The 113,265-nt window shown below is 32.7% G+C and overlaps 7 protein-coding genes and 1 pseudogene across 9 annotated transcripts; 6 read left to right on the top strand and 2 right to left on the bottom strand.

Moving 5' to 3' along the window:
• Nucleotides 1–11,085: 11,085 nt before the first annotated feature.
• Nucleotides 11,086–15,559, bottom strand: LOC110734348 (biotin carboxyl carrier protein of acetyl-CoA carboxylase, chloroplastic-like). The gene is made up of 7 exons (XM_021914470.1): nucleotides 15,189–15,559; nucleotides 14,000–14,044; nucleotides 13,754–13,920; nucleotides 13,004–13,304; nucleotides 12,815–12,886; nucleotides 11,499–11,564; nucleotides 11,086–11,410 (listed from the first exon to the last, which is right to left on the bottom strand). Exons 1-7 carry the CDS (start codon nucleotides 15,333–15,335, stop codon nucleotides 11,387–11,389), a joined length of 822 nt encoding a protein of 273 aa, XP_021770162.1. The 5' UTR covers nucleotides 15,336–15,559; the 3' UTR covers nucleotides 11,086–11,386.
• Nucleotides 15,560–25,635: 10,076 nt separating this feature from the next.
• Nucleotides 25,636–29,879, top strand: LOC110734347 (uncharacterized protein At1g03900-like). Its single transcript, XM_021914468.1, has 3 exons — nucleotides 25,636–26,311; nucleotides 28,249–28,533; nucleotides 29,441–29,879. The coding sequence occupies exons 1-3, from the start codon at nucleotides 25,784–25,786 to the stop codon at nucleotides 29,507–29,509; spliced, it is 882 nt and encodes a 293-aa protein (XP_021770160.1). The 5' UTR covers nucleotides 25,636–25,783; the 3' UTR covers nucleotides 29,510–29,879.
• Nucleotides 29,880–30,174: 295 nt separating this feature from the next.
• LOC110734346 (programmed cell death protein 2-like) lies at nucleotides 30,175–36,630 on the bottom strand. Its single transcript, XM_021914467.1, has 11 exons — nucleotides 36,420–36,630; nucleotides 35,970–36,200; nucleotides 35,795–35,878; nucleotides 35,530–35,663; nucleotides 35,332–35,426; nucleotides 34,506–34,594; nucleotides 34,312–34,423; nucleotides 32,636–32,784; nucleotides 32,476–32,546; nucleotides 30,787–30,901; nucleotides 30,175–30,682 (listed from the first exon to the last, which is right to left on the bottom strand). The coding sequence occupies exons 2-11, from the start codon at nucleotides 36,192–36,194 to the stop codon at nucleotides 30,515–30,517; spliced, it is 1,242 nt and encodes a 413-aa protein (XP_021770159.1). The 5' UTR covers nucleotides 36,195–36,200; nucleotides 36,420–36,630; the 3' UTR covers nucleotides 30,175–30,514.
• Nucleotides 36,631–43,051: 6,421 nt separating this feature from the next.
• Nucleotides 43,052–49,818, top strand: LOC110734345 (protein CHROMATIN REMODELING 8-like). 2 transcript variants are annotated; one of them, XM_021914465.1, is made up of 7 exons: nucleotides 43,054–43,409; nucleotides 43,966–44,520; nucleotides 44,710–45,106; nucleotides 46,070–46,922; nucleotides 47,234–47,843; nucleotides 48,155–48,616; nucleotides 48,943–49,818. In XM_021914465.1, exons 1-7 carry the CDS (start codon nucleotides 43,320–43,322, stop codon nucleotides 49,624–49,626), a joined length of 3,651 nt encoding a protein of 1,216 aa, XP_021770157.1. In that variant the 5' UTR covers nucleotides 43,054–43,319; the 3' UTR covers nucleotides 49,627–49,818. The 2 variants fall into 2 exon arrangements, with proteins under 2 accessions (XP_021770158.1, XP_021770157.1); XM_021914466.1 differs by lacking the exon at nucleotides 48,155–48,616 and having other exon boundaries at nucleotides 43,052–43,409.
• Nucleotides 49,819–51,486: 1,668 nt separating this feature from the next.
• Nucleotides 51,487–53,094, top strand: LOC110734344 (H/ACA ribonucleoprotein complex subunit 3-like protein). The gene is made up of 4 exons (XM_021914464.1): nucleotides 51,487–51,628; nucleotides 51,740–51,812; nucleotides 52,133–52,175; nucleotides 52,761–53,094. The coding sequence occupies exons 2-4, from the start codon at nucleotides 51,759–51,761 to the stop codon at nucleotides 52,856–52,858; spliced, it is 195 nt and encodes a 64-aa protein (XP_021770156.1). The 5' UTR covers nucleotides 51,487–51,628; nucleotides 51,740–51,758; the 3' UTR covers nucleotides 52,859–53,094.
• Nucleotides 53,095–57,982: 4,888 nt separating this feature from the next.
• On the top strand, nucleotides 57,983–64,712 carry LOC110734343 (serine/threonine-protein kinase 19-like). Of its 2 annotated transcripts, XM_021914462.1 has the most exons (9): nucleotides 57,990–58,452; nucleotides 58,632–58,705; nucleotides 59,347–59,427; nucleotides 60,919–61,011; nucleotides 61,246–61,365; nucleotides 61,807–61,878; nucleotides 62,040–62,117; nucleotides 63,396–63,774; nucleotides 64,554–64,712. In XM_021914462.1, exons 1-8 carry the CDS (start codon nucleotides 58,332–58,334, stop codon nucleotides 63,585–63,587), a joined length of 831 nt encoding a protein of 276 aa, XP_021770154.1. In that variant the 5' UTR covers nucleotides 57,990–58,331; the 3' UTR covers nucleotides 63,588–63,774; nucleotides 64,554–64,712. The 2 variants fall into 2 exon arrangements, with proteins under 2 accessions (XP_021770155.1, XP_021770154.1); XM_021914463.1 differs by lacking the exon at nucleotides 61,246–61,365 and having other exon boundaries at nucleotides 57,983–58,452.
• A 23,659-nt stretch (nucleotides 64,713–88,371) lies between these two features.
• On the top strand, nucleotides 88,372–95,195 carry LOC110734342 (NAC domain-containing protein 92-like). Its single transcript, XM_021914460.1, has 3 exons — nucleotides 88,372–88,969; nucleotides 92,322–92,587; nucleotides 94,309–95,195. The coding sequence occupies exons 1-3, from the start codon at nucleotides 88,801–88,803 to the stop codon at nucleotides 94,801–94,803; spliced, it is 930 nt and encodes a 309-aa protein (XP_021770152.1). The 5' UTR covers nucleotides 88,372–88,800; the 3' UTR covers nucleotides 94,804–95,195.
• Nucleotides 95,196–97,692: 2,497 nt separating this feature from the next.
• Nucleotides 97,693–105,245, top strand: LOC110734341 (annotated as a pseudogene).
• The last annotated feature ends 8,020 nt before the right edge of the window (nucleotides 105,246–113,265 follow it).

Genomic DNA, 113,265 nt, shown 5'->3' with positions numbered 1-113,265 from the left:
ACTTAATCACATTCAAAACAAGAATGAGAGAAAGATTTGCGGTATACAATTTACTAAGGCTTTAGTGCTCAACAATACTCTAAAATAAAATAATGTATAGAAATGTCTGTCAATAAAACAAGAGTTAAATAGCATGTAAACTTTATGTATTATGTGAAGAATATTTTCATTCACTTTAACTCTTTTATTATTATTATTTTTTTTTTAACTTTTAAACAACATATTAAAAATTAGTCTACACATCTATTTGTCAAATAAGTGTCTTATCATATACTACATTTTCAAAAAGAGATGCATGCACTTCACTTTTAAAAATACATTGTTTTTAAAATTATTAGTACATAAAATAGTATGAATAATATTTAAATATAATAACACAATAAATGTCATTTCACTAACTGCGTCAAACAATAGGCTGCTATTATCGTTTATATACAATCCTGAACACTGTAAACATTTGAACATATCCAATTAACATAAACCCAATTTACATGCATTTTTGTAATCTTCGAGATAACGACACACCATTAACATTAACTAAATTACATAATCATAATTTAATGCACGATTGTGAGTAAATGAGATACTAAAAATAGTTGCTTCATGTTTATATGATTTATCGGATAATTAATTTGCATGTTTTAAAGAATCTATGGAACAAAAATTCTCCAAATCATTTTGGGACAAAGGCTTTTTTGTTGTAGAACAAAAACTGCACAATTTTTTTATGCTAAATCTGCATTTTGTTGTTAGTGTCAAAGCTAATCAAAGAGTTAAGTTCTCATTTGTGGACCTATAAGCTTCAAAACCATTCTAATAAAGATCTAGCAATATAGTAGATTCTAAATGAGGTGCTTGTGAATCCTCTTTTGCTACCATATTTGATCAGATGAAGGTGTGTGAATCAACTCTATGGTGGAAGGTGGACCATCGAACTTTCTATTACTTTTACAACGCAATAAGAATGTGGCATTTTGTTTTTTGTCCCATTTTCTATTGCCTACCAGAAAATTCATGTTCTAATTGGAAAATTTGTAAAATTCAAACCACAAATGACTAAGAATGTTATGTAGTGCAAAGTGAAGGCATGGAAGATTGAGGAGGCGAGAAAGTAGAAGTGAGGAGGGGATAGAATAAATGAGAAAAGGTTAGGATGAGAGTGAGGGGGGGTGCAGAATGCAGAAGGATGTAGGGCCAAGAGGAGATATGTAGACAGAAAAAATACTTTAAGAGTGTGGGGAATGTTGCATATGAATGTATATCAATAAAAAAAATTCTTAAGAAGGTCATAGGAAGGATAGATGAGATAAGGGAGTGGAAGAAAGGAAGGAAGAAGGAACAAGAAAGGGGGATAAAGAGAAGGGTAAGAAGGAGAAATGAGATAAGGAAAAGGAAGGAATATGAAAGAGAGGATACACGACAATTTTTAATCATTCTTCCTTTAACCATGTTTGTCCCCGAAGCCGAGCTACCTATATGGGTTATCTATTACAAACCTGTTTTCATGTCCTTACTTAACATACTTTTTGCACCGGACTATATTATGGTTGATCCATCTTTTGAAATAAATGTGTAGTGTATACGTAAATCTAATATTATATAAATAAAGTAGGCATTTTTGGAGAGCATTTGGAGCGCCACGTAAGAAATATACTTATTACGACCAATAAGAAGAAAGATTTGTAATTATTTTTTGAATTAAAAAATTATGTTGCACCAAGATAAAAGTAACGAATTAGATTTGATATATCTAAAATTTTAATGCCACGTAGATTATAATCCACGAATTAAATAATTTTAATGAAAAAAAATAAAGTAAAAATATAGGAAAAGATAAATTTATTAATTCAATACTACGAGTATAAGAAATCCAAATAAAATATACTAAACACAAATAAAATTTCGTATAATTTTTAATGTCATGTAGATTATAATCCTCAAATTAAATTATTTTAATGAAAAAAATAAAGTAAAAATATAGGAAAAGATAAATTTATTAATTTAATACTACGAGTATAAGAAATCCAAAAAAAATATACTAAACACAAATAAAATTTCGTATCAATACAAAACCCCATCTAGCGAATTTTGTGTTAGTAATTTTGTGTTAGTTTTAGGTCATTAATGTCCGGGTAACTTTTAAAATCTTATGTTTAAATTTATATTTGTAATTATTAGTTACATTATATTTATTTAGGATACTTAACGATTATTTGTTTATGTAATGGCATACAATTAGATGTTGTATACTTAATATATGGATGACTTTGGTTATTTTTGGAGATGATTGAAAAATTCCAATGCATAGATTTGATTTTATAATAACAATTTTTCATTTATTACTAAATATATTGATTTATTTTATATAAATGTAAATATTTACTTTATTTCAATTTGAGTTTGGCTAACATTTCACGGTTCAATTTATTCATTGATGTAGTAGGTTGGTTGTGGACGAGGTTGGTGATTCTATCGAAATAAAAGATATGGTAAAACAATGAATAATGATTTAGGATTTAAATTATTAAAAATTTATCATTTCACATTAAAGATTTTATATAACAGAAAAAATATCATATTTACAATTTATTTATATATAATAAATTAATTATAAATTATCGTAAAAAAAATATTAAACTTTTGTAATTTTGTCTGAATTTATTAAATACAATAAATCAAATAATTAAAAATCTAAGATGAAAAAACCGTGCATCGCACGGGCTTCCATCTAGTATTAACTATGCTAGAGAAAATTGTGCCATCGCCAAAGTTGCTTATCAGTATAAATGTCTTTTTATGTTTTTTCTCATAATTTCATCATTTAATCTATTTCATTTAGTGATTTAATTTGATTATACCGTCTATGATTTTTAAGCAATTTGTTATTGAAAGTGAACCTTTTAGTTATAAAATCAAAACCAATAATGAACAACCACCTAAGTAGCCTCTTGTTGTACCATTACCATCTTCTTTAATAATAGTCACATAAGGTAGAGGAAATTCATATAGATCCTCATGATGAAGATACGAGTTTGAATAAGAATATCAATATTTTGTCGGGAAAGGAGGAATGTAATCAACATAAAGCCCTCTGAGGTTGTATTATGTATATGTATGATATGCCTCTTGTATACGTATGAAAGTTCTGAATGAAATGAAATAATTTTTTATTTGAGGATGAATTAAGATTTCTGCTAAATAATTTTTGATTTTGAGGATGAATTAAGATTTTTGCTTGTTAAATATCTATTTTTTTTTTAAATCTAAGTACTAAAATAAGTGTATTTGATGATTCAAGACAAAATAAATAAATAAATAAATAAAAAACAACTTTAATAATGTGACATGTAATTCTTTCATTTACAGAGGCATGTCACACTATTAAAGTTTTTTTTTTCCTTTTGTTGGACCGAGAAATGAGATAGAAAGATGGAGAGTATATCATATCATTATATTGAGATAGATATGTTTTCTCATACGCATGAAACCATATGGAAGTAGAAATTTGCAAACCTGTAGAAGACGAGTGAGTATTCATTGAAAAAAGAAGCATTGTCTTGCATTACATGTACTCTTAGAATAACATATATTAGCTAACCAGCTAGGTTAGAATTCAACTTAGTCTACTGGTAAGGCCCTTAAAACTCTTTCGTAAAATAATCCAAGAACAACCTATTTATGATTTTATATCAGTTAAAATTTGATCTTGAAATAATAATATTTTACTAAATAAATTTTGCAAAATTGAGGGGTGTGCACGTTGCGTACACACACAACTAGTTTAAATAAAAATTATAAAAATATGATATTTAATTATATTATTTTTCCTAATGGATAAATCACAAAAGAAATTCAAAGGAAGTGTGTGAATAGTGAAAAAGTCCAAATAGTGCAATTAAAATAATAGATGAAGTCATGTAAAAAAAATTAAAAATGGATGTATTAATTAACAAATTATATAAAATTTATTTATGAATTAACAAATTACATAAATATTTATAATTATAAAAACAAATAATTTACTCAACAAAATATTATCTCGGGCCACCGAAATACCATGAGAGTTAGACAGAAATTTGATGGATACGCTGGGGTAAGATGTATTCCTTTATTAATAATCAATAAATTTATTGTTATATAATATATGTATTTAGTGGATGTCCATTACATCCTTATGATTATTCTAGGATATTCTAGGTTTACTAGGCTTATTATTCTACAAGAAAACCCTAATTGTATCACATGTATATATATATATATATATATATATATATATATATATATATATATATATATATATGTACTCCTACATCATTCAGTAATATGAATATCGATCTATTCTCTCCCCCACTTATCCTCTTTCTTTTTAATTTCATAACACGTTATCAGCACCAAAACTCTAAGCGATATCAAAGCTCTAAGCGATCGATTAAGATTAAAGTTTAATCATAATCGGAAACGGTTGCTATTGAGATCTTGGTATACTATTAATTAATAAGGACATCCTACAAATTGATAAATCACGAATCAACCTTGCGATTAAAGACTGAAATACAACGGAATATTACTAGCGGTGTTATTTGAAAATTGATAGGCAGTATCAAGAGCTCGTGCGATATTGATCCATTTAGCTATTGTGAGCCCGTTAGCAGGAAAGTTTCCTCACAATTTCATTTATTTTATTAAGCTTTAAGTTTACATAATATAATTATTTTATGCCCCATTTATATGTGTTACATTATTATGATGCATTGTTTTGTTAAGTAGGGTTGAATTATTGTTTAATTATAATTAAAAGTTAGCATAACTCACTGAAAGGGAATACTTCTGTGATAGTGTTTTTTTTTGTTTATGGCTAGTATGTAGTTGAATTGTTGATTTGTAGTTTCTTTGCTTTTTTTAATACTTGTTGTGTCCTTTGTTAAAATATATCATGATCATGAACTCTCTAATTTGTTCTAGTTGATTCAGATGCTATTTGCTTTATTTCGTAATAGTCTTTTTGTTAATCTTTACTATAATCTTGGGCAATATTATTGAGCATGGAGCGTAATTTGTGACTATTACTATTAGCTTGACTCTAAAAGGAAAGTTTAGAATTATTATTAGTATTAAACCTTGTGAATTTTATCTTGAATTTAAAAAGTGTAAACTGATGGAGTTGCATGTAGCATTAATTTGTTGTTGAAAGTCTAGATGAAATTTGTTACTTCTTCGTAAGCAAAGGGAAAAGGTAAGATAATGCATAGAATATTTTGTATGTAATCCAATATAGTTCGAATCTCTAATTCGAGAGTATTTAGAATGTTTTGTGCGTGAACATTTGTAATGTGGAGTAGCAAATCTATTTTGTTTATATATATATATGTATGTTATGTTATTCATCCAAGAAGTTAGTTGTCATACCTTATTATATATGAAAGAAGTTATGTTTATCCCTTTGTGATATACGTAACGTGATGTGGGGTTTTTCAAATAGAAATAATTAATTTATCTTAATTAGTGTTTCACATAAGACATAGGAGTTATGAAAATGTTGGTGATGCTAAATTATGTGCTACAAAATTTTTATGAATGACTTTTATATCTCAGGTATGGTTGGTTTTTCCGCTGACATATTACTCATCATCATGATAATTTATTATAAATATATTTATCTAAACTAGACCCTAAGTCTTTGTTTATAATATTTTTCTCATGGTATGTTTATATCTTATACTACGTATTGTAGATAACATGTGTTTTATATTGGTTTAATGCTAAGGAAAGTCAATTTAGTTTTGATTTATTATGGAGTATTGTTACGATATAATTTCCTAAATTATTTCCCAAAATTAGAAGATATACTTCACCATTTAGGAGATGTTGATAAAGTTTATTTACGCAATTCTAGGAGATAATCAGGTGGAATTTATGTATACTAGGAGTAGATTGATTATGCACACGTGATCCTTGGCTTGAATCAAGGACACGGTTACACTTTATTTTGTTATCACTTGATAATATATAGACAAAGAAGTGGAATAAAAAGGCAGAAAAAAAAATTGAGGAAAATTTCTTAACAAGTATACATATTTAATTATATGCCTAAGCTAACTGCTCAAGAAGTCTTATTTTGATCAAATTATGTGATTATGATGAGTATGGATTATACATCGTGGATTATTTTTATGGTAATGCGTTGAACTCTTTAACGATGATTGTAATATTATTTGTACTTTTATGAGTGATATTACTTACACTTGAATGACGCTATAATTTCATTGACCTCGTGAATAATAGGTTTAAAAAATATTTACATTATAATCAAGAACTAATATTTATGAGTATGATTTGGTTTTTTTTTTATGATATGTAGAGCATTATATTGTTTCTAATTACTCTTATAATTGAGATTGATAATATTTGCATGATGTTATAACTCTAAGTGAGTATTGAAGATACATAAATTATTAGATTTATTCACTCCATAAGTGAATGAGAGTTCATGTGATTGAAAGAAAGCATGTTTGCATGATGTTTTCGTGATTACAATTCATTGAAAAGCTCAATTAGAATTGCAAATATGATTACATATCAACTATTGGACCAAGAAATAATGTTTATGAGTTTATAAAATGCAGCATAACATTGAGAGAAACTTTACAACGTTTTATTATGCCCATAAATATAAGAGGTTTCGTTTTTTTTTTAAGATGAATGTAATTGGGCAAGAAGAACATGATTAAGTATTTTATAAATTTAAATTTATCTAAGCATGTTTTTGTTAAAAGTAACACGTTACTTGATACATGATATTGCCAATAGAATTTATGGCTTAAAAGGTGTAGGGATTTTAAAGATTGTTGGATTGATTCCATACCCCATATGCAAGGATTAGGGGGAGATTGTAAGTAATCCTTGCACATAAATAATAAAATATATTGATGGTCAGTTTGATACATACATTAACTCAAATATCAACGATTTATCTAATAGAAGTGGCCACATGTTAATTATTTATTTTGAAATGATATCATCCTGAAGATGGATATAAATAAATGTCATTGATTATATACTAGTTGTAAATGCTCCAATTAAAATTGATGTCCAGAAGGACAACATCAATTTCTGATGAACCTATAGCATGCCTAAAGCATGATAGATCAACATGTTCCAAAGATAATTAAGTATCTTCGAAAAGGAAAGGAGCCATTATTAACAATGACAACTTTAAGGAAGTGATAAATTCCATTACATTTCTTGAAGAAATCACTTTTAGTAAAATTTATATGTTCCATGATTATATAAAAGACTCCAGAAGAGTATGAAATGTCCAACAAGATTAACATGTATCAATATTATAGTCAAAACTCTAGCAGAGTATGAGTAATTATTGGTTAAAATATTAGTTGATTGTCTTGCCAATTGTATAAAGAAACACATGTTGATGTTCTAATATCACATCATACTCATGGTCATGCATAAAGTAAGTTTAATAAAGTCATCACTAATGTTGGAAAACTGACTAGAGTTCAATTTCAGAGATGTGATTGGATGTGATAATTAAATTAGGCCATCCGGTTTCAATAAAAACCCGTTATGGAAACCCGAAGTTTCATTTGAGAATGTGCTGACACTCTCTCAATGTTAGATATAAGAAATGAATTGAATAACAAGACATAACATTGAGATTGAGCTATCATAATTTGTGTTCATGAAAATTTCAAGAGTTAATAGGTTTTGATTTTCATATATACGAAAGAGCAATAGGTGACCAGAAGTTCACCAGTATAACTTATATATTATTGTCAAAGTATTAGGTGACCAGAAGCTCACCAAATACACTATTTAAGTCTTCAAAGATCTAGAAGATCACCACCTAGTAGAATTACAAGTAAGTGATTTACGTTTGTATACCAATTCTTTTGATTGGGGCTATAATATGTCAGCACGTAAGAAATAGGAGAAGAAAGAAAAACGTACAAATGTACAACACATGTCTCCCCATTGACATTGATCTTCAAAAGAGAAAATATTGTGGAAAATGTAATAATAAATACACATGATATGTAAAGTTAATAAATTAATGATTCTTCATTGAACAGATGAGATAAATCTTGTTTAATACAAAGATAAATTTTGATTGTGATCCTCCCAATAAAATGAATTTTAATGCAAATTTATGTACTAAGTTGGTATAGAATTAGACGCCTCTATAAAAGAGATATTTTACCAACTTAGGGGGAGATGAATTAACAAAAGTTGGAAAAATAAAGAATAAATAAATAAATAAATAAATTGATGATTCCTATAATGGTAGTTTGAAAAGTTACATGCCAACTTTTGTCTATTATCAAGATATGTTGTACATTTATGATATGATTTGTATTCAGTTATGACTCATGTTGCATGGCGTTGAAGATACATTTTGGTCATATTATGTGTATATATTGAGATAAAATCTTGTCAATTATACTTGAATCATTACACCTGAAGTGTGGGTTGTATGATCGGTTCCAAAATAAAGATATGATATGTGGCAAGATAGTGCAGTTAACACTTTTAATATTGTAATAGTATATAAATACCATAGTGTATGAAATACCCCAAAAGCGGTATAGATATCTGAATTATTACAATAAATGGCCTATGATAAGAAAAGTTATGATGGTACCAATGAAAAATGTATTCAGATATCATTGTCAAAATAGCATGCAAATTAAAATTGTACCTTGAGGAATTATATGATGATACTGGTATATGATGGAACCGATAAATAATGCATATGCATGATATAATGGACTAGTGAATAAGGGATTTGAAATTTATGTCCATTTTTTATGTCGACATGAAACTAAGATAATAAATCAAAAATTTATCATGAACTAGTAGTCCAATTAGAAAATGGATTTATGAAATCCACACTGTACAGTGTTCGCATTTTTTAGTCTTTTATTTATGTGAATGTTTGAGTTTTAAATTTATGAATTACTCATTGTATGTATAGGATGTAGTTTGATGCATTACTCATTACATATATATTTTGTTTAATGTTTTATCATGAATTCTACATCTCATATTGCATGCATTAGTTCTATACAACAATTGTGTTATATGTGAATGTTTATGGTATGACGAGTTTATAATTATGATGAAGGCTTATAAGAAGAAATTTATACTCCGATGGGCTTACAATTATGATGAAAGTTTATATGATGACGATCCAATATCATGTTATGAATCATGCATGAAAGTTCTCGCAGAACTTATATACAACGTATTCAAATATCTAGCCCTTCAAATTCTATATTCTGAAAAATGGTAATGTTGATATTGTTATCAAACTCATGGAGAGTATTGGTGACTAAGTTATTGAAATATCAACCTGAAGTTTAACCAAGTGAGAGTTAATCGATTTTATATTCATTGGAAAATTCCCGTGTGAAATGCAAAATGTCTAAAGAATAATAGAAATGAGCTATATTGCAGTAAAGATAATCTTCTTATGGTCCAGAAGAACCATGAGTAAAGTATATAATAATACCTATGTTATATTATTACTAATTCATATAAGCTTAGATAATGATATCAAGATATCACGTATTGCCATAAATTATTATGAATATTTGATTATCAATAGCTACTTTTACGACCTCTAGAAGTGGGCATGATTTTGATGGTAAGGCAACTTGAAACAAAAATGTCATATAAGATAGTGGTAAACCCAACATAAGTAGTGTTCTCACGAGTATGGATAAATGAAGATGCTTTACAGTGAATATTTAAGTTTGATCAGGTAGGATAAACTATTAAGGAATGTTATTCAGCTACAAGTATGAAGTTACTAAGACATTTGATTCATTACATTGGAAGATCTCAAGTTATGCATTTATCAGGGGGAGAAAATACGCGCTGCACTCTTTTTCCCTTAACCATGATTTTGTCCCACATTGGGTTTTCGTGGTAAGGTTTTTAACGAGGCAGCATGTCAAGGCATATTATGAAAGTGTTTTACTCTTTTTCCTTCACTAGGTTTTTATCCCATCGGATTTTTCCTAATAAGGTTTTAATGAGGCACACTATTCGATAATGGTCATCCAAGGGGGAGTGTTATATAATATATGTATTTAAGTTTTAGTATGTTTATTTAATTTTTTAATTTAATAAATTAATTATATAACACTACTGTTAATTTTTAATATTTGATTTTGCTGTTTTTTTAGACCAGAAACAATCTTGGATTTTCACACGAGGACCTCGGTTGCTTTTGTCCTCGCAATGGTGATAGTGTTATTAAGAACCATTACTACCCGGCAGAAAATTGGAAGATGTTCAACATCACAAAATGATCAAGGAGCTGAGCAAGAGAGACTTTAATGTTAGTGTAGGGATGAAGTTGTTTGTGTATTCTCATTAATGTTAGTGTAGGGATGAAGTTGTTCATTACTTGCCTTACAATATACTTGTGATTCGTGGTCTATTACACTTTGCTTTGTTTATTTATCTAGATCCTTTCGTTTGTAAACAACACTCATAACTCTATCGTAATTATTGATGGTTGTATGATCATTAATATTCTGCCTACTTCATTCACTTAATTGGTTCTTTGCCGTTGAAACTGCAAGTGACAAATATCTACCATTTTATTGGTAAGCTAATTTGAATTCCTGCCATAATAGAAGAGGTTCATATTGTCATGCTAGCCTTGCTTTGAAATTGTTCGCCTTTTTCTTGCTTACCTTGTAACCGTGTCATGTCGTTAGGGGTGTTTTCATCAGTAAAAAGTTGTTTTCTACAGTACTTGTAGAGATGTCAATCTGAAAAAATTATGTTCTTGTATTTAAATTCTCCTGATTATCCTTTTACAGCAGAGTTCTGCAGTCAGACTTTGTGTTAAGAGATTTTAGTTCAGTTTCTTGATGCTAATTTTGCAAATACGTGGGACAAGCCTTATCGTCACTCTCACTTTCAAGGAAAAGATTCAGGTTCGATTCTGATTTGTAGCAAAGGCAAGGCCACGAGGGAGAGGAGTCGAAGTACCCATGTCATTGTCACACTCCGTACGTGGGTATGGAGTTGTTGACGATACATTCCATACCTTGCTTACTTGCTAAAATAGAAATCAAAGTTTATTTCATAATGGATAACATCATTCACAATTTCACATATATAGAATTACAAGTCTTCCCAAATACCCCCACCCCCAATTTTCCAATCAAACGGAGAAAAAGAGAGACTAAATCTAAAAAAAATATTATTATCTTTCTATCCACCTATTAATCATTTAATTTGCAATAAACCAGCTGCAACACAAACTAATAATAATAGTACATATTAACGAGGTCGATATATGACAGAAAATCATTGTAATACAAACGATGGAGCTCAAGCAACCGGTGACTCTTTAAGGCTGAATTACATGTAGAGGCTGCAAAGCATGTACCAATGAGGTCAAAATAAGTTTAAGTGAACAACAAAAGACAGCAATCTACATAACTTGGTACTAGTGAGCTTACCGTATCAAGGCTGACGGGTTTACCATCTTCAGCAAGTATTTCAACCACAGTTCCAGATTGATCAGCCTGTACAGAACAGGCAGAAAGAAATGCAATAAATTACAGCTGAAATCTTTGAAGATTTTCAAGAATAACATTAGGCCACACAAAGCAAAAGATGAACTTTTCCACAAATTTAGGATCCTCACATACAACAATTTTCTTGATATCGCATGTGGCTGTTGATTGATGCTCAGTACTGAAAGGATTAAGGGCTCAAACTAATTGCAATCAACCCACAACAATGAAAAACAAACAAGCACAACAACTAAGAACAACCATGAAGAAATTAAAGCAGGTAAAAAAGGGAGACAATGTTACCGTGGGAAAACCCGAGAACCGGGAGAAAAAACCCACCCTTTGCACTATGGAGTAGTATTGATGATGAATGAAATCAAGATTACAAGCATGAATGGTATGACATTCAAATGCTCCTCACAAATCTCTCACAAACCCTTTCTATGTGTTTATGTTTTGTGAATACATATAAAAGAGGCTTAGTAAAAGTATATATAGTCTAGGTATTAAATGACAATCCAAGGGCTAGCAATTAATCAAGCACACGGGCTGAAAACGCACCGTAGAAACAGAGCAACAGGGGTTCGACCGAACCTACCCAGAGTTCGGTCGAACCTAGGGTGGTCTGATCGAACTCCCTTAAGGTTCGGTCGCACCTATGCTAGAAAATGGAAGTGCTATTGCTACTGCCTCAAAACATGGTTCGATCGGACCCATGCATGTTCGGCCGAACTTTTCACAAGTTTGGCCGAACTCCTTCTTGTTCGATCGAACTCACAACCAATAGCAGCTTCTAGCTTCTCACCTTATGCCTCCATGCATTGATTCATCTCCACACTAATCCTAACAAGTACCAATATTGATAAACTCAAATGAATGCTAGTAAATAAAAGGCATAGTGTATGTAGTCCATCACCCATGCATTATGTTTTCAGAGAGGAAAACAAGAACCAATTTTCTTTCCAATCTAAATACAATACATCATACATGATTTTTAAAAATTAATATTTTTAAAAGTAAAAATTATGGTACAACTCGTACTAGTATATCACTTTAGAGCTACAATTCCTAATTGGCGTTATTTGATTGAGTAATAAATATGTCAGATACCAAATCAAATACCAAATTGTTTTCAATATATCATGATCAATACATATGCCAAATACAAAAACCAGAGCCAATTCATCTCATTGCATTGCATCAATAACAGAACTATAATACCTTCACATAAACACAACTTGTACTGTTTCATGACATACCTCAATTTCATTCATCAACTTCATGGCCTCAATAATGCATATGATTTGTCCTTTCTGAACTTTATCTCCAACCTAAGGCAATATTAAAAAAATGTTCACCTTACTTGATAAAAGTATAAAAGGTATAGAAATCACAGGAATACGCTGCGTGTGCATGCACACACACACATAAAAAAGGTATACACCCACCTTCACAAATGGCGGCTCACCAGGAGCTGGACTACGATAGAATGTGCCTGACATAGGGCTCTTAAGAGGTGGAAGTGATGGCTTAGCTGACTTGGCAGCAGGAACCGGGGCTGGTAAAGCAGGGGTAGGTGTCGAGGAGACAGGAGCTGGGGAAGGTGCTACAGGAGGAGGCGGTTGCGCTGTAACCATATGTGTAGGGTTAGGACTTTGTGATTGTGGAATAGCCTCCTTTTTACGGATCAATATCTCACAGTCAAATTGTTTCAATTGCAACTCTGCGATGTCTCTAGAATCCACAAGCCTAGAGCACAAAATATAGAAGGTGAAATAAATTTCAGAAACCTAGTGGTTGAAAATGAAAATAAAATTATTCTCTGTAATCATTCTATGTTATTATTCTTCATCATCCTATCTAATTCCCTGCTTTCCTTTTCATGAATTTGACAATTATATTATAACAATAAAAAAGAGTATAGAAATATAGTACTTCGTATTAATTACAATTATTTTTGTATTTCAATTCAATTCTTTCCACATTGATATGGAATTTTTATAATGGTTATTCTTTGTGTAGTTCATTATCACTATGTTTCTCCTTCATGCCGATTTTTTCTTCTACCACATCCATATTTCGGATTATTTCCTGACTATTTCTTCATTTATCCCTGGTTTCCTTAACCTCTCTAAAGCCATCTCATATCCTCCATGACTGTATCAGTAGTGTCAGTGAGAAAGAAGAAAGTTATATACTTGACAAGACTGGCAACTTGGCTTAAAAAGTCAGAAACTGATTCTTCTGAAGCTGACACAGTAGGGGAAGTTTCCCTTGGCAGCTCATCATTCTTCGTTTCTTGAGCTGCTGGTCCAGATTTTGCTTGTGGTGTAGGTGGAGCATTGTTAGAACCACCCAAGGTAACCTTAAAAGACAAATTAGTCAAAAAATGATCTTCACACTTGCTTAAGATCATTAAATCAATATGACATAAGGAGACTCACCTCATTTAATTGGGCTTTAACGGCAACAATGCGGTTTGAAAGAGTCTACATGGTCACAACAAAAGTTTATTGCATAAGTCCCATATTAAAAATGATTTGGATCAGCCAAAACCAAGCAACAATAAAGTAGCAAAAACAATATACCAACAGTCCTTAACCAAATCTAATTGTTCAAATTGCTTCTCTTAGTAATTCACCTTCACCCTTTTCTACTATAATTTCCAGGCATGTATTTCACGACTATCAAGAACAAGACACCTTAGCATAGTTACATATTTTTAATGACATTAAAAGCTTTCCTATACTTTTGGAAAAATCATTTGATTTTACAATTATACAACTAAACATGTAAATATGCTTTGAACTTCACGTGCTAGAGCTCTTTCCATTCTAGATATAGTTGAGCTTACCTCGACAAAAGGTCATTTATATAATGTACAAGTACATGCATGCACTCTTTCATCTCCAATCCATAAGTTAGGATAAAGCAAATGATCCAAGTAAACATGACCAGGTAACAAAATTTTAAACCTTTATAAGGCCGCCCATTCGCTCAACGCGCAAATCACAATCAATTACTCTATAAATTTCTTAAAAGGTTGTCACATCACACTTCTTGAAACAAAATATACAGACCTCATTCTCAATGAATGACGAACACTAATTGGATGAGGATCAGCTAATATAATGTCACACTCTAATCAATATTATTTACTACAGTTCCATACTACTAACTCTTTATATATGAGTTATATATAGTATAGCCTAGAAAGGCATTGCAATATGCTGGCATTCCAAGTAAACGGGTCGTGTTGAGTTCGTGTTCGTGTTTGTACAAGTACAGAGTCTTATGTAAAGAAACCAAAATACAATAACAAAGTCAGTGTGACTACATACACAGCAAAATACAATAACATGGATTTTTCAATCAACCACAACATTCTATATTAATATTATTCTTATTTTTCAACAATTCATAAATTTCAGTAAATCAAAATCAAATTAAATCAGAAAACCCAAACAAAACCCACAAAACTTCAAGCACAAAAATCAACAACAATATTGCTACCCCAAATCAAGTTGAGCTTAATTAATTAACAAATACAATAATTTTTTCCAAAAAATGAATTGTTGTTAAGAAAAATTCATTGCATCAACCAATTAAAAGAAGAGAAGGAAAAGAATAAACCTTGGAAATGAGGCCAGGCTTGGGCTTGGGAGTGAAGGAGAAGGATACTTTGGAAGTAGAATGATGATAATTCTGAAAATTAGAGGTGGGTGTTTCAGAAATAGCTGAATTCAGAGAAGAAGAAGAAGCTGACATTGAGATCGCCATTTTGAAATTCTTCTGAAATTCTTGCAGAATTTAATGAATGAAGAAAAGGGTAGTGGTTGAATTTGATTTAAAGTTGGTGATGTAAATAAAATGGTTGAAATTTGTAGTAGTTTGTTTGTTTGGTGTGTTGTGAATCGATGATATCGAAGAAGAAGCAAGATGGGTGAGTGAGCCACTGAGCCCCTAATGAGGGAGCTCCGATAATACCGATGTTAAGTGTTTAAACTTTAATCATCCATTATGTGTCGCATTCTAGATTTCAAGTATTAACCCGAATGTTCACAAACTTGAATAGAGTCGGTTACGGGCCGGGTCAGTCAAGCCCAATGCCTTAAGAAAGGGCGGCCAAGAAGTAATGTTGTTGTTTGGGATCGTGTTGGTCTGTCTTAAGAAAAGGCCCATGCATGATCAGTTTGGAACATTTTTAATATAATAACAAACAAGTATTGAAAATTGAAACAAGTATTCTTTTAATATGAGAATGTACAAGTATAAAATTAAATGAATATGCTTAGATATAAAAATTAATATTGTATTAGATTGTAAATGAACATCTTTTTTGAGAACGAACATGTAATACATTGATGGTTCAATTTCATAAATCAAATTGATAATTTATCTTTAATTTTAGTTTTTATATATATATATATATATATATATATATATATATATATATATATATATATATATATATATTTGTTCTGTAATTTTATAAGCTAATAACACACAACATAAGTTAAATCAACTTAAAATAGAGTATATAGAACATCATTCTACTATAATCATAAGAAATCATTATAATGATAAAATTTATAAGAAACCATAAACTACATACTACTACTGAAATTTCATATCATTGAAGAATAAATAAAAATTAGGGTTTGAACATTTTTTCGAAAAATAAACATAATCATCAACTTACAATTTGATTGCTGGTCGTTCTTTTGTAGAAATTTTCTTCTTGATTTCCTCTTTTACAAGTGGAAATCTAAGAGCATTTTGATTTATTATTCAAGAAATATTTGGAAGATTTTGGTAATTTAGGAGAGAGAAAGTGATAAAATTATGAGGAGAGAGAAATTATTATTGTTGGTAAAATTATAAAAGAAACTAAATTATAAGATAGAGAAATGTGGGAAACTAATTCTTAATGTTCAAGTTGTATAGTACACGTAGGGGAGGGGGTGTATACTCATGATAAATTTAGTTTGTTTATCTAGGCCCTTATGTTCGTCATTCCCCATAAAAGAAGCGTGGGTATTTTAGTCATTCTATCCCACTTAGACAATCGATACTTCCTACATACAATTGACCATTGTTAACCAAGCTAACCAGACGTTATAACTGTTATGTCAAATCTAAGAGAGAATGAGAGGTAGGCGATGTAGAAATGCGTATTAATGATATTTATTTATTTTTACCTTTTTTAAAAAAAGGTAAGAAAAATTAAACATTAGGAAGCCCTCCTCACGAGGGGAATTCTTAATGCATTAAAAGAAAGAATAGAAAATAAACTAGAGTTATTACAATCATCAATATCCATAGTACTACATACTAATGACACTACTAGAAATAGGCCATTTTCCGACGGAATCGTTCCGACGAACTTAATTTCCGTCGGAAAATTTGAATTTTCCGACGGAATTTGGGTCTGTCAAAACAGTCCGTCGGAAAAGATAGGCTTGCGGCGGAAAATCCCTCGAAAATATTCCGACGGATTTTTTTCCCTTGAAATTTACTGCTTCCGACGGAATATTCCCTCGGAAAATTCCTTCCGACGGAAATTCCGAGGGAAATTAAATCCGTCGGAACATATTAATTTCCTACGGATTTTAAATCCGTCAGAAATTTCCGACGGAATTTAACCCTTTTCCGACGGAATTTTGTTGTTTTAAAAAAAAAAATAACAAAACCCTAAACTCCTAAATATACGGACCCCCTCCCCCATCCCTATTCATTTCTCTTTCCTCACCTCTTCTCTCTCCCCGCCTCTCTTCTTCTTCTTCTCTTTCTCTCTCCTCTCTTCTTCTCTTTCTCTCTCCTTTCTTTTGGTTCTCCTCTCATTCTCCTTCTTTATCTTTTCGATCTCCTCCTTCTTTCCTCTTCTTCATTACAATCCTAGATTCGCTTTCTTTCTCTTCTCAAACTGCTCATTCGGTCCTTCCCTTTCTCGGTTTCTCGTTCCTCCTTTTGATGCGGCGTTTCGCGGCTTCTCGCTGGTGGTGTGAGGTGTCCGCCTCTGTTGGTGGTGTGAGGCTTCGCGGCTTGACTCGGTTTCATCAACAACAACCTAAACATCAATTGTAGATCTTGTAATTTAGGTTTGTGTTTAGATCTAGTTTTTTTTTGAATAAATGTTTGGTCTAGTTAATTGTATATGTAATTGTAATGTTAATTTATAAAATTTATTAGACAATTATATATTTATACATTTCTATTAATTTTCCTTGTTTAATTTTGGTTTTTTGAATTTTTTTAGGGTTTTTTTTGGGGTTTTTTCCGGTTTTTTAGGGTTAATGGTGGTGGTGTGGTGGTGTCAGAGGTGGTGGGGTAGGCTGTTCTGATGGTGTCGGTGGTTATGGGGTGGGGTTGTGGTGGTGTGGGTGGCGTGGGGGAGGTTTGGTGGGTTATTTGGTGGTTTTGGGTTGGGTTTGGTGGGGTGGGGTGTCTGGGTCTGGGTGGGGTGGGTGTCTGGGTCTGGGTTGGGGACGTGGCGGGTGGTGTGGGCTGGTGGCGGGGGTGGATCTGGGTAGGGATTGTGGTGCCGTATTTTTTTTTTTTTATTTACTTTTTCGATGGAATTTTTCGTCGGAATATACCTTTTCCGACGGAAAATTCCGTCGGAACGTCTCACCCACCAACGGAAATTTCCGTCGGAACCTTGCGACGTATTTTCACTTAAAGTCAACAAAAGCGCCGACAGAACATAATACGTCGGAATAGACTTTTCCGACGGAATTTCCGAAGAAATATCGCGAAATTCCTACAAAGTGTATTCCGACGATGCGTTTTGACGGAATTTCAAGGTTTTCCGACGGATTTTTTTCGTCGTTGATTGACTGTTTTCTAGTAGTGTGACCTACATTTGCTATCCAGTCCGCTGCGCGATTTACCTCTCGGTAGACGTGTTGGATGCTCCAATTGCAAAACCAAGAAAGGAGAAAATGAGTGTCTTCAATAATATGTTTGATCTACCAAGGAACTACCCAAATGTCTTTTATTGAGTTGATGACTAATAGGTTATCACCTTCAATTTCAATGTTCTGAATGCCACATTGAAGAGCTAGTTAGACTCCTCTATGATGAGTCGCAGCTTCCACTATAAAAACTATGGCGTTGTCGAGGATGAATGTAAATGTATTGATGAGTGCTCAGATGCTATCTCTGATGATGATTCCTGTTGCTGCTGAGTTGTTACGAATCGAACTGTTGAAGTTGAGCTTGAAGAAGTTGTTGGGAGACGTTTTCCATGAGATAAGAATGGATGATGGGGATTGAGTATGAGAAGAATGATTATTAGATCTCATAATGGGAGATCCCATGGAGGAAAAGGTATCTATGAGATTCTTTGGTGCTACTCATTGAACACAAATTGTGATCGTCAAAGGTTTCATTACGGAAGATAATAGCATTCCACTCTTTCCAAATACTCCAAATGAGAAAAATAAATTTCCTTAAAGTATTTGGTGTTTTCTTAAGTACATTAAACTTTCTGTTAGTTTTAGAAACGAGGTTTGAGCAATCTAACCACTTTTTTGATAAGGGGAGATTCCAAACTTCACTGGTTCTAGTGCAGTTGAGAAAAAGATGATCAACTGTTTCATTTTGTTAATTGCATAGAGGGTGTATTAATGATATTGATTAAAAAAAGGAGAAATTCCCAACGGTAACCCCCAACTTTTTTAGTTTCTCAATGATGACTCCCATTTTTTCAAATTATCAAAAACAACCCCTAATTTCTAATCAATCATTAAACATGACATTACTAAGTAAAAAAAAGGTTTCTTTTTTTGACAGGAAGTAAAAAAGAGGTTAGATGCATGTCAAATGGGGATTTTCAGTTAAAAGCTCATAACCTAAATTAAAAGCAACTCCAATGGTTTTAGCTAGGGACTTGCTTACAATATTAAATAATCACTAGCCACTAGTTTAACCACTGGAGCTAGAAAATGCAATTAACTTGGCCAAACAAATTAGTTTTGTTGAGCTAATTTGCTTGGAAAAAAAACTTGCTAAAATAAAACAAATTAGAATAAATAAAATGAAATTTATCAACGTAAATTAAGAAGGTGTGGTTCATTTAAATAGTAATTTATTAGCTAGCCCTTGGAGCTAAAATGACAATTAGCTTAAAAGCTTATGTGGCATGGCAAACAATTAGCTTGCCATTTGAGTTGCTCTAACTAGCTGAGTCAATTAAGCTAATTCTCTGGAAATAAAAAAATAAAAAATAAAATTCTTCTATTTTAGAAAAAAAAAAAGGAATTTTACCTGCATAGTAAAATTTACAAGAGGATTATAAGTTATAAATGAAGCATATTGATATTAAAAGAATTGCTATCAAGATGAACGAGATGAAGAAAAGTACTATCATATTCATACCCAACATCCAACATCATCCAATTCCTAGAACTTTGGTTACAGAAGATCAAGAACTAAGGGTAAGTTTATCCCTAGTCTTGAGATGAGTCTTTAGACAAGTCTTGAGCAAGATTCTAGCAATAATCTCTACCAAGACTACATATAGTCTCGAGAAAACTCATCTCGAGACTATACAAAAGGACAAAATTAATTATGTTGTCCAATAGTGAGTTGCCAACTCACCATTTAAAAAATAATTTATAAATGAAATAGATATATAAATAAATTAAATTTATTAATATTAAGGATAAGTAAATCTAGATTGAGTCTTGAAATAATTTGTGAAACTGAAGAAAGTTTTGTATGAGTCAAATAATAAAAAAGTAATTAAAAGTTAGTGGAAATCTAATGTAACATAGTGTGGAATATAAGTCTCAATTTTGGGATAAACTTACCAAACTAAAAGTTTACAAATACATCATCATCCATAACATCATCATGAACACTAAAAGTTAAAGAAGATCAAAACTTTGTTATCATCTAACATCATCGCATTTAACTCCAATTAATCCAACCATATATGGTACATTTGATATCCTTCATTTTATTTTATTTGTTTATTTATTTTTTTTTTATTATTTTTTTTTGAATAATAATATCCTTCATTTCTCTGTAGTCTCTTTCTTGGGTACATCCAGGGCGGATCTAGGGGGGGGTTCAAGGGGGTTCATTGAACCCACAGATTTTTTGGAAAAAAATTATAAGTTTTAATTTTTTTTTTTTAAAAAAAAAGAAAAAGGGTTAATACAATTTCTGTGAGAATAATAATCACATGGGTAAGTTTGGTGCATTGGTAAGGCTTTGAATAATAGAGTGGCGTGCCCTTTTAATGTCTTAGGTTCGACTCCTATTGCCCTCTTTTTTTGTACTTTTTTTTTTTTTTTTGTTCTTTTACTCCTTACATTCAAATTTCAGATTTCAGAAATCAAACATCGACATTTCTTATTTTCTCCAAATTCCCAAACACCAAAACCCTAACCTTGACACCCTATGACCCTAGCCACTAGCCGCCGCGGCACCGCACACCGAGACACCAACCGGCGACCGGGAGCACTGACGACCTCACGGAGTGACGGAGACACGGACGAGGGACGACTGTTCTGAATTTAGACTTCAGAGTTCTTCTACAATTGTGAGTCCTCTTAATCTCTTATTCCTCTACTCCTATTAATTCTTAATCTTGGTTTGCTTGTTTTATTTTTTAAATTGGTTTATGGTTTTGATATATTGTTGAATTCTTGAATTGTTGAGAAATTGAATTGTAGAAACTTAGAAGTTAGAATTAAAAAAAATTTACTTGTTTTTTTTTTTTTTGAAATAAAATTTTTACTTGTTCTGTTAATTGAAATTTGATAATTAGAAGAAGTTTATATTGTCAAATTTGTGTTTATTGGGGACTTGTGATTTTAATTGATAATTAATAGTGTATTATGTAAAAAATAAGTTGCGGAATAGTACGGGTGATCAACTATTGAATGATAGTTTAGTTACTTATCTTGAGAGAGACTTATTTGCAAGAGTTAGTGATGATGATGTATTAGCACGCTTTCAAAGTAGGAAAACTCGAAGAATGCTTTTGTAGGTTTTTTTTTATTTTTTTTATTTTTTTTATTGTGTAATTCATCCGTGATAAAATTTGATTTATGTATTGAATTTTTAATCAAAATATGATCATATTTTTTTTTTTTTAAGATTTCGAACCCACAGTTCGGAATTCCTGGATACGCCACTGGGTACATCAAGATACTTAAAATGGAGAAATTGATTTTTTTGATGAAGAGAAAATCTCTATCGAGAAGTTGAGTTCGAGTCGTGACGCATAGTTCCAATTTCGTGACAGATGAAGGACAATATAAATGAAAGTTTCTACCTAATAATCTATTTTTAATCATAGTCAACAATTTAACCCCTAGTGGTATACTGGTATCCATCTTTTACTTAGTAATGTCATGAGTAATAACCGAGTAGAAATTAGAGATTATTTTTTATAATATGAAAAAATGGTAGTTACCATTGAGAAACTAAAATAATTGGGGGTTATCATTGGAAATTTTCCTAAGAAAATAATTAGAGATTTTTATACTTCCTATTTAATTTCACAAAATTAGTGGTGTCCATATTACCGGCGCTCCAACAAGTAGTAATAATAAGCATTAACATAAATAAACTATGGAGTACATACGGAGTGTAACGTAAATTATTAGGATAAAAGTTAGGAATTGGAAACCATGAATGAAATAAAAAGCAATCGGCTAATTTACATTCAGAAACAAAATAAGGCATCATCGTGAATTAATTTTCTTGTTCATCCTTTTTTCTCTCTCTATATTTTCGAAATCTCTCTTTAACTTCTCGAAAAGACTTCACATAATCTTCTGCCGGAATATAACAATCGTTGTAATGTGATTTGGGTGTGAAATCAGATGAAAAACTACTACTAATAATAATAATCCAATACTTACCCACCAAAAAGAATAGCCAACGCTATAGATTCAACTACTTTGCCAAAAGTAGTGGTAGATGCCAAAGGACTTCTACCCTTCATCTTCCTTGTTGCCTAGAAACTCAAAAGTAGGCTTTTTATTTCTTTTTTAGACAACAGATACTGCTGAGAAATAATATCATATGCTCGTCAAGAAAAAGAAAAAAAAACATATATTGTATGGGATTTCCAATATTTATAGAGCAATTCTTAGGGTTCCTTTTCAAAAAAAATAATTTAAAACAAAGGAAACGGGCCCTTTAAATGAAGCCCAAAAACAATAATAAACATGACACATTGTTATTAGTCCCTTCGTTTCGTATTAATCGTAATACTAGAGTATTCATAAAGTTTAAGAAAATTTATAGAGGGCCTCAAAAGAGAAATTTTTATAATATAAGTATTGTCGGTGGGAGAGGAAAATAATAAAAAAATAGTATAAGTGGGGTTGGTAGGAAAGATAAATAATAAAATATTGTAAAAGTGGGGTTAGTGGGAGAGAGAAATTATAAAATAATAGTAGGTCCTTTCTAAATATAGAAATGTTGCAATTAATATGAAATGGATATTAAAAAAAGTGTTGCGATTAATACGAAACAGAGGGAGTACAATTTTTACCTACACCCCTATGTAGGTAGCTATGCCTGCACCCCTTCCATCATAATAACGTCATCTTATAATTTTTCGTGTTTTGAATCACATATAAAATTTTCATTTATATATATATATATAATTGTTTAATTTTGTATCATTAAATGTTCAATTTTGTTAATACGACGTGTTAGACTATCTCTAATGGCGAGACTTAACTTGGAATATTAAAATACAAAATGAGTTATTTTTCACACCCAATGGTAATACCCAACCCACTTCTCAATTTAATAACTCTTATGTATACTAATGTCATTTCCAATATGGCCCACTACATCCAATAAAATAAACAATTTTAAGGTTTTACAAAAACATTATAAGTTAAATAATTAAATAAATCAATATAAAATTAATAAGGCCCCACTTTTTTTGTCAAATGTAGGGGTATTTGCGGTGCGGTTTGCATTTTCAACCGCATCGCAAAATGCGGTTTGGTGCTGTGCGGTTTGCGGTTTAGCCACGTTTTTTTAAATTATAAATATTTTTTTTAAAAAAGACTTTTTATTTTATTTTGTGATTATTATTTATAATTTAAATATTAAACTTTTTTTTTTTTAACTTTTAATCAGATAATAGTAAAAAATTACACCATATTTTTAAGCTATTCTATATATTTTTTTAATAAAAATAGTATAAAATTGGTATAACGGTTTGACGGTCTAAACCGCAAACCGCACTTTGATGCGGTTTGTGGTGAGGTCTGGTCTAAAATGTTTTGAAAACCGCACCAAACCGCAAATGTGTGGTTTGGTCATTTTTGAAAACCGCACCGCAATTTTCAAACTGCAAACCACACCAAACCGCGGTCTAGACTGCACTCAGAATAGCTCTAGTCAATTGAGACTCAAAGTTAAGTATCTAAACTTGGTAACTGTCTTTTGAAGTATCTAACTTTAGATACCAACTTATTGGTATCCTTTACAAAAAATACCCTCTCTCTCCTAAAAAAACTCTAATGAGTTTCACCATTGGAGATGATCTTATATTCAAATTAGTATATTTTTTCCATTTTTATTTCCCTACATTTTCAAAAGTACCACTCAACCCTTATGAATATTGTTGAGACTAATATATCCCTCAAAAAGTTTATTTACGTATTTATCCTTATATTTTTTTTTACTTTTTCATTTTTAATAAACATGATGTAATAGTTAAGGAAGGCCAAATGACTTGGTTTAATTGCTTGAAGCATTTAAGTTGCTTGTGTTAATAACTTAAATTGTTTGTTTTAAAAAAAAATTGCAATCGTAATGCTTGATTATGTAGGATAGGGTGACCAACCCTTTTATATACCAAGAGGTAATTTTTCAGATGTTTTTGTATATACTACATATGCACACATGTTTTTGCATAAAGTTTTTGTATATCCTTCCATTTGATTCACATGAATGTATTATATAGTTAATTATTTAACCATAACTATTTTTTGTTCTATACTAAGGCCAATTAATTTGTATAGTTAGATCTTTCAATCGACCTTGACCATATGATAAATTGAATTATATTAGTAAAAGTAATTACACAAATATTGGTCTTGTATTAGTAAAAGTAACAGAGAATGTTGTGGCAGAGAGAGAATGATGTCATAGCGAAGATTTTTTTTTTTAATCATTGGTGGGATAAAAATATGATCATCAAAATGCTAATGAGCAAGACTAGTGAGAAAGTGAGTAGAGAGAGAATAAGGAAGTGTTTGTTGGCAATGTTCTTTAGTATATGTTTAAAAGTCTACCTAACAAGCTTCAAGTACTAGGGCAAGCTTTTACAATTCGACCATAACAACTAAACATTTGCGCGTAACATGCGTGTAGGCCCCCCTAGTTTAGACAATTTTTCTTATTGATTTGTCTTATTATTTAGTTAAATTTATAGGATTTTTTTGAAAATATATTTTTCAATGTAAAATAAAATTAATTCAATTACAATTATAATATCATTTTAAATCAATACACACTCATTGTTTCTTAAGTATAATAGGAAACTCTTTTAACTTTTAAAATGTACACATGCTTAATTTTAAAAGCAATAAAAAAGCGCAATAAAAAAATACACATCATTTTTTTCAAAAATAAAATAAAATATACACATATATAGTATAATGTAATGTACTCCCTCCGTTCCTGAAAGTTCGACTCACTTTGCATTTGCGCGGTATTTCATGAACATCTTTGATTATGAATATTTTCGGCTATGTATAAGTGAAAAATATAAAAACATGATATTTGTAAAATTTATAATTAGGAGAATATAATAAGATCCCACATGCTAACTTATTTCCATTGTATTAATCGTAATTTGTAATAAAAATTATTTTATTTTGAGCATGTAAATAATAAGTGAGTCGAATTTTAAAAAATGGAGGTAGTTTATTTGATGCGTATTGCTAACCTAGTAAATAGTAATGTATATTTGACTCCACAATCACTCGTCCGTTACTAGTTACCAGTATTACTACCCATAGGCTAGATTGCTAAGCTAGTAATGTAATCTACCCTTCAAAACAAAAGAAATAAGAGTAAAAATTGAGGCATTTAGGTGCAAAATCCAATCAACCAACTTTCATTTTCATAACAACAACCTCCATTTTCTCTCTCCTCCAACTCCAGACCACTACTCCCCTTTCTCTCTCTCCACCATTTTTATTACCTTCACTAACCTCCATTTCTCTTCATCAATGGCGTCTTCTCCTTGCTCCTCCACTTCCTCTTCCTTCGACGAATTCGACGACGATTCCTTCGAACATACTCTCCTCGTTGTCCGCGAAGTCTCCGTCTTCAAGATCCCTCCTCGCTCCACCTCCGGCGGCTACAAGTGCGGCGAATGGCTCCAGTCCGATAAGATCTGGTCCGGTCGTCTTCGCGTCGTTTCCTGCAAATCTCGCGCCGAAATTCGACTCGAAGATCCGATTTCCGGCGATCTCTTTGCTGCTTGCTTCGTTTATCCTGGACTTCGCGATCAATCGGTTGAACCTGCGCTCGATTCTAGCCGATACTTTGTGCTTAAGATTGAGGATGGTACTGGTAAACATGCTTTCATAGGGTTAGGGTTTGCTGAGCGAAATGAAGCTTTTGATTTCAATGTTGCGTTGTCTGATCATGAGAAGCATGTTAAGAGAGAGAGTGAGAAAGAGGTTTCTGCTGCTACTGAAGGTGGTGATGAGAATTCTATTGATATTCATCCTGCTGTTAATCATAGATTAAAGGTATTTTTAGATGTTTCATCTTATAATTTGGCTGAATTTTGAGCTTATATTGTTTTAATTGTGATTGATTATTGAAATTGATTGGAAAATATGGTGTTAATTTGGTTGCATTGGTTTATTGTTGGCAGTTTGAGTAGGTTTTATAGATTTAAGGTGTTTGATCAACTGTGAATCTTTATGTGTGATCACATTTTCACATTTTTGAGTGCGATTGATAGAAATTTGGATTGTGAATGAGTAGGATCAAGCAAAGATTGGATTGTGACATTTGGTCAATTAGGTTTTTGATTGGTCAGCGATGGAAAATGTATGAAGTATTGACAGGCGCAGGGAAATTGGGAAAGTGCAGGGAAGGTAAGTTAATAAGTTATTGGGGATCTGTGAATGGAGATAAATCAAAGATGTTATGGTCTCTCGATCTCGATGCTTGAGGATGCTGATCATGGCTGATTTGAATGGGGAATAGAGGGGAGGTGGATTTAAAAGTTTGACATTCAGTTAGCAATAGCAGATTTGGAAGTATGAGGTGTATTGGTGCTCAGTTAGTAAATCCTATAGAAATGAAGAAATGCTGCTAGAGTGCTAGTTGTAGGATAACATAAAGTGCTAGTAATAAACTTAGCGATTGCATTTTTGAAAATCGATGGGAAGGGACATGGACATAAGAGGTAATACTGAAGCTTGTTGCTACTAACAGATGTGTAAACCTACAATTTTTTTTTATCTTTTATGATATGTGAAAGGAATAGGATGTTATTAGTGTAAAAAAGAGAGATGTAGTATTAAAGAAAGCTCAAGCAACGTTTTTTTGTTATTAGTTTGAATCTAAAGTATGCTTTAGTCATAGATATTATTATTATGCAAATTATAATTGGGAACTTTGAAATGAAAGTTCTTATTTTGAGGTTGTAGAGCAGTAGTTTAATGATAAATGTTAGGTGATAGTTTTTTATTCCCATTGCTAGTTAGGAGTTAGGTTTTACAGTTAACCTATTGTGTTGCCAGGCTAGAAATTTTTTGGTTTAAAATTTATAGTTTGAAAGTAGAGGAGGATTTTTGCTGAACATTAGATTTAGGCTGATTTGAATATCTCACTTACTTAATGACCTCATGTCGTGTTCCTTAGGTAGTTTATAATTTATATATTAGCTAGGAAGATATCAAGTCTAATTTATGTGTGAAGTGGATAGTCACTAATGGCAGTGAACTACTTCATATGAAGAGTGTTTATCTGGTGATTTTCCCTAGGACCAAGCGTGTGCTTTTTCAGAGGGATGAATTACTCACTACTTTCTTGTTGGTCATGCATGCACGTAAGCATTGTCGCCTTATTGATTGTGAATCCTTATGGTTGACTTTAAATGATCTTGGAAATGTGGAACCAGCAATATGGAGAACTTGATTACTCGTGTTGTACTGTATTATGTTGGATTCAAGTGTTAGCTTAAGAACTAAATCAATAATAAATAAAGTTGCATGACATAATGGTAAGTGGCATGTAGTGCTATAAGATTTTATGGAGACTAAAACTCTTTAGTTATTAAACTTCGAACCTCTCCCATACCCTCTTAAAATAAGTGTTAAAGGAATTTGTTCCTGTCTTTTGTGCCATTTATTAGAGTAAGCATATTAAGCTTTTAATCGTCAAAGGTTTTGTTAACTCCGCTAAGTTGCAATATATGGTGAAATTTTAAACACCTTTTCCCACAATTATGTTTTGGCAATGTCGTTTGGCAAGCTTACAATCTTTTCAAACCTATCTGTAAAATTTGGTCTGAATTAGAAACCTGATGCAATGCTTGACACTTAAGTTTGAAATTTGCAGTTCTTGATGTTGGTGGGGGACTGGGGCTTACAATATGTGTAACGGTGGCTTACAACAAATTTTGTTTTGCGACAATGCCCCATATCTTTCTTATTAGTGTACATGATTGCAGGAAGGTGAAACTATTCGGATAAATGTGAAGCACAAACTAGCGAGCGGATCAGGTATGCTTTCCTCTGGAAATAAGTCTGTGGGACTTGCTCCACCTCCAAATGGGTCTGGGAACCCAAAACCTCTGGGCCTTGCTCCACCTCCAAGTGGGTCTGGGAAGATTCGTTCGGTACTCCCACCACCACCCAATGACCCTGCTGTTACTAGGCTGACTTCTAATCCCAAAGGTTCAAAAGACAGTGCAAGAAATGCTGTGGATCCTTTGTCTGATTTTTCTCAACTTGAGGTAAGCCCCTCAAGCATAGATGTGCTTCAAATTACCATAAATGTCTTCGCAATTGACTTCATCGTTTAACTTATTCCACTTGCTTAAAAAAATTAAAAAAATATATAATTATTAAAAAAAAAGAAAAGAATTTAAAGTACATGTTGAAACAGTGTTTTACTCTTAATCTCTTATCCTAAAATCAGATAGTGTGTGTGGGGTGGTTGGCTTGTCTTTGGTGGGGGAAAAAAAACATGTGACACTATTGAAAGAAGGGGAATTTTTCATTCAGGTAGTGTGATTATTAATATAACTTGGTTCTTTCTTTGTATATTTTGTAATTCCTTGGAGAGTTAGAGCAACCATTAACCTTTATAATCAGTTTCACTGAGGTAATTTTAGGCTATTTTGTTGATAAATCTATAGTATATTGATGGTGTCTGAGTGAAGCTAAATTCCAAAATTCCTGGTACTTTTTGAGGTATTATTGATAGGACATGATACTTTCAAATTAATTGGTGTCATATGAAGTAGTACCAAGTGAAATTTTTTGTTGCTGCTGTAGATTTTAGTGTAAACCTTTTCTTTGGGATTTGGACACGAAATATATCCTTGATCCCGTAGCCATTTTAGAATATTATAGGTGTTAGCCATCTATTGACTCCATGGATGTGTAGATGTAAAGTGGCATCAAGAATTCTTGTTCAATTTCATGATTACACTTCCTTGTTACAACTTTCAAGTGAGAATTGATGGTGTAGCTGACCTTATCATTCTTTTATGATACACAAGTATGAAGTATGCTTTTATTTTTAATCTAAAATGGTTAAACATTCTTGTAGATCTCTGTTGCCATATTTGTTAGAGCATGCTGCTGGTTCATTGTGCTTATTCTGCATTGTATAATTGTACTTGATGCAATCTGCAGAGGAATCTTCCTTCTAAAGCTGGAACTGGGACAACAAATGGCAGTGCTGCTGGATGGGCTGCGTTTTAAATGTACTCCATTGGTTTCCCACATATGTACTATTAGATTGTTGTTTACAAAACGAGAGAACAGTGCGCCTAAGTGTGTGCGCGCGCGAGAGAGGGAGAGACTTGCAACCCGGAGGTTGTTTATTGAGTTATTGAATTTTTACCTGTTTCTTCAAAATAATACATCGAAATATATGTTTATAAACCTCAGTGAACCCTATTATATGGCTACTAATACTTGATTACTTGTGAATGTTGTGATGCACCTTTTTGATGAGTATATGTGCTAATGTGCTATGGCATAAGAGAAAATAGCTAGTTTGTAGGAATATTCGTTGTATTTTCAGAGTTGTATACTTGTATCATTGTATGTGTAATTTTAAGTTTTAACATATGGCATCAATTTGACTTTTGCACTTTTTTATATCTTATATTTTAACAAATGTTATACGTAGTAATTAAAAACGATTTTGATTAGGTCTTAAAGGATATAATACTGTATGATTTTTTTAAAATAAATAAATTAATGAATTAAATTTTTTAACAGTCAATGATGTGCAATACTCCATATGTGATGTCAAATTGTGGCAATTGTTTTAAAATGAAAGCATGTAGTGTATTATGCAGTATAAAATTTGAATCGTATTGGATTGTCAAGTTCTGAAAAAATCAATCCATACACAAATATAACAAATATAAAATTTCATACTCAATTTGTATCTACTCAAAATTTTGCACAAGCCCAAATCTTGATTACTAGTTCGGACAAGATTTAATAATACATCTTGTGGTTTTAGTCTAAATAATTCCTCTCTCTCATGTTTCGTCTATATAGCAACCAGCAACCTGAATATTTGCCTTGCAGCAAAAATATAAACCACTTGATTTTCAACTATAAAATCACTAAACAAGACAAGGATTTAGCAAAATTGTGGGACTTGCTTCGGCCACATAGGTTTCCTACATATAACACTACAAAAAGGGGGTGTGTGTGTTGGGGGTGGGGGGCTGCTTCTAATTGTGGTAATCAAGCATCAGTGGAAGATTGCGAGGTAAGTTGGACCCAAACAAACTCTTCTTTGTAAGATGGATTTCCTTCACAAGAGTCTGCACAGGTGTACACCACGGTTGTTGCCCAGTCCAGCGAGTTGGCATCATTGTTCACACCAAAGTAGTATAGCAATTGAGGCAAGATCTACAAACAAAGGATCCGAAATTCAATCAATTAAATATAGATGATTGGAAAATATTGCCTCAAGCATGAGAATCTATTGGCTAATTAAGTGAATGTAAACAAACCTGTAACTCAAATTTCATTGTGCCGCCACAGGAAGAGCACTTTGGTATATCAGCTTTAGATGGCCGGCCACTTGATGTAGGCCACAAAGGCGTCGCCCCTTCATCTCTAGAGTATCTGTTTTTGGGCAAACAGAAGAAAAAAAAGTTGTAACGTCAATCATTTGAATCATAAAATAGGCATGCAATGATGCAAACAATATTTCCATTAAATAATATGATTTCAAAAACCCCATGTCACAGCAATGATACAATGCAGCCCAGAATGTCAGGTCTTCATTACACTTTAGTCCATTAAGTATGCAATGAATCTCTCCATGATGTATAAACGAGTCTACAGTTTGATAAGCTACAGATATACTTGTGGTTGAAATGACAAAAACGGAGACCATAGTTTGTTTTGTGCCTTTTGGGATGTGTGTGTGGGAGAGGTTACATGACAGGAAGGCTTAGGCTTGTGATGGCTTGGTAATTTACAATATTACATATTACTCCAACAGGCAGGAGTTCATGCAAGAGGGGTGGGGAGGGAGGTTCGAGCTTACCCATTTTGTTTATTCATGAGCAACCAAACTATGCCAGAATAACAAAAATTAAAATCAACTGACTCAAATATAGATAGATTCCAAAATAAATGACGTAGCAGCTTCTATGAGTTATTAATATACACCTGCAACTACAACACAAGGTGAATTTGCTTCTGTGAGGAGATGAGAGACATACCACCCACGAGAGAGAACCCAAGAGCCAGGTAAAGCAGTAAAAGTGATGTCTTGTATCATTTTATGGAACATTGTAATTATGTACTTTGATCTTCCAGTAAAAGGAAATATATATATGAGACTTTTTTTTATTTTCACTATAGCCTTTAGCCCTTGACCCTTACCCTTGTATCATTTCTGTCAGGGCACATTTTTTAACTGTTAGAATATCATAGTGTAAAATGAAAGAGCTTAATCCTTCAAAAAAAATCCCTGGGTCAAGTATATGTTTGTTAGAAGCACAGATAAGAAAGGCTGACTCAAGTTATTAATATGCGAGAAAACATAACATTCTACTCCCTCTGTCCGAATTTCCTTGTCACATGGGCTCAACCTCTCATAATCAAGATGTAACATGATTTTACAAAAGACTCCACTGAATATATGATTTTACAAAAACTACTATGTAACGGAAAGTGACAATACTCCAGATGGTTGGAGTACATATTTACCCTCCTGAAAGTGCTCGTCACATTAACAGAACTCGTTCCTCTTAACAATCTGCCAGCTGATTATGGCTAAATGCATTTGTTATTGGACTGCAGTGCAAATCCTCTGTCCTCTATAACAGTCAAATCCTAGGAAACGAAAAATATTAAAGGAAACCTCATATATTGTGATGTTTTCCTATTATCACTTAAAGATCAACTCAAAGCCTAGGTGTCAGATAAGTTTCCGGTATGTCTATTGGTATGGCAAACAAAATCAGCGAATTAAAACAACAGAGGTCCAAAAATGGCATAAGCTCATCATGACCTAATCTGATTTCCCCCAACTCAAATCCTTTTATTAGACAAGATAACAATGTTTCCAGATAGAAATCTATCATTCAAAATCATATAATGCATAAACCATAAGAATATACAAATTGTAACACACTCAAAAGTGTACATAAGCAGTAACTACACTACACAACACAACTACAGATTACCTCAGTACTTGTTCAGGGGCATTAGCAAGATGCTGTTGAAATGTCGCCCAGCTCTGTCGATCATCATCACCCTGTTCAGAAACCAGCTATAATTTAAAACCACTCCAGGGAAACATTTACCACCTAAAAGTAGAAAATCGTAAACAGCTTAAGCTCACACCTCAAAACTGTCCATGAGTGAGTCAGCTGTTTCATCCATTTGTTGCCTTGAGACCAATGAATCAGAATTTTCATCAGTTTCAGAAAATGAAAAGTTATCTTCATGTTCATTTATGATCTCAAACTCAGGCCAAAGAGCTTTGCTTGCAGCTGTTCAAAATCAACAGGAAATTATCAATACAGCCTTGTCCAACAAATGCTATATCAACATACCAATAAAACTTACAAATAAAAATAGGTTAAGAATGTCTTCCAAAAACTACCTTGCTCGAGACCTCCCACCCCCCCCCCCCCCCTCTTTCTCCCTTCCTCATGGTCAGATGCATATAAATTGGTTGTATAAAAAAAATGTGCTGTCTTGTTCTCTCTAAGGCCCTTTCCCTCTATTCTCCTTGTTCTCCCTCCCCCCCGGGCCCTTCCTTTATAGAGTTTTCCATCACCATGGTGAACACAGAAGGGCATTAATAATGGAAAGGAGATAAGGTTCTCAAGTGAAGTTCCTGCCAATGCATGCATCTTCTGTTTGATTGTCTGGCAACCTCCCCATCCACTTCTACGATTATATAATTTTATCATTTGTATATCTTTACTGCCCTAATATTATATGATTTTCCTTTTGGTTTAGCAGTTTTTATCAGTTTTGATTTTCCCTGCTTATTCAACTACAAGTTTCACTATTATTTCTAAACTTCCCTTTCTACAAAAATAACTTCTCAAAGTCCATTAGGAAAATACAATGTGTACTAGTCAAAGACTTTCATTACAGTGAAAACACTGCATTCCAGAAGCAATATAATATATTTGTGAACACCTCTTAAGCATCTGTCCATCTGATGGTATAGCAAATCTCCCAAGGCCATATCAACTCAAGGTCACAATTAGCGCTAGTGGGCTCATAGATGAAGCATAGCAATAAATGGAAGAGAGAAAACATATACAAACAGTAATATAGTCAAAGAGAGATTAAGTAAAACAGCATTTACGCACTTCAGTTCAATGATTACTTCAAAGACTAAATTCATCTCCTCCCAGGTTCCCACCACTATTTCAATTTAAAGCACGAAATTGCATGATTAATACTAGAAGCAGTCGAACACTATCAAATATATATAACGAAGCCTACAAGGCTATAAAAATAATCCAATGGCATGGTAGCATGAATCCAGGAAGTGAACAGGTTTTCAAAGCCCAATAGAATCATATGTATGGAAAGACATAAGTTAATCCCCAGGCCAGAGATAAAATTCTCCCTTAACCTGTCTATCGAAAGAAACAGGGTCTAGAAAATCAAGAGCATGAATGGAAATTAGCTAGCTATTTAGAGCATAAACTGACTATTAGCATTTTAGACATTGAAATATGATCAGAGCTTGCAGTGCAGGCAAGCTGCAGTGTCAGACTACAAGACAGTCTTGTTCTAAAACATGCAAGTGACGCAGCAACGTAGTTGCATTTACAAGAAATTCACCAAACTCAAGAGAATTCCAAGGATCAACATTTTTCCCGCACTTTAATAGCACAAAATAATCTAGCAACCATATAGAATCCAAGAGATTATAGCCACATGCGGACACAGGTCAATCATTCAAATTAAGTTATGAGATTAAACAAAGCATTTTTTATATTTTTTTTGGAGATTGCATATTAAGAAGACTAGATATATGACCATTGACAAACCTGTGAGAATCTCATTTGACGAGGCATCATCAATACAGCCACCATCAGATGATTTGGAAGAAACACTTAGTTGTTGACACTTGACTTTATGATTTGCACGCCAGTGCAAAACCTACAAGCAGTGAGATTAAATAATTAGCAATGGTTAAGCTTAAAAATTCGCTCAAATGCAAAAGAGATTAGGTTGCAATTACCTGATGTTTCTCAGAGCAGTAACGAGCCGTTTTGCAGTTGCTACATAATTTATTTCCTTTCCATGTCCCACACCAAGCACAAAGGGGAGCTAAACAACATAAGTGACAATCAGAAAACATTCAATTATCTTGGGAGAGTTGGGACAGAGCAAATTGAAAGAGTGAATAAAATAGGACTTTTTATTTTGAGGATCTTTTTTTTTTTTTTTTTTTTGGGGGGGGGGGGGGGGGGGGGGAGGAACACTAAACAGGTGTCAGTTTACAATGTACAGGCATTATTATGACAAGCAGCAGAAATAAGCTAGTATACAGTTGGCTCATCATGACCAAAACTCTTTGAATTTATCCGTAAGGTAGTCTTCAAATAAGGATTACCAAGTTTGTTTACAGCTAAAATGAGAACAGATAAGTTCGAGTAATTTTAGATAAGGAATTTTCAGATTAAACATCTCTGTTTTGAATTGTTGTTTGAAGACTTTGGTTCAATCCATTAATTATTCAACCCAACTATGAAGTCTAATTTAACTTTATTTTGTTACCTTTCAAGAATTAAAATATAATTTTGTACTCCTATTTGTTAAAAATGAAATATCCTCCTAATATTATATTAATAAGGCATGGTTTTTTTGCCCCCTATATTTCCTACCACTACACATCTTACAGTTGATCAACGTGATGCAATAGTTCACAATCCACATGTTCCATTTGAATTGAAGATTAACATATTTCCAAATCAATGTATCAAATATTGGAGCATTGTAGGGGTGATAATCGAGAAAATTCATATGCAAGAGAATTTTCAAAATAAAAACATAATCCAAGATACCTCCTGATCCAAATGGTCTAGCACTCCCATCCTTCTGCGCCTTACTTGAGTAAAAGGCATTCGTAAGTGGGAGTTGGCAGCGGAAAACCTTCACACTAGAAATAAACATTGCAGTTGCCGAAACTTAAGTGAGGAAAAAAATGCTTAAAATACTTTAAAAAAGAAGCAGCTAATTATTTCCACATAAACAGAAGATACCTTCGAGATGGCACTTGTGGTCCGCGTTTCCATTGCTCGTGTTGATCTCTAAGAAGACACGTCATAGAAAGGCACATGAATACATATAAAGTTCGATGAAATGCTGATTCCTTTTCCGAGATAGGAGCATACACCTGTGGTCGCGCCAAAAGGAAACATATTTGAACAAAACATAATCAATGTTGTACAATGAAGCAAACCGAATCAATGTCCTGTCGAAAAGCAATGTGCATGCTAGAACATGAAACACAGACACAACACAAACCTGAAGTAAGAACTGCAAAGGCTCCCCGCACATATCACAAAGACAAGACTTTCCGGTCGGTAAATTCACAGGATCCAACCAAGCCTAACCAAGTAAGAATATAATCTTGCATCAGAAAACAGCACAACACACAATAAAAAGAGTATTAGAGTTCAAAAGAGCTAGCTAGACACACCGGAACACCTCCGGCTTTGCTCGGAAAGGCTTCACGGAGAAGCAACCGGCTATTCTTAGGCTTTTCAACAAAACCAAGCCATACAGGGACTTGTTCAGCATCATCACCCTCATCATAATCAATAACATCATCAAATACTCGGTCATCGGAAGCCGATATTTCATGGCTTTCCAACTCTGGCATTGATTCACCACCTGTATCAACTTCCAACTCCGCTAAACGCATTTTACCCTAAAAATTCAAAAAATCAAAACACAAAAATAAACAATTTTACTCAATAATCAAATTTTAATTCCTCTCGCTTAAGAATATGAATAGCAAAATTATGGATTATAACCAATAGTTCGATATTCAATCCACCTTAGAAGAACCCTAAATTGACAGTATTAACAATTAAATAAACGATTACACTGTAACACAGATATTCGTTGATGAAGAAAATCAATTTACCTCAGAAGCTGCTTCAATGGAGGAGAGAAAGCTCAGAAAGTCGCTTCAATGGAGAATTCAGAGTCCGCTTCAATAGAGGAGACAACGGGAGAGGGGTGAAGTACGAAAAACTCCAATTTTCTTCAGTTTCGCTTCTTCGCTTTGACTCTTTGAGCAAATGAGCAGCCTGTACTGGTGCCAGACTGCCAGTATTACGAAACATTAAAACTACGAAGTACATTTAATTGGCATAGTGCTACGGTCTTAGACTCTGGTCTATGCCCTATATGACTATATCGGCTATATGGGTTTGTAGGTGTGATTTAGGGTTTGTTCTGATTTAATGAAAATAAATAAATTAAACCGAACTAATTGGGGCTGAACTAAATTGAATAAAGCTGAAATGAATTGTTTATGAGAGAAGGAAATTAGGAAATGAACTGAAATGATTGAAACTGAACAGAACAGGCCCTTAATGAAAGGACTTGCGAGTTGCGACTAATGTTGTGTGGATGTAAGTGAGCTTGTGTGATTTCAATTTTATTTTAGGGAGTATCATATAAACATTTCTTAGGGTTATTTTTAGCTTCTGTGAGGTTTATTATGAATATGTAATTTGAATTTTCTCGAGAGCAATAAAACTTTCCTCTTGTTTGCTTGTGGACGTAGCCAATACATTGTTGGTAAATCACGTAAATCTCTGTGTGTGTTTTTGTTGATTTTGTTTATTTTTCTTGCATCCATTATAACATGTTTAAAGCCTTTTAAAGAGTAACACATGGCACATATTCTCAATTAAAAATTGTCTTTAGTAGATATTGATTAATGAAAGTAAATGTATGGATTATAATTTTAATTTCCATAATAATACCAATTACTATTTTTTTAATGTAATAATAGCTTAAGGCGCGATGATTGGAAACACCGTGGCTTGATGCTTGAAAAAAAGACTGCATTTTAGTAATTGTAATAACCGGCCTGTTTTCTTAGTTAATTGACAAAACATCTCACAAGTTTAACCTCATGGATATAAGATCACATTTTTTTACCATCTTAGTCGGTAGTAATTTATGTCCTCTATATACACCTATATAAATATATCTTTCATTAAGCAAAAACATAAATAAATTACAATTATGTAGTCTTAAAGAAAATGTATAAAGCGCAATAGGGTCAACAATTTCAAGACAATAGAGAATTAGTCTCTTTAAATCCTCCTTTTTTTTTAATTAATATTATGTTTCAAAGTAGCAATCGGTCAGAATTCTTTCAAAATTTATTTTTAAATCGGTGTATAATGAAAATTGTTGAACCTATTGCGCAATAGACAACCGTGGCCAAATCACACACCAGTTTGTTTTTAAATCGGTATATAATGAAGATCTAAACTCTTGGCCCTGCTTAGAGGTGGGCATGGTCGTGCTGGCTCGCGGGCGACACGAGCACGGCATGGTGATGGCACGGCACGGTGGCCCAGCAGTGGGCCGTGGGCCATGTCGTGAACAAAATTTTGATAAATCGGCACGAGCACGGCACAGGCATGGTGGGCGGCACGGTTGTTTGGTCCGCAAGCCGGACCGTGCATAACGGCTACTTTCCGCAACTTTCTACAGCCATAAACGGCTATATTGTAACAGCCATATTAACGGCTATATTCCAACAACCACTCTAACGGCTAATTCATCATTTTTCCTATAAATACTTCACTTTTTCCTCCATTTTTTTCCACAATTCATCAACTCATCTATTTTCAAATCTCTTATTCTCTTATTCTCTAGTTCCTACTCTATTATAATCTCTAATTCTCTAACTCCCTCAATTATAAAAATTAATAAAAAAAAAAAGTTATAAGTTCGGGAAATTAAATAGCGGAAAGCAATCGAAGCGTCGTTGTAAGATATAACTCAACGTTATTTTAACTTGTTATTATTATTATTATTATTATTATTGTTGTTGTTGTTGTTGTTGTTGTTGTTGTTGTTGTTGTTGTTGTTGTTATATATTATTTTATTATTACTGTTATAATCATTGTTCTTGTCACTATTATTATTATTATTATTATTATTATTATTATTATTATTATTGTTATTGTTATTGTTATTATTATTGTTGTTATTATTATTGTTATTGTTATTATTATTATTTATATTATTATTGTTGTTATTATTATTGTTATTATTATTAATCATGGCATCAAACCCGAACCCTTCCTCCTCCTCTAGGAAAGCCAAGTCAAAACGTACTAGTACTAGTAGGGAATTACCAAATTCAAACACTTCAATGCCCGCCCCTAACAAGCCCATTCCGAACACTTCCACCCCCTTCTTTCATCCTAAAACCATGGGAGGATTCGAACAATTTGACAATATGTCTCCTTGGACTATGTCTAGTTTAGGATTTCAACAAAACCAATTCTCACCTCATTTATACGGCTCACAACATGAATTTTTTTTCCTACTAGTCAAGGTAGCCAAACACATGCCGCCTGGTCGAGTGAACAATCCAATTCCAAACACATTAGAATGGTATACCGAAGAGGAACAAGCCGCTACCAACCGAAAGAGTTATGTTTAGGCACATTTTCAATTAAGTAGAGATGGAACCAAAGTCAAGTGTAAGACATGTAAGAAAATTTACTCGGACGAAACCAAGGGAGGGACGGGACACCTTACTAGACATGTAAAAAAATGTGGCGAACCATCTAGTGATCCAACCCAACCCAAAATTTCTCAATTCCATCCACATGGCTTCACTTACAATTATGATAGAGATAGGGATGAGCTTGGGAAAATGTTAGTACATGCCGAACAACCCTTTCTTTTTGCCGAAAATGATCCCTTTAACAATTACATTAACCGCGCACTACAACCCCAACACAAAAAAAATCTCTAGAAAAACTGTCCGTTATATGATGAATTGAGTAATCTTACTTGTAGAATTTCTTTGACCGCTGATGCATGGGATAGTGGTTACGAATATCACTATTTGTGGGTGACTTGTCATTGGTTGGATACTGATTGGTTATTACAAAAACGCATTATATATCCATTTTAAAATGCTTGAATACCTATACCCCCACATCGGTCTTAATATTTCTCATCATTTAATGCAAGCTATTGATGCATATAATCCTAGGTCCAAAATCGTGTCTATGACTTTTGATAATGCAACTTCTATGACATTTAGTGCAAATTTAGTTAAAGCACAATTGATCGATGTAATATTAGATGGAGATGCACTTCATATTAGATGCATTTGTCATATTCTAAACTTGTGTGTGAAGGATGGAACCCAAGCAATTGGTCCATTTTATCACAAAATTAGATATGCTATTATGTCTATTAACAGCTCTAACATGAGATTTCAGGAATGGAAAGCTTTTTGAAGGCAACAAAGGATAAAGGGTATTAAAATCAAAACGGATTGTGCAACTAGGTTGAACTCCACCTATGAAATGTTGAGTATGGCAATCGAGTACAACGGTCCATTAACAATTTTTTATAATAAAAATTTCCACAATTTGCTTTATTAGATGATGATTGGTCTAAATGTGAAAAATATATGCAGTTTTTACAATTATTATATAGTATGACACATTGTTTTTCTTCTGTTTATAATCCTTGTGCTAATTCTTTTCTTAGCAATTCATGTTTACTTGCACAACTTTTTGATGAACACCAATCACAACACGATTATGATGGATATTTTCCATCAATGGAGGAAAAATGGTGTAAATATTACACTACTCTTCCTATGATTTATATTTTTGCTTTTATATTAGATCCAAGGCAAAAGTATGATGACACATTTTTATTAATTGATATTTATTTTCAATGCATGAAATTTGAAGATGATGTTGAATCTTATAAAACTAATGTGACCAATCAATTTTTTGCCTTATATAGAGTTTATGAATCTAAATATGGAACCATGTCTCGATTTGCTCCTTCTCAATCATCCAAAAATGTAAGTAAAAGGGCCAAAGGTTTATTTGCACAAGCTGTAACATGATGTCTAAGTTTTCAGTTAGTGAATCATCATCTAGGAGAACACAAAACGATGTTTCGGAGTTGCAAATGTACTTAAGTTACGACTTCATGAAAGGCATGGACGACGAAGAGAAGTACGGCCTTGACATCCTTGATTGGTGGAAATCACAAAGCACGAAACATCCAATTTTGGCGGCAATGACTCGTGATATTTTTGCTATCCAAGTCTCCTCCGTTGCCTCCGAAAGAGCTTTTAGTGCATCAGGAAGGGTTTTAGACGATAGAAGAACAAGTCTAAAACCCGAAACACTTGAAATGTGTGTTTGTTTCAAGGATTGGTTGGATGCCGAAACTCGCTTCCAAGATCGTGCTTATGCACAAAACGACGATAATGAAGGAACGTTGGGTTCTACCAGTTCCCAATCAATTTAATTGGCCGATGAACTTGAACAAGAAGAAGAAGACGAAAACGAACAAGAAGAATAATTAGATTACATACTATTAATTATAGCTATTATTTGTATTATTAAACCCTGTATAATAAAATAAGCAATAAAGTTAAGTTATTCATCAATTATTGTACAATTTTTATCATTATCAATTATTTTATTATCGATTTATCATATCGGCGTATAATAAAATAAATTATTCATCAATTCTTATGTTATTGCACTAGTCAATTTTTTAAATTATATGCATTGTTGTTTTTTGCTAAATAATAATAAAGATGTATAATAGTAAAAAATAAAATTAATTATAATATATTAATAATAAAAATAACATAAATAATAATAAACAAGTAAAAGAACTAAAATTATAAAAATAACAAAAATATAAAGAACAATAATAATATAATAATAAAAAACATAAATTAATAAAATATTTAAATATATCGATTTAAAAAAAAAAGTAGGCGGCCCCCTGCCCGGCCCGGAACGCACCCCAGGCACGTGGGCTGTGCCGTGGGCTGGGGTGTGCCAAATGGTGGCCTGGCCCGGCTCGGCCCACCAAGAAGCAAGCACGACACGGCTCGACACGAGCCACCACCAGGCACGGCACGACCCATGCCCACCTCTAACCCTGGTTCTTCTAAACGGAGCGCAATCAGGGAGGGTGTAAACAACTAAACACTGCCTGGGAAAGAGGAATCTGTGCCATGAAGCTAAACAAATGCTCAAGCTCTCACATACATGTTGCGGAACCCCTCCTACCATATGGACCACCGTCTTTCTAACATTGTCAACGATGTTGCAAAGTTACTTCAAAGGGAATGGATCGTCACTATCCTTCATGTGAAAAGAAGTGCGTGCAAACAAGATCGCTCATGGTTTAGCTGAGATTGGAAGAAGGCAGAAGGATGATCTAGTGTTCCATTTTTGCTCTCCATCACCAACCTACACTAAGGAATTGGCAAACACCATTGCCATGAGCAATGAAAGCTGACCTGCGGACTCTTGCAGCTCTTGAGCTTCTAATCAGCTCCTCTACTAAACATTATCTATCTAGTTTTATCTTTGATTTTGTTTTTTTTTGTTCTTTGTTATTTGCTTTCTACGGATCAGGTTGACTTCATGGTTGCATTTTTCAACAAGTCCAACAACATAAGAGTCATCTTTTGGTTACAAACTTGGATTTTCCTAGATGTTTTAATCATCTAAATGTAATATAATGTTCCTTTCTTTGTTAAAAATAAAAGTATAATGAAAATTTATTTATTTTTAATTGCTGAAACAAAAATTAATAATCAATAACTTAATACTAAAACAAACACCGGAAGTGACACATGTCACTTTCTAGTGCCTCCAAAATCACTATTTTGATTTTTTTTTCTTTTTATTTTTCACTTTACATGACATTTACTATTTAAACATTGATTACACAAGATTCAAAATATATTTACCAAATCAAAATTGATTTTGGTAAATTTAAGTTAGTAAAAAATATAATGAACATTGTACAATTTTCAATATACATTAAGCCAACGCCTCTTGCATTTTTTAAAAATGGAAAGAATATAAAATTTTATATCATTTTAGCCATAATACACATATCTCCTATATAAGTTAAGATATTTTTAAGATAATAATAATAATAATAATAATAATAATAATAATAAAAAAAAAAAAAAAAGCTATACACTAAAACAAATATAGAAATGACGACATGTGATTTATAAAAAGTAAAAATTAAATTGTCAATCAAATAGTGCATAAATAACAACCGCTTTATGTTGAATAATGGAGACCTTGAATTAAATTAATTAATCTGCTTCCTCTGTACTTATATACCTATTACATGAAAACACAAACTATATACAACACATATTCTCCTCTCCTTTACCATTTGAATTTATTTTATTATAATTTTTTTCATGAGAGAACTTTTATAATTCCTTTTGTCTTAACACTCTTATCGTTCTCATTCATCTCTAACATTTAAATACCTTTAACATTGTTCATCAAATGTATTATTTATTTCTCTATTCAATTCACATACAAGTTCTTTTCTTCCCCTACTTCTTAACTTTCATTGAACTGATTGATATTTAATCAATCACTCATGCAAAAATTACAATATTATTTAAAAACATTCATTGTTTTCCAAGGGACAAAAATTGCTAACGATTTTTCTTTTATAATTTTCCTATGCATAACCCGTGCCAAAAGGCTAGTATTTAAAAAAATAGAAGGATATTCTTTTAAAAAAAAAATAAAAAAAAATAGAAGGATGGACATGGACCCATAGCTGCATCACCCTTTACTGTTCTTTGCTTCAATTTCTCAAACAAGTCGCTCAACAGAACAGAGCGAATTCGCGCGCACGGAGAGAGAATATAAATTAGGGTTTTTGCCGATTAAATTTGTCCTAATTGAAATTGATTTCAAAAATCGGTTGGCCCTAAATTGAAACTTAATCGATCAAATTCCATATAATGGAGGAAGAAGAAGACACGATTTTGCTCAATAGTTTAGGGGTTACCTCTGTCAATCCTGAGGACATTGAAAGAAATATCTTACACAAGGTAACAATTCTTCATTGAATTAATCGTTTTTTTTTTGTCAAATTTGATTTTAATTTGGTTTGATTATGCTATGTTTTGATGTCATACAATGTGGGGTTTTACTATTTTCTGAATGTTTAATTGAATTTATAAATTTAGCTATCAATTGCAGGTACAATTTATTGTTTTAGGCCAACATTACTGTGCTAAGTTTATCCTTAATTAAGGGAAAACTTTATTTGAGTTAAAAGTTACGTATAGTGATCCTCAATTGATGATCACACACTTTTAAATTGTTCATTGAGGTTAGAAATTTTCACAATGTCACCTTCGATTGATCGGATGATGATATATCGAAGGTTGAATATAGGGATGTGACGATGTGTTATCGTAGTTCTGCTGTGATTTAGTGATCAAAATTGTTTATGGGGCGGTGGTGGGGGGTGGACAATTGGGTACCTACAATTAGGGGTTTTTATTGAAGTAATGGATTGTTGGAAAGTGGGAGTGAAGAAGTGTGCTATATCTTAAAAAGCTGAATTTGGCGAAAATATTGATTTTGTGTGTTTGTGTGCAGGCTAGAACTAATGCTGAAAGCAGTTCTCATGGCGGGAAGGGTACTTCGGAAGTAGAAGAATTCACTGATTCCGTGGGAAACCAAGCTTCTTCTTCCAGCCAAGTGGAACTTTTGAAGAAATTAAGGGCCATAGAGGTTGAAATAGATGCTGTGGCTTCTTCTGTCGAGCACACGAAAAGTGGGGTAAAGAATGAAGAGATTGATTCTGAGAGTCATGGTGGAAACGAAGAGGATGATGAGGGATTTGATAAGGCCATGCCTAATAGTTCCACCCTTCAGCATGCTTTGGCTGCTGATCGATTGAAAAGCCTGAAAAAGACAAGGGCTGAACTTCGAAAAGAGTTATCAAATATATGTGAAGATGGCAAAGCTGTTGGGGTTGAGGAAAAGTTGTTGAAGTATTTGGTCAGGGAAGAGTCTAAGTCAAAGCGGAAGTTGAAAGAGGTACAGGGCCCTAACAAAGAGTCCAAAAAGAAGAAGAAGGTTGTCTCATACCAAGAGGATGATGAATTTGATGCTGTTCTAAATGCTGCATCTGGAGGATTTGTTGAAACGGTGAGCTGTTAAATATACATAAATGATTGTTCATTGTGCAGGGAGGGGGTGTGGTTATTGAAAATGTCATGATTGTCATCTTTTCATTCTATATAGTGGCGCATGTTAACCTTATTTTGTTCTCAGTGACTCGCCTCATAACCATTCAAAGCTATGCTTAACTGATTTCCAAATACTCTTATGACTTAGGAAAGGGATGAGCTTGTGCGAAAAGGACTTTTTACGCCTTTTCATAAACTTAAGGGCTTTGAACGCCGAATACAGCAACCAGGGACATCAAGCCTACAGGAGGACAGGAATGACACAGCTGACCATGCTTCTGAGAGTGTTGCCAGGGCAGTTCGGTCACTAACAGATGCTCGGCAAGCTCGTCCAACGTCTAAGCTGCTTGAGCCTAAAGATTTGCCAAGACTTGATACACCACCTCATGCTTTTAATAGACTAAATAAGTCTTTTAAAATTCCTAAAAGTTTAGACAGTGATGGGGAAAAGAGTAATGATTCAAAAAGGAAGAAGAGAAGGCCTTTGCCTGGTGAAAGATGGCGCAAACGCATTGCTAAGGAGGAGTTTGTGGAAGAAGAACCTGGTATGTAAGTGTAAGCTGTGTTGCCTTGCTTCCTGCTTTTATGTGGCATTAAATATATAAACAATCTGTATTTCTGAAAATTTCCATGTGTTTAGTGTTTTGTTCTCTTCTTTTTTATCCTGGATTTTGCTATACATAATGGCTTTTTTGCAGCCTAGAAATTCAACATTGATTTGAAGGAAATCTTACTGGATTATTTTTAATAGAGTATATGGAGGGCATAAGATTTGTGTTTTGACTTTTGAGGGTTTGTTCATAATATTTTTTATTTTTTTTTATTTTTTTTATTGTGTCTACACATTGTTGGAGTCTTGGCCACATGCATGATTTTGAATATAATCGACATCATGTGATGTTGTGGCTACTCTATATGTTTCTTTTTTGGCAACCAACAAAGAAGCCTTTGGCAGGGCAAGCAAAAGTTGATTAAATTACTTCTAATGCATACTATTGTGTGATTGGCTTGGGAGCTGAAACTCAACCATGTTGCTGTTTATGCTTAAAACTATTGACTATCAAACAATCAGACATCTTATCTGGAATCCCCCAGTTTAGCTACTCCACCTGTCCCCATAATAAACTTCACCCCTTGCTATTTTGGGATAAAAGAAAATTGACCTTTCGAAGTCATTATTATATATTTCTTTTCACTTGCCATTCCAACACTTTTTCTTCATACTCTATCTACTTTCAATGCTGTTATACTTCTTTCTCTCTCTATTTACTACTTATTTGTTTTTGTTTACATATAACATTTTTTTTTCTCATCTCTGTGCTTAATTGAAGTTAAACGTTTTTATGGGATGGAGGGAGTAGCTTTGAAATTGAGTTATGCTCAACATTGGATGTGTGATTTCCCTGGTCTGTTCGATTCTCATATTTAACCACATGGTACTAGGATATATTGAAGCATTTGAACTCTAAATTTTTTTTGCGCTGATATTTTCTTTCCTTGAAAAGCAGATGTACAGGATGACTTAATCACAGAAACCCAGGATGCTGAGAATGGAGATGGTGGCGAGACTCCATCTGTGACACTCGAAGGTGGATTAAAAATCCCTGAAACAATTTTTGACAACCTGTTTGATTATCAAAAAGTTGGGGTTCAATGGCTGTGGGAGCTGCATTGTCAAAGAGCTGGAGGGATTATTGGGGATGAGATGGGTCTTGGCAAGACCATTCAGGTGTTAGCATTTCTTGGGTCATTGCATTTTAGTAATATGTACAAACCAAGCATTATTGTCTGCCCTGTCACACTGTTAAGGCAATGGAAGAGAGAAGCCCGAAAATGGTACCGTAGCTTTCATGTTGAGATACTTCATGATTCTGCTGTTGATGTTGGTCGAAAACAAAAGCAATCTGAATCTGATGAGAGTGATTATGAAAGTGAAGGGTCATTTGAAAGTGATCAGGATAAAGTTCCCTCCTCAAGAAGTGCAAAGAAGTGGGATTCCTTGATTAATCGGGTTTTGAGATCAGAGTCTGGATTGCTTATTACAACATACGAACAACTTCGTATACTGGGGGAGAAACTACTGGACATTGAATGGGGTTATGCAGTACTTGATGAAGGTCACCGTATTAGGAATCCTAATGCAGAAGTTACTATTGTGTGCAAGCAGCTGCAGACAGTTCATCGTATCATAATGACTGGTGCACCAATTCAGAATAAACTGTCGGAATTGTGGTCTTTGTTTGATTTTGTCTTCCCTGGAAAATTAGGAGTCTTACCTGTTTTTGAGGCAGAGTTCGCTGTGCCCATAAAAGTCGGGGGTTATGCTAATGCATCTCCATTGCAAGTGTCCACAGCTTACAGGTTTGTTTTTCTCTGAAATTTTGAAGAATAATGACTTATCTGTCTCTTTTTTGACTTAATTTACATGGAGCACTTATTAACGTTTCACCTTTTATTTACTTATGCAATAATGCAGGGTGTAGATTTTGGTGTTGGCTGATGTATGAATTATCCTGAACTGTCGTATTATGTATTACAATGGATTGATGGAATTAAGATGTTAAAGAATTAGTTGTTTAGAGTTGTCATATTTACATGTCACCACATAGCAATGAAAAGTCTATCCTTGACTTAATGTAACTAATGTAAGTCCTTGATTTCTCATTGACCAGGTGTGCAGTTGTCTTGCGTGATCTAATCATGCCTTATCTCTTGCGTCGTATGAAGTCTGATGTGAATGCCCATCTTCCAAAGAAGACTGAACATGTCCTTTTCTGCAGTCTGACTCCTGAGCAGCGCTCTGTTTATAAAGCTTTCCTAGCCAGCTCTGAGGTGGAGCAAATATTTGATGGAAATAGAAATTCTCTCTATGGTATTGATGTGATGCGTAAGATATGTAACCATCCTGATCTCCTTGAAAGAGAGCATTCTTCACGTAATCCAGACTATGGGAATCCTGAACGCAGTGGGAAGATGAAGGTTGTTGCTCAAGTACTGAATATGTGGAAAGAACAGGGTCATCGTGTTCTTCTTTTCGCACAAACTCAGCAGATGCTTGATATCCTTGAAAATTTTCTGATTGCCAATGAGTATAGCTACAGGAGAATGGATGGTCTTACCGCAGTTAAACAGAGGATGGCATTAATTGATGAATTTAATAATTCAAATGATGTATTTATTTTCATACTCACAACCAAAGTTGGAGGTTTAGGGACAAATCTTACTGGGGCAAACAGGGTGATAATTTTTGATCCAGATTGGAATCCATCAACAGATATGCAGGTCAGTGTATATTATTTCATGTTATGTATACTTGCTCGTTTAAGGACTTTCCTGATATTTTTCATTCATACACTGAATTATTTGTTGCTCTTGCTATTGGGTTTTGTTCTAAATATGTTTTCTCAAGGAAGTTTTTGAAAACATTGTCCCCAATGCTATTTTTCTGATTGGTTGTGTTAGTAGTGTATGCCATGCTGTATGGCTTTACTATAATGAAATTTCCCTTTCATGTCAAAAGAGAAAAGTTTATGACTCTTTTTGTTCTCAATGCTGATAACCATGATGTCTGACTACATTATTACTCATAATAGGCCAGGGAGCGTGCTTGGCGTGTTGGTCAGACACGTGATGTAACCATTTTTAGGTTAATCACACGTGGTACTATAGAGGAGAAAGTGTATCATAGGCAGATATACAAACATTTTCTGACCAATAAGATCTTGAAAAACCCGCAGCAGCGAAGATTCTTTAAAGCAAGAGATTTGAAGGATCTTTTTGTTTTAACTGATGAAGAACATGCTGGCTCAACTGAGACTTCACATATTTTTGGTCAATTACCTGAGCAATTGAATGTTATTAGCATTGATAAAGAAGACCAGCAAAAAGATAATTGCTCTGGAGCAACAACTGCATGTGCAAATGACACAGACAGAGAAAATAGCCCGCAACAGGATTTATGTGGAAATAAAGAGAAAGAAGGTGCTGACAATGGTCGAAACACTGACGAAGAAACAAATTTCTTAAAGAATCTTTTTGACACACATGGGATACATGTAAGTTTTATAAACCTGTTAGGCTATTTCTGTATGTTTAATTGTTTACTGGATACTTTTGGTTTTGAATTGTGATGTTTTTGCCATTTACATCATTACATGTTTGAGTTTTAGGCTGTGAAATATATATGTCCAAAAAATTACATGTCTGATCTGATTCTTGCTGGTATTATGGTATATCATCTTTGATATACAGAGTATGCAATTTTTTGCATTTACACTTAAACAATTTGCATTTGGATCTGTGCGTTGCTGCATTGTGATGTATTACGGTATATCATCTTTGATATGTTTCGAGTAATTTCCATCCTATTTTTCTATTTCAGAGTGCTATAAATCATGATGCTATCATGGATGCCCATGATGAGGAAAAAATGAGGCTCGAGGAGCAGGCTTCCCAAGTTGCACAGAGAGCAGCAGAAGCACTTCGTCAGTCGCGAATGCTTAGAAGCAGAGAGAACATATCTGTTCCAACATGGACAGGAAAATCTGGGGCTGCCGGTGCACCTTCATCTGTTCGCCGGACATTTGGGTCAACAGTGAACTCTCAGTTGGTAAGAAACTCCAGATCAGAAGATGAGGCACCCAAAACTGGTACAAATGGATTTGTTGCAGGAGCTGCTTCTGGTAAAGCATTGTCTTCATCTGAGTTGCTCGCCAAAATTCGAGGGAACCAGGCTAGTGCAGTCGGTGATGGGCTTGAACATCAGTTTAGTTTGGCTTCCAGCTCTGCTAACAGGGCAGGTTCCAGTGTAACCAGGCCTTCTCGGGCATCTCAGAATCTCAGTGGGGTCCCACCAGAAGTTTTAATCCGAAATATCTGCACTTTCATCCAAAATAATGGTGGGAGCACCAGTTCTTCCACAATAGTGGAACATTTTAGAGATAGAATTCCTTCAAATGATTTACCCTTGTTCAAAAATCTTTTGAAAGAAATTGCTATACTAGAGAAAAATCGGAATGGTTCAGTCTGGGTTCTAAAGCCTGAATATCAGTTGTCACGTTCTTGAGCTGCATCCATGGATATCCTTTGGAATGGAGCAAGAAGATTGTGAAGTAGAGAGCTACCCCGTCGCATTTCACAATTTTGGCTATAGGTAGGAAATTTTTAGGTGAAGTGCATTCTTTTAGCAATAGAATTACAGAATTATTGGACGGATGTATCAATTGTAATTTGTAAATAAAAATTGTTTATAAGGTTAGTTCCTCACATATCTCAAAGAGAAGTGCAGTAATTTTTTTTCCTTTTACTTGTTTCAGTTTCAGGGTAATAAACTAATAACCGCTTGAGAAGGGGCACTATAAGCTCAATCTTGGAGCAGAAAAGCATGCACTTGCTTTAAAAATTGTCTTGAAGAGAAAGAGAACTCCATTAAGGTCAATAGGGCTTGAGTTATTGGGCTTATTGCTGAATTTTTTAGTTTTTACATTTTATTTTTTAAATTTTAAGTGACAGAGAGAGGTGGTAAAAAGACATAAATAAAAGTAAAACCAGTAAACAATGCCGTAGGTCTTAGCCATAAGCACCAGCTCCGATCCTGAAAATTTATGGGCCTTAGGCATAATATAAGAAAAGGGCCCCTTATAGAAACAATTTTTTTTTTATATACAATAGATTTAGATAAAAGACAATGAAAATAACTTATATTATTTAAATAGTAAGTCTCAGTACAATAATAACTTTGCATAATACGGAGTATTAAAAAACAGAGGAAGAATTGTGTAATTGTATTACCTTTGTCTAATCGGCAACTAAAGAAAAAGATCAAGTCGTCGACGCCGCCGTGAAATTCATCATAAACAATCAACAATAAGAATATGGGAGTTGAATATTTGGGAGAGATTGTTATATACACCCAGATGCATGGTACACCCATGAGCATTTTGTTCTCGTTTAATCATCAAATAAAGAGCAAAAACTAACTTTGGATTAGTTGGGTGCACGGTACACCCGGGTGTGTGAAATATTTCAAATATTTGGTGATAGATGAATTATTTTTGTTGCTATTTATTTTGTTTAGTATATTAACCCTTGCCATAATATTATTAGCTAAAATTAAAAGGCTTGAATTTCGATAATTGAATAAATATGAAACGGTGTAATTGAAAAAATTAATATTCTAGAGTAGATACTCATAGAAACGGAAGATTAGAAGAAGTGAAGAGGTTATATTGTATTGTAATCTCCACCTAATTAATAGCTAAGTAATTTAATGTGAATTGCATAATAAATGCAATAATGATTTTTTTAAAAAGGAGTAGTTTTTTTTTTTTTTTTTCTTAAACAAGTAAAAAGTACGAGGTAGCTTTCTACTAGTATGCAAATTGATTTTTTTTTTTAAAAAAACTTTGGGCCCCTTTCTGGCATGGACCCTAGGCGGTCGCACTCGAGGCCTACCCTCAGGGCCGGCCCTGATAAGCACTTAAGCAGCCACAACTGGTGCCTCGTAGTCCTACTCCTACATAGCTCGACCAAGCATAAGACCATCATTAGCCCAACATGGCAGAAGAGGCATGCCGGTGAGGCGTGAGTCCTGAATGGGCATCAATTTCAAAATTTAGCAAGAATTAGACATGAGCACGATGGGCTGTCTCAATGTCGGTTTGCTTATTTTAACCAAATTAACAAAAATGAAAACACGATTAGGGGAGTTGGTTGGGACGGCACGACATGTGAACGTAGCGTGCATGAGCTCTGATTTTGAAAGATCGATACGTGCCTAACCCATTATGACTATTTCTTAGCTGTCTAAGCACAAGATACTCTTGCATAACACGTGGACCTACACGGCACAATCTGTGCAACTGTGCCCACCCTTAAACTTTTCCAAACGGACCGAACAACGGCCATCGAATTATATTGACAGCCCAAGCATAGAGAAGGCCCATAATTGTCCCGCGAAGAGAAAAAATCCCGAAACTTCAAATCATATAAATATATCAGCCATTTTTAGGGCTTTTCTTTCTTGTTGCGTAGAATTGCAGAGGACAGTCGTCAAAACCACTTCGTCAGTGAGTTTTCTTCTCTTCTTCTTCTAAATCGCAGCTATTTCAGTTTTTTTAATTTATCTAATTCCTGATATTTTGTTTGTGTGGTTTGATTTTTTTTTTTTCATTGGGTAGGTTAAAGAAATTATCAAAAATGTATTTGCAATTCTACATCAACGATAATGGCGACAAAGTCTACACTACCAAGGTTCATTCTTTCTCTCTTTCTTTCCCTTTTTTTAGTTAGCTCAAATCGTTTTTAATTTGATTTTTTTTGTTTATTTTGCATATAATTTCATTGGGTGCCTTTTATTTTAATTAGAATGGGTAAAATAATATTGGTGCTTTGATGATATGTTGCTTGTTGTAGTGAAAGATTTGATGAAAAATGAAGCATGGATTGAATATAATATGATAATATCACATTATTATTGGAACACCCTTGTTGGGTGATTAATTAATTTTATGAAATTCTAATTTTAGGGTTCTTAATTCCAAGTATTGATTTGATTTCATGTGATATTGCAGAAGGAATCACCTGTTGGTAAAGCCACACAATCAGCTCACCCAGGTAAAATTGCAGCTACCACCTTAAACACATTGCATCTGTTTTAATTGAACAATTTATGTTGTTATTGTTGTTGTTGGTATGTGCTAGTAAACCCTAGAAGGCCTTTTTGAAGAACATGAAACGGATTTTGATTGAATTTTGTTGATGATTAAGTTTTTATCGTTGCATTTGTGTAGCCTGATGAGGCTTATTTCGATTGTTATGCTGATAATGTTATGGTGTCATAGTTGTTAATGGAATTCAAGGTTGATTTCGAGTTGTTATGCATTAGTGGATGATTACTGTCATGTTATTCCGATTGTTAAAACTTTTGGTTTGGTATTGCTTCGACTTGCTAATAGGACTATTTTCAGTAGTTGGTTGGTCGGATTGGTCTTTGAAAACTTAAGTCGTTATTACCGTTTGTCCATCTGAATTTCAGTAGTTCTTTGATGTTCTCGAGCTTATCTAAATTCGGGTACCTCCTGTGTACCTGAACTCCTGAAGTTAATAAACCATTTACTTTGGCATTTTGGGTTTTGATTACTTTTTGATAAAATGCATTCATGATCCATCCCCTGACTATGTTATGTATTGACTATGCAGCTCGCTTTTCCCCTGATGACAAATTCTCGAGGCAGAGAGTTCTGTTAAAGAAGCGCTTTGGACTCTTGCCTACCCAACAGGCTCCTCAGAAGTACTGATAACGGATGGCATGCCGTGTGTTTGGTGCTTGACTCTTGCAAATCAGCTTATTAGTGCTATGGAGCATTAGGGATTGTTAGTTAATATATGTAATGGAATGGCCTTTGTCTGTCGTATGTTCTGTGATCTTGAATGCAGACTAAAGATTATTGAGATGTAGACGTTTTAAGGATGTAATTCTAAGAACAAGTCTTACCATGATATATTCCAAAATTTAATTCCTTGGTTCCTTGCATATTTTATACTTACTTGCTCTGCTTTTTGGTTGTGTGGGGAAGGTATTGTTGAAGGCTAAAAGTACTGAGTTTATTACTAGGGAAAACTGATGCAAACATTGGATTCAAATAAGCTGTAACCTACTGGGAGTTGTAGCTAGGAGATAAAGTTTGTACCTTATAATCATTCTTTTTACCACAATATAGTCCATTAGTCCATACCGTTAACGCTTTTTGAATGATAGGCGTGTCGTGCACCTAACAAAATTACGTTACATAACTAGATCTCCTAATTATGTAGTATTCAATACGAAGTAATGAACTTTTTACTGATGACAAAACAAGAGCTAAAATGACTGATAATATAACGACCACTAAAATATCAAATATGAATGGCTGTCTTGTGAGGCTCTTATTGGCATGGAGAGGAGGACATAGGCGAGTTCAGGATGCTTCGTCCTCTCTCCATACATTCACATAATCTGTCAATGCTCGAGTGTGAGATTGCTATTAGCTATTGTTTTAGAGATGCCATTCGTATGGAGGATTGACTAAGGCCCTGTTCTTTTGAGCTGCTCTGCTCTGCTCAAATCTGCTTTGCACTGCTCTGTTTCAAAATAATAATTAATAATTATTAATATTAATAATAATAATTAATATTTAATATTCATAATAATAATTAATAATAATAAAAATTAATAATTCACAATATGAAGAATTAATATTTAATAATAATAATAATTAATAATTAATAATAATAATAACAATTAATAACAATTTTTAATATTTACCAATCGTAATAAGAACACTTATTTTGTGTAAAATATACTAAAATCTATATATTTCAAGAAAATATTATTTGGCAGACTCTGCATATCCAAATACTCTTAGATATATAACGCCATACATCGGGGGAGTAAGAGTACATATGCCTAATTTTAGAACAATACCACCTAGGTGATTAAAAGAACATTTTAATAAGCTACATTCATCATTAAGAATGAAGGTGGAATGTTCGTTTGGACAGTTGAAAAAAATATGGAGGATATTAGATAACATGCCACAAGTGTCACAAAAGAGTCAAATGTCAATCATTGTAGCCACTTGCACACTACATAATTTTATTCGGACGTATAAGCTTGATATACCAATCATTCAACATGATGCGAATATAGGAGTAGTAGATTCAACTATGTTTGCACAATGGCGTAAAGATAGTATGGCCAAAGTGCGACATCGTATAGCACGTCGAATTTGGAGGGCTAATCGATCGGAAAGCGACAATGAAGGTGATGACAATGAAGATTAAAGCGACAATAAAGATGATGAAAATGAAGATCATATGAAAGTAGATGGTTAATTCACCACGATGTTAAACTCTTATTTAATTATGTTCCTATTTTGATATGTGGTTGTAATAATTTGAAGATGTTAAACTATTGTCTTTTATCTTTCTACTATTAACATATGTTAAAGATGGTATACATCTACTTATGTTTTCATTCACCTAAATCAATGGTATGCACTTGTTAATAAGGTCAGATCAGGTGTTGGGTTATCAGTTAGGTGAATTCCAGGTGGTTTTTTTGGCGAATTATAGGCGGTTTTCCGACGTCATTGGTGCAGTTTTGTAGTGCGTTCTTCTGGCATTTATAGGGCTATTTTCAGGCGTAATCGTTGCTGTTTCCGGCGGTTCGACAGGCGGTTTAAGGGCTAGTTTCAGGTGGTTTATAGCAGGTTCCGGTGGGAGTTTCTTTTGGGTCAGTTTTCCGGCATAATTGAGGCAGTTGCTGGGCGTTTTAGCTTTGGTTAAGGTTCGGTTTTGGACTAGTTTTTCTGGTCAGTTTTTGGCTAGTTATTCTGGTATTTTAGGTTCAGTTTTCACGCTGTTTTTTAGAGGTTCAGGTGGCAGGTTTTGCGTGGTGGCAGCATGTTTGCAACGTTTTGATTTCTGGTCAGCTTGGGTGCCTTTTTCTAGTTCATTTTAGGTCAGTTTGGGTGCTTTTTTCAGCATAAGATTGTTTTTGTTCATGCGGCTTGGGTAGTTTTTGGTGGTGGCTGTGTGTAGCTATGTCGGCTTCTCGGGTGAAGTTTCATTGCCCCTTTATGGGTCTTAGTGGTTGTCAAGATGGAAGTGGCAATGGTCTTACAAAAATTTCTCTTATCAAGCATCTTTGTGATCATCATTTTTGTATTGATGCGCGGGATATCACACGACATTCTCTTACTTCTAATTTGGCTGTTTTATTGAGGCTGAAGTTACTTTTTTCGTGTTTGGGGATTTAGTTATGTGGGGTTTGCTACAAAATGCATACGCATCGTACTAAGTGTCGTCATAGTCCAAGTGAGATTGTGTCACCCCCGGATGAAGGAGATGGTATTGTTCGTTTTGTGCTTCATGGTTTCTCCAAGCTGCAAGCTCCCTCTTCTCCGGCTCAGCTTGGACGCATATATTATAGGTGGTTTGGTGCAAGATCAAAATTGTGGTTTTGATGTGGCTCTTCTTGATTGAATGTTCTCCAAGGGGTTTCGTACTGTGAAGTCTATACCTCCCAAGTGTCGTTTGGGGTTTTCTCGGGTTTTGAATGGTGCCCTTGATAAGGTGATCTCTAGGCCTAATGACATTTCTAGTTGGGTCTCTTTGTTGGTGTTACCTCTTTGCACCCTTAAAATCCTTTCGTCCGCGGAGCAGCTCTGAGTTTAGGTCTTTGGTAAAACGTTGGCATCAAGAAGAAAGTATTTCCCGTGCTATTTGTTCTTGGAGTGCACCAGGTGGTAATTTACAACTTGTGAGGGATACTTTGGCAGAGGATTCTTCTACTTTATCAGTGGTTGATGATGAGGACCTTGATTTGGAGGAGCGTGATATCAAGCAATGTCGTAGGAAGATTTGTGATGGCCCCAGGTGGTAATTTACAACTTGTGAGGGATACTGCTGCAGTCCGGGTTTTTTCTTCTTCAGGCATAACTCCTTATAATGACGCCACTCTCGCGAATTTACAATCTAAACACCCTACTTCTCCAGCTCCAACCTTGCCTGATATACCTGTTGATGGCCTTCATCTTGTTACTACTTCTGCTGTTGTTTTGGATCGGATTAAGAGTTTTCCACGTGGCACATCATGTGGTAGGGACGGTTTAGGTGCTCAGCACCTTATGGATTGCTTGAGTGGTGCTGCTGTGGCTATATCAGATGAGTTAGTTGACTCTATTTTTGGGGTAGTTAATCTCTTTCTAGCTAGAAAGTGTCCTATGGAACTAAGAGAGTATATTGCTAGTGCTCCTCTTACACCACTTGTCAAAGCCCGGTGGTGGTATTCGTCCTATAGCTGTGGGTACTATTTAGCGACGTCCGGTTTCGAATGTGGGTGTTGTTATGGTTAGCCAGTCTTTAGGAAGTTACTTTGATGGTCTTCAATTTGGTGTTAGGGTTTCTTCAGGTGGTGAGACAATACTTCATGCTGTGAATCGGTTGATTGAGGACCGAGGTTCTGATGTTGGTCTTTCTATGTTGTTGGTAGATTTTCAAAATGCCTTCAATCTTGTTGATCGTACGGTCATGTGGCGTGAAGTTCGTCGTCGTTGTCCGGGCATTTCTCGATGGGGTGAATTCTACTATTCTAATCTAGCTAGATTGTATTATTAGGACCAATCTTTATGGCCGTGTCAGGGAGTGCAGCAGGGTGATCCCTTTGATCCTCTATTTTTTGCTTTGGTTTTACAGCCCCTGGTTTGTAAAATCAGAGATGCTTTTAACTTATGTCTTCAGGCGTGGTATTTGGATAACGACACTGTTATTGGTGACACTTTGGTGGTGGGGAAGGTTCTGCAGTTGATTATGAAAGAAGGGCCTCGTTTTGGGTTACATCTCAATGTGGAAAAAACTGAAGTTTTCTGGCCTTCAGAGGACCCTCGAAGCAGGCTTGTGGGTGTCTTTCCGCCTAATATTGCTCGACCTTCACATGGTGTTAAGTTGCTTGGTGATCCCGCTAGTTCCGATCCCGGTTTTGGAGGTGACCTTGTGATGTAGAGGATGACCAAGACCATTGCTCTAATGGATAGGGTTGCTAAGCTCGATGATCCCCCGTGTGAGTTGTTGTTGCTTAGGGCATGTACCGGAGTTTCTAAACTCTACTTTGCTTTGCGTACTTGTCCTCCTAGTACTTTTGAGGTGGCTCAGCGCACTTTCGACGAGGCTCTTCGATCTTCCTTGGATCGTATCATTACTACTTCGGGGCCTGGGTTTGGCGAATGGCAATGGCGGCTTGCCACCTTACCATTTGCGTTTGGCGGACTTGGTGTTTATTCCGCAGGTGATGTACGTCATTATGCTTTTCTTGCCTCTCGGTTATAGTCTACTGGGTTGCAGACAAAGCTTCTACGGCATGCTGACGTTGTTGGCCTTGGTCGAGCCTTCGCGGATGCGTTGTATCTGTTTAATGGAACGGTTGAATCTGACATTTTGTGTAACCCTAGTGAGGTCGCTGCCCCTAAACTCATGAAGAAATTGGCAGATATATATTTCACAAAGGTTACCGCATTTGCAAAACCCACCTTCTCTTTATCTCCTCATCAATTAGCATTGTGGAAATCGCGGCAAGGAGATCACACCTCTGCTTGGCTTCGGGAAGTTCCTATTTCAGGGTTGGGTCAGACGATGAATGCAAAGACTTACCAATGTGTGTTGTGCTACCGCTTGGGTGTTCCTTTATTCTCTGTTTCGACGCTGTGCACTGCTTGTTCAAGGGTTTTCACTAGGGATATTTTCGGTGATCACGCGGTGTTGTGTGCTGGTATGGTGGGTATTAAACATCGGCATAATGTTGTTCGGGATACTCTTGTTGATGTTTGTTATCGATCTGGGATTTCAGCTAGAAAGGAGGTTGACATTAGGTTGTCTGGAGGGAACGACGGGGCCCTTAGACCTGCAGATCTATTACTTTATTCTTAGGATCGTGGTCGTGATGTTTGTGTTGATTTGACAGGGTCTTATCCTTTGACACAGTCTGGGCTATCTGACTTTGTTCCTGGACGAGTTGTGGTTGATGCAGCTCATCAGATCGGGTCAAGTATGAATCTAGTTGTCGAGCAATTGGATATGGATTCCTTCCCTTCTAGTGGACCTTAGCGGAGTAGCTTGGGCTCGTAAAGACCGTGCTAAAAACGATGATCATTAGGATCTTGTTTTCCTTTTTGTTTGTTATTTTTGCTTTGGTTTTTACTTTCTAGTCCTTTTTAGTTTCGCTGAAATACTACAATGGAGGATAAAACTGGACCTTCTTCTTCCTCCTCCAATGCTGATAAGAAGCGAAAACGAGTTACAGACTTTGATTCCGACTCGCAACTCAACGACGATCACGATGAACTCCTCTCTTTTGGTAAGTTCACAATTTTCAACCTTTTTTCATTATCTTCTCGAATTTTAATTTGTAATCGCAATTTCATCTTCATCTTTTTCGTTGAATTGAATTTACGATTGATTCGTAGGTTTTGACCTAGGTTTAAGCCCTAATTTCTATAATTTGATTTTTTTTGATTTTTTTTTTGATTTTTACAGAGAAGAGTCTTACGTTTAGCGATACTTTAGTTGCTCTTCGGATGATGCAGGCTCAATTCCCCAAGCTTGAGAAGGTTTGGTATCATGATTCTTCAAATTCAAGCTTTGTTCTACTTATTGATTTTTGTTTAATGATTTTAATTAGTATGTGTGTTGATGATCAAATCCAAATTATGTGCTTTAGATTGCAATTTTCAGTGTTAGATTGATAGGTTGCTTAATTATAGATTTTCATGTGGAATGCAGAGGTTATTCTAGGGATTTTTTGCGGTGTTAATGTGTTTCATTGTTGAATTTATATTTTGTGCTGAAAGATATGGCTTTCAAATGTGTGTTTCTCTATCTTGATGATATGTTCAATTGATTGTGAATTTGTGATTGTTTGATTTGAAATTGATCTGCACTCTCTTGAATTTGAAACATCGATTTTTTATTTATATTTTTTTTGAAAATATACTTGTATATAAATGTAGAGAAACATGTATGATGCTGGTAGATACATTGCACCTTATTGATTTTAAACTTGAAACTGGTAGTTTATTAATTGGCTACACTTTTCCAAGGAAATTTCATTGGAGTTATTGTATAAGTTTGGTTTCTTGATAATTTCATAGGAAAGTTTTGCAAGTGAATTTAATCTCTTTATATTTTTAATGGGAAAGCAAACTGGGATTTATAGGTCTTGCTAACTGACTTTATGCTTTCTTATGCTCAGGTAACTGTCAAACCCTTCATCTTACATTCGCAACTGTATAGCAGCGTAAAGGATAGAACTCAGGTTGACCAAGAATTAGAGGTCTGATTCCTTGATTGTTTTTCATATTTGTTTTTAATTTGGATTTATTTTATTCTCCCATGTATTCTGGATCATATGATATTGTATGGTTCCAAGTAGCTGTCTTAATTTTTCCATTCCGGATTTTTGTTTTTGTCCTTGTTCAGTTATCTACAAAAACGATAACATCATTCAAGTATATAATCATTAATATAGGATATGGGGAGGTCCAAATAGTGAGCAGTGTTGCAGCCTTAGCCGCAATACCCTAAATTATTTGGAAATTACTACTAGAGAGGCTGTTTCTTGAATTTACAATGATTAGAAAAAGCTATCCATTCATACTATTTACTGCAATAATGAAAATGCAGCAGACAAGTACATTAGAATATGTCAATTAATCTGTACAATACTAGTGATTATGGTGCAGAATGATGGGAATATAAGAACTAACTTTAGCAAAGTAGGGACACCTAATTATAGTACAATGATAATGACAATTGAACTCAATAGGCTGTTATTTGATTGCAATTATGTGCTAGTTCCTTGCGGAATTGTTATAGTTCTGGGAGCATAACTTATGAGTTGTTAATTATGACATTAATTTTAAGAGTAGTCATGGTTGCAAGATTGCAAAGATATATGGTAGGGGATGTAGGGCATGCAATATTTTGATCTAATGCTACTGGTTACAACCTTGTTTAATTTTTGTTCTGTTAATTGTTGTAGATTGGTTTGCTCACTGTGGCAGATGAATTTTTGTAGTGCCGTGCAAATACAATTTTAAGAGGCCTCCCTGGTGATATGATCTTTTCAAGTTCTTGAAATTTTAACTTCACTAGGAATATGTATAGAGTGGGATATATTGCTTAATATCGGTCCATATTCTTGCTTCTCCATGATTGAGTTGGTTCCTTGTATCAAATGACTACAATTTCACAAATTTTTTTAAAGCAGTCTCAAATTTTAGTATTTTTATTTCTGCCTGTTCTTCTTGGAAGTAGAGCACTGGAAAGTTTTTTGGTTGACAAAGCTACTTCTTACAAAACAAAGGAAGATAATCACCTAACCCCACTATTTTTTTTTGTCAATTATCTATTATCTCTTACTGTCAAGTAAGCAGCTGTTGGCACTTTTACATACTTCCTCTTGAATTGGAGAGACATTAAGTCAATGATCAATGACCTGGACTTTTGTTACATGTTATCTTTATATTCATGTAAGCATTTACATCCCTTTCTTATATCGTACTGTTCCTTATGACGATTCATGTTAGTCGACCCCAAATCATTCTGTGACTAGGGCTTTGTTGTTATTGTAAGCATTTATGTCCATTGCACATTTTTATGGCAATCACGGCGAAGATTATTGGTTGTTTTAGTCTCAAATGTTGTCACTGCAACAATTCTGAACTTAGAGATAAAAGTCTTTTCCAGGACTAAAGCTGCTTTTGATATTTAAATAGCAGCTTTTCCTTTGTTATTAATGAGCCTTTTTAATCTCTTTTTGCAGTTGTTGAAGAGGGATAAAGTTCTGCGTGTTTTTAAACTAAATACAGGGCAGGATGATCATGCAATTATGTTTCTTGAAGACTACATACAGCAGGTTATTTATCTACTTCTGCATGTTTTTGTTTTTCTTTTTTGTGATTTGTAACTAATGTCATCTTTTAAAGTGCTAGAGTTGAACCAATGAACCTTAACATGTTGTAAAAACTTCTTGTGAACTGATGAATTTTGCCTTCCCTAGGCTCCATCTGCTAGACCGACAGCCGACTAGTGAACTTTAGAATAATTGTTATATTCTAATAGATTTTCTGTATTGAATTCTTGTTTATAGATAGATAATATTTCAAAGAAGATAGGAACTAAGAAGGAAAGTGACTTTGCTGTGTTTGGTTGGTTCAAGTCTCATGTTATCACGTCCAAGTTAGAGCCAAGCATTTCACATCAAGAGCTTGTAAGTTTTATTTGTTGGTGATTTTTTGCTTTGTTGCTGTTTTCAGTTGAAGGTGTATGTGGCTCTCAGTGATTGTAAACCGTGAATACCAGCAACTCGAGTAGCTATTTTTACTTCTATATATGTTCTTTGTGTTTTTGACACAGTTTCTTTGTCTAAATGAAGTTTATTTATTTATATTTTTCACTTATTGAGTGAGTGGGTGTAGATTTTTCAATCATTTCTTTCTATGTTCAGCTATCAATGAGTTAAAATTTTCCTGCTCTGATAATAATTTTCTCCTGAGTGAAGTATTAGCTGGTTGAGTCTATCTCAAAACTATGTTACAGAGTATTATTTTAACTTCTGAAGTTCTGAATTTGCATAAATCTTTTTATTTTATTTTATTTATTTATTTATAATTTTAATTTTAATTTTAATTTTGCCTTTTGCTTGTTGCAGTACTCCCTGTTATCAGCAGGAGGAAAAATGAAGGACGAATATATATCTCTCTTGGTTAATGCAGGCATTATTGTATGTAAATCTACTCCCTTTTTCATTATTAAATTTCCATATGAACTATCCTATTGCTGGTTAACTAAGAAAGTAGCAAGTATATTGTATGGTGCATATGCAATTCTTTCTTACATATAAATTTTGTTTTAAAATTTGTAACTCTACTGTTGTATTTGTAGACTCGACAACTTATTGATCCAAACGTTTACTGGTTTGCTATTCCAAATATTGGCTCGATTCTAAAGGGGATCTCTCAGGTACATAACTATGTTATCCCTGCATGGCTGCATTCTAGAGTTCTAGAGCTATAAACCCTTGCAAGTTTGATTAGTATACAACAATATGATTAGATAATCTTTTATACCATCAAACTAAGAATATCTGTCTACTTGGTTACAGGAGATTGGATTACAAAACAAGTTTTGTATTTTCTAAACTTAAGAAAGCTGAAATTCTAGAAAACCCATAGGCTCCATTTGTTTTGAACTTTTGATGGAAAACATTTTTCATGGAAAATCATTTTCTAAAGATTAGAAATTTCAATGGAAAACCATTTTCTAAGAAAAATAATTTGCAATGGAAAACATGATTGTGAAAAGGGTTTTCTTTGTTTTTTTATTATGTTACTTATGGAGAAAAAGGAAAATGGGAGTAAAAGGGAGGGGAATGGTAGAGGAGAGAAATTAGAGGAGTGAAGAGCAAAAAGGAAAATGTGGCATGCTTTCTTTACGAAAGGAAAATGGTTTTCCTTCTCTAAAAAGTAACTTTCCACCTATCGGAAAATTGTTTCCCACCCTTTAAAAACAGAGGAACATGGAGAAATGGAGTAAAATCGTTTTCCTGTAAATTTTTTTCCACCAAAACATATAGACCTTTAGTTTTTGCAATCGTGTCATCGAATTCAATTCTATGCTATGATTTCATCATCGACTATATTTTGAATATGCTTATTAACTGCTTTCCTGCATTTATCTTTGATGCATCTCCCAAAATGATGAATGATAAAATGTGTTCAATTAGTGGTATTACCTTCTAAGTTTACTCTGTATAATGACATGATTGACATCTGTATTTTTGACTCTCTGCTTTCATACATCAATCTTTTGCCTATCCTAATCAAGTTATAAACTTATTATGGTTTGGGAAAATATCCATTGAGCATGCCATTAAAATCATATATCGCACACTAGAAAACCCTTAACCTTTGCAATAATTGTCTCCTAGTACAAATATTTCATATATCAAAGGGGGGGGGGGATATGGACAGAAGGTAAAATACTAAAATGTTATTTTCTTATTTATTTTTCTTTTGAAAAAATCACAAAGTTACTATTACATGGATGGTTGGATACCATAAATGATTCCAAGGCTTTGGATGTTATTGTTCAACTGTTATATATTAGGATGTACGTTATAGAACTATTTATTAGTTGTTATAAAATCTATTTTCAGCTATCCACTCTTCACAGTGTCGTGTATTGCCCGTATTAGAGACATAGAGTCCAATGACTCTTCTTTGCTTGATATTTGTCCAGGGGAGAAAGGAATTGCTGTCATTTCTGAATCGCAGGAAATACAAGGAAATGATGCTGGCTTTACTTGAGAAAAAGCGCCTTCGATTTTCTCCCCTTGACATGAGATTTCATCTTCGCGATTTAATTGGCTCAGGTCACCTGCAGACATGTCAGACTCCAACTGGCATAGTAGTTCGAGTTTTAAAGGATTAGATTTTAGACAAAGAATTTTTGCATGTTCCCTATCAGAACACTGGATTTGGTTAGCCAAAGTGTTATAATGAAGGTAAAGGCGAGGTTAAGGCAATCCAGTGGTATAATGATGAATTACAAAATGTTGCTGTGTCTTTCGCTCGGCCTTCTCATACATGTTGGCTTGTTGAACAATTTCACTGGACAGGTAGCATAAGTTAATCAGATTTTTACATTTAGTGGAAATGTTTAAATTGTTGGCTGTTTATTATAGTTCAGATTTACTATTTGAGTTGCATTTTGGGTAAAATCTGGTGGTTTACAGTCTTTACACATGCCATTGTTCTACCATCCTTGCCAATAACAACCAATGCTTAAGCCTTTGTGCTTTATTACCTGACGATTTCATGAATTCTTGCCATGGTTATACCTATTGAGTAAAACAATTCTTATTATCCATCCTTGGCTCCTTTCCATAGTTGCCAATGAGGAATTAGTATCTAGATTTATGCATTTTTTTTTTTCTGCTTTAAGTCACAGCTTCTTGTTCCACAGCAAATCCACACTTTATTAGTTTTATATACTTCCATGATTACATGCGTGGGTCATTTGGTAGTTGTAAATGGCAGTGATGTTAATGACTTTATATGTAATTTTGGCAAGACGGGGTGCTTGAAGGGGTGAAAAATGTCCTGTTCTTCCTAATTCCCATTACCACACTACCTCCTCTAGAAGAGTGGTAATGGAATTTAGTAAAGATATAATATGCTTGGAAGATGTTTGGGAAAGAGTTGCTTTGACATACATTTAGTGTCGCCTACCAAAGTTGCTGTCATGTACTGGAATTGTTAATAAGGCAAGCATTGTAGTCATCATCCTGTGTTTTCTTTCGCCTTTTTGTGCATCTCTCCTTGTAAACTGTCTTTGCTCTGTTTTTATTTGTTTACGAACTGGGCAACCAATGCATTCTATGCTTTGCGATTTCAGGTGGGCTCTTCTCGCTGAGTGATGCCTCTATTCAGACAACAGAGCTTTAGTTTGGAATTAGAGGTCAGGGCTGTATGTTCTGTACATAACTTACTGGAACACTATTCTATTTTTAAATTTGGATAGTTCTATTGGTCAATATAAAACTGTATTTATCTATAGAGGTGACTTCTATAGCTTACCCATATTTTTTTTTGGTCTTGGCCTTATTTCATAATTTACTCAGACACAAGATTTAATCATGTAGCATGAATATTGACATTTATTTTTTTATATCATCTTCCTATTATTTTTTAAACTATCTGAATTAAGGAATGCACATGTATGCTTTTCTTTCCATGCTATTAATTTTATGACTTTGCTCACTTTCTACTGAAAAATTATCTAAGAATCAATTCCCCTGCCTCTGTTAGCTGATCATAAGAATTCTTATCATTATGCCAGGAATGATTAATATGTGGGTTTAAGAGGATCTACCTTCCTATGCACCCTTATTGGGCTGTCCTTATTAGCAAAGATGTTTTCTTTTTCTATAAACATAACCTCTTAAAGCACGATCTCTGCAACCGGACCAATCTATCTCCTCTCTTAAGTTATCCAAGATACACTTATTTTTTTCCATCTCATGAGAATCTGATGAAGTACTTAAGAAGCCTCTTTTACCACCTGCTTAGGAGATTTTCATGTAGATAATAGCTATGGCGGGGAGTGCTATTTAGCATGTCGCGTAAAACTCTGTTTTTCTATCCTTGTCTTCAGTAATCTTTGGGTAGATTTTTTCTTGTTTGTTTTTCATGGAGGTTTGTCATTTCATACTTGGTTATCAACTGTCTTACTAACATTTTTGTATAGAATTAGCCAGTAATAGATAGATTAGGATATGCTTAATTTCTGATTGAACATAAATGACAGCCACAGAATGTAAGGGCCTCTCGGGCTCTGTCAGACTACAACCATAATTTTGGATTCTTGCTTGCTATAGATGTCGCATTGCAGCGGTGATAGACTGCTAGGTTCAGAGTATTTCATGTTAAGCTTATTGGAATCTTGGTGAAAGCTTTTTATATCATATGATTAGTTAAATTTTGTTATGTATGCATGATTAGCATGAATATTTAGTTTGAAGGTGACCAGCGTCACTCACATCAAATAAATGAAGTGATCGATCTTTGCAAGTGATAGTATATGTAACTGTTCTTATTCTAGAAATTCTCATATACTGACATGGAAACCGATAGACTATAACAGCATAAATTGTTTTCTTTAGGTGCAATGTGCAATAATTGGATTGTAAGCAGATTTTCGTGACATTGATTGATGATCAGAAGGTTGTGTATTTGTTTACCATATGGTGGCAAGGCTCGTTAGGGTAATGGGATTGTTTCAAATTATGCCAGGGAAGTCGCCCTGCCCGTAGTAATACAACTTTAATCATTTTTGAGTTATATTGAGTGGTAGCGAAAATAACCTGTATATGAAATAACACCACGAAAATAACCTGTATATGTTAAAACACCCAAATTTAGAGTTGAAGTATTACTATGGACATTGTCATATGAGATGTGTTTTGCAAAACCATTCTTAAACCGGGTGGGATAAGAATAGATAAATGTTATCCCATGTTTGATATGTATGAGAAATAAGTTAGGATAAGTGATAAAACAACAAATTTACCCTCACTAAGTTCTTTTTTCTCATCTTACTCTTAATTTTATTAAGGGTAATTTTAAGTGTTACTGTAGATTGCATTGCTCATTTATTATTACATAATAATTGTAAGTAAGAATCAAATATGAGGTTAGTTTCATGAAAATCTTTATGAAGAAATGAGAATTAAAATTAATAGATTGTCAACTTGTGATTTCTTTTTTTGTAAATAAATTAGAAACTTGTAGGATGTAGTTACTTGAGAGGCTAGGTAATTGCTTTTTGTTAATAATATTATCTCATATAAATGTACGGATGTCAATTTCATTAAAGTTGGTTTTCTATCCGTTAAAAGTTGATTTTATAATCCTAAAGCTAAACACGTTTATCCTTTGTTTCTCTTAATTAAACAATATCACAAATATTAGATGTATAACTTTGCAAGTTATCAGCAGCCAATTGATGCGTGTAGTCCTGTCAATTGCTAAAGTTCAGAAAATCAGAATATAAATTCAGAGATTAAATAAAATAAAAGATATAAATATAAGTATATACATGTAAGATTTAGACTGTTTTTAACTACACTGATTGTTCTGTCTTTGTTGTTCATGTCACTTGTTAGTTAGGAAGATAACTGACATCCATAGGTTGTTGTAGATTGGTGAATAAGTTGTCTTTAGATGATTAGTTAGAAAAAATTCACTTATTTTTCAATTAGCAGGATTACCTTCCCCACAATTTTCTTTTATTAAGCAACCATAAGAAGACAATAGAAATAGTTTATAAACAATAGAAATGACCTGTCTATTATAGAAATTTTCTATTTGCCCTTCTTGGGAAAAACTACATTCCTTCTTTTAAAAAGAAAAATCCCTTTTCCAACCTTTTTAAAATTGCCTTTAACGTACGTGACAGGAGTAATTTTTTTCTTTTGATTGGTAATTTAGTGTGGTATTTGCTAGATTGAAGAGAAATTTCTCCATAATCCATTTTTTTTTTCTTTTAAGTTTGGCTTAAAAATTGATGAGATTAGGTTTGAGGCCTCATGCAAATGTAGCTGTTCTTCACTATTTCATACATAAAAGATTTAGCTTTACAACTGTAGCTTTTTCTTGCTGGTATTACACCAACTCACTAATGTTCAATATAACAGTATATTCATCCAAATTGTAACCAGCTTGTTATATGCAATTATTTGCAGAATAAAACTAAATCTAGTAGTACATTAGTACATATAATGTGAGGCCCATCTATGTAGATTTTATTTTTTCGACATTGGCATGAATGATGTTTAATTGCATATGCATGAGGTAACAATTTTGGTTGGACAAGGCTACACTCCTTAAAGGTACATTATACAGAGGAAATGCCTACATTTCCGAGTTTTATTCGTCATTCCATTGATTTAAGATACCTTACCAGTACATATCATAAGGAACTTGTATTAAGAATGGTCTAGTAGTTGACGTGTTGTATCTAAAGGTCCCACGTTTAAGTGTGATGTTAACTCACAATTCTGCGATCTATAAATATCATCAATATATCTTACCTAAAGTACGTGTTTCTCAATCATTTTAGTTCGAATTTAGTTTATTTCAATGTCCACTTTGATAAATAATTTCATACACATTAAACGAACCTTTGTCACACACACCTTATTAATTAGCTAAATATTACTCATTAAGATTTCTAATTGTTCGTTAAAAGCTTATTATAATAATAAGTAGTTGGTATTTACGAGCACTTCATAAACTTTTTTAATGAAAGTAATTTTGTATCTGGCGTGTGAAATTTTTTTCACAAAAATTACTTTAGTAAATCTTTCAAAACATTGTGCACGATCAGCCAAAAGTAAACCAACAAAATAAACTTTTTACAAAGAATACCTCTTAAAAGTTTGAATATGGTATATATGGGCTCATATAGTGTATTGCCTGTGATAATAGAGACATAATGTTACGCATATTACTCTATTTGATATAAAGAGAGTCATAAAGGACTAATGATATAGACGACAATACGGAATATGACTCAGTTATACATCCACTCTTTTAATAGCATCTTACCCAAAAAAAAAGGATACATTATGATAAACTGTACAAAAGTACGGAGTATCCCGTACTAAGGATTGAATATAAATATCTAATCTAACATTTTTCATATTGAATATTAATATTAATGTCTAATTTAATTTTAACTTTTCAATTTTATTTTCTTATACAAACGCATTATATGTCATTTTCCAAGCACATGAGTTGCAATCCAATCTGCATATTTGTTTTAATGAGCCAGTTATCATCAAAATGGTGTTACAAGAATTGAATGTCATTAAAGCAAAGCGGAAATTTTAGAATAGTGTCTCTTCTATAATTACTAGCTCATTTAATTTATTCCTTGCTCAATAGTCAAATGAATACCATTATAGATTTTGTCTGCCACTGGACTAGATATAATGTAAAAGATTTTATAATATGGAGTATGTTGGTTAGGTGATAACTAATACGACTAGTAGTAATGGTAATGAATTTAAATGTAAAGATTTAAATGCGTATCTACTCCTCTTCTTCGCAAAAACTCTTGTGTAAAGATTTTAAAGAAAATTTGTCACTTTCATAGATGATATTAAGTGGTAATAAAATAGTCATGAACAAAAAATGCCCTTAAATTGCCATGATTAGAGCGTAACGGGTTGTAATTCTCAATAAACAACCCAGGATCAAACCGACTAAAAATGTTGGTGTTCATTTATTATGTTTGATAAATTACTCGAGTTTACAATTTTTGTAGCTTCTTGTTCAATACTCCGTATAAAATACAACTTGATTAATAATAAGCCACTCACAAATTAAACATGCACTATAACCTCCTAAACGAGCTGAGTCAACTTGGGCTTAACCAATAAGTTAAATAAATATGAAGAGGGTGTTACTCGGCATGGCTCATTGAGCCTGTTCTATTCATCTTATTTTCACTTTTTTTAGGTCGAATAAGGTAAATTCAAGAAAGAAAAAGAAAGAAAAAAAAAGTTACACTAAAGGGTTAATAAGGTTTACTGAAGTACAAATTACAACAAAAATAAGTTGTAATAATTTCAGATAAGTTTAATTAAGTTTAGATTAGTAAAAATCAAGTTAAAATAACACACCCTTACACCACTAGTTTGACAACATGAGAGGGATGATAAAACAAGAGGATGACCGTTCTGGAAGGAAACTACACAAGAACGAAGATACTTGTGTTATTAGTTGTGTAACAGAATCATCAAAATATCACATAATCATCAATAATATGCATATGACAAAAAAATTACTACTCTTATCTATGAGTAAATTGAAGTTAGATGTGGTATAATATCTCAAAATTTCCCTTTTCAGGTAGCTTATACTTTGCTTTCTATCTTTCAAAAAATGCAAACCTTAGATTAGGGTTTGGTGGGCCCATTAATAAGTTGTTGATCACGGCTTGTAGATAGCTAAGTTGATTTGATGTTAATTATCACTATTATCATAAATGGGAATTTGATAGTTATTGAATTCGTAAAAATGTGGGGCTGTATTAGTCCTATAATATTTTGTATTTGCTGCTTGAATGTGGTCAATAAATGAAAGCGCCTAATTCTTGTGTCAATTTAAGAAGCATAATTACTTTTAGTTGTTGTTCTTGTTTGCTCCACATTATTGTTATACTTACGTAGTTATGAGTTGGTGGCTTGGTGCAATGGTTGTTTATTTGCATGCCGATATGCCAACATGAGACCATATGGAGACCGTCCAAAATGATTGAGATCAAAAGGGAAACTCGGGATTGGGTAATGGAGCCCTGGTTTTTTTAAGGAGTCTAATCTTTTAAGGAGTCAATGTTCATTTAAAAATTACAGAAAGATCAAACATATTACATTAAATAAAGAAATTATAATGAAATGTAAAAATGGGGTTGATTATTTTAATCTTAGTGTTTATTTTTTCCATTGAAATTTACGTAAAAAAAAAATAATAAAAAATTATCAATGTTTATTTGTTTATTTATTTATGCTCTTATGGGATATCCGATCCCATATCTCTATATATGATGATTTTTTTATTTGGGTATTATTTCGTTTATAGAATTATAAAGCTAAATATTTTAAAATTTTCTAGCTAACTTCTGGCAGTATTAAAATAATTGGCTGCTAATTGGATTTTTCTCCCCAATCAAGAGGAGCAAACCCTACCCAAACCTTGGCTTATATAACTGATACGGACTGCCGCAATTTGTTTTATCCTATTTTTTCCCTTTGTTTAAAATTAAGGGTCTTTTAATAATATTATTCAAAAAAAAAAAAAAAAAAAAAAAAGGGAATCAATGAATGGAGGAAATGTATGTGGGACTCAAACGCATTGGCATCACGTATGCTTAAAAAATTCAAAGCATGTTGGATGTGCTTTAATGATGATTAGGACTTAGGGTTCAATAATTTATATAAGACATGATTAATAACTTACATTTGATGACAAGGGTTTAGTAGTTATATAGGGGTCACCCTACTATATTATAGTAATTTTTAAAATTATGTCACTAATAATTTGCTAAAGTTTATGGAAAATGATTATTAGCATTAATAAAATGTAAATGTTGATCCTTGTAAGAAATACATATTAGTAGTAGATTGCATAGACGTCATAGATAATTTATACTTGAAATAGAATTATAAGCAAAGTCTGCAATAAAATAAAGTCGAGGTCATTCCATATTTAAACTAATTACAATGGATTGGTAGTCTACGTATTAGAGTTATAAATTAAATGATCTACATACCATGTTGTAAACTTTTTTTAAAAGAAAAAATCGGTCATGTAAATTTTCTCTTACATGATCGAAATTCCAGAAATACATTAAAATTGTAACTGAAGGATTTTTTGTAATTGCAATCCTTTCACTTTTTGATTTTTAAACTCTAATCTGAAATAGTTATAATGTATTATTTGATACAGTGAACTAATGATAACGTGCTAGAATTTCAAAGATTTGTCAAACTAAACTTAGATTCAACCATTGTTTTTACTCGTTCTGTTTATCAGAAAGCTCTATATCGTCGCAAGTTAAATGGGACAAGTAACAAGAAAGGAGGCCATGGACACTACAAATTTTTTGTACGAATCATTACTCAAGAAAAAAGAAGTTGATATCATGTGATAATTATGCATGGGAGATATCTCTATCATTTCACACTCTCCTTTTCTAAGTGGATAGCTAAATTTTAGAACAAGTCCACACATGCACAAACACGTATATTTGCGGCGCAACATCAACATTATTGAGATTTTTGCAAATGGCGTGCCAAAGTGTATTAAGGCAGCCCTTTTGCTTCTTCACTTTAATTTGGTGAATGACTCACTAAAATCTTAACTTTCTCTCTCTACCTAAATCATTCCCATTTGGACAGCTGTCAATTGTATAATAGTGCCACATGTTGCTTCGTCAACATAGTATGATGTGTCAAATTATACAATGCAAACATCAAGAGAATTGATATAACGTATAGTTAGTCCTTATTAATCTTAGCTTGTGATATTAGGGTTCCTTATACTAATTGCATATTGATGATTGAATTAGTAGGGTAGTGAAATTTGGTATAGTTAAAAAAGATGGGTGAGTAGAGTGCTTAAATTGAATATTAGGGTTTTGCAATTGGTATATTTAAGGATAGGTGTTTATCAATATTTGCAACTATATAGCTAGCTAGTATTACGTCGTTAAATTAAAGGTTCAATGTCTGGTACGATAATATAGACCTAGTTTAATGGCTAAGACCACTAATCACGACATGATGAGAAGGGTATGTGTCGCACTAGTAGTAAAACTAGGCATGAGCTCCACCAAAGCAAGACTTAACACAATAATTCTGTAATTGGGTACGGTGTATGTATGGCATGGGTGTTTTGTTATTTGGCGACCTATAAAACTAAACACAAAAAATAGAAAAAGATATGGATCACAACTTCTAATGCATGCATAATTGGATGAGACATGGTCGTAGTCGAGGTTTTGAGAATGGCTAGCAATATACAATCACACATTCATGTGTTGTGCCTAGCCAAGAAGGGAATTGGCCTGCTATGGTACGGTGTGGCGGGAGCCTAACCTGATAATAATGGTGTCAAGCCTAATCACACACAAACTATTACAAAGTACTCCGTGTTTTTTTTTTTGAAGGAAATCAAGAATCACATACAAAGTACTTCATATATGAAAAGTTAATAGCCATTTAATTATGTCGAATAAAAAGTTGCCATATGACTTTGAAAATTATAATAAGAACTAAATAATGATTGAACAAACAAATTTTTTAGGTTTTTCAATTTGAACACCAAGAAATAAACTTAATTGAAGTATTGAACTACACTAAAAAAAATGTTTACCAGATTGAGATGTCTAATTATCTTAAATTCTTAATCATATTTTCATATTTATGATTAAATGTCTTCTTCAAAATAAATAATTTCCAAATCACACCAAATAATTTACCTGATAACATCATATCAAATAATCAACGTTTCAGATATTTTTGATGATAATTTTGCACAACCTTGTTGTCAAGTGTTAGCTAGTAATGTCATTGTGATCATCAATATGTCCTTAATAATTTATCAAGATAACACTAATAATTAGTATTGGTTTTGTACAACTGCCTTGATTGTCACAGCTCATACATATCACTGCAACCATGCATGATTGGATAAAAATTTCACACTATGCTATATAAATAGATAATATGCTTTTTTTATGACATAAAATATGTATAATATGCTTATGGATATCAATTAATTGTATTTTTAAAGTATATTGGTCGAATAATTTAAATTGATATTGAAATTGACATAAATCATTTTCATTTAAACAGTTAAGTTTGGCGGGAATCTTGTGATCCTCAAAGAATGGAGCTTTATTTGCAAATCAATTCACTTTTAGGATATCCTTTTTATTGTATATGTGTAACTATTTACGATACTAATCTTCTACTATAATGTTTGTGAGCAGTAAACCATTAATAATATATACAAAGCATCTTGAGCATGAAGCTATGCTTAGCTTTTTTCACATCAAGCCTTAATTGATTGAAAGAGATTTATTAATAATGTAACCCATATATGAATGATACAAATTGATCGAGTTTATAGAGATGGATGGGATATAATCATGTATACAATTGGTTTAAAATTACTCTTTTGAATTAATGATTACAATTTATTTTAATACAAAACAAGATTTTCAATTACATAATAAAGTAAATGATAGAAAATTAAAAGAAAGAAATGGAAAAGGTGAAATGTTGAAAAAAAATTAGAAAAATTGGATCTAAATGTGTATGATATGCATAAAAAAAAAGAGTAATTAACTAAGATAATGAATAAATTATGTAGTCATCTATCTTCAATAAAACATAGTAAAGCACAACTATAGTTTCAACCGTCAAAATAGAAAAGTGTAACTACTTCGTATTATTATGAGATGTGGTAGTAACTAGTAATCGTGTTGTTAACTTGTTACATTAAATAGTTTAGGATGTCTTAGAAAATTATGTTACATATAGTAATAAGACAACTATGGTTTAATTTACCATTGGACTTATTTGTCGTTAAATTAATTGCAAATTGGTGTGAGTTTTACAAGAGGATAATTAAGGGCTAATCGAGGTGTACCATGAACGCATAAAACTATTTTTTTTATGTTCATTCATATATATTTTTTTTCTTTTTTGTAAATATATTGTATGTAGTTTCCCTATATGTTACCTTTATATAATTTTTTTATTAAAAAAATCGAATAAAGTATATAGCAACATTATTATTCTTAACTACTATCTCCGTTAACAGTTATTTGCAACATTTGCCATTTTCGGTTGCTATCTATTATGTGCAATAATTTTTTTTCTTTCCACTTTTAGTAACTTTTTGCCAACAAAATGACCATATTACCCCTACTTAAACAACTTAGACATCTAATTAAATCACTAACCTAATTTAACTTTTTACCTAATGAATCTGATTATTGTAATCATTTTCACCAAAAATCATTCATCTTCATCAAAATCATTCATCTCCCTAACCCTTCTTCAATTAAAATCTTCAGAATTTAAACCCTAATCCTACATTTTGGTTCATCTTCCCCCTTCTCTCTCCTATTGTGATTTTGGGTTTGGGTTCGTCTGGTCGTGGGTCCGAGTTCGTGGATTTGGATTCATCTGGTTCGTGGGTCCAAGTTCGTGGCGTTGTTTTAGGGGTTTCAAATCTGATTCGTGGGGGTGGCGTGAGTTTCGTGGGGATGGGTTTCAGATCTGGTTCAAGGGGGTGGCGTGAGTTTCGTGGGGTAGTTTTAGGGGTTTCAGATATGGTTTCATGGTGGTGACTTAATTGGGAGTAATTCAATTCGTGGTGGTTCCGATTTAATTGGGTTTCGTGGTGGTTTGCTGGGTTCGTGGTGGTTTGCTGGTTTCGTGGTGGTTTTAGCTTGTTCGTGGTGGTTTTGGGTGGTTATGGTGGTTTGCTGGGTTTTTTGTGTTCGTGGTGGTTTGCTGTGTTTGTGGGTGGTTTGTTGGGTTCGTAGTTGGGTTTCGGTGGTTTGGTTGGGTTCGTGGTTGGGTTTCAGTGGTGGTTTAGGGTTCTGAGCATCGGTGGGTTTGGTGGTTCTGGTGGTTGTCGGTGGTTTTGGTGGTGGTTCTGGTTCTGAGTTTCGGTGGTCATGGGTTTTTGTTTAATTTTTTTTTAGGTAGGATTAATACTTAATCAAGTGCTTATTTTTCAATAATCATGCTTTAAAAATTTTGCCTAGGAGTTCATGCTATCCCCTTTATTGCAAATAACTGGTAACGAAGGTAGTATATTAAAGTGTGAAAAATAGGAAGGGTCACAAAATTCATAATGGTAACATGACGCCTTCACTTGATCCTAATAATCCTATGATTAAGCTATGAGCTACACGTCCTCCTTTATTTTCCTTGAGCTTGTAAAACAATTTCCAGCCCCTAATTATCATTTTTATGATATTTGTCCATTTGGATAAAATCATGTAACAATCAAATTAATTAAAGCCTGAATAAAAGGGTTTTATAATTTTAAAGAAAAGAAAAAAGAAGTCACGACATTTTACACTTTATTCTAAAACCTGAATTTCTGAACTTTACTGTTAAGCAATCAAAGGCAATTTTCTTCTTTTAGAAAAAGAGCATATCTTTCAACAAATATATTTTTTGGCTGCTTTTTTCTTTAAAAGGAACTTAGAAGTGACCTTCGATTCATTATATTTGTGCATATCTTAACAGGACGACATACGGAGTATTATTGAAGATTAAAATATATACAGATAAATCTTTTGTTCGGAATTAATAGTCTACTCCTTTTGTCCATATACCTCTAACGACTTTTAATGTATTATCATTGTCTTCAATTATTTATTAGTAAGAATTATGAAACTTTAATTAATTAAAATTATTATACTAAAATTAAAAAAGTTCATAGTAACATAGAAAATGTAAATCGTGCAAAAAGCCAAATTGATTGTTACTGAGAGTAATTTGGAATTGAAATTAAGTGAATTAATATACCACTTGTGCGTATATATTACTTCATATATAAGATTTATATATACGCATGCATTCTAGAATCTACATGGACAAGATAGAAATTGTCCAACAACTACACATATATCACAAATTTCTTATAAATTATTTCATAATCTTATTGAGTATACGGCTGAGAAAATGTGACGACTAATCTCAAACAAGTGTACATTACATCGACAAAAACATATTTGTATTTTAGTTTGGATTGGAGTGCCAAATGTATAACTATACAATAATTCCTAATACGCTAAAAAGAATGTTAGCTTTCTTTTTAAACCAAGAAACACCAAAACCAATAATTAAATGACCTCATTCCTTAATAGAAAATTCTTATTTGAGAGTTATATAACTATATATGGTCTCACTACAATAGAGTGACTTCATTGTATCCTTTAGAGATGGCTTATAATAACTTATTGTGATGAGATCAACATATATAGCTTAGCTTAATTTTAGTACCTATCAATATATGTAGGAATCGGATGTTTTATTATCTTTTTGGGGCAACTTTTTAAATAGTGTGAGACAATTTAAATAAAAGTATTTTTTTAAAAAAAGTTTGCTTTTAATTTGCTCTAATTTAGTTGCAATCTCAAATATAATTTAGCATTTATCATTAATAATGTGGTGTTTGATCATAAAATTTAGGTTTCTTTTGGCAAGACAATAGGGTATCAACTTGTTTTCTCCAACGATTACATGCTAAAAGATCAAAAGCTAGTACAATGACTTTATCTCTATTATTTCCATTTGTTTTTTTTTTTTTTTTTTAATCTTTTGCCAAGTTTAAAAAATGCGTGTATAATTAAAATATTTAGATTAAAATATCTTGATCGACTTGGTGCAACTTATGATTAAATTGGATATTTGAGTGTAAGGTTATTAACAAACTAATTTGTGTCGCAATTAGTTAGTTAATAAGCTAAATCTTAAGGACGTAGGGTCAATTAAGGAAGTACAAATAATAAATCAACAATAATTGTTGATTTATTTGTCGGTAGGAAATAAGATGTATGACTCAATTGTCAATTTCACTAAATGGTTTGGGAGGAGAAAAATCAAATGTAAAATGCCTAAAAAAATTCATTAGTCAACTTCGTGAAAATGTTTTATTAATTCCATTTCTATCACTTTAAAACAAGAAAGCAAAAGTTTATCATCAAATGACAAAACGAAACAAATCAACAGTTTTTATTAAATACGAGTGTACAATTGTAGATATAATTACGAAATTAAATTGTCATACTTACTGAACAGTTTTGTTAATTTATTTACGATACTTGTACTTAATTAATAAACGAATTTTATTTATCAAGGTTATAAACTGAAGCTCCCTCCTTTAGAAATACTACTAGGTTATTCCCGTGCGATGCATGGTTAAAATAATCTACATTTAAGGATATATATGAGCCACATTATTTACAATTAATAATTGAAATAGTCAAAAGAAAATTATTTAAGGAATGCATATTAATGAAATCTGAATAAAAAATACATAGTATATAATTAGCACAATGCTTCAAAAAATATAATTAACACCAATGTCATCAAAATTATTATTTTAGCTTCCAACAATTAACAGTTTGTATAGTAGTTTGTAGAAGCATCTATTTGATTTTTTAATCAAAATTCATAAATAATTTTCAAATTAATAAAAATAGAGTAGTTCGGCTTTAAAAAAAACAAAAAAATAAAGATGATGTAATTAAAGCATTAAGGCGGAATTTTTTATTTATGAGAAAGCGACATGTGTACAAATTTAGAGAAAGATAATGTTTTATTTTGTTTTAGTTAATAGTTAATAGAATAGATACGAATACTTAATATCACATGTCACCTCTACCACAACTAACGTACTTGAACATCAAGGCTATCAAAGATGGGCCAATTTATCTCGAATAGTTGATTGGATCGGGTTTAAATTCCTCACCATTAATTGTTTTGTGGGTTGGTCACGATAATTGACACATGTTTAATAAGAAGTTTCGATCAGTTGATGATAGACAAGAAACCTCATATAATTAGTAGATAAATACATACTTATTACTTACTCCGTATTACATTGCCGGAGTATTATTGTATGAAGTATAAGATAAGAGGTTCCAATTTTATTGGCCACCTTCTCCTCATCCGTATTACATAGTATTGTACGAAATATAAGATAGGAGGTTCCAATTCAATTGGCTACCTTCTCCTTACCTGGAAAATTAAAAATTATCGAGAAACTACTATGACTCAGTTTTACACTGATTGCTTTCTTTTTAATTATTTTATTGACCTTTATATTTATCAATTCACAACTTTAACCGTTAAAAAGTTGACATCTTGACATTATACAGTAAGACAAATTCGTTACTCATATACATGTCTCTTTTCTACAGTATTTTATCTTTTTGAGACAACATGTCTCTCTTACTTGTGTTCAAATTATATTGCTACCTCCGTCAACTTTAATTTGCAACGTATACTAAATACGGAAACTACAAAGTAGTTGCAACAAACTAAAACTTTCCTTCTCTAATAATTTAATAAAATTTACAAACATACCTTTACTTAAACTTTACTAATCAACGTTTTTCGCCTAGGAATCTGTGTGGATCTCTTTGTTGCAAATAAAAGTTAACGGAGGGTTGGAGGTAGTAGTTAATTTGTCTATTCACCTCTTCTAATCACCTCCTTAATATAAGTTTTTTTTTTTTTTTATTTATTTTGACAAGAACATAAAAATATAAGTTAGTTAAACATGTTACACTTATTAAATAATGGATACATGTTAATGGAAAAATATGTTCAAAGATAAATACGTAAAGGAGTACTCCGTACTATTTTTTCGATGGTAGTTGAGCAATGTTGTCAAAGTACCCAAAACAAAAATAAGGGAGTAGATATATTTTTTTTTTTAAATAAAAATTATTGGCTGTTAATCTGACCTTACGAAAATCATTGAGCCAAAAATTGGGCCCTTATATATCTGTGTGTACCCCTAAGCCTAACTATACCTTTCGAGATTGGGCCCATTAGAAGTCGACGTATTTTCAAAGGAGTGTGATTGGTTGAAAACAACGTGGAATATAAGTTTGTTGAAAACAACATTGAATTTAGAAAGTAACAACTCTAATAGTTCTTGTTAATTACACTAGAAACTAGAATGGAAACATTGAGAAGTTCTACAAAAAATTAACACTAAAGATTATTGATTACGTAAATTCTTATAAGAGACGAGTGTATGATAAATCGAGAATGACTTTTTCGATTAATTGACAAGTTATTTGCCTACATGTTCTTGATAATAATTATATAACTAGAGAATAAAATTATCAAGGTGACAAAATTATTGAACATATACATTTTGAATTATTTAGAGATAAGGGGATTAGAAAAACTCGGGGAGTATGTTGAATAAATTTTATTCTATATTTTATAAATATTTATACGTTAATAAAATAATATTTTTAAATGTAATGCAACTTAATTACTTATTGACTCAATATCCTCATCTGTATATGTGGCTCCATGTAATATTGATACAAGGGTGACACATATCGATGTGGCATGTAATACCTTGAATAATCAGTGTTTTAATTATTATAACTCGGTATTATGGAATGACTTGTCTATCTTAGATCATGAGATAGTCTCATGCATGCTAGAGTATGCCTTGCAAGAATGTAATGCTCTCTTTGTCTGTTTAGCAGTATCACAAATAATTGCACAAATAGTTAGAATATTAACTACCTAGCTATTACTAGGGTTCTATATCTGAAAGTAATTGCACAAATAACAGAACTTTTTAAAATTAAGTTTATAGGTTGAAGGAGGGTTTAAAGGCTAAACTAACTAAGCTACCACGTATTTCATTAGCTCTTTAATTATGCTCTATTGATCATGCATTAGGAGATAATTATATGCATTTTGAGAAGACTAATTAAGTCAATGGAGAGTTCATTATGTATTGAGCACATAAGATTGTGTATAAATAGAAGAATAACTCAAAGACTTTATGCTAAATTTTCAAGCATACCGTACAATATATAATCTAATCACAATTCAGGTAAACACTTGTAATTATGAAATTTGAAAATCATAAATTAAAATAATTAATGGAGGAGTTAATATGTAGATGCATGTACTCTACCAAATTCATTTGTGTAAACCATCAACAATATACATATGCGTCACGTTCAGATAAGATAACCAGTACTTAATTAAATATTAGCATCATCATCATTAGCATTCATATTATCATTATAGCACACTCGTTAATTATTACTCGTACTAATTACTACCATACTAATAACATCATCATTATATCATTCATATTGGTGAAACAAGAAAATTCTCTAATCTTACAAATATACAAAATATAATCATGATCTCATTCGTCAAACACCTACGTATCAATTTCTAGTTTGTAATAACATCTATTTTATGATTATTTTTGAAAATTAATAAAGATTGTTAGTGTATCTATGGAATGTATTATTACCAAGTAATGATGTTACAAATTTGGATTATTATGTGATATAGCATGTCTTCCGCCACATAATATGTCTCGTGACTGGACAGAGATTCAATATTAAATGTTTGAATTGATCTTCTTTGGCGTAGCTCGTTCCTTCGATGTTTTATTCGACTTATATTATTTTGTGAGAAGTAGTTATAATAACTACAATTTTTTTTTTTTTTTTTTTTTTTTTTTTTTTTTTACTATAGTAAAAATTATTTTCACTGTAACATACGAGTAACTTTTTAGTGAGTGTGTCACAAGGTCATACAGAGTACTCCACAACTTTTATTTATAGTAACAATTATTATTGTCATTTAGCTCACATGAACTTATGGAGTATTTAAAATACAGGATAAATAAATGTAATGAGATGATCTGTGTTACAATGTTAATAAATTATACTTTGTGATTTTCACTTTTAGATCTTTATTATACATGGCCTTAAGGATTACTTAGCATTATTACTTGCTAGGTTTGACATTTTAGGTTCTTATGGACTCCCTACTAAAGTAAACGCATTCCCTAATTTTGTATTTCCTTATAAATTAGTTCATAAGGAAAAATATAGCAAGATAGAGAAGAAAAGCATGTTTTTATATAAGGAAATTAAAACAACATAGTTTTTCTCCAATTAATATAGGGAGTGTTAAAATAAAAGTTAAGCACTCAAGCTAACTCATGGTAAAGTATGAATATGATTCTCAAACTAATTGTCTTTTTAATAAAGCTTGATTTTTTTAATTCAAAGATAGTTTTAAAGGAAAAATGATACTCCTTTATATGAAATTAAGTATTAAATTTTGATTACAACTCGATCACTTTTCACAATTTCCTATTTCAAGTTTAATAATATTCCGTATATTTTCTCAAAAAAAAAAAAAAAATCCGTATATTTCCACATATAGATAGACAAGAAGAATGTTCACTAAATACTTAGAAGTACTTCAAGAGATGTACATATAAATCGTGCAATCATATTCCTAAGTCCTAAATTCTTAACAATAGGTTGGTCCAAAGAATTGCATAATGTACAGAATCGAATCATAGCTCATATCATATTACCAACTACTATGTATTTTTATTAAAGATGATATGGAGCAAATTAATAAGAGTACTATGTTTTAAAAACATGTTTCTTATTAATGTTAAGAAAACAATTACATAGTTTCATATAGCCAAGCAAAATATATGTTCGGCAATAATATTGACTGCACATGTTTTAGTTAATAATTATCTTTTAGTGAATAGTTATAAAATTTGATGTTTTAAGTACGTAGTATTAACTTTTTTCTTTAGTTTTTCTTGAAAACAATAAATTTTTTGTAGAATAATAGTCAAATTTCTCCTAAATTAAGATGCTCAAAGACTTATTTTGGAAATTTGTGGTGAAAAAAATAATTTTGAACTCAATTTGGAGAAGTGTAGTATTTTGTAGTCTATAGATCAGACCATATTACCAAGTTGTTACAGAGAATTACAAGCTTTACATACTTAAGCCTTAATTTGCTCTATTTAATTTATTTTAACTTTTTTTTTGTTTTTGAATAATAATTGATTTTAACTTATTATTTCAATAAAAAAAGTTCAAAGAAATAAGTTGAATAGAACAAACTAATCTTTAATCATACTCCGTGTTACCCGACGTAACTCTAGTCTTTTATTGTAATTATGCTTGTGATGAAGGAAGATAGGATGATGACATACAATTTATCCCTATTAATGAATTGAATGCATCATATTCATACATCTATTTAGTTAATGAACTAAGTCATCGTAATTAAGTCGTATTCCTTAACCAACTTTCATTAGATCCACCCACCAAAATAAATTTAAAGCTAAAGTCTATCGAAACCGAATGAGACTTCACACATACATATTGAGTTGTTCTCAATTTATTTCACAAACATTCCCCCCTCTTGTCATTGTCAATATTTTTTATAAAAAGAAAGTTTGTGTGTTTACAAATATATCTAACGATTACATACATTGACTTTTACATTATTAATTTCTCCCACTTTAACCAATTTTTTAATTACTATAAACAAAGTAAGGTTTTTTTATTTATTTTTTATTTTATTTACTTTTTTTAATGGTAAGAAGAATCCTGAATAGACCTTAACCTTCATAATTTTTTGGTCTAGTATTTATGGGTCATGCACTTGGGAGTATAATATCCTAATTATACTCATTCAATAAAATTCAAGCTCCAAACCTCTAGAATATGAGGTAAGAAACTTACCAAGTGAGCTGAGGTAACACTTTGTTGGTATATACAGAGTAAGTGTTAGCTTGTGTAAATCTATACATTTCATTTAAAACGAAAATTGAATATAGTGTTTTTTTTTTTTTTTTTTGTTAATAATTATTTTAAAATCTGTGTGTTATCTCCACTAGAAAATCTGAGCTTGTAGAACAAATTTACTAGCACCATATCACCTAAAATGCTAAAGCCTTAGCTTATAAGTTTGACTTTTACACTGTGAATAACTAAATGTGTCCTTCGTCTCAATTTACTACTACTCGTATGAGTTTTCTAATTTATTGGCTTTTCTTGTTTAAAATGCTTCAATTAGAAAGCCAACTATTATGTAACCTAACCATAAATTCTCAATTACGTATAATAATTAATTAAATAACTATTATGCGGGATCTTATTGTATTTGTGTAGTGTGTATTTTTTAAATATCAAATTTTTATTATTTTTTTTAAGAATTTTTTTTTATTAATTAAACGTAATTAAATATTCTCACTTGAAGCTGCATATATATGAGAAATACATTGCTATAAAATAAATGGGAAAAACAGAAGGATCGGAACAGATAAAAAATTGTATGAAAACTCTTACATACTAGCATTATTTTTTTAGACAATGAGAGCAAATATATGATTTTATATACACTACGTACAAAATACATGAGTACACGTTATAATAATATAATACGTATATTCATGCAATTGTAGATTCGCACACTATCTACAATTCTACATACATATATATCTAGCCAACTCATGCAAGTGAACATACAAGCTAAAATTATGAGAATTATTTTTATTTATATTTTTGTCAAAGTTTTTATTTATGTTTTTATTGACAAGAATATTTTTGTCCTATTTTCCAATAATTGCTTCCGCCACCCTACATCATCATAAAAAATAAACTTTAATTCGGAAAAATTCTTTGTGATTGTAGATAATTAATCTTTTATACTAAATTATATAGAAAGCGAAACAAATATTATTTAAAATTATGGATAAATTTATAATATTGATATGCGCGTACTTATTGTTGTATGTGTTTCTTTCTGGAACCCCAACATTATTACATTACTATGCTATTATGAGAATACACGAATATATACTTGTATAGTTGCATTTGAGTAATAATTTTGGAAATACTAATACATTAGCATCGCAAACATGAAAGTAAACCATAATTTAATTACTTCGTGTATAACTTTTGATTTTCAACTAGTTGAATCAAGATCCTTTTTTTATGTATCATTAATTAGAAACTTATCTTTAATTTCTTCATAAACCCTAATGTTTAATAAGGTTTGTCTAGAATTGGTTGGTCGTAAATGAATTTTTAAATTTCTTTCAATTGGTTGGTCGTAATTTTGACAAAAACTCACATCAAATTATGGGTGATATGTCTGGAATTGTTGCAGTCAGCATATAACGCATTAACACATAACCTTTGCTGCTTCTTCTTGTATAAGCTTCTTGTATGTGATTGAATGATATAATCATTGGTAGGCCAAATCATATACGAAAGAACATCCTAAGCAATTACGGAGTAAATAATATAGGAAATAACGGATAAAATCCTCTTGATATCAACATCATTCATACTATATGGAACGGACTAAGCAAGCTAGAAAATAAAATATGAAGTTATACTATTTTGATCGACCTCTACGCATATCTAAAAAAGGACTCTAGGTCTCTCAAAAAAAAAAAGCTCTAGGTCATGTCATATTGTGCCTTGTGTTGAGCTCGCATGCCTAAAGGCTGGCTAGGTTCATACACGATTGCTCATCCCACGGCACAACCCAATATATAGCTACTTGGTGTATATATGTGCCTTGAATTTCAAAAGAACGACCTAGATCTAATCGGAAGCTTATTTTGTTGTGCCTACAATTACGCAGTATAAGACAATTTCACTTCATTAAAAAAAAAATAGACATTTAGCAACAGATCAAATCCGTTGCTAGATTGTACTTTTCTGTCGCTGAATATAGGTAGCGACAGATTTTGAAACGGAATTACTCCGTTGGGAAAATTGTTGTCGCTAAATGAGACTAGCGACATATTTGTTTTCTGTTGCTGAACTTAGCAACGGATTTTTATTTCCGTCGCTGGTTTTAGCAACGGATTTTTATTTCTGTCGCTGGTTTTAGCAACGGATTATTTTTATCTGTCGCTGGTATTAGCAACGGGAAAAAAACCCGTCTCTAAATTTAGCAACGGAAAAAAAAAAAAAAAAACCCGTCGCTCATTCAGCAACCGAAAAAAAAAATCAGTCTCTAAATTTAGCAATGGAAAAAAAAAATTTCTCTAAATTTAGCAACGGAAATAATTATTTTGTGTCTAAAAGTAGATGCTATTTGGTTCGACCTCACTCGGGTCAACCCGACTTGGCTTTGCTTCTAAGGCTCCTTGAATCCCCAATCTCAAGAATCGCAATAGGTAGGAGAGTCGAACCCATGACCTCAAAGTCACATAGTGAAACTCTTACCAATTATACCAAATATTATTTATTTACTTTTACGCACATATATAATTGATAATAAGTGAAAGAAATATTAAAGATGAAATTTAAAATCCGTCTCTAGTTTAGAGACAGAATTTAGTTTACATAATTCGCCTTTAAAGTAGTAATTTACATAATTCGTTTAGAAAATAATTAGAGACAGAATTAAAAATCCGTCGCTCATATCAGCAACGAAAAAAAAAAATCCGTCTCTAATTTAGCAATGGAAAAAAAACCTGTCTCTAAATTTAGCAACAGAAAAAAAATCCGTTTCTAATTTAAAGACAGATTTTCAATTTCGTTTCTAATTTAGAGACGGATTTTTTTAATTCCATCTCTAATTTAGAAACAAATTTTTTAATTCCTTTCTAAATTAATTTAGAGACGGATTTTTTAATTCCGTCTCTAATTTAGAAACGAATTGAATTCCATCGCTAGAATTCCGTTTCTATATGGACATTTTTTGGTTGTGTTTGTTTTGTCTTATTTGTCATATTGTGCCCAAGCTAGTCATGTTGTGTTTTCTCGTACTTTTTTTCAACCAAAAATGGCTCACAATCTGACACGTATAATTTGTAATGTGATGTGCTTGGCTCGTTCTTGCGCCCGGCTTAGCCTTAGTGCCATAACTGCCATTACTAGTAGTACTCGTACACCCTGGCCTTAATATGATATGCATGGCTTTTCTTACAAACTGTTCCCATAAACCCAACACTAGGCTAATTATAAAAATACAAAGGTTCGATAGATAGAAATTTTTTCTTTCATAGAAAACGACTTAAAGCTCTGAAAATTACTTAATTTAAAAGTAATATAATAGTCCATAAAAATGTGGACTATAAATTGACGAATGAAATATCACGATCCGATCCAAAGAGGTGAGAATTCAACAAGTACCTTTTAGGAAGAATCTCTTTTGAATTTGTTTTCTTTTTTTATGTTGCTAAAAAGAATCTTGTTTGAGACTACAATAAAAAGTCCCTACAAAACTTTTTTTCCTTTTTATTTTTTATTTTTAATTTGGATAAAAAGCATTATCTCCAAATAATTATATGAATGTTGTTGAATAAAAAATCGATGAAAATGATTCGTTGTGATTGTTTACATAAATTATGAAATTATATAAACATTTTAAAGTACATATATCTACTCATTAACTCAAGATTTAAGCGATTTCATATGACTTCGCAGTTTGTTTTACAATTATTCATTTCACTTTTAAATTTATTGGAGCTAGATAAAAGCTTTTTGAAAATACAAGTACTCGTAGAACATAATTAACGTGTCATTGAATTTTCGATATTCCAACTATCTTGTCACTTGAAAATTAATTCTTATGTAAAATTTCTTTTGAAACAAAAGTAAATTAACTAAATTATGAATTCTATGATAGCATATAAGTATTAAATGTATTTTTTATTTCTGAAATACTTCTAAAATACTATAAGTTTGATAATTTATGATAAACTCACACGTTGATTCACACGTTGATAGCTTTATTATAAGTGTCGTTATTCTTGAAATATATATCCTTATTAAACTTGTTGTACGTAGCCCTTAGAGCTGCATTTATAACATATTTTCTTACTATTATAAAGGGCTTATCTATAGCATAATACAATATTGCATGCCACATACTTAAAACCACCTCCCCTTGAGATGTAAAAAACTAAGTCAACCAACCCGAAAAGTGACCCAATTCAGAAGTTGATATGCATAAACACAATAATTTAGCATGACTCAAAATTAATTAAATCCGATCTAAAATCCAATTAATTAATGACTTGAATTGACACTTCTACGACCTCCTACACTTGTAATTTGTAATTTATATTGTCATTCTACTTTCTGGTTAATTTGGAAATAAAAAATTAAAACAATCAAACCATAAGTCTTAGGAATATTTGGGTACAACACGGTCGAAGGTAGTTACACAGGAAAGACCCAATGCATGTAAATTAATGAAAACTCGATAACTCGTAGTTCATGTAAAATGGTCCCAAAAATATGCATTATAAAGTCAAACAGACTTTAATCTTTTGTTTCCCCTTTTTACCCATTTGCCGTGTCAAGCACATGTTCTTGCCAATCAATTTTTTGATTTTTATTTTTCCGCGTAATTGCAATTTTTTTTTTCAACTTCACTTTTATATCATCTCTTCTCTTACAACTTTCTTTGATTAATTATAAGTTGATAGTTACTACTCTTATTATTACATTAATTATTATACCCTTGAAAAGAATAATGCTTAACATGCCGTATGAAATATTATATTGTAATTGTAGCAAATTATGTGATAATCTTTCTAAAGTATCCACATTTGTGTTACTCCTGTTTGATGATAATGTGTAGAGAATCAAATGACTTGATTAGGTTGTGTTCACATTGAAATTAATCATTTTCTTTGTCGGAAAATTATTGTCACCTGAATAATTTTAGAATTTCCGAAAGAATATGTCACAATTTTGTAAATATTAATTACTTTTACTAGCGTTTTTATATATAAAAAAATAATAATAAATCTAGGTTGGAACTGAGTGACATGGTGACTTCAAACATGATTGATACAAATATTATTAGTTATTAGTAAACTGTGTTATTTTATAAGTTTAAGGGGTTTTGATAATTTAACATGAATGAAGATACATAATTAACATTACCAAATTATTATACGTTACACAGTCGAAAGACAATTTGTATATGTGTTGTACTCGCCTTTTATTGTTACTCCATAAATCCCTAACTTATGTTTCTAGGAGCTTTGAACACGTCTTTGCTTTCTAATTAATATGTTGTAACAAGGAGATGTACAATACATGTACGCTACAGTAATGGTGAATCTTGTTTGATATTCTAATTAATATAAAAAACCCATATATTTGTTCCGTTTCACAAAAAATTGTTGTTGTTCTCTATTCCTTTTTGGTAGAAAAAATACTCAAATATGGAGTAAAGTATGAAAAAAAAAAAACCAAATCACAAAACGACAATGTTAAAATATGAAAAACATAAATTAAAATCAAACATTATTAATAATTGAAATCACAAAATAATAATGCACTCCACAATATAGTCATGAGCTCATGACACACAAACTAATTCAGCCAAATAATAATAATGTGTATGCCAGTAAATACAACACTGGAAACTTAGCTTTAAAAACACATCCATATAATATCTCATTTTGTAATAGAAACTAATTGTAATTAAGAAAAATAAGCATATACATACATAGAAATCAATTAAGTGCTAAGTGCAACTTATTCAAAAATAATAATATTATTACAACTGTAAGAAATTGGAATTTTTAATTAAAAAGTATGCTAATGATAATTAGAGAAATTAAGCTTAATTAATAACTTTGGCCATATACTCATATGTAGCATTAATTAGCATAACAAGTAGACAGAATTAAGGATTTCTCACCCCTTTTTTCACATAATTAAGATTTCTTGTAACTTTGGCTTTTCTTGAAACTTCTCCCCACCTTAACTAACTTAGCAAGCTTTCTCTCTCCTCTTCCTTTGCTAAAAGCCAGATTATGACACATTTTTTATTATTTTGCCAAACCTTACTTCTTATGTCATCACCCTTCTTCTCCCTTATATATATATACCCCCCTTCTAAAACTTTATACTATATTATTTTTATACATCTTATAAAAAAAATTTACAAAATTTCTCTCTTGTTTTTGGACCGCCCTCTTAAATTTGCTACATTTTTATTAAAATTATTATCATGGGTTTAAGAGACATTGGAGCAACACTTCCTCCTGGATTTAGATTTTATCCAAGTGATGAAGAATTAGTTTGTCATTATCTTTATAAAAAGATTGCTAATGAAGAAGCTCTTAAGGGTACTTTGGTTGAAATTGATTTGCATACTTGTGAGCCTTGGCAACTTCCTGGTATGTATATAAGTTTTTATTTTATTAATTACTACGAAGTATATAATTACAATTATTAACTATTTTTTTAGTATGTATCATTTATTTTTATTTGTTAATCTTTCTTTCTAAGAAGTTTACATGCATTCTTCTTCTTCTTCTTCTTTTTTATTCTCTTCCTTTTGATTTATTATTCCCTCCTTTTCTCCTTCTTTTTGAGTTGATCAAACTTGTTTTAAAAAACTTTTTCAGATTCTTTATGTTGTTATTCAACGATTTCATGCATCATGAGTTAATCGGAACGTGATTTACCGGAATCATGACCTACCGCTCTAGTTATCGAGAATAAATTAATTATAGGGGAGATCATAGGCGTACAACAATTTTATTTTATTTTATTTTGGCTTTCACGTTTTAATTACGATAATTGGATGGTCGAGTAACCAGAGAGTATTCTCATCACACAAGTTAATTTGAATCACTTATGATTAGTGGAATGAAAGATTGATCATGGTATTTCTATATGAAATTTGGTGATATGATCGTGCCTAAACGAATATTTAGTACTTTAAATGGATGGAAGATCTTATATTTTCTCCACTTGCCACTAATTTAGTAGTAAGCTTGACTTTAAGTTTTGTTAAATTATTAGAAATGGTCTCGTGAAAATCTTCATTACATTATTCATTATAGTGTACATAATTTTATTACAGCTTTCACATTTAAATTAATTATATCATGCATATTTATTACTAGTAACAAACATTTTAATTTGATTCATGTTTCATGCATAATTCTATTAATCCAATTAGTAGACGTGTCGTGGTAAATAACTTTCTAGTATATATGAAGATTCATTTGTTTAATAGATTTGATTTCCTTTCACTTTTTTTCAAATGTGCATTTAATTGTAGTGCATGAAACTCCGGGATTATCAAATTGTTTGCATGCAAGCTATTGATGAAGCTAATGAAAGAATATTTAACTTTTATTTTTATAAAATTTCTTTGAAATTAGATTAAGTGGGTAGGGGTGAAAAAATGTTAGTATTTATACAAGTATTTTGTGTTGTAAAATAAAATGAAAATATTAAATTACCACTATTTGATTAAAAATTACCTCATTTTCACTATATATTTTGGGACTAGCTATAGGGGCTCTAAAATGGAATGTTTTGTAATCTATTATAGCGAGTACAACGTTAGATCATAGTTGTATACTTGCGCAAGAATAATTCTTTTGAGGTTGTTACCTTCTATCTTTTTCTCCTAATAAGTTTTGTCTCTTTCATTTTATTGGTTGTGACTTGTGTCATTGTGTGTGCGCTAATTTTCCGGTTCGGTTCCCTCCCTTTTTTGCATGCCCCGTGTATTATGTGTTGAAAAGGCTTTTTCACCTCAAAAATTGAATGACTAATAGAACTAACTCACACCTTGTATTATTCTTGCCATTCATGTTGCTGACGTAGTGTAATTATCTAAAAACGTGTATTGATCAGTAGCAGAATAATAATTATATCCCTTTTTGTATTTGCTTCTATATTTGGGAGTAGTTTAAAATTTTAACCTTAATTGAAAGTATGCAAGATAGTATATTCCCAATACATTTTTTAGTTTTGATATGGTATTACACATAACACCAAAAAAAATATTTTGTTTACTTGCATATTAAGTAGGCTTGTCATAAAAGCTAAAAAATCACAAATAACAGCTTGACAACACCAAGGTTGACTCCTTTCCAAATTGAGAAAGATAACAAGCCAACCAGCTTATTTTATTGTTACACTTGAGTTTTTCTACATTCACCTATGTTATATAATTCCATCTTTTACTTAAAATAAAAAGTTATTTAATTTCTAACAAAACTCTAAGTGCTTCATTAGGAAAATTAATACACTTCTAAATCCTTCTTATCTTATTTCCATAATTATTTGAAGTAATTCTAGTAATGACCAACAAGTTTTTTCTCTTTGTTTCTTCTTATATGGTTTATTTACTAAATATGCAGAGAATAATGATGCTTAGTTGCTAATTGACAACCAATACAACAAACAATAGAATGGAAATACCTGAAAATTCCAATTTGACTTTGCTAGATTTAGTTGTCAATAAGTTCAGTTAAAGTATTGACACTTATACTCATCAAGATGTATGATCGAATCTTGTCTACACCATTGTCTTCTATGACTTCCTATACAACAAATTTTATAAAGTCGTATATGTTTTTAATTATGGAGTAGTACGTATTTATTCTAATTATTCAAATAGTAGTGATGAAAGAAAGATAAGAAAGGGGTTATAGAAATTACTTTTTTTAACAGAAGAATTAGCTCTTGTCAATAAATTTTTCAAATAATCTTACTGTGTTAGGAACTTTTTTAATGTCTAGGTTGTACAACAACATACCTGGAAATTGAAATTTTCTAACGCGTAAGAACTTATAATGATGATGCTAGATGGAAGAAGGTCCTCTACTTAATTGAAATAGGAAGCCAATAATTAATTAGGATTAACAATGATGTGACACTTAGGGGAAGGTGTAATTATATATCTTATCAAATATTTGTACATGACTTAAGATTCCATCACTGTAGTACGTGACATGTGGGTTATAATATACACAAGAAATATGCTTGCTCGATCGTAGTACTCATCATTAATTTTTTTTTTATATCACAACAAACTCGGTTTTCAAGGTTTTATCTTGTAACCAACTAGTAATAGGTGAAGTAAATTGTTAAACCAATCAGTAATAGGTGGAATAGTCCTGATAGACACCCTCATAAGTGGTCATTGTTTTTCTTATTTTAAAACATAAAACAATATTTTTATTATACATATGAGTTATATCTTAATAGTTTCAACTGCGGGTGAGAATCGAACCCCTATCATACCTCGTTAGGAGGTGACCGAGAGAACTACGTACCACCAGTCTCTCTCGGTCCACTTCGTAGAATTCATGTTCAAATTATAATATGATGACGCTAGGTTTATTTCGATCACTACTTTAATAGCTATGTTGCCGACTCCCTAAAATGGGAATCGGCGAAATCTTATTCGATGAAATCATGATGTATACGTCCTCAACAAGTAAGTAGAGGAGATGTAGTTTTCACTTAGATGAACAACAAAGATATATTGAAAAGACTCAAATACACATATAAACTGTCAATTACACTATACTAATAATTCATAATAGTACCTTTTTCTCTTATCCTTTTGAATAACAAGGAGAATACAATCATTGTACTTAATTAATAGTATACACGCAAATAATGATTTGATTTTATTTCCATAGAATCATAGATGCAATTATCTAATCACCATCATTTCTAAAATTTATTTTTCCTTTTTTTTATATATATTGTGTGTAGAGGTGGCGAAGCTCAACACCACAGAGTGGTACTTCTTCAGCTTTCGTGACCGCAAGTATGCTACGGGCTTTCGGACCAATAGGGCAACGACATCTGGCTATTGGAAAGCAACGGGTAAAGATCGGGTTATACTTGACCCGAGGACCCAAGAGATCGTAGGAATGAGGAAGACTTTGGTTTTCTATAAGAACCGAGCTCCAAATGGGATCAAAACGGGTTGGATCATGCATGAGTTTCGCTTGGAGAGCCCTCATATGCCTCCTAAGGTACGCAATTAACTACAAAAGTACTCCGTATTTTATTAAACTACATAACAAAATTATACCTCATTAAGTATTATAACTTCGTACAACATGTCTATTTTAATGTTTACTAGCTTTACAACGAGTGAACAATATATATGGGTACGGGCCGGATCAGCCTTGTCCCTTACCAACTTAGTCTTACACATGGAAGATACGTACGTGAGCACATGAAATTCTCATGCATGTATTGTTGTAAGGTTAAATTAGGGGAATATATATTTGAGACATAATTTATTAAATGCCGCTTTAGTAATAATTAACCAAGGAGAAGGATAGTCGTCCTAATGTCCTACATATAATAAAACTAAATAAGACAAAGCATACAACTACACATAGTATATATAGTTGAATTAATTGAATCTAGTGCATTTCGTACCTTTTCTTTTGAATGTATAGATCACGTGAAGTAATTAAGCAACGTACTATAAATAATTAGAATGTTATTGGTCCATTCTATAGTACATCTTGCATTAATCTCACTATGAGTTGTAGGCCGAAGTATTTGGTAGTAGTACATTTTTATTATGATCGAGTAGTTTATTAGCCTTAGTCCCTAGCTTATTAGCTATTTAACTAATAACCTAAGCTAGGCTCCATGTTAAGCTAAAGCATCGAAAATTTAATTACTCCTTTCGTTGTTTTTATTTCTAACCTACTTATTGCAAATTCGTATAATTAATACTAAAAAAAAAATATATGAAAAAGGTGGATAAATAATAAAGAGGGATTAGAATAGAAAGTGATATGTGGAAGAAAATTGCAAAGTCATAAATTTATAAAGTAGGTTAATTATAACTCATATGATCTGAAGTACGGAGTATAATTTTTGCTACTATCACTAAGGGTGACAAGACGAAGATTATAAATATATGGCTTGAAAGAATGGAATATTTGGCATTCATCACATACACAAATAATTCACAGGAGACGATCACCTCTAATGCTTAATGATTGGAGACAAGGATTTATATGTTGTCACTTTCTCTAGACAAATCCAGCATCTTAGGGCATTTATTCTTAAGAATATAGAAAATTCAAGGAAACTTCATCATTTTTATTGTCAATTTTACTTGTGTTGTGTTCCCTTTCATGAAGTCATCACTAAGTAACACTATTCAAACTTATCCAAGATCCAAAGTTTAGACAAAGACTTGACATATTCGACGGCATAAATTCTGTATAGATTTATCTTATAATTATACTTAATAAATAACCGATATAATAAGACAATTAGTTTAATTGTAGTTAGTACCTGTTTAATTTTCTTGTTAGTTTATGTTAATTTTCTCAATAATCAGGTCACTTCTTCATGAATACTTTACTTTGGCTTTAAACTATGCATTAAGAATAATTTTTTTTTTTTTGACAATAGCATTAAGAAAATTTTAGTGATTGTTGAAAGTTTATATTTTTTCCCCAATTTCAATCATTTTTAGTTTGGTAATTTGATTTTTGAAAAGGTGCATATTAGTTATTCGTATTTGCTTATTACTTTTTGCATTGCACATACATATGATATGTCAATATTATATACGGAGTAAATTACAATATAGTGCTTGATATCGAACCAAGCTAAATGTCACGTATATATTTACCTGTATCACTTTTATTGGCCTATATAAATGTACTCCGTAACTTCTTAATTTTCGTAAAAATAATTTCAATTGTGATATGATGTGCAGGAAGACTGGGTGTTATGTAGAGTTTTTCACAAGAGCAAGACTGAAGAAAACAACAACAATAACCAATGCCAACACATGCACGAACATACAACAACAGCTAGCACCTCTTCACTACCTACTTGTTATGCATGCCAACAAACCAACTCATTCTCTTCAAATTGTACTCCTACTACTCTTTCTCAAGAACCAATTATTAGCCACAACAACAATAGAAACAACATTCCAAACATTACAAATAATCATCATCTGTCGTCGTCGTTGTCGCCATCGTCGTTAAACCCTAGCAATAATTTCATGCACCTCTTGAAAGAGGGTAACCCAAGCTACTCTTCTTGGAGTGATTTGGTTGTGAAAAATGATGATTATGGACTATTATGGGACTTGGAAATGGAAGATCAAAGTAACAAATTGGGTGATAATAATGGAGTTCTTCCTCAACTTGAATTTGGAGATGTGAGATTTGATCAAGATGATTGTGGCACCATTTTCTTCTAATGATTTTTATCATTACAAGAATTATTATTATTATTTTATAATTTTCCAACTAACAAAAAAAAAAAAAAAAAAAAATTGGGAAAAAAGGTGAAAAAAAAGAAGAAAAATAGGTTTAAAAAGGGACATATTTAGAAAGACAAGAAGTACACCACCATTTTGTTGATTTGTGTGAAGTTTGGTGTACTAGCCATAGATAGCTTATTATTTTTGCTTAGACATTAAAGGATATAATATTTTTATTGTAATGCCATAATATGGTATAGGATTTAGGTTGTGGTCTATATTATAAATATATATGTAGTGATCATTGTATAAACACATGCATGCATGTATTTTTACCATTATTACCCTTTGTTTGAACATACATATTTGTAAAATTACTTGGTATTTACTCTATCTCTATTCATACTATATGCTCAATTCTAGATTTTTAGTACATTTTTGGCGTTTATGATATAGCACATTATTGTTTATTTTTCTATATTGTTTCATTTGATAAGTGACTATTAGCTAACTTTTGTATTTGCCTTCAAAAATAACAAACAGTTTTTGATTTTATGAAAAATATCTTTTCAGCCAAAATGAAAATCTTGACAAAAGCAATTTTTTTTTCTCACAATTTTGTCCTTTTAAGGCAACTTCTGGCTATTAAATATGAGGAAAAATGATGGTCATTTTGTGAAGAGTTGAGAATCAACAATTGATTATAGCAAACATGTATAGTACTCGGTGTATAAATCACTTATGTAGTTAACCGACTTAAACAATGAATACCAACACTTAGTAAATACGAATACTATCAACGGGTCAAACAACCCAAGTAAATCATGCAATAATCAACAATCAATAACCTAAACAAGGTCTTTTATACCAATTATGCGTAGTATATTATACCTACGAAAATAGATAATTGTATAAGCCCTTAACATTGAATTAATCAAATAAATGTAAAGAATTTAGCTTGCTTTCGCTACAAGTCGATCATGCATGACAAATTACAAAATTAAATTTGAGCTTCTTAGCTTACAAAGTCATTAATGAAATCACTATCACATCAAGCAATAATCTACAAATAATAACTTCAATTCACATGTTTTTTGCTATTTACTTGATAAAATACATTATCTGTTAAAATGTTACTACCTTTGCATTTTAGTGCAATAAAACTATCCGTACTTAATAAGGTTTGTATTATCTCTAACTGCTATAGCATGATAAGATAAAGCAGATCATTGGAGGACAAATTTAATTAAAGAGTATGATGTTACATGATTTGCAAGTTGAATTAATTAGTTGGGGTATTTTTAAAAAAAAACCTGCGGCTTTTGCATGATTTATATAAATGCTCTAACAATAAAAATTGGTGGTATGTTTGCCTCTGGTGGCTCCCTCCTCCCGGGTTTTTGTCGATCGCTTTCTTGTTTTTTATATCGCCTCTGTTTAGATTTAGTTATCATCACACTATTAGTATTAATCATGCTATATATTAATAATTCTTTAATGGACCTACGTATACGTACACAACAAAGCTTTCGTTGGAGTAGAGTCTAAACATACATATATTGGGCCCATCGATCCAGGTTCCAATATTGTAAAACCAATTTGTATATATTCAGCTAGTTTTATATATTAGTCATTCTATCTTATCTTTTTCAATATAAATCGTTTTTAATTACAGGTGCGTCTTTACCAATTATATTTTTCAAATGTACAAGAATACAAACATTTCAACATCCCTTCCATTTTATTCATTTCATTTTTGGGTCCATCATTACGTACATATTAAGTATTTTCTTTTAATTTTGTCATTATTGTAGGTTCTAAAATACAGCCATAACAAGGGCAAAAACTAGGTACTCACAAAAGTTTTCTAGCGTCGCGTTATCTTCAACATACCACGGCATCTCGAGTAATTTAAATTCACAAGGTAATAATTGAAGAAAGTAAAAGGAACAGTACGTAAAGGAATATTTCCTAGGGATAATCATATATTATGTAGTTTAATATCACATCAATAATGGCCTACAAATGTAATAATGTTTATACTAATTACTAAAATTGTCACATAATCTTGTGATTTAGCAATAGTTTTTGTTCTATCTAGCTAGATAGACACACCATCATATATAGAATAACTCCAAAATAATACTCTTTCACAAGTTTCGCCATTTATAAGGAAGTTCGGATGTAATGCTTTACATGGCTATATGAGGCTCTAAGACAAAGGATTTTGCTTGCATACGATTGGATACAATGATGGATAGCACAAAATTTATTACCACGCGTGTACTGGAATGAATGTAAAGGAAGGAATAAATCTGGATATCTTACAACAATTTATTTGAGATGTGACACACCTTGTTTTTTTTTTAATCACGCTTCTTTTGCACTAGGTGGATAACACGTATAAGATAGTCCAATAGTCCAATTTACTAATTTAACATATTGTAAGACAAACATTAAGTGAAAATGTTACTCCAACGTTTTCTTTTTGATGTTCTCATTAAGACTACCACTATACACTAAGAGAAAATTTTAAATTAAAAAATTTTAAAACATAATTCAATGAAGTTTTGTTTGATTTGACACTCTAAGTGCTTTAAAAATAGTAATTTTTTATAATTATTAATAATATATTAGTAGTTAAAATATGTCTTTGACAAACGAAAATATAAAACCGAAATGGAATAAGTAATTAGCAATGGAAGGAGACAAGGAGTAAATGCTTAATAATTGTAACTTTATGTCGTTATGTTTAATAGGTAAGGGTCTAGATTTGGGCTAATTTCAAACATTAATATTCGGTAATTCTGGGCTAATTTGGATTTCCTAAATATTGGGCTGGGCCACCTATATTATAACATTGGGCTGGCCAAAGAAAATTTTGGATTAAGTTTACTCAGACCTCAGAAAGTCAGAAGTTCATAACACAGCAAATTATACTCCTCAACTCACTCGTACTCTCTTTTTTCTCTCTCCTCTGCAAAATTTTCTTACATCAATGGAGTCTTAGGGATTTATTTTTCAGTTAAATTACTTCTTTCTTCAGTTTAATTCGTCGCTCAAATTTACAAGTTTTCGTCATTTTTTCTGAAGATTCAAGTAAGGTATGCTTGAAAATTCACTTCAATTTTTTTCGGCGCTTTTTTTTAATGCTCTGTATAGTATTACATTAGTTAATCTGACATTGTTATTGATAAATTCATGTTGTTTTATCTATATTATGTTATTTATGAATGAAGTTTAGAAAAAAAAAATTGGAATTTAATTTACACAGAAGTAGTGGAAGACTAGTATAATTATTAGATTGTAAACAATTTATTATTGCGTAATTTTTGTAAATTGCTTCGTATTTGTTAGAGCTAGTTAATGGTGGAGTATTAATGGATTTTTTAGTAGATTATTTGTAGCTTTAGGTTATCTTTTTGACAAATGGGGGAAAAGTCTTCTTTAATGCTGCAAAAGTTAAAAGTACATTGGAAGTTAGGGTTTGAAATTGATTTTATGGTTTTAAACTCGTTGTTTACTGTACTTGAATTTCTTGAATGTTTCGTGTTCGCTTATTTTCTAGAGAGATTGGCCTTTACCCAATTTATTGCCATGGAGATGAGATGATGAGTATGTACATGGGTACCCTGAAGTAAAGCTTGATGGAATGCTTTCTTTCCGTCCTAGTTAATTGTCGTTTGACCTTATTAGTATAGAGAAATGCTGGTTTGAAGAATTCCCTTTGCCTGGTGAGTAGTGAGTAGTGTGACTAGTGAGTGGAGGGCGGTTTAGTTGAGCTCTAGTTTGCTTATGTTGAAGATGAAAACTACTCACTCTATACTTAATTACTTACTTCACTCTAATTGAGTAAAGAAAAGTCTGAATTTCTAAATTAAATGCGGCTATTAGGCCAACTAGTAGTTTTTAGCTTTTAGCTTTTGATTAGTTGTTGGTAGGTTAGATGTTAAAGTAGTTGTTGGTAATATGGGTGTTTAGCAAAAGTAGCAGTTTAAAATGTAAGCGTCAATAAAGATTATATATCTATTAGGGAAATTAGCCATATTTTGATATTTTAATTTATGGTTGTATTTTCAGTATTACCTTATTTTAATTTAACAATGACTAATTTTTTTTTTTTAATAATAAAAGGTAAGCATTAAAAATGTATTAATTGATTACAGTCAATGTATGGAATATTTTCTGTGTTTTACATTAATCTTATTATGCATGGAATATATTTTTACACTAACTATTAATAATACCTTATAAAACCATGATTTCACCAGAGAAGATAGCATGAACAACAAAAATCAACACATATCGCCATATCAGATTACCTTAATTTACGTAATATCATATTAAAATTTGACCACGAAAGAAGAGTGCAACAATATATTGTGGCCAAATTTGTCACATAGTGCTACATCCCAAGGTTTAAAACATTAATTAGACCTTTTTTTAATGCCGAAGAAATTGGGGAAGAAGTAACTAAGTGGAGAAAGAAAGCAGTAAATGGAACGTAGAAAAACTTGAACTCCACTACTACTTTTTTGTATGACACGTTAAATCTTGTAATCTTTGACAACACCACACAACCTTAACTTCTACCTCAAACCACTATCTAAACCACTACCTTACTAAACACTTAATCTTTTATCTTTTGACTTGGTCAAACCACTAATCTCTACCTCAAAACCTGTTGCCGAACACGCCCTTAGTGACAGATAATGCTAAGAGTTAGTAGTGGAAGGGAGGCTTTTAGATACCTAAAGACTGATAGTCAAGAAGATCCTGGGTACAATTTTGTTGTGCTAGTTGACTGTCGAAAAATCACTAATGGCATTCTATACTTTATATTAAAGTTCTTGCCTCTTTAATCATGTGACAAACAGGCTAAACACATTACTTTTTTGTGCTCTTAGTTGGCTCAGTAGAATTGATGGTGACTGAAAACATGAGTCCTGTTGAGAAGCATCAAGAAGAAAAACTAGATATTCCTCCGGATTTGACTTCACTCACCACATTCAGTTTGCAAAGAGCAGAAGTAAATGATCTGGAGATATCTTCAGGGATATCCCCTTCTGAGATTGATGGTCTTGAAAGCATCAAGAGAAGTTTGAAGATTCAACAAAGACCATGGATTGTTTATGACCAGTTCAAAAGTGAAAGGGAGCCAGATGTTAAACCACATGATATGGTCATACTTGTTTCTCCTTAATATTTCAGTGTTTGTAAATGTAAGATTTTGTATCTGGTTTGCCTGCATTGAATTAAAACAAGGTTTATATACTAATAAAATAATCACCCAAGAGCTGAAAATGATGGAAACTACTTTCTTACATCATACGAAATATAATATGAAGAATGGAAAAAAAAATCTTTCATAAATAGAATTTAGGTGCATCGTGTAAATTTTACCTTTCTTAAAAGAGTGTGTATTCATCTGTTGCTACCTTTCAAGCTGTTATTGATTGGTAAAATTTATGATTTTATCACAAACTCAAGTGGATTTTATGAAATGGTGCATGTATTACATAGGGTATATGTTCAAATTTTTTTCTGGAGTGCTGATTACTTCATATGGTTACAGAGAAATGCTACCAGTACTTGTCAGTGGTGTAGGACATGCATGCTCAAAATAAATCAGAACTAACAACTTTTTGAAGATAACCAATGATTTTCAACTAGCATACATAGAGTTAGGTGCATCAGTGTAGATTTACCTTTCTTAAACTTGTGTATGTTTGTCCGTTTCTACTGTACAATTCGTTATTGATTGTTACCATTGGTCAACTTTAGGCTTTTTTCAAAAAACAGAAGTTGGGAGTTAACGCCGTAGGTACTTCATCCGAAAGATGGTTAGAGCCAATGAAGATTTATAAAAAGGTGCATGTATTATGTTGGATAAATGTTCACATGTTTTCTGGAATGTTGATTGCTTCTAATGGCTACATAGATGTGGTACTTGTCAGTGGTGTAGGACATCCATGCTCATTGACTTTCATCCTCTTTTCCCCTTACTCCATGTTCTTGCAAATCCCTTACAACCTTAGCGAGGGTTGCTGAAGGTTGTCTTGTTAATATCCTTCAAACCTCTTGTTTGCATCTGCTGCTTCACTGTCTATGCAATTAAATATGTAAAATCAGATAATTTGTACTCTGAATGAACTTGGCTTCATTGGAATCTTTGAAATATATTTCCCTTTTCTGTTCTGCATATAATACACTGGATGGAAGTTATGCCAAGTCCACTTATTCGATTCTTTTGTACAGAGTTCATCTCCAAAGGGTTGTCTTCCCAAGAGTGTTACAAGAGGATGCTCAAACTGCAGCGGGTGTCAAAAGGTCTAACCTGGATTTTTTTTATTGTTCATGTAGCCAACCCCACTTATGGGATTAAGGCTTTGATTGATTGATTGAAGTATTTCAATTGACTTGAACATCACATTATTTCTGGTCCAAATTTATTTGTTGTATGTAACTCTTAATTATGGTTCCTCCATATCTAATTGTTACGGAGTACCTTTTAAAATTAGACCATATTTTTAGCTTCTGAAGACGTTTGGCAATGCTTAAATTGATATTTGGAAAGGATTGATTAATGGAGAACTGCATTATTTGAAATTCTTTGATTAAATGCTTCTATTTTAAATCTTTTGCCTCTTCTTATTTTCTATTATTTTTTGACAAGTAGGTTTCAGCTAGGTGGGATCCAGAAGGTGCATTTACTTATGCACTAGAAGATGTAACTGTATTTCATCCTAATGAAGAGGCATGTTTTCAACTCTATATTTACTTTATTTAATGCTTCATTTATTGTTATGTTATAAAATTTTATGATTTGCTTTCAGGATTTCAAGGACACCTTCAAGTACATTGAAAGCATACGCCAACAGGTGGAACCCTATGGATTGTGTCGTATTGTCCCACCTTCATCATGGAAATTTCCAAGCTTTTTTGAGGAAGATGACATCTGGCAAAATTATAGATTTTCTACCCAAGTTCAAAGGGTTAATGAGCTCAAAAATCACGGCTCCTATAGAAAGGTAACTCCAGACAGTGACACTAGGGAGGCGAAACGAAGAAAATTGGATTACAAGTCTACTGATGTTTGTGCTGCAAATTTTTGCTCTGATGAATGCCAAGGATTAGAAAGCTTCTGTATTGAATCTGGTCCAGAGTTCAATCTTATAGCTTTTAAACGATATGCTGATTATTTTCACCAGTGTTACTTTTCCAAAGAAGTTGAGGCACCATATGTTAAATCGAAGGCAGCTATGCATCAAGCTCAGAGGGAACCATCTGAACAAAATATTGAAGGTGAATTTTGGCGTATTGTGGAAAAGCCGACTGAAGAAATAGAAGTATGTAGACGCTATTTCAGATAATGTCGTAAAGCTCTAACTTTACATTTCTGATCAACTTACAGTGCTGTCTGTCTTTATTTAGGTGCTTTATGGGACTGATACCATTTCTGAAAAGCTCAGCTGCGATTTTTCAGTATCATCAAACCTAGGTCAGGCATCTGATTCCGTTGAAGGTGTTGCTTCAAATTGGGACTTAAATCATCTCAACAAGTTGCCTGGTTCCTTGCTTTCGTTTGAGACATTGGACACTTCTGGTATATTGGCGCCTCAGCTACATATTGGAATGTGCTTTTCATGCCTTCCTTGGGTAAGACCTTTGAGCTTCAAAGTCATGTGATACTAATCTGTCATTTTGGTTCTTCTGTCTAAATTTTAGTCTTTTCAGTGAGTGAATTCAACTTATCATTTACTTTTGTAAAGTAGTCCCCTTAAATAATCTATCTTCTGATAATTATTGTCTTTTTCTTTGAATTATCAATCAGACTGTTTCAGAGCATCACTTATATAAGCTGCAGTATCTGCATTTGGGTGCTCCTAGGATATGGTACAGCACACCCGGATGTGACTCACATAAGTTTGAGGTTATTGCAAAGAGACACTTCCCAGCTTCTGGAAAAGAGCATCTTGAGCGAATTCATAGATCAGTAAGTTCTTTAGTTTTGCCTCTATGCCTATAGCAAACATGAGACAGTATTCTTCAAAATCTTAGGAAAAATTTCAAATTTCAAGATAAGGTATTCTGGCAGATCGCATAAAAAATTTATGTATGTATAGTTCCATTGATTTAACAGATTGTCACGCGTCTAAATTTTGGAGGAAAGGTCTTTGTTTTATACTACCTCCGTTTCATATTTTTTGCAACTTTGGAATATTTTATATCTCACAAATAATACCCCAAAGTTGCAAAAAATATGAAACGGAGGTAGTATGTGTCATTAATTTATGATAACGACATAACGTGCTATATTACTATGTTCAATTCATGGTACCCAAGTTTAACCCAAAGGTGATGATACCGTAGTGGAATTAAGATAATGGCATTGTACATTCTGCCAGAAGTCTGGGCTTAAGTGCATGACACTACCTGTATGCATGAGATAACAGCAGAGAATCTTTCATATTCCAGCATGATAATGCGTGTGAACTGTCTTGTTTGTGTAAATATATTGTACAAGAATTGCTTCATTAAACTACCACTGTGTTTGTGGCCAATCTTGTACTCTGATTTGCCCGTAAACTGTAGTCTGGGATCCTTTTTTTTTTTTTTTTTTAAACCTTTAGTTATCTTGAACTTTGGTATTGTAGTTCTTACAAAATTGTTTGAATTTATAATTTCAGGATAGACAATTGTCCCCTAAAATATTAAAATCAGAGGGTATACCAGTTTATCGTTGCATCCAACGACCCGGCGAATTTGTTCTTTTTCTTCCAGGAGCCTACCATTCAGGCTTTGATTGTGGGTTCAGTTGTTCTGTGTCAGCAGTCTTTGCTCCATTGGAGTGGTTGCCTCATGGGCAACTTTCGACGGAGCTGTACCGTGAGAAGAGAAGGAAAACACTAATCTCTTATGATAAGGTGCTATTAAGAGCAGCTGATGAAGCTTTGAAGGCCCAATGGGAATCTCTATTAAGGGGTAATAAAACACCAAAAGTCTTGACATGGAAGGAGACTCTTGGAAAAGACAGGGTATTAGCAAAAAACTCTGAAAGTAAGTGCCCCCGACTTATCTTGACTTATAATACAAAGTATTTAGGAAAATATTAATATGGCTTAATCATTACAATTAATTGGCAATGAAGTAGTGACTACCTATTGCACTTGGGCCACGTAACTCAAGTGATAGTATGCCCCAATGCCATGATTGTTTCTAAAAGGATGGGATGATTCAAGCTTGCCCAGTGACCTTATCACAAGATCTTCTTCACCCAAGAGCTCCTAGTGGGCCTAAGCTACAAGGTTGAAACTGTAAATCACTCCACTAGACCAAAACAAGCTTAGCAAAAGTGCTATTGCTTTGTGATGGTCCTATTTGTATTCTTTCCGGTCTTTTACTCTTTAATTGTTTCTACTTCAGTGAATTCATTCCTTCTCTTTGATATTACAGCTGATTTTAGTTTTATCAGCAAAGCTGACATGTTGTCGACTACTTTTTTCCTTCTTGCGCAGGCGCGAATTAGGTCAGAGACAAGAAGTAGGGAATATCTTTCTTCTGCGTCTATGTCAAGGAAAATGGGTGAAGCCTTTAATGGTGATGGCCGGAAACTGGAATGCAGTGTCTGTTGTTATGACTTGTATATGTCTGCAGTATCCTGCCCATGTAACCATAACAGATATTCATGCCTGCTTCATGCTAAGCATTTCTGCTCTTGCCCCTGGACTGAGAAAATCTTCCACTTCCGCTATGAAATCAACGAGTTGAATATTCTTGCAGAAGCCACGGAAGGCAAGTTGGCTGCAACCAGGATTTGGTTCAAAGAAAATCTTGGGCAGGCCCTTCAGTGGGACAAGCCCAATCTAAATCAAAATGAACCTTCAGAGAATCCATCATCTGCTGCTAAAGACAAGGTTACCTCTGTAAAACATGAGGCTTCTGGCTCAAAGTTACTTTCAGAGGCAAATGGATCCCTTGAAATGAATGATAATTTCAATGCTAAAACCGGGAAGACCAGTTTGAACAATGCATCTAATGATACAAGTTCATCTTCTTCCTCTGATATTGATTTAGATGAATACGTCACAAGTCTGGAGAAAGCCTATAAAAGTGGAGCTTTCCGTCCAGCATCCAACAGCGAAGGAGAATCATTGCCAAGTGGGAAAGATCGTGTTTAGAAACCAGGGGGTCTTATGCAAACTGTTTACCCCGACAATACTACGTGTGTTCTCTTTTACAACCTGTGATTAAATCATGTCTATATTACAGTATTGTATTACTCTATCTTCGTATGTTACTCTCTAGTCTCTACAGACCACAATCAACTAAGTATCATGTAATCTGTTATGATGTACAGCAATTCTCAATTTAGTCAAAAGAATAATCAAAGGTAGTTGTGTTTCCTATTTTCTGCACATAAACCATTTTTTTACATTCAAATATCACTTTGAAGTTCAATCAATTTTATGAAGCCCTGCAAATAAGAGTATCAAGAATGAAGCCGAATCACAAGAAGTACAGCTTCAGATAGTGATTAAGGGGAATTGATTTTGTCACACCTCAATGTGAGAGCACAGTTTTTTATGCTCTTCTCACGTAAGGGTGTGCCAAAATCAATTAAGGCTGTGCTAAAATCAATTTCCTGATTAAGGTAGATAATGCACCAGTTACTTTTTTATATAAAAAAAAAATGTTATCCCAAAGTTAGTACGGAGTATATGGCATGTGTATGTGATTCATGTGAGCAAAGCAACAATTATTCATCTTTTGAGTAGTAAAGGGGCTATAATTGGAGATACCATTGTTTCTGGTACAGAAGTTAGCTTATGTGGGAAATTTCAAGGGTGGTGTTTAGAACAACTAGTCTAAGTAAACACCTGTCGAAAAACTCTAAGTGTGTCGTAGATGCCATAATATATTCATCTACATGAGCTCAACGTATATTGTGCCCATGCTGACATGTAATATGTATGAAACGCTACATAAATTTTATTGTAAAATTTTATTCTACTCCTTAGCTTACAATTGAGAATTTTTTAATAGACATTTGAGATTATTTAATACAGTAGTAGTAGTTTATTTTATAAAAGACTCTTGCTAAAAGAATTGGGCAATGGTAAAATCAGTAACTCACTGCCTTAGCTTCTGAGAACTAATTAAACATCTCTATCTGTGTATCATATAATTCTCCGATTAGACAAATCAAAAATCAATATCCTGGACAGTGAAATCTATCAAACTCTTAACAACCCTTTTATTTAAAAACATTTATTACAAAAGTAAAAATAGATGTGGTAGTAACCTCAATTTTTATAGATGGCGTTATAACGGATGTGAGAAAAAACAGATATTAAACGTAATATTAAAAAGAGAAACACGCACAAATTTACGTGGTTCATCAATAATGTGTTGGCTACGTCCACGAGCAGTCGAGAGTAATAGTTTTATTGATCTTGGGAAAAACAAAATACAGATTTGAGACCAATCACAGAAAACAGATTAATTGTCTATCGGATTTCTAATGTTATCTCTCTCAGATCTTACAGATGAGAAATACACAAAACACTCTCAGAATTCTGAATAATCAATCAATGACACAATCATAGCTACAAATAACCCTAGGGGGTATATATATCACTCCGAAATAAGATAAATAAACGTGCAGAAAAAACACTGACCGCCTCAGCATTAAATGCCGCGCGCAAACTTTCAGAGTTGCGTTGACCCTCTGCGCGCAATTGCCGCGCGCGACTCCCAGTGTTGCGCCCGACCAAGCTCTTGCTCGACCCAACCGCACCTGAATACCTCCGCGAGCTATAGCTCGCTCGCCTAGGAGCTATAGCTCCACTTTTCGTCGCAACCTTCAACCTTGCCAACGAACTAATGAGCTACCTCGCGAGTCACCGCTCACTACTCCAAGACCCGAAAATAGATTCAAGGCATATTTCTAACAGATGGCTTAGTAAAATACTCATAACCATTTCATAAATTTCAAAATTTAAAGTATGTCTCTTTTCACTTGAATTTTACTCGTTTTAGAATGAAGATATAATAACTTTTTATTTTTATTTTTAATGTAACTAGAGTATGTAGCACACAGGCACATAGTTTAAACATTACGGACCAAAGTTTATAGTTTAGGATGGTGGCGCAACACCATAATATTCACGTCACAACGGGCCAAAAGATGAACGATTATTTGTTTCTACTAGAGATTGGTGTTTGAACCCTTATCTAGCTGCCTTTGCCCGAAAATTTGTTCCCTACCCGTACACAAGAACAAGTTAAAACTAGCAAACGAAAGTAAGGCATTGCTTCATGAAAATAGCTAGGTTATGGCTTAGGTTACCGGAAAGGGTACACATAGACATAGTTTATGTGTACCCCACATAGACAAATAAATCTACAATTTCTATTGGCTAATAATTGGCCCCACTTTAGGCCCATTTTAAAATTTCTAAAATTTCACTTTGAAATATTTCGCAAATGAAAATATAATTGTGAATGAGAGGTCAAGGATTCATGGGAATACAACATGGCGGAGCGACAATGATGTCTTTTAAGGAAAGTAAGGTGGTTTAGAGGAAGGTAAGTGACGACGATGGGTGTAATTAGAGAGTGATCGAGGTGTTTCGAAGAATGATAAGCAACTATGGAGGGTGAAATGAAAGTCAAACTAGCTATGGCAAGGTATAGGAAAGAGATGATGGATAGGAGGTTCAGGTGGGTTCGAGATCTGGGTTTTGGAGGTGGGTGGTTGATTGGGTTTTCGTTTGTATTATTTTAGTATCGAAATTGAATTTATAACTGAAGTTTCAAGAATTAAATTGGTATCAAATTATTAAGTGTGGTATCAAATTTATAAATATTTTAATTAAGTTTTATGGACATCATCATCTAAATCTTAAATTAGGAATGGTTTGTCCGTTTCGGGGTTGGACGTATGGGGTTTCAAGGTGGGTGGTTCATGTGGGTTTTGAGGTGTTGGTTTAGGGATCTAGGTTTTGAAGGTGGGTGGTTCAGGCGGGTTTGGGTAGGTCTTGGCTGGCGTTTATGGAGGAAAGAGGTGATCGGCCATCGACGTTAAGGGAGGGGGAAGAGGAAAGGGTTTGGGGTGGGGGAGGTGGTCCATGTGGTGGTCGACGACGGATTGTGTTAGGATATATTTATGTAAAATATATATATCTTGTGTATATATTTGTGTATATCTTTTGATTAGTAGTTTTAGGCAGGTTAAGTTGTATGCCTATATTAGTATATATATTGGTCTTTAATGATAAAGAGTTTAAGCCGTTTTCTCCTAATTGTTTTTATTGAAGTTTAACATGATATCAAGAGCAGGTTAGATCTTAGAGTTGTTAACAAAAAATCTTTCACCCTATCGGAGGGATTTTTTTTTAAAATATTTTTTTTCCTTTCAATCGCAGTTTTGTGTAGAGGGTTAGGGTTTGGCTCTCTAGAATTTTTGGTGCGCCGCCGTGTTGTGTCGTGCGGTGCTGCATTGTTGTTGGCGTGTTGCGCGAGTGTGTGTTGAGTGCAAGTGTAGTGCATGTGTTGCGTGTGGTGCTGTGGGTGTGGTGCTGTGGGAGTGTTGTGTTGCTGCGCGCTGCTATTGCGTATTGTGAGTAGTGCAGGTGTGGTGTGTGTGTTGTAGGCAGTGCGGTGGTGTGCTGTTTGTACGTGTTGTGAGCAGTATGTGAGTTTTTTTTTTTTTTTTTTCATTTCTCCCCTTGGGTATGGTCGTCCCTGTAGTCTCGTGGTGTAGCGTACCTGAGGTGTGTCTGATTGTGGTGTAGCAATCAGATTGAGGCTTCGTTTATTGTGTGCGAGTGTGGTGTAGCACTCTTGTGTAGAGTGCTTGGACGCGGTGTAGCGTTCATATATATCCAGTTTATTATATAGTAGTTGGTGGTATTTCTTCAAGTGTTTGGTATGCGTTGTTTGTGTGGGCAGCAGTAGGTGCGATAACGTTGTGTGTGCAAATGGCAGTGCAAGTGTCAGTGCAATAGCACTCAATCAAGTGGAGTGTGTGTATTTAAGGAGTCTTTGGCCTCTTATTGAAGAAATAGAGTTAGTGGTTGATTAATAATTAATTGTCGAAGTCCGTTTGTTCAATTTATCATGAGACGTGATATTTGAGTTGTTTGGTTTGGTGAGTGGTTTAGTGCTTCAGCGTAGTGTGGTGTTGTGTGTGGTTAGCCTTGGTGTGTTGTGGTAGTCTTGAATTCGTGCAATTGTGTGTTTTCTTATTGGACACTTACGATGGTTGATGCTAATGGGAATGATCGTTCAAAAAGTTTTGACAAAGGCCACGTTTGCTTTCTATTTCACAAGTTGGACATTCGTGGTTTTATGATATATTTATGTAAACTAGATATATTTTGTTTCACAAGTTGGGCATTCGTGGTTTACATGCTCCAGCTTGAGGGGGAGTGTTAGGATATATTTATGTAAAATATATATATCTTATGTATATATTTGTGTATATCTTATGGTTAGGAGTTTTAGGCAGGTTAAGTTGTATGCCTATATTACTATATATATTGGTTTTTAATGAAAAAGAGTTTAAGTCGTTTTCTCCTAATTGTTTTTATTGAAGTTTAACAGATTGGGGTGGATTTACAACCAAGTTTTTTACCGCTTATCTCTTCAAAGGTGGGAATCATTAAAAAAATTACCACTCACATTTCCCGCTCAACCTTCTCCCATTTATTTTTGTACATTAATGACGTGTCTTTTACCTATTGAATGTCTATGTGGGGATACACAGCTCCCCTTAGGTTACCTTTGGTGATTGAAATTGATCATTAATAATTTACCCCAAAAAGGAGCTGAAAATAACTATTGATAATTTCACAAGATAAGTTGCTACTTGATTGTTCGTTACCCACCGAAAGAAAGAATTATCTTTTGGATAAATAAATAATATACTCGATGTATAAAAATTGATTAAAAATAAAATCGTACAAATGTAATAAAAATTGCATGTAATGTCATTTCAATCATTCAATTAATGATCATGTTCTAATTAAGGCATGTGACTCTGATCTATAAAAAGCACAATGGTACGATATAAAGGTATTTAATTTTATCTCTCGTGTCCATTTTCTTTAAAAGTCGAGAAAACGAAATTCAATCATAATTTTTCAAGTGGATGTTACATGTTTGATTATTTTAATGGGGTGGAGAATATTTAATCAATTATTACTTTATTGATGATTTCAATCAATGCAGTTTCAAGTTGCCTTGAGTTTTCTTATAATTTAATTTTTTATTTTAAAAATATAGTACTCCGTATTCTTGTACTCCGTACTCATATTATTTATAGAAATAATTATTTAAAATAAAATTTTTTAACAAAAAATTCATCCCATAACCATAGGATAATAAGAGAAGTAGTATCGTAGAAAGTCTCGCTCTTAAGCTAATAAAGTGTTTAACTATCTTGATTTTTTATCAATATGGGACACTCACATACGTTATTTGAGAAGATCATACATTCATACTTCAACATCTGTTTATCAGACTCTTTGTCGTGTGCGAGCATTGTAACTGATCCAAGTCGCGGTCACTAGCACTCCATCAAATGACTCCATGAGACCCATCTAGCAGTCTAGCTACCATTAATGGTTGTACAAGTACATGTTTGTATGTTTTTAGGTGGATGGTAGACCACTTTAGCATAGAAAAGTTACAATATCAATTTGTCTGGTTTGATATAGGAGTGTAGTGATCTATCTCCCAAAATAAGATGACAAAACATAAAAATGATTAAATAAATATATGGTTCGATACTCATATACATAAGTTAGCTTATTATTAGGTCAAGGACAAATATAGGACCACTATTTATATCAATTTAGCTAGTTGGGGTTGTGTATGTAAACAATGATCATTTTCACAATAATAATTTACGTTTCAATTTTTTGAGTTTCCTTTTTGAAGTACTATAAAAGTTTTCTTTTTGAAATTAACAGTAACGGTACTTATTGTCTCTTGCTATACATGTTTTTTTTTGGTATTTATTGATCAATTATATTGGTGGTTACTCTCATGTACTATCTCAATGTTATGCTACTTTCGTCCTTCTTATCTTTTTCTTTCTCTATTTTGTCAATTGCATCACTAACACTCTATTCTTTGATGAATGGAACACTATTTTTTTCTTTGCTTCTCTGATCTGTTCATTCCTTGCTTTCAATTATTGCGTCTAGGGTACTCTAACGACTTTGTTTAGCAATTGACTATTGATAGTTACCTGATTGGATTCTTGTGTGATCTAATCAAGGTAACGGATACTATGTTATGTGTTATCTATTATGGGTTTGTTTAATATACTAGTTAGCTCGTAATGTTAGTTGTTGTTTGTATTGGTTGTTGAATTAGCCGATAGACTAGTAATGTTATTAGCTATTTGTATTCATGATTATATGACCAATTGGCATCCATATGAGCAATGACGACTAAACTTAATTAGTATTAAAATTATCTAAAAGAACGTCTTATAATTATTGTAAATATCTGCATGATTACCAATTTAGAAATACTACTTCGAGTGATGTTAAGTTCTGGTAAGTATTTATATATACGTTCAAATAACCAGCTATCTATAACTTTTAATTTAAATTACTAAAAGATAATTCAGGAATATCATAACGATGTAGTTTATGAAAGACATACAAAAACTTAAAACGACAGTTGCTGAATTGAATGCTAGAGATCAAACTGATTTGAGGATATCTCAATCGATAGTTTGCTTCATCTGACTCCACAAGTTGCAATCGAACGAATTTCAGTACAATATAGTTCAAAGGTAACCAAATAACCGAAGCTATCTACCTTATGAATTTACTAACCTTCCACACACCTTGATGTTTTAAGTGCTTACATATATAGTGACATATATGCATGGACCATACGTAATTGCACCATTATAACATTTCTTGTTTGCATCTCTTAGAGCCAATAAATGGTGAAAAGAGGGACCAATATGAAACAAGGTCATTTTGTTGATGCTCCGATTTTCATACATGCTACGACGACATTAATAATGATGTATGTGATGTTAATTATTAGAAGAATCAACCAATAACTTATCATTAGAACAATGTATCAAAATAACTCGGCCTGGTTGGTCATACCATTAATGGCATATAATTGAGTCCATTGAGACTTTAGATTGACTTTAGACTTTAGTGTAGTTTGAGCTAGCTACATAGTATTTCTTCCACACTAACAAGCATGTGGCTCTATATTTTCATTTGACTGCAAGCAGGTGCATTTGTTCAACCATTGCAGTTGCTCTTAAAAGTATCGTAGTTGACTACTAGACGATCTTAATAGGGTACACTCAATTAGCTAGTCAATGTATTTCTCTAGCATGGCTTTAATCGGCTCGAATTGTCAATGCCAACCTTATTTAACCTTTTGCCCTCCCAACTTGCACCAATTTCCAAGCCTGAGGAAGACACACTTATTGCTTAAGGTCCGGCCTAGCCTGACTTTGATTATTTAACCTCTACTTTAAAAGGAGGCATAATTCCCAAGTCAAAAAATCTTGTCAAAATGTATCATGTGTAAATTACCACATATGTTGTGTGGCTTTTGACATGCAATTTTGTTAGTTGCTCCCAAACAATCATGAGTGATGGCCACAAATTTTTGATATTCACAAATCACAAAGGGATGCAACAACACTACTTTAGAGCAATGCTTGCTTTACCATACTTTTTGGTAAACCTTGCATTGTCTTTCTATTAGATTCTTTAGCCTTCACAAATTAAAGTAAATTGATTGCTATCCGAAGAGACAAGACCATCCATCCACTTGCATTTTTTCTATGCTCGTTGATATTCTTCAATAAAAGTATCATTGCCATTATCAACGATATTGACATTAACAAGTTTAAAAGATTGATATTCCATTTTTTTTTTTAATGGTGACACACTTTCTTTTTCTTCTCTCTTTTAGGGCACCTAATTATATTTTAATTTTTTTTTTATCATCATCCGACCCTTTGTACTAATTTAGAAAATTAATAATAATAATATCGGTGTCATAATATAAGAATCAAATATTCAAATGGGGTGGTTTATAAGTTTAGTGATAAATTAAGACTTTCACCTTTTGCCAATGAGATAAGAATTTCGTTATCCCTAAACTCCGAATCAAACATTGAAATTGTTCTTAGGTTTAGTGCCTAATTTTCGATCTTTATATAGGTTATTTATGAAATTATTGGCTATATTTCCTATGTATGAAATGTCATATGAACATGCCTAAAAATATTACGAAGTATCAGAAATTTTATTGAGTTGTTACGACTACTTATCAATCTTTTGTGAATGTCGTCCATCAAACAAAGTTTAGAAGTTTTGAGATTCTTTTGGCATGTTTTTACACGCCTTTAACAATAAATGAGAAAGGATAATTTTCTTTATTTGAGCTAATCTAGTT

Source organism: Chenopodium quinoa, unplaced genomic scaffold (genome assembly GCF_001683475.1).
Source record: "Chenopodium quinoa cultivar QQ74 unplaced genomic scaffold, ASM168347v1, whole genome shotgun sequence".
Classification (NCBI taxonomy): Eukaryota; Viridiplantae; Streptophyta; class Magnoliopsida; order Caryophyllales; family Amaranthaceae; genus Chenopodium; species Chenopodium quinoa.
The sequence above is the reverse complement of the archived record's forward strand: the minus strand, read 5'-3'. Positions and strand labels throughout refer to the sequence as shown.

Coding starts and splice junctions, on each gene's coding strand:
- LOC110734348 (XM_021914470.1), bottom strand. CDS start 15,335: ATGGCGATCTCAATGTCAGCTTCTTCTTCTTCTCTGAATTCAGCTATT. Junction 11,565..12,814: donor AGTTGATGAATGAAATTGAG/GTATGTCATGAA, acceptor TGTTCTGTACAG/GCTGATCAATCTGGAACTGT. Junction 11,411..11,498: donor AACCCGTCAGCCTTGATACG/GTAAGCTCACTA, acceptor CATGCTTTGCAG/CCTCTACATGTAATTCAGCC.
- LOC110734347 (XM_021914468.1), top strand. CDS start 25,784: ATGGCGTCTTCTCCTTGCTCCTCCACTTCCTCTTCCTTCGACGAATTC. Junction 26,312..28,248: donor CTGTTAATCATAGATTAAAG/GTATTTTTAGAT, acceptor ACATGATTGCAG/GAAGGTGAAACTATTCGGAT. Junction 28,534..29,440: donor CTGATTTTTCTCAACTTGAG/GTAAGCCCCTCA, acceptor TGCAATCTGCAG/AGGAATCTTCCTTCTAAAGC.
- LOC110734346 (XM_021914467.1), bottom strand. CDS start 36,194: ATGCGTTTAGCGGAGTTGGAAGTTGATACAGGTGGTGAATCAATGCCA. Junction 34,424..34,505: donor ACTGCTCTGAGAAACATCAG/GTAATTGCAACC, acceptor CACTGCTTGTAG/GTTTTGCACTGGCGTGCAAA. Junction 30,683..30,786: donor CAATGAAATTTGAGTTACAG/GTTTGTTTACAT, acceptor CTTTGTTTGTAG/ATCTTGCCTCAATTGCTATA.
- LOC110734345 (XM_021914465.1), top strand. CDS start 43,320: ATGGAGGAAGAAGAAGACACGATTTTGCTCAATAGTTTAGGGGTTACC. Junction 45,107..46,069: donor GTTTGTGGAAGAAGAACCTG/GTATGTAAGTGT, acceptor CTTGAAAAGCAG/ATGTACAGGATGACTTAATC. Junction 47,844..48,154: donor ATCCATCAACAGATATGCAG/GTCAGTGTATAT, acceptor TACTCATAATAG/GCCAGGGAGCGTGCTTGGCG.
- LOC110734344 (XM_021914464.1), top strand. CDS start 51,759: ATGTATTTGCAATTCTACATCAACGATAATGGCGACAAAGTCTACACT. Junction 51,813..52,132: donor ACAAAGTCTACACTACCAAG/GTTCATTCTTTC, acceptor GTGATATTGCAG/AAGGAATCACCTGTTGGTAA. Junction 52,176..52,760: donor CACACAATCAGCTCACCCAG/GTAAAATTGCAG, acceptor TTGACTATGCAG/CTCGCTTTTCCCCTGATGAC.
- LOC110734343 (XM_021914462.1), top strand. CDS start 58,332: ATGGAGGATAAAACTGGACCTTCTTCTTCCTCCTCCAATGCTGATAAG. Junction 61,012..61,245: donor TTGAAGACTACATACAGCAG/GTTATTTATCTA, acceptor TCTTGTTTATAG/ATAGATAATATTTCAAAGAA. Junction 61,366..61,806: donor GCATTTCACATCAAGAGCTT/GTAAGTTTTATT, acceptor TGCTTGTTGCAG/TACTCCCTGTTATCAGCAGG.
- LOC110734342 (XM_021914460.1), top strand. CDS start 88,801: ATGGGTTTAAGAGACATTGGAGCAACACTTCCTCCTGGATTTAGATTT. Junction 88,970..92,321: donor TGAGCCTTGGCAACTTCCTG/GTATGTATATAA, acceptor TATTGTGTGTAG/AGGTGGCGAAGCTCAACACC. Junction 92,588..94,308: donor GCCCTCATATGCCTCCTAAG/GTACGCAATTAA, acceptor TATGATGTGCAG/GAAGACTGGGTGTTATGTAG.